The sequence below is a fragment of the Indicator indicator genome, chromosome 10 (genome assembly GCF_027791375.1).
Source record: "Indicator indicator isolate 239-I01 chromosome 10, UM_Iind_1.1, whole genome shotgun sequence".
Classification (NCBI taxonomy): Eukaryota; Metazoa; Chordata; class Aves; order Piciformes; family Indicatoridae; genus Indicator; species Indicator indicator.
In genome coordinates this window covers 30524981-30669159 of record NC_072019.1, presented here as the reverse complement: position 1 = coordinate 30669159, position 144179 = coordinate 30524981, and the positions used below count along the sequence as shown (strand labels likewise).

At 47.7% G+C, this 144179-nt stretch overlaps 1 protein-coding gene across 1 annotated transcript; it reads right to left on the bottom strand.

Annotated features, from left to right (window-relative positions):
- Positions 1-46161: 46161 nt before the first annotated feature.
- On the bottom strand, positions 46162-110455 carry PLPP3 (phospholipid phosphatase 3). Its single transcript, XM_054384253.1, has 6 exons — positions 110317-110455; positions 74436-74593; positions 66680-66963; positions 64501-64558; positions 53100-53276; positions 46162-46287 (listed from the first exon to the last, which is right to left on the bottom strand). The coding sequence occupies exons 1-6, from the start codon at positions 110453-110455 to the stop codon at positions 46162-46164; spliced, it is 942 nt and encodes a 313-aa protein (XP_054240228.1).
- Between the last annotated feature and the right edge of the window lie 33724 nt (positions 110456-144179).

Sequence of the window (144179 nt, the reverse complement as noted above, 5' to 3'; positions counted from 1 at the left end):
CTTTGGGAGGCAGGAATGAAGCTGTGATACCTACAAGTGACCTGACTGAGCTGCCTGGAACAGGGAGCCTCTTATATTAGGTTGCTCCTCAAGCTGGTGTTAGTGTCACTGCACATCAGAGGCCATTAATAACCCTGGAATACAGCACTGGGGTGGTAAGTAAGGCCATTACATGCTGCTTTCATGGCTTTGGTTCCAGCCTTGGGGAATTCAACCTGATCTCTAGATCACAGAACCATTAAAATTGTCAGGGTTAGAAGGGACCTCAAGGATCATCCAGTCCCAAACCCCCGACCATGGGTAGGGACTGGGATCAGGTTGCCCAGAGCTCCATCCAGCCTGGCCTTAAAAACTTCCAGGGATGAGACTTCCACCATCTCTTTGGTAACAAATTATTTTGCTTTTTTTTTTTTAATCTTATGCCAGATAACCTGAGCTGGATGTGGATTAACTTTGAGTAATGAAGCCATACGAGCAGCTATGAGTAGAAGTGGACAATTACCAGAGTCTTAACATTTCCTCTACCTGTTCACACACCTTGGACCCAAACATTAGGTAACCTGCATTATTAGCAGAGCACCACGAAACTGGGAGGCTTGGCTGAGACACCTGAAGGCTGTGCAGCCATTCAGTGAGACTTGGACAGGCTGAGAGCTGGGCAGAGAGGAACCTGATGAGGTTCAACAAGGATAAGTGCAGAGTCCTGCACCTGGGAAGGAAGAATAAATTGCACCAATACAGGTGGGAGGTGATCTACTGGAGAGCAGCTCTGTGGAGAAGGATCTGGGAGTGCTGGTGGATAACAAGTTATCCATGGGACAGCAATGTGCCCTTGGGGCCAAGAAGGCCAAGGGGATCCTGGGGTGCATTCAGAGGAGGTTCTCCTCCCTCTTTACTCTGCCCTGGTGAGGTCCCACCTGGAATATTGCATCCAGTTCTGGGCTCCCCAGTTCCAGAGGGACAGGGATCTGCTGGAGAGAGTCCAATGGAGGGTTACAAGGATGACTGAGGGACTGGAGCTTGTGCCCAATGAGAAGAGGTTGAGAGTTGGAGAGGAGAAGATTGAGAGGGGATTTAATCAATGTCTATCAATATCTGAGGGCTGGGTGTCAAGAGGGAGGGGACAGGCTCTGCTCACTTGCACCCTGTGATAGGACAAGGGGCAATGGATAGAAACTACAGCACAGGAGGTTCCACCTCAGCATGAGGAGGAACTTCTTCACTGTGAGGGTCACAGAGCACTGGAACAGGCTGCCCAGAGAGGTTGTGGAGTCTCCTTCTCTGGAGACTTTCCAGCCCTGTCTGGATGTGTTCCTGTGTGACCTGTGCTGGATTCTATGGTCCTGCTCTGGCAGGGGGGGTTGGACTCAACGGTCTTTGGAGGCCCCTTGTCAATGGGAGAGTTTTAAATCATCACAGTCCCTTCCAACCCCTAACATCCTGTGATCCTCTGATCTGCCCTCTGTAATTTCAGCATCTCCTCCATTGTCCCATGGGATGTGGCTACCTGCCATGCAAGAATCAAGAGGGTCTGATGGAGACATTGGTTCAAGGAGGGCAGATCAAAGTGGCTCAGCCACATCTGCTCCTTGTCTGGGGTGGCTGTAACTACAAAGGATATCAGGAGGAGTTTCTACTATAAGTTCATCCCTCAAAATGGGGCTTTGGGAAGAGAAAGACTGGGAAGGAGTTGAAATCTGATCAACAGTTTCCATGAAAAGAGGGAATGCTGGCTCTGGAAAATATTCCTGCTTTTCTGTCAGTGTTTCTTAAATGCAAAAATTGGCCATGGAAAAGCCACACAACGTTTCATCTCATCGTGTGCTGAACGTTTCAAGTGTTTCAGATCTGTTTTTCATAGTGCTTTGGTTTCAGAACTGAACTTGAACCCAAGGAAAAGGTTGTCCAAAAGGATTATATAGCCCCAAAATGAAGTAAAAAAAAAAAAAAAATCTCATATTTAGCCAAAAGTTTCTGACTGGCCCACTAATGAAAATTTCTAACATTATTTCTTCCATTTTAGTGCTAAAATGAGTAAGATATGATCACTGAGCTGGACCCAAACTAGTGTTCTCTTCCCAATGATCAGTGGGAATCAAAATGAGCCAAAAAGATGTGTTCTTAGCAGAGTTATTAATATTGCTGCAGTAGTAACTACTGGGCTTTGAGTGCAGGGGAAAATCTTGGTGGGAAGCTGGTGGTATCTCCCTGGCCTGGGATCCATTAGCATGGACCTGTTTCTAACTTCTCATTCAGAGCTGGTGTGAGTGGAGATGTTAGAATGCCTGCTGTCTCCTTCACAGAATCACAGAATGGTAGGGGTTGGAAGGGAGCTCTGGAGATCATCTGGTTCTGCTCCAACTGCTTGGCTCCCACACAGGGCAGCAAGTAGATAAATAATGAAGGAAATGGTCAGAGAGATGACAGAACCAAGTCATAGAACCATAGAATCACAGAATGGCTGAGACTGGAAGGGACCTCGGAGATCATCTGCTCCAATCTCCCCATCAATAGGCAGGGACACCTCTCAACTAGACTCAGCTGCTCAAGGCCTCATCCAGCCTGGCTTTCAACACCCCCACAAAGGAGGCAGCCACAGCCTCCTTGGGAAGCTTATTCCAGAGTCTCACCATCCTCCCCAGTACCCTGAGGATGGTGTTAGAGGCACTCAGGGAGCAACCTACTGCAAGGAATCCCTGCATTGCGTCCTGTGACACTCCTGAAGGACACATGGACTTAGAGTCACAGAATGGCTTAGGCTGGAAGGGACCTCAGAGATCATCTGCTCCAACCAGGGACACCTCTCACCTAGACTCAGCTGCTCAAGGCCTCATCCAACCTGGCCTTCAACACCCCCACAAAGGAGGCAGCCACAGCCTCCCCGGGCAGCCTATTCCAGAGTCTCACCATGTTCCTACTGAAGAACTTCTTCCTAAGCTCCAGTCTAACCCTGCTCTCCCTCAGCTTCAAACCATTCCCCCTTGTCCTGTCTCTAGACACCCTGATGAAAAGTCCCTCTGCAACCTTCCTGTAGGATCCCTTCAGCTATTGGAAAGCAGCAGTAATGTCCCCCTGGAGTCTTCTCTTCTGCAGGCTGAACACCCCCAGCCCCCTCAGCCTATCCTCACAGCAGAGGTGCTCCAGCCCTTGGCTCATCTCTGTGGCCTCCTCTGGACTCTCTCCACCAGCTCTGTGTCCTCCTTATGCTGGGGACAGTAGAACTGAAGGCAGTACTGGAGATGGGGTCTCAGCAGAGCAAAGTCACTACCACAGACCCCGGACAGAAATCGTCTGCTGAAAGACTTGGGTGCTGCTTTCTCTTCCAGTTCACACATCATCATTTCTGCATGCTGTCCAGCATTTTCCTTTGTCACAATTGTCTACAATTCAGACAAATCTGTCTTAGAACTGTCTCAGAATTGTCTCAGTTCAGCCATGAATCTGGATTTTGTGGTCATAAGAAAGGCAAGGATTAAGCCCTGCACTGTTAACAGAAGTGTGGTCCTAGAGACGTTTTCCCCATATGCTTCTACAACGTTTGCCCTTAACTCACTGCTGGCCAAAACAATAAAAAAAATTTCAAAAAGTCCAACCCACAAAGACTTTTTTTTCCTCTTTTTCCCTTTCTTCTTCCAGAGTTTCTTGTTCCACTAAGGACATATTATTGTTTTAAACTTGATGGGAATTTGATCAGAAAGGAGTGACGCAGCGACTAGTCACCAGCTGAGCTCTGCAGAGCCCTGAGGGATGGGGGCCAAGCCCCAGCCCAGCCTGCCAGAGCTCTCTTTTTGGGTTGGAAATCATTCCCACTGCCTCCTGTGGTCGTGGCAGCTGATACAGTAACAGGGAATTAAAACCCTTCACCTGCTGTGGCTCTTGCACAGCTTCCCTCCCAGCCAAGTGCTATCTTGGCTTGCAAGAGCCAAAACATCTTAAAACTGTGGCAGATGTTTTGCTTTAATGGGAGGGAAGACGGGGGGGGGGAAAGGGAATCAGTGACAGGCAGTGAAGAAGAAAGGTGGGAGGGAAAAAGCAGAGTGGAATTGTCCCTTCTTTTATCCCTCCATCAGCTGACACACTGGATGAGGCTGCTGCAGGCTGCTTTATCTTATTCAAAGAATCACAGAATAGCTCTAGTTGGAAGGGACCTCAGAGATCATCTGCTCCAACCTCCCCATCATGGGCAGGGACACCTCTCAGCTAGACTCAGCTGCTCAAGGCCTTCAACACCCCCACAAAGGAGGCAGCCACAACTTCCCTGGGCAGCCTGTTCCAGAGTCTCACCATCCTCCTACTTGAAGAACTTCTTCCTAAGCTCCAGTCTAACCCTGCTCTCCCTCAGCTTCAAACCATTCCCTCTTGTCCTGTCTCTAGACACCCTGATGAAAAGTCCCTCTGCAGCCTTCCTGTAGGATCCCTTCAGCTATTGGAAAGCAGCAGTAATGTCCCCCTGGAGTCTTCTCTTCTGCAGGCTGAACACCCCCAGCCCCCTCAGCCTATCCTCATAGCAGAGGTGCTCCAGCCCTTGGCTCATCTTTGTGGCCTCCTCTGGCCTCACTGGGGAGGGCCTGTTTAGAAGGACTTGTGGTGACAGGATGAGGGACAATGGTTTGAAACTGGGAAGGATGCAATGAGTGGAGATCAAGCTGAAAGGATCCACTGAGTCCTTCTCACTGAGTTAAGAGTTTTCCAAAACAAAAAATTAAATCATTCCAGAAAAAAGCCAGCAAGGTGCCAAAATTTGAGCCCTGACCTAAATTCCACCCTGTGTGATGCCTCATTAATATCAGCTTGATTTTTCTCCCCTGTTCTCATGCCTCTGAGTCCAGACAGGGACCTTGGTTGAAGAGTCTCTGAAATCTGCAGTTGTTCAGGTCAAGGGTTTTGCTTTGGCACTTGCTTTGCTTTGCTTTTGCTTTGGCTGTTCCTGGGCCACGGGAGGTCCGAGAACGTTTCCAGGTTTATCAGCAACATTTCTTCTGAGAGCTGCTCCTCTAACTCTGCATTTTTGTGTGTGTGTTGCTGATAACCCATGTCTGAGTTAATGGCGGGATTGTGTGCTTGGCTGGGTTCCACCTGGATGGAAATATAAAAAAGGCACATGCCAGAGAGGTCCATTTTTGCCAACTGTGTTCCCACTGAGGAGGCTTCTGAGCTAATGAAGACATTTCACAGTAATGAAGCAAATCCTCAGTGAACCCCCAGGGAGCTTCAGACCCAGAGTCCTGCAGCAGTGATTGTTTTTTTGAGCATTTCTCCTCTTGTGTTCTACACTTCTCAGGTGCCTCTTTAAAGCAACAGCAAACTTGACTCTTCCTCCATCCCCATCTCCTTCTCTGGAGACATTCCAAACCCACCTGGATGACCTGCCCTGGGTGATCCTGCTCAGGCAGGGGGGTTGGGCTGGAAGATTTTGAAGTCACTTCCAACCCCTAACATTCTGTGAATATCTCTGAAGATGTCTTCTGCTTCCTTCTCCATCTTTGACACTCCCAAGCCAACAGCAACATCAAAGAGCTCTGCAGAACTTCTCAGGTTAGCAGCAATGGAAAGGATGTCAAGGCTGATGTGGTACAGTAGGAAAGTTTTGTCAATCCAGTTAGAAGGAACCCATCTGAGGGCTGGGTGTCAAGAGGGAGGGGACAGCCTCTGCTCACTTGCACCCTGGGATAGGACAAGGGGCAATGGATAGAAACTACAGCACAGGAGGTTCCACTTCAACATGAGGAGGAACTTCTGCACTGTGAGGGTCACAGAGCACTGGAACAGGCTGCCCAGAGAGGTTGTGGAGTCTCCTTCTCTGGAGACTTTCAAGCCCTGTCTGAATGCATTCCCGTGTGACCTGTGCTGGATTCTCTGGTCCTGCTCTACCAGGAGGGTTGGACTCAATGATCACCAGAGGTCCCTTCCATCCCCTAACATCCTGTGAGCCTGTGAACTGCAGGCACACACACAGCTGGTACAGGCACCAAACCCCAATTCCAACAGACCTGCAGCTCAGAGGATATTTTTAGGAGACACTCTGAGTAAGGTTTTTTATCCAAAGAGAAAAGAGGGATGGAGTCTGTTTGTTCTTGTGCAGAAGCAGCAGCTCCATTTGGAGAAAGGCCACCTGCTTTCCATTTTTAGGGCATTCTTCCATTCCTGTGGACTGTGGACAACTGTGTTAACTACATAAAAGCTGATTTATTTCCTCTCCATTGCAAAGAAAACTTTAAAACAATGATATGCAGGATTTGCAACTGTCCTGAGGACAAAATGTGTGAGAAGAATGAGTGACCTCTTGCCGTTCACATCTAAGTCTTTTAGCTAAGCTTTTAGTGGAAAAACTGCTCCAAAGAAGCCTAAATGTGACTTGAAGCCTGGTGCTCTGCTAACTTGGCAAAGACCTGAAGATGAAGGATGGAGAAGGGCTAACCTATAAAGCCTCCTGTATTTGAACAGCCTGTTTCTCCATTAAGCTCTTTCAGACATCAAGAGAACAAATCATCCTGTATTGGATGTTACATGTCTGTGTGCTGTAAAAACATTAAGGCTCTTGTCAGCTTGCTCCTTTTAACCCTTCAAGATGTTACTGACTGCTGCAGCTCCAGCAAAGGTCATCCTCCTCTGGCTTTTGTTGGAAAGCTGCTGTTGATTTCATGGCTGTGCAGCCACAGCATCATTTGTTTTCAGCCCCCAAGGAGATCCAGATGCTGGTGGTGATTTTATTACGGTCGCTGTCGTTATTTACTGGTGACGTCCTCCGTGGCCCAGGATGTTTCCAAGGTGAAGAAATGCATGAAGTAACGCAACAGCAAAGGGCTGCTGCAATTTCAGCCTCAGCAGGACAGGTTCTACAAGGCAGGGAAACCCCACAAAAGTCCTCTGTAGACCATTAGTGATACACCTAAGCTCTCTCGGAGTAAAGTTAATTCAAACCTTGGCAGCAGAAGGCACAGAAGGGGTATGGGGGCAGGTAGGGTGAGCCTGTGCGCAGTGCCAAGAGGAAACAGTGGGGTCTCAAGGTTTGCTCAAGGGCAAGCTGTAGGTGGACAGTGCTGCAGCACTGGTCTCCCTCTGCTGACAAAGGCTGGTTGCTCTGGCCAGACGTTGAACCTCCTCTCACCAGGATTTTTGGCGCCATCTTCGTTTCTTCCTGCTTTGCTCCGACTCCCTGCGTGTCCTGCCTGACCTGGGAGGCACCGATAGCCCCACACCAGCAGCTCCCCCTTACACAATATTCATGTTGTCCTGGTTGCTTCCTGAGTGTGTGACTCTGAGATAACCACCCTCCAGCCCCTCTGTGGGTATGGCCTCTTGAGCAGGTTCCCACCAGGCAGGGACAGCATGGGCTGCTCTGCAGTGCTTGTTCCTGCGCTCACCTCCATCCACAATTCACACAACTTCACTCACTCCAGTTTCACTGACTCATGAGGACCCCCACGTCCCACTGCTGTTACCCTGGGACCATCCCTGGGGCAGGGCTGCCAGACTGGAGAGCCCTTGGAGTTCAATCCCACAGCTACATTAACCTCACATCACGCCTCTGAAACACCTATTGTCAGGCTTTGCTGGCAATAAAACCAAATCAGAAACTAAGGGAGGAAAAAACTCCTTTGCTAGGGCATAGACCTTGCCTGCTCTTCATGGCTCCATGTTGGGCTGTGGAGGAATTATCCTCATTGAAATGAATTCTCCCTTTGTCCCACCACAGACCATCTCCAAGGCCCAGCTCACAGCTTGGATGTATAACTCAGGCAAGGTGGTGGTAAGGCCACTGTGAAGGTGCAACTGTTTAAGCTGATCTTGTCTTACAAGCAATTTTTCACTTCAGTGACTCAATCATTCACAACACCCTGCTGGGGTGAACACAGAAGGCAGAGGAAGGACCCTTTGGCTGTTGGCACTAGCCACCAACCACCCAACAGTCCTCAGGCTTCAACTGTGGACCATCAGGGCCATAAGACATGGAGAGAAGGGCTGCAAAATTATTTCTTCCCCATGCTGGACAACTAAATACTAAACCCTCTCCACAAGGGTACAAGCAAAAAGAAAACTCAAGTAGCATCTGGGTGGAAATGGTGCAACAAGTGAATGGTGCATCTGAGCTGTGGTTTTTACTACTCTTATTAAAAAAGAAAAAAAAAACAAACTAAAAGGGAAATGTGATGGCACCTGCATCAGGTGAACTATGGCTCCTCCTCAAAAAGGTTCCATAAAACTTTAGCAGACAAAAAAAAATTGTTGAGGCAAACTGAGTGACTCTGATCATAGAATCATAGAATGGTCCAGGCTGGAAGGGATCTCCAAAGGTCATCCATTCCGACCTCCCCACAGTCAGCAGGGACATCCCCAACTACATCAGGCTGCCCAGGGGCTCACTGAGCTTCACCTTGAATATCTCCAGGGAAGAGACCTCAACCACTTCCCTGGGCAACCTGCACCAGTGTTCCACCACCTTCACAGTGAAGAACTTCTTCCTGACATCCAAGCTAAATCTGCTCTGCTCTAGTTTGAAGCCATTGCCCCTTGTCCTGTCCCTGCAGGCCTTTACAAAGAGTCTCTCTCCATCCTTCCTGTACCCCCCTTCAGGTACTGGCAGGCTGCTTTTAAGACTCCATGGAACCTCCTCTTCTCCAGGCTGAACACCCCCAGCTCCCTCAGCCTGTCCTTGTAGCAGAGCTGCTCCACCCCCTGATCATTTTCATGTCCCTCCTCTGGACCCTCTCCATCAGGTCTACGTCCTTCCTATACTGAGGGCTCCAGACCTGCATACAGTGCTCCAGGTGAGGTCTCAGCAGAGCAGAGCAAAGTGTCAGAATCCCCTCTCTGGATCTGCTGGCAACACATCTTAATATTTTATGCCGATATTTATGCCAAGCTCTTCATAAGTGAGGGGTAGCAGCTGCAAGGGTAACCAGGAAGTCACTGAGTAGCCAGCACTTGGCCAGCCTGTGGGAGGTGTCTGTGAGGAGCTGGTGACTGAGCCCTGTGATGTAGGTGGTCCTTCCCAGCCCTGTGTGCTTGGGACTGGCTGTGGCTCTCTCCCAGGCACCACCAGCACTGATGTGTTTATGTTCCTTGCCCTGGTATGCGAAGCTGTGCAGGAGCCAACAGGTTCTGTACCTGGAAGTTCCCTGAATGACTCCCACGCACATCTGAAGGATTCAGCGAGGACTGGGAGAGTGGTACCAGCAGTGAGCTCTGCCAGCACTGCCACCAGGTTGTGTGGTGAGGATCACAGGATGTTAGGGGTTGGAAGGGAGCTCCAGAGATCTTCCAGTCCAATCCCCCTGCCAGAGCAGTGCCATAGAATGCAGCACAGGTCACACAGGAACACATCCAGACAGGGCTGGAAAGTCTCCAGAGAAGACTCCACAACCTCTCTGGGCAGCCTGCTCCAGTGCTCTGGGACCCTCATGGTGAAGAAGTTCCTCCTCATGTTGAGGTGGAACCTCCTGTGCTGGAGTTTCTATCCATTGCCCCTTGTCCTATCCCAGGGTGCAAGTGAGCAGAGGCTGTCCCCTCCCTCTTGACCCCCAGCTCTCAGATATTGATAGACATTGATTAAGTCCCCTCTCAGTCTTCTCTCCACACCAAACAGCCCCAGGGCTCTCTGCCTCTCCTCATCAGGCAGGGCTCCAGTCCCTTCATCATCCTTGTAGCCCTCCCTTGGACTCTGTCCAGTAGATCCCTGTCCCTCTGGAACTAGGGAGCTCAAAACTGGATGCAGTATTCCAGGTGGGACCTCACCAGGACAGAGTAGAGGGGGAGGAGAGAGAACCTCACTGGATCTGCTGGACACACTCCTGTGAATGCACCCCAGGATCCCATTGGCCTTCTTGGCCCATGTGAGGAGAGACTCAGCACCACGGCACCCCAACATCCTACACCCCCCTCCCCCCTACCCTTTCTCGTTAGTCTTTGACACCTGAACACACTGAAACCTCTCTGTCTGCTGGGGGAGCATGGAGCAGAGGAACAAACAGGTCCTTCTCTCTCTCTCTTTGTGTTTAAACACGGGAGTTGACATCCTCCCTTCTTCCTCTCTGCTGCTGGCCCCCTGGAAGAGCAGAAGCACACCCCAGGGACAGCACAGGGCCGGCCAGAACAAAGAGCTCTTCAAGCCTGTGAAAAGCTCGTCCTGGAAAAGGGAGTCGAGCCCAAAGCAGTACCGGTAAGGGGATTAAAAAAGCGCCAGGAAAGCAGAACAAAAGGGAAGATAACGAGGCCTCAATGGTCTCCTCATGCATGGCTCAGGCTTCATGCCTACGTGGGTTTCCAAATATATGTCTCTCCAGAATGGAAACCTGAGCCTTGTTTATAAAAATTGCTGCCTTACTTCCCACTTTAACCTCTACCCTTTCCACAGCAGCCTAAGCCCAGGGATTGCTTAGTGCAGGGCAGACTGCTTCTCTGGCCCCATTTGGGTTTGAAAGGAGCAAGGCATTCAAGATTTTCTCACTTCCCTGCTATCTGCTTTTGTCTCCCAGTGAGAGGCAAAGAGGCTTTGCAAAGGGCTTCAGGCCTCTTTGTGATTGCATCATTCCCATCCTGGCATCCATGGAGTCCTTCCTTTTCCTGTGCCATTCACACTCACAGTGCAAAGAGCCTGGTACCTACCTCTGGAATTTACCCCTGTAGCTACCTCTCATACTTTCCCCTGTCTCCACGTCTTTCTTGTACCTTGGAACAGACTCTGGTACCTGTGGGGTTTGAACTTAGAGATCCAGGGTCCCAAAGGATGAAGCTTTGTCCTATGAGAAATACAGGTCAAGAGAGGGGATTCTGCCCCTTTGCTCTCCTCTGGTGAGACCCCACCTTGACTACTGCATCCAGTTCTGTCCTCAGCAGAAGCAGCACACCAAGATGTTGGAGGAAGTCCAGAGGAGGCCACAAAGATGAGCCAAGGGCTGGAGCACCTCTGCTATGAGGATAGGCTGAGGGAGCTGGGGGTGTTCAGCCTGCAGAAGACTCCAGGGGGACCTTAGAGCTGCCTTCCAACAGCTGAAGTGATCCTACAGGAAGGTTGCAGAGGGACTTTTCATCAGGGTGTCTAGAGACAGGACAAGAGGGAATGGTTTGAAGCTGAGGGAGAGCAGGGTTAGACTGGAGCTTAGAAAGAAAGTTCTTCAGTAGGAGGGTGGTGAGACTCTGGAATAAGCTGCCCAGGGAGGTTGTGGCTGCCTCTTGTGTGGGGATGTTGAAGGCCTTGAGCAGCTGAGTCTAGTTGAGAGGCGTCCCTGCCCATGGTGGGGAGGTTGGAGCAGATGATTTCTGAGCTGCCTTCCAACCTGAGCCATTCTGTGATTCCATGGTTCCAGTAGTTACTTTTGGAGACCCTTTCTACCTGCAGGTCTTGCTGGCTGTAGACACAGCTCCCAAGAGCTGTGTGATGCCTATGAACCACTGCCTAAACCATGCAGTGTGTAAAGCAGTGCAGAGGTTAAGTATTTATCCCACATGGGTATTAGATATGCATAGGTATGGATTTTAATGGTGATGTAATATATCTATATATATCTATATATATATATATCTGTAAAATCAAAACCTAACCCTGCCACTCATTTACCCTGTGTGGTTTTCGCATGCAGACGTAAATGGTGGCAGACAGGAATTCAATCCCCAAAAAAACCCTGCCTCTGCCATACCCTTGAATTCCACAGAAAAGGCATGAATCAGAAGAGGTGGGCAAGGAGCTAACATCCCTGGAGATGTTTAAAAGGCTGCCCAGGGAGGTGGTGGAGTTGCTGTCCCTGGAAGTGTTTAAAGTAAGCCTGGATGAGGCACTCGGTGCCATGGTTTAGTTGATTAGATGGTGTTGGGTGACAGGTTGGACTTGAGGATCTCAAAGGTCTTTTCCAGCCTGATTAATTCTGTGATTCTGTGAGACAGAGGTGTGGTGCTGAGGGACCTGGTTCAGCACCAGACATGGTGGAGGTAGAGATTGGTTGGACTTGATGATCTTACAGGTCCTTCCTAACCAAAGCTGCCCATAGGGATGTCTTGTTGATATTAGGGCAAACACAACTGCTCCAGTTAGAAGAGAAGACAAAGGATTGTAATGAGGCTGTTGGCCTCTTGTCCTGAGGGGAAAACAGTGCCAGGCTGGGTTCATTTTTAATGGCTCATCAGGGTGTGAGGATTCATATTTCCCATTTGCACTTCATCTTTGGCTATCACAGGGTAATGTAAATTAAGATTATATCATGCTTGGAATAGGGGCCCTCACCCAGGAGCTCTGATTTGGTACCCAACCTTCAGAGTCCACCCGAGGCTTAAGAGGGACACCATTAAAATCCACCAAAAACTCTTAACTGAAAGAAATTGGATGTTGCAATATTGATCATTGCCCTTCTCTCAGGCAAAGCTCTAACTGGAAACACCCAAAGCTTTTGGTGTGATCAGGGGATCACAGGATGTTAGGGGTTGGAAGGGACCTTTGGAGATCATCAAGTCCAACCCCTCTGCCAGAGCAGGACCATACAATCTAGTGCAGGTAGCACAGAAATGCATCCAGATGGGTCTGGAAAGTCTCCAGAGAAGGAGACTCCACAACCTCTCTGGGCAGCCTGTTCCAGTGCTCTGTGAGCCTCCCAGTGAAGAAGTTCCTCCTCATGTTGAGGTGGAACCTCCTGTGCTGGAGTTTACATCCATTACCCCTTGTCCTATCCCAGGGTGCAAGTGAGCAGAGCCTGTCCCCTCCCTCTTGACACTCAGCCCTCAGATATTTATAAACATTGATTAAATCCCCTCTCAGTCTTCTCCTCTCCAGACTTAACAGCCCCAGGGCTCTCAGCCTCTCCTCATCAGGCAGTGCTCCAGTCCCTCAATCATCCTTGTAGCCCTCCCTTGGACTCTGTCCAGCAGATCCCTGTCCCTCTTGAACTGGGGAGCCCAAAACTGGACACAACATTCCACGTGATGTCTGTTGCATCAGAGCCGCTGATAACAGAAGAATCTAACAGAAATATGAATTTGCCTGCCCTGGATGTGCTGGTTCAGCTTACATGACTCATTAAACTATTTCATTGGAGCTTGTAAATAAATTCTTCTCTCCCCCCCCTCCCCCTCCCCCATTATTACTGTACTAATTCTCCTGAGATGGAAAATGTGTTTGTTTTGACTCTCAGATTGTAAAACCACAGGAATAAAACAAAGTTTATGCTGCCAACTCTTTATTTAATTTCTTGTTCTCTCACTGAAGCTCTGAGAATAACTTCTGTTTCCTGCTGGAGAAGGAAGCAGTGTTTTCCTTGACTTATGTAAATATGACTTCCCCACTCAGACATTTTCCCACTGCTGGAAATAGGCAGGGATCTTCCCAGTGCCTGAAGTTTACAGCCTGTGTAGGAGATTTTTTTTTTCCCCCTCCACCCAGTGCACCTTGGGCTGGCTCAGAGGGGTTGGGAGCATTCCTGGGTAGGGTTTAAGCCCTTAGAGCCTCAGCAGAGCTAGAGGAGGTACCCAGCAGACCTCAGCCAAGGACCTGCCTCCTAACCAGAGGGTTCTGACTTCATTTTGACCTCAAGGCAATACTACTCTGTGTTCATTTTTTTTTAACCCCCTCTTTTTTTTATGATTCAAGCCATTTGGCCACAACATATAATCAAGGCTTCCCTTACCAAGAAGAACTGCAGCAAGAACAGAGAGAGTAAAATACAGGCTAGGCATGGAATGGGAGCATGTGAATGTGGGGTGGGAAATGCAAAAGGAGAAGAGGAGGAGGAGGAGGAGGAGGAAGAGATGCAGTATAAAAGCAGCACTGACACGGGGAGCTACTTCTCTGGCATGTGTATAATCAGATGATAATATCCAGTTGGGAGAAGGTAGTGGAGTGTTTCAAACAGAGGAAATGGCTGGTGCCTGCAGCTCCTCTGCATATTTATCACATCACCATAATGATACAGAGGAAGAAAAGAGAGGCAGAGGCTGGTGTAACAAGTAGGTGAATGCTGCTGTTGCTGCTGCTGCGTGGAGCACTGCTGGCTCAGCTTTGGAGGCTGGGCTCGGAGGGGAGGTCAGAGCATTGCTGAGCTTTAAGGAAAGCATGCCTGGAAAATGATGTTTGAAAACCTGGCTGAAAGCAGCAGCTCAGAAGTTCAGCCTCTCCAAGGCAAGAGGTGGGTCTGTGAGGTGGGTTGAAAATTACACCCCCACCCCCAAAGATTAACTTTGCCAGACCAGCTCAGCTGGAAGCCAATGGAAGCTGGATTTACAAGCAAAAACGACAATCCCCAATGGAATGTAATGAATATGTACAAATACACAATATTTACAATATTTACAGGGATTTATAATGAATAAACAGCACAAGGACCTCCCTGGCCAAAGACCTGGGGAGCTGCAACAGCTTCTCCCTTCCCTGCCTCCTCCCTACCCCCCTGTACACAAGGGACAAGAGACAGAAGCAGAGAAGTTAATCCCAATCAAAACCAATGCAGCCAAGGGCAAGCAGAAGCAAGTTAGTGTCTCCCAGCCTGAGGAAGCAAAAAAAGAGAGAGAGAGATTGTTTTGGGAACCAAATCTTATGGTAGCTACCTCTCCAATGGGATTGTTGAGAATAATCATTGTTTTCCTTTTTTACACCCAGATACTGATTTATGTACATCTTACAACTTTCTGTTCAAGATCTGTGAAAAAAAATTAAAAGGCATAGCCTAAAACTACCACAGTCTGTCACAGGTGGGTGGCCCCCAGAGCAAGGAAAGGGTCTCCATCCCTGGAGATATTCAAGGTAGGCTGGACAGGGCTCTGGACAGCCTGATCTAGTTGAGGATGTCCCTGCTGACTGCAGAGGGGGTTGGACTGGGTGACCTTTGGAGGTCCCTTCCAAGCCAGACCATTCTGTGATGCTGTAATGGCCAATTAGCCTTTCACTGAGCCTGCAGAAATGAGGCCAAGGCTGGCAGCTCAACCCAGATAAGATCAGGCCAAATGGGAGGTGGCAGTGATAAGCCATTCCTAGTCATGACCTTTTGGAGCCACTGTTAAGACTGCTCAAGGAGGGAAGACGCTTCTCAGGGCATTTAGGCAGGAGCTTTTTCCTCAAAGACAGAGTCCAATGCAATCAGGGAATTACAGGCTTGATGCAAAGATTATATAATTTGATTATCTAGACTCTATTATGCAAGAGGCCAGGAGAGATAACATTCCTGCCAGGTCTTTAATCAATGATGTGGCTGCTCACAGAAGCACTGAGTGATTTCGGGGCTCCCTCCCTTTGCAGGGGTCCTGCTGCAAGAAGCTTGGCTTTCCCAGGAGAGATACCAGCTGCTTCTAGGAATTCAAACAGCTCCCAAGGTTTCTCCATCTATTTACCCATCAATTAGGCCACTGCAAACTGCTGTTCACTTCTAAAAATGTCATTTCCATCGTTGCACCAACAAGTCAACTACAGATCTAGAAAACTTACACCCCTAGAAACCCCTAAACCCTCATCTTTTCCATATGGATAATCAGAGGGCTGGAGCTCCTCTCTTATGAGGGCAAGCTGAGAGAGTTGGGGTTGTTCAGTCTGGAGAAGAGAAGGCTCTGAGAAGACCTTCTTGTGGCCTTCCACTATCTGAAGGGGGCTACAAGAAAGCTGGGGAGGGACTTTTAGGGTGTCAGGGAGTGATAGGACTGGGGGGAATGGAACAAAACTAGAAATGGGGAGATTCAGATTGGATGTTAGGAAGAAGTTCTTCCGCATGAGGGTGGTGAGACACTGGCACAGGTTGGCCAGGGAGGTGGTGGAAGTCTCCTCCCTGGAGGTTTTTGCAGCCAGGCTGGAGGTGGCTCTGAGCAACCTGCTCTACCGTGAGGTGTCCCTGCCCATGGCAGGGGGGTTGGAACTGGATGATCCTTGAGGTCCCTTCCAACCCTGACAATTCTATGTTTCTATGATTCTATCTGGACAACAACTTTCCTATAGCTTGGCTCTTTCACACAAAGATATCCCAGAGTGCTGTCTCCATAAATGAATCTTCTCTGTCTCCTTCCTTACCAAGGCTGTTCCTCTTCTCACTGCACTCCCAGCTATCTCCCAGTTACTTCTCCATTTATCTCTTTTTCTTCTCCTTCTGTTGCTGGGGAGGTGATGGCAATTCCCTGTAACAATATAATCCTGTGTAATTTATCATGATAAGTCTGTTCCACCAATGCAGTGGAGTCTCTGTTAGCAGTTTACAGGCAGGGCAAAAAAAAAAAAATCCATGTAAGCCATATAGATCATAAACAACAGAGCAGCTGAAGAGCTGAGGGGGGAAAGCTTGCCTGTTGCTGATAATCAGTGCAATGTATCCCTGCTGTGGTCTACTCAGAACCCTTGAAATGAAGTTTTAATTCCTGAAGTCTTGCATAAACAAAAGAGTTGCAGAGAGAGAGAGAGAGACTCTGGGGTGAGGGGGAGAGGAGCAGTGACCTTTGCAAGTGAACTTGCCAGGAAACAACAACGTGCCTCAGCTTCAGCCTGGCTTTTTTAGTATTTGTGGGATGTTTTGTTTTTTTCTCTTTCCCCTCAGGATGAAGTTGGCTGTTGGAAGGCCCTGGATGTCAGACACCAGCCAGATCTTGCGTGCTTTGTTATTCCAGTGGTTTATCTCAGATGTGGCAATAGCATCAGGGTCCTCATGGATTGTGTTGCAGGCTGGCCCCAGCAGCTTGAGAAGTTTTGGCCACCCAGTACCCCAGAAAATATAAGGAGGTGGCTAAGGGAATGAGCAGGCTTTATCACCAGAGGAAACCTCACCCATGCTCAGAGCCTGAGGGGTGACCTGATTCATGTTGCTAAAGATGTGCAGGGTGAGCGCCCATGGGATGGAGCCAGGCTCTGCTGGGTGATGCAAGTGATAGGACAAGGAGCAACAGGTGGAAATTGAGGCATGGGAAGTTCCATGGAAAGATGAGGAAAAATATTTCCCCTGTGAGGTTGACAGAACACTGGAACAGGCTGCCCAGGGTGGGTGTGGAGTCTCCCTTTCTGGAGATACTCAAAACCCCACCTGAACGTGTCCCTGTGTGATCTGTTCTGGGTGATCCTGCTCTGGCAGGGGGGGTTGGACTGGATGATATTTTGAGGTTGCTTCCAGCCCCTGGCATTCTGTGATTCTGTGATTCTCTGATCCTTATAGAGGGCATCAATCTCTTTCCAGGATCTCCTTTGTCCAGAAGGCTACAGATTTAAAGGAATAACAATGAGGAATGAGGTTGTTACAGAATCATAGAATTGTCAGGGTTGGAAGGGACCTCAAGGATCATCCAGTTCCAACCCTCTGCCATGGACAGGGACACCTCACACTACAGCAGGTTGCTCACAGCCACATCCAGCCTGGTTGCAAACACCTCCAGGGATGAGGCTTCCACCACCTCCCTGGGCAACCTGTTCCAGTGCCTCACCACTCTCATGGGGAAGAATTGCTTCCTAACATCCAATCTGAATCTCCCCATTTCTAGTCTTGCTCCATTCCTCCAAGCCCTATCACTCCCTGACACCCTAAGAAGTCCCTCCCCAGCTTTCTTGTAGGCTCCAGATATGCCCTGTGTGTTATGCAGATTCGTATCATGCATGCAGTATTCTGATGACCACTTCTCTTTTGGATGGTGATGACCTGTGAAAACTCATTTAAATCACCCAATGATCCCCCAATTTCACTGCATCTCCTCCAGCTTCTTCCTCAGGGCTTCTACCACCTCCCTGAGCAACCTGTTCAATGTCTCACCACCCTCATGGTGAAGAACTTCTTTCTAACACCCAACCTGAATCTACCCACTTCTAGTCTTGCTCCATTTCCCCCTCGCCCTATCACTACCTGAGGCTCAGACCAGTGTGCACTGCTGTGGTGGGTCAAGGCTTCAATCTGGAGGTGGTTTCCCCACTGTTTTGCTTTTGCCATCTTCTAAACCTCCATGTATTCCCCCCTTGGTCCCTTTTGTCTGGGCTGCCTGTCACCAGTGCCAATGCCCAAGGTCCTCCCACCTCGGCGGGACAAACCAGCACCGTTCGCTGTCATCGGTGTCGTGCGAGACCCTGCACTTGGGAGAGCAAGCAGAGAACAGCCAAAGTTGTGTCCCTGGCTCCAAGCTTTTTCCTCATCAGCTGCTTGTCTCCAGTGAGAGAACTCCAATTCAGCCCTCTCTGGAGCAACTCAGGGTAGGATTGCAAGCGCCAGGCAGACACATGGTTCCCATTACAGCCCTCAGCTTGCACACAGCCCTGGTGACAGCAGATCCTGCAAAACAGCGCTGGGGGGAAAGGGGCCACAGGAGGCAACCCTGGTAGTGATAAAACAGGGGGAGCAGACAGAAAAACTTGCAGCAGAAATAGGCCAAAATGGCAAGTGTGGGGTTGGTGGATTTTTTTGGTTGGTTGGTAGCTTTGGGGTTTTATTTCTCTCTTTCTGAGAAAGGCTGGACCAGGTGATTTTTGAGGTGTCTTCTGACATGGGCTTGCTGTGATTGTATGATCACTGACTTTATAAAATGCTTTCCCAAGCTGACCAGGTCTGAGGGTATGTTGCTGATGGCATTTTTTTTTTTTTTCAGATACCTGCTCTATCACAAAAAGCTGCTGAGAGGGGAAAAAAGGGAAAAAGGGGGGGAAAAGGGAAAAAAGGAAAGGGAAGGGAGGGAAGGGAAGGGAAGGGAAGGGAAGGGAAGGGAAGGGAAGGGAAGGGAAGGGAAGGGAAGGGAAGGGAAGGGAAGGGAAGGGAAGGGAAGGGAAGGGAAGGGAAGGGAAGGGAAGGGAAGGGAAGGGAAGGGAAGGGAAGGGAAGGGAAGGGAAAAGAAAGAAAAGAAAGGAAAGAAAAGAAAGAAAGAAGGAAAGAAAAGAAAGAAGAAGAAAAGAAAAGAAAAGAAAAGAAAGAAAGGGAAGAAAAGAAAGAAAAGAGAAGAAAGAAAGAAAGAGAGAAGGAAAGAAAAGAGAAGAAGAAGAAGAGAAAGAAAAGAAAGAAAGAAAGAAAAGAAAGAAGAAAGAAAAGAAAAGAAAGAAAAGAAAGAAAGAGAAGAAAGAGAAGAAAGAGAAGAAAAGAGAAGAAAGAGAAGAAAAGAAAAGAAAGAAAAGAAAAGAAAGAAAAGAAAGAAAAGAAAAGAAAGAAAGAAAAGAAAAGAAAGAAGAAAAGAAAAGAAAGAAAAGAAAGAAAAGAAAAGAAAGAAAAGAAAAGAAAGAAAAGAAAAGAAAGAAAAGAAAAGAAAAGAAAAGAAAAGAAAAGAAAAAAGAAAAGAAAAGAAAAGAAAAGAAAAGAAAAGAAAAGAAAAGAAAAGAAAAGAAAAGAAAGAAAAGAAAAGAAAGAAAAGAAAAGAAAAGAAAGAAAAGAAAAGAAAAGAAAAGAAAAGAAGAAAAGAAAAGAAAAGAAAGAAAAGAGAAGAGCCAGCCCTCCTCTCACCACTGCTGTTCTGTTCCCTCGCCCCTCTTGGAAGCACTGCCTTGTTTCCAGGGTTGTGTTCCAATCCCATTTGTTTTTCACTCTAAACCCAGCTCATTAGGTGGCTCTTCCCATCCCTGCTGTTCCAAGGCAGTGTGCAGTTCTGCACCGGCATGGGACACAGTCCCAGCAATAGAGGTATCAAGGCTGATCTGGTGTTAATCAGCTCAGTCCCCTGTAATGGGAGGGCAATTGGAACTGCACTGGAGCTCTGCAAGGTTATTCATAGCCTCAGCTCCTGAATTTTTGCTGGGCTCCATTGGCAGCTGAATGACATGCTTGTTGGAACTTCTTCTGCAGTCAAAGAGAGGTATTGTGGGCATGGGCTCAATGCATTCAGCCATTCTGTCCTGCCAGCCACAGTTAAATGCCAGACTGGGGTTGAGTTGGGCTTGAATGGCCTATGTATGAAATCTCCCTCTGTGTGTCGCACCAAAACAGATTGGCTGGAGAGTCTACAGGCTACCAGTTTAATATATTAGCCTAATGCATTAGGTCTTAGCCTAATTATTAAAATAGCAGCAATTATCAGAGGTACAAATGTAGCAGCCAAGCAGAGAGAGCTTGGAAAACGCAGCCCTGGGAGGGAGCAGGGTCATCAGCCAAGAGAAATAAATTCCCTTCGGCTCCCAGCACACCACTTGTAGCTAAAGCAGCTCAGATGTGTGACATCCACAGGCTGCTTTTATCTCCTTGGAAGGGGGGAGGGTTTGTGGTGCCGCTGGATGGCAGCCAGGGATCTGGGGGACCGGGGTGGGGGGGGGGTGTCACTCCTCGGCATCCTCTAGGAATGGCAATCACCTGGCAGGTCACAAAGCCTTTGCCTCCCAGGATCTGCCAGCCCTATCTCCCAAGGGAATCTGGCTCCTCTTACTTTTTTCTACCTCCATATCAGATCCTAAAGTACTTGGTGGTTGCTTTGCATGACACTGTGCTCTCCTCCAGCTTTGTCCCTGGCTCCCTGGGCAGCTGCTGATGCTCCCATCCCAGCCTCTGAGCCACCCTGCCGAGGTCATCCATGAAAGACATTCATTTGGGAAATTAAAGCAATGCAAAGAACCTTTTGTTTTGCTACTTTTTATAGCTTGAAAGTGCTCTCCTGGAGGACTGGCATCGTGATGGGCTCCTTCGGAAGAAAGACTCCCAACACTTCCCCACCGCGATGGTTTTATTAGGCACATTAGCACCTCCAAGCCGCATCCTCCTTCACTGAGGGCCAGCCACCCCACTCGGGATGGAATTTAATCCCTCTCTCTGCCCTTGGGAGCCGTGTAAAGCAGAAAGCAGCACACATTTCAAGTTCATTTGGGGCATGAAACTTGGCGAGTTTCGCACAAAACTCTGTGGAGACACAAATCTGCCCTGGGAGCTGTCAGCACACCCAGCCCTGGCCCCGCAGATAATCGCTGCTACACCTGGCAATAAAACGCTCTGCTGCTTCTGCAGGACATGAGGGGTGGGGAGTCTGAGTCTCCAGGTCAGGATTTGGGGTTGTGTTTGTGAGTCTGAAACCCTTTGTCTCGCTGCGGGGCAGCTGGTTTGGGGTGAAAACCCAACAGAAAATCGAAGCAGTGCAAAGCAGAGAGCTCACCAGAGCGGTTAACTCGGCTTTTGTTGTGACCCTGCCCCTCCTCAAATGCTGAACGGAATGAATAGAAACCAACCCAAAGCGATTAAAGCTGCAAAGTCCACCTTCTTCTTGAAAAGAACCTGGGCTGCCACTCTTTCTTTTGCCCCTAATTTGCAAAACTCCTTACTTTTAGGGAATATTCCTGCTCTAGTGAAAAGAGGCCAGGACCGAAACAGATACCAAAGCTTTCATGGAGTCGATTCAGGCATCTATTGAAGTGTAAGCTTGCAAGCAGTTACGAGCAACCACTTAGAATCATAGAATCATAGAATCAAGAAGGCTGGAAGAGACCTCAAAGATCATCGAGTCCAACCTGTCACCTTAAACCTCATGACTATCTAAACCATGGCACCAAGTGCCACGTCCAATCCCCTCTTGAACACCTCCAGGGATGGTGACTCCACCACCTCCCTGGGCAGCACTTCTTTCCACCTTGAAGATCTCAGTTCTTTGCAGACACCAAAGTGTGACTCAAAACCTGAAATAACTCGGGAGATTTTGCTCGGGTTTTTTTGTGTTTGTATTTTGTTTGGTTGGTTGGGTTTTGTTTTGTTTTGTTTTGTTTTGTTTTGTTTTGTTTTGTTTTCCTGAAACGCTGCACAACTGCAGGCACAACCCCAAAGCACTGCTGAGCAAAAACGCTAAACGACTTCATCCATTAGGAACCACTCCAGCTCAAGCTTCGAAGGACAGCTCAGAAAGACCCACAATGAGTGGGGTTTTGTTGGTTTGGTTTTTTTTTCCCTCTTCCTTTTTTTTTTCCTCTTTTTTTAAGAAGGCAACATTTCATACTGAATATATATATATATGTATCTATCTATCTCTATATCTACATCTATATCTACATCTACATCTACAGCTATATATCTACATCCACATATCTACATCTACATCTATATCTATATCTATCTCTATATCTACATTTATATATCTACATCCATATGTATATCTGCCTCTATATCTACATCTACATCTATATCTACATCTATATCTTTATATCTACATCTATATCTATCTCTGTATCTACATCCATATCTATCTCTATATCTATATCTACATCTATATCTATATCTACATCTATATCTGTCTCTGTATCTACATCTATCTCTATCTCTATATTTATCTCTATATCTACCTCTATCTCTATCTCTATATCTATATCCATATCTATATCTATATCTACATCTGCACCTACATTTACATCTATATCTGTATCTATCCCTACATCTATACCTATATCTATATATCTACATCTATATCTTTATCTGTATATCTACATCTACACCTACATCTACATCTATCTCTATATCATCTACAACTATATCTACCTCTAAACTGCATCTATATCTATATCTATATCTATATCTACATCTACACCTACATCTACCTCTATCTCTATCTCTATATCTACATCTATATCTACATCTACATCTATACCTATATCTATATCTATCTCTATATCTACATCTAAACCTACATCTACCTCTATTTCTATCTCTATATCTACATCTATATCTATATCTACATCTACATCTACATCTATATCTACATCTACATCTACATCTATATCTATATCTACATCTACATCTATACCTATATCTATATCTATCTCTATATCTACATCTACATCTATATCTATATCTACATCTACATCTACATCTACATCTATATCTACATCTACATCTACATCTATATCTATATCTATATCTACATCTACATCTATACCTATATCTATATCTATCTCTATATCTACATCTACATCTATATCTACCTCTATCTCTATCTCTATCTCTATATCTACATCTATATCTACATCTACATCTATATCTACATCTATATCTATATCTACATCTATATCTATATCTACATCTACATCTATATCTATATCTATATCTACATCTACATCTACATCTACATCTATATCTACATCTATATCTATATCTATATCTATATCTATATCTATATCTACAGCTATATCTATATCTACATCTACATCTATATCTACACCTACATCTACCTCTATCTCTATCTCTATATCTACATCTATATCTATATCTACATCTACATCTACATCTACATCTATATCTACAGCTATATCTATATCTACATCTACATCTATATCTACATCTATATCTATATCTATATCTATATCTACAGCTATATTTATATCTACATCTACATCTATATCTATATCTATATCTATATCTACATCTACATCTATATCATCTACATCTATATCTACATCTACATCTATATCTATATCTACATCTACATCTACATCTACATCTACATCTATATATATATCTATATCTATATCTACATCTACATCTATATCTACATCTACATCTATATCTACATCTACATCTATATCTATATCTACATCTACATCTACATCTATATCTACATCTATATCTACATCTACATCTACATCTATATCTATATCTATATCTATATCTATATCTATATCTACATCTACATCTATATCTACATCTATATCTATATCTATATCTATATCTACAGCTATATCTATATCTACATCTACATCTATATCTATATCTATATCTATATCTACATCTACATCTATATCATCTACATCTATATCTACATCTATATATCTACATCTATATCTACATCTACATCTATATCTATATCTACATCTACATCTACATCTACATCTATATCTATATCTATATCTACATCTACATCTATATCTATATCTACATCTACATCTATATCTATATCTATATTTACATCTACATCTATATCTACATCTACATCTATATCTATATCTACATCTACATCTACATCTACATCTATATCTATATATATCTATATCTATATCTACATCTACATCTATATCTACATCTACATCTATATCTACATCTACATCTATATATCTATATCTACATCTATATCTATATCTGTATCTATATCTACATCTACATCTACATCTATATCTATATCTACATCTACATCTATATATCTACATCTATATCTACATCTACACCTATATCTATATTTACATCTACATCTACATCTATATCTATATCTATATCTACATCTATATCTATATCTGTATCTATATCTACATCTACATCTACATCTATATCTACATCTATATCTACATCTACAACTACATCTATATCAATATCTATATCTATATCTATATCTATATCTATATCTACATCTATATCTACATCTACATCTATATCTATATCTATATCTATATCTACAGCTATATCTATATCTACATCTACATCTATATCTATATCTATATCTATATCTATATCTACATCTACATCTATATCTACATCTGTATATCTACATCTATATCTACATCTACATCTATATCTACATCTACATCTACATCTATATCTACATCTACATCTATATCTACATCTACATCTATATCTACATCTACATCTACATCTACATCTACATCTATATCTATATCTACATCTACATCTATATCTACATCTACATCTACATCTATATCTACATCTACATCTATATCTACATCTACATCTACATCTACATCTACATCTATATCTACATCTACATCTATATCTATATATATATCTATATCTACATCTACATCTATATCTACATCTATATCTATATCTATATCTACATCTATATCTATATCTCTATCTATATCTACATCTACATCTACATCTATATCTATATCTATATCTACATCTACATCTATATCATCTACATCTATATCTACATCTACATCTATATCTACATCTACATCTATATATCTACATCTATATCTACATCTACATCTATATCTATATTTACATCTACATCTACATCTACATCTATATCTATATCTATATCTACATCTACATCTATATCTACATCTATATCTATATCTATATCTACATCTACATCTATATCTATATCTGTATCTACATCTATATCTATATCTATATCATCTACATCTATATCTATATCTACATCAACATCTATCTCTATATCTATATCTATCTCTATATCTATATCTAAATCTGAAGCTATTTTTTCCCCAGACCTCAATTTTGGACTGAAACTGGAGTCTGCTTAAAAGTGATGAGAAATGAAGCATTGGATCATGCAGCATTAATGTGTTCAGAGTCTAAAGCAGAAGACGTTTGTCTGAGGGGTTTGTTTTGTTTTACTCTTTTTTATTTTCCTTTTTTCTTTTTTTTATCTGCATCTCTCTGATTAGAGGCAGTGAGAGCAGAAAGAGGCTTCACAAGGCTTAAATATGGGCAGGAAATTTGCCCCATGAGGATGGGCAGAAAAAGTTGCTGAGGCATCAAAACATAGCGCTGCTTGCTGGGAAGTGAATGTGAGACCAACACCTTTGGAAGCTCTCAGATAGGAAGACAGCTCATGTCTTGTCCCACAACTGGTCACAGGGCAGACACTGGGGAATGCAAGCATTTTAAACACTTGTTGGGGAAATAGGTAAAGCTTGAGCCTGCCTGCATGGCAAGAACGTGGAATCCTAAGAATGGCTTAGGCTGGAAGGGACCAACCTGGGGGAGGGACTTTTCAGGGTGTCAGGGAGTGATAGGACTAGGGGGAATGGAACAAAACTAGAAATTAGGAGATTCAGATTGGATGTTAGGAAGAAATTCTTCTCCATGAGGGTGGCGAGACACTGGAACAGGTTGCCCAGGGAGGTGGTGGAAGCCTCATCCCTGGAGGTTTTTGCAGCCAGGCTGGATGTGGCTGTGAGCAACCTGCTGTAGTGTGAGGTGTCCCTGCCCATGGCAGGGGGGTTGGAACTGCATGATCCTTGAGGTCCCTTCCAACCCTGACAATTTTGTCATTCTATGACCTCAGAGATCATCTGCTCCAACCTCCCCTGCCATGCCCAGGGACACCTCTCAACTAGACTCAGCTGCTCAAGGCCTCATCCAGCCTGGCCTTCAACACCCCCACAGAGGAGGCATCCACAACTTCCTTTGGCAGCCTATTCCAGTCTCACCACCCTCCTACTGAAGAAATTCTTCCTAAGCTCCAGTTTAACCCTGCTCTCCCTCAGCTTCAAACCATTCCCCCTTGTCCTGTCTCTGGACACCCTGATGAATAGTCTCTCTGCACCCTTCCTGTAGGCTCCCTTCAGGTTTTGGAAGGCAGCTCTAAGGTCTCCTAGGAGCCTTCTCTTCTCTAAACTGAACAACCCCAGCTCCCTCAGCCTGTCTTCATAGCAGAGGGGTTCTGCTGGCAAGGTGCTAGGTGTTTTGGATGGAAGAAGCATGCCAAATTTTTTTACAATGAGGGTGGTGAAACACTGACACAGGCTGCCCAGAGAGCTGCCTTCAGTAGATGCCTCATCTCTGGAAACAATACCAATGGACAGGGCTTGAAGCAACCTGATCTAGTAAAAGATGTCCCTGGTCAGAGCAGGAAGATTGAACTAAATTACCTTTAAAGGCCCATTCCAACCCAAACTATTCTATGATGCTCTGATTCAACATCCTTGTGAGCAAGCCTGGATCACAAACAGAAGCTCCTTAACGATGGAGAGATTTGGCCATGAGGTTTGACACAGGTCTGGGCTTTCCACACCTCCACTGAGGGTCTTTGTGGCTAAATATACACAGTTTTGGACCACAAAGTAACTTACAGTGTCAAGAAATCTTTCTTCAGGAAAGCATTGTTAGAAAGAGATGGTTTCTGTGAAATGGCTTTTGGGTTGGGTTGGTTTGGGTTTTGGTTTGTTTGGTTTTGTTTTTTGGCTTTGTTGTTGGGGTTTTAAGAAAACAAAGGAAAAATAAGGAACAAAAAAATACTTAATCCAAAACTTCCCAGCCCCTTCCTCACCATTAGATTTGGGTCAATCTCATGATAATCGCTGTGGAAGAGCAGGTCAGCAGCTGTGGCTTCTCCTTTGAATAAGGTCCCACAGAGCTCCTAATTCCTGCCACCCCACCACCTGAAGTACTCCATCCAAAATTTCCCAGCCCCTTCCTCACCATTAGGTTTTGGCCAATCTCCTGATAATCCCTTTGGAAGAGCATGTCAGCAGTTGTGGTTCCCCCTTTGAATAAGGTCTCATGGAGCTCCTCATTCTTGCCACCCCCCTCACCTGACCCCTAATTTGGGACAAACAAAACGTTTACCTGCCCTGACCCTCATTTTCTCTGCTGGTAATAATGGGAAGTGATGATTGCTGCCTGCTTTGATGAAGCCTCCTGTGATCTGTGAATGAAAACTGCAGTGTAAATGCAAGGAGGGTAATTATTATTATCAGCAGAGGAGCTGCCTGCTGACCTCAGAGCCTGGTTTATAGATTCATCATCGGCCTGAGACCGAAATGGTGATGAGGCAACATGTTGGAACACGCCATCACATTCTCACTGTCCCCCATCCAGTCTGGGGGGGGCAGTAAATACTGCCAGTGTGGTTAACCTGTGTCCCAAGGCACTGCAGTCTCTCTTGCCTTTGCTAATCTGCTGAGCTCCAGGTGCCCCACTGGTGCTGGCATTTGGAAATTCCCAGCTGATACTCATTCTGCCCTGCGAGTCAGGTGAGTTTTCAGCCTGTGTTTTGCTGCCCTGAATTGTGTGCAGACCTCAGGAGTGAGAACAAAATACTGTTTGCCATGGGCTGAGAGTATTTCATTTCAGAAAGAGCTTTTGCCTGTAGCAGAATCACAGAGCACTGAAGAGCCCCTTCCAAACTAACCACCAACAACAACACTTCCCCCCTGCTGCTATTTACAGAATTGGGTTTTTTTATAGAATTGTCAGGGTTGGAAGGGACCTCAAGGATCATCCAGTTCCAAACACTCTGCCATGGGCAGGAACACCTCACACTAGAGCAGGTTGCTCACAGCCACATCCAGCCTGGCTGCAAAAACCTCCAGGGATGAGGCTTCCACCACCTCCCTGGGCAACCTCATCCAATGTCTCACCACCCTCATGGGGAAGATTTTCTTCCTAACATCCAATCTGAATCTCCCCATTTCTAGTTTTGCTCCATTCCTCCAAGTCCTATCACTACCTGACACCCTCAAAAGTCTTTCCCCAGCTTTCTTGTAGGCCCCCTTCAGATAGTGGAAGGCCAGTATTTAATGTTCTAGATTCACTTTACCCTGCCCTCAAAAGCGGAGAGTGAGGATTCGCATGCTGCATCCTGTTAAAATTACAGGAGAAGCCCCTACACACCAAAAGCTATTTTCCAACTGGGAGCTGAGCTGTAATTAAGGGTCAAACTCCTCTTAAGTAAAAAAGTCTCCTTGCTTAATGAGGTGACACAGCATCGCTGCAGGGGCTTTGCTTTTCTGCAGGTTCGGGGGTTTTTGTTGTTGTTGTTGTTGTTTTTCCCTACCTCTCATTTATTAACCTAATCTGCCCAGAAGGAGAAAACAACACAACCGTGGGGAGGGCTATCAATCTTCCTGCTTTTGAGCACAATTCAAGCCCTAAGTTAAGAGAGGTTGGGAAGCCACTTCCTCCATCAACAGGTCGTTCCATAATTATCCTCTCCTAGGCTCTCTCCACCTTCCCCTGCAGCCCGAGTCGGAGCCAAGACGCTGGCCGGGGTGGACGCAGCACCACCACCACCAGAGCCCCTGATTCCCAGCGTTGTGCAATACAGTTTCTGTTATCGGCTCTGCTCAGGATCTTCCCACAGCTGAGACAAAAGGTCTGGGGTTATTTGTAGCTTGCCTGTAATTTGCTGGGTCCTCCCTTTCGTTTGATTTGGCTCTTAAATATAGGATTGGAAACTCCTGTGCGGAGTCGTCCCTCTTATTGCTTGGTGTTTCCTGTGTACCCAGCATGCTGTCAAAACAAATATTCCCCTCCCCTTGTTTACGCTGCTCCAGTCTTAGGCATCTCACACATCAAGCCTGGCTTCCTCCCAGTCCCTTCTAATCACGATTGCCTGAATAGGAGCTATTCAAGGCTTTTAGTAGGCGTTTTCCTTTCAAGAAAATGGACCTGGTCCCTAGGATGTGACATTTGGCTTCTTTTTGTGAAAGAAAAAAAAAAAAAGAAAAAGAAAAAAAAAAGGTGGTTAGGAATCCACTGACCCACTTGGTAATATCAGGATCATCTCTCATTAGCTTCTAGCCTGTCCCCCTGTAGCCAAACTGGCTCCTGGCTGGTTTCCTCCTTGAGTATTTAAAGGCTATCAGAGTGTTTATCTCTCCTTCCTTTGCTATTTTTGTGCTAGATCCTCGGGCTTGTGTTTCATCACCATTTTCATCCCTTTACCCCTGTTTCAGCATTAGACAGTGCTTGTTCCCAAGGTTGTGGAGGGGAGACCTGTGCATGAGTTGTGCTTGGCAGGACTGGGACTGTCCCATCTTGCAACTGCTCCCAAGGTCCCATGAGAAGAGGAGACTCAGGGGAGATGTTATTGCTCTCTACACCTACCTGAAGGGAGGTTGTAGCCAGGTGGGGGTTGGTCTCTTCTCCCAGGCAACCAGCAACAGAACAAGAGGACACAGTCTCAAGCTGTGCAGGGGGAAGTTTAGGCTTGATCTTAGAAAGAAGTTCTTCCCAGAAAGAGAGATTGCCCATTGGAATATTCTGCCCAGGGAGGTGGTGGGGTCCGTGTCCCTGGAGGTGTTCAAGAAAAGCCTGGATGAGGCACTTAGTGCCATGGTCTAGTTGATTAGATAGGATTGGGTGATCACTTGCACTTGATGATCTTGGAGCTCTCTTCCAGCCTGGCTGATTCTGTCAGGTGGGGTTGGGGTTTCCCACAGCTCCAGCCTGTAGACCTGAGCTGTACACTGGAGTTCAACCCCTGAGACGGAAACTGCTGAGCTTAGGCTGAGTTTTTTCCTCCTTTAGGAGGCTGCTCTAGACTGGTGAGCTGCAAGGGGACAAAGCTGATGGCTTACCCACTAAGCCACACAGGCCCTTCAAACAGCTCCTTAATGTGAACCATGTGCTGCAGTTAGTTCTCACTTCAGCTTGGCCCCTGCTTGCTCAAACCCGAGCGCGTTCGGACACCAGGGATTTTGGAGTAAGGAAAGCAGCATTCCTGGAAACCCCTTTCTGTAAGATAGCTCCTTCTCTTCTGACACTTGTTTTGACTGTGGCCTGAGTTATTTACAGAAGGTGAAGGGCATTCCAGTTGGCTTTTATCTAATTGTGCAGATTGAGCATAATATGACTTAAGCTACTTCTGGCAGGCACCATGGGTCGGTGGCAGAGCATGGGTGCAGCAGGCAGGGTTCACACTCAGGATCTGGAGGTCCTCACATCAAAGATGCCTTAGACTCCTTGCTCCCAGTTAGCACCAGCTGCTGTTAAAATCTTCAGGAGCAAAGCACCTAAATAACCTTGCACTGAGATTTGTATAGACTTTCAGGTCATGGAATCATGGAATCCTTAAGGTTAGAAAAGGTCTCTAAGATCATCAAGTCCAACCATCAACCCCATACTTCCATGACCACTGAACCAGGTCCCTGAGCACCTGCAGGGATGGTGACTCCACCACCTCACTGGGCAGCCTGTTCCAATGCCTGAACACCCTTCCAGTAAAGGAAATTTTCCTAATTATCCTGAGAGAGTTGGGGCTGTTCGGTCTGGAGAAGAGACAACTCTGAGGAGACCTTCTGTGGCCTTCCAGTACCTGAAGGGGGCTACAAGAAAGCTGGGGAGGGACCTTTTAGGGTGTCAGGTAGAGATAGGACTGGTGGAAATGGAGCAAAACTAGAAATGGGGAGATTCAGATTGGATGTTAGGAAGAAATTCTTGCCCATGAGGGTGGTGAGACACTGGAAGAGGTTGCCTAGGGAGAGTGGTGGAAGCCTCATCCCTGGAGGTTTTTGTAGCCAGGCTGGATGTGGCTGTGAGCAACCTGCTGTAGTGTGAGGTGTCCCTGCCCATGGCAGGGGGGCTGGAACTGGATCATCCTTGAGGTCTCTTCAACCCTGTACTCTGTAATATCCAGTCTAATATCCAATTTTTCCTAATATCCAGTCAGGTCCTTGGCAGCTGCAGCACAGCAAAGTGCCTGGGCAACCAGGTGTCGCTGGAGTCATTTTAAGCCTGCTCACCTCATTATGGTTGGCACATTAACTCCCACTTCCCCTCCCTGCATTGCCCTAGGCAGAGGAACTGGGTCGTTGCAAGGAGGATCACCTTCCCCGGGAGGCTTTAGCACAGGGATGGCTGCATCGCGTTTAGCATCCACTAAGCCCTCAGGAGCGATTAGCTCAAGGTGCCTGCAGAACTTGGGGCAGGGAAGGAGACAGCTAACCTCTGCTGAGGGCTCCAGCAGCTATGCCAGGAGGGCCAAGTTTTACTGAGCTCAGAAGCAAGGCTGCAGGCAATACAGAATCACACAGAACCAACTAGGTTGGAAAAGACCTCAGAGATCATCAAGTCCAACCTAAGTCACCTAAGACCTCCTGAAAACTAAACCATGGCTCCAAGTGCCACATCCAATCCTTTTTTGAACACCTCCAGGGACAGTGACTCCACCACCTCCCTGGGCAGCACATTCCAGTGGCCAATTACTCTTTCTGGGAAGAACTTTCTCCTTACCTTGAGCCTAAACTTCCCCTGGCACAGCTTGAGACTGTGTCCTCTTGTTCTGGTGCTGGTTGCCTGGGAGAAGAGACCAACCCCCTCCTGGCTACAACCTCCCTTCAGGTAGTTGTAGACAGCAATGAGGTCTCCCCTGAGCCTCCTCTTCTCCAGGCTAAACACCCCCAGCTCCCTCAACCTCTCCTCACAGGGTTTGTGCTCCAGACCCCTCCCCAGCTTTGTTGCCCTTCTCTGGACATGTTCAAGCATCTCAATGTCCTTCTTAAACTGAGGAGCCCAGAACTGGACACAGTACTCAAGGTGTGGTCTAACCAGTGCTGAGCACAGGGCAGAATGACTTCCCTGCTCCTGCTGGCCACACTATTCCTGATGCAGGCCAGGATGCCATTGGCCTTCTTGGCCACCTGGGCACACTGCTGGCAAGAAAATGCACCTGCACAGATGCTGCCTCAGTGAGCACAAGCTGTGCTCACCACACTTCTGCCACCCCAGCTGCTTGGCTGCCTGAGAGCAAGCCTTGCCACTATGGTTCCTTCATAACAATGAAGCTGCTTTTGCTGCTTGTAGCATGTCTTGAAACACTAAAGGAAAGGAAAACAGAGTCCTTGAATGCTTTAAGCTTGTAAGTGATGTTGGAGTCAAGGATGCAGAGGGCTGGAGCTTGTCTCCCATGATGACAGACTGCAAGAGTTGGGGCTGTTCAGTCTGGAGAACAGAAGGCTCGGAAGAGACCTTCTTGTGGCCTTCCAGTATCTGAAGGGGGCTACAAGAAAGCTGGGGAGGGACTTTTGAGGGTGTCAGGGAGTGATAGGATTGGGGGGAATGGAACAAAACTAGAAATGGGTAGATTCAGAAATTAGGAAGAAATTCTTGCTCATGAGGGTGGTGAGACACTGGCACAGGTTGCCCAGGGAGGTGGTGGAAGCCTCATCCCTGGAGGTTTTTGCAGCCAGGCTGGATGTGGATGTGAGCCACCTGCTGTAGTGTGAGGTGTCCCTGCCCATGGCAGGGGGGTTGGAACTGGCTGAGCCTTGAGGTCCTTTCCAACACTAACAATTCTATGATTCTGTGATTCTATGCTTCTTTTGGTGCTTGCAACTATGTGGGGCTACACTGTAGAGGGGCAAATAGGTTTTGCACAAACATTTCCTAATGGGGTTTGCTTGGAATTTCCCATTCCATGGGGAAAAAAAAAAAAAAAAGAAAGAAAAAAAAATAAAGAAAGTGAATATTTTGATTTTCTGTCTCAGTTCATAAGGAAAATACACAGTAAAATACTGGAATCTCTCAAGGGAAAGCCCAAAGTCAAAGCTGCCTTAAGAAAGTGAGGAATGGCTGGGAGAAACCCCAAATATTTTTGGTAACTAGAAATGCCAGCAGATCAGCTTCCTCTGCATCAGGTTACCTACCTTGGCTGATAGTGGAGATAGGGGCAAATACCACACAGATGTCCCTTGAGGTTACACTTCCCTTCTGACTCCAGCCACCTGCCTTGGTTTTCCTAGACTACCTAATCCAAACCCTCAAAGATTTTCTTTCCTTGGGCAGAGCAGGGTGACTGTTTTGGAGCCAAACCCATCTCTGTGGCCCCAATTTCACCCCACTCCTTCCCACCTTGGCACCATACCACCAGTTTTGCCTCTCCTTGAGCTCATTTTGTGTCTAATAAACCCCTTGACCTGCCTGGCTTTTATCTGAAAAAAGAAATACATATATATATATATATATATATATATATAAAAATTTATATATTTCCCCCCTCCTAACAAAAAACAAAGTGCAGCAGCTGACATATGAACATAAACCACTCCAAAAGGTCTCCCTTGCTGCAGTGGTGAGGGAAGGGGCAAGCGGAGCTCAATCCATGCCATTTTTTTTTTTTTATATCATTTTTTTTAACCCCCTCCCCTCCTGTACTTAAGTAAAAATAGCTGCTCATAAATACGACCAAATTGGGAGGAAAACATCCTGAGGCAAACTAGAAGCTCATTACGGGTGCCGTGCTGGAAATGTTTGTGTTAGCTTTTGAGCCATTAAAGCACAATGTGTGTTTTAAGGGAGGTTGGCTGCAGGCAGCCCGTTCCCTCCCGAAGCCTCTGGCTCCTTGCAGAGGTGCCAGCCTGTCCCAGGCTGCACCGCTAGGTGCTAATACCTTCTCCCGGAGAGGTCTGATGGGTGGTTCATTAGCTCCAGCGCTAATTCCTGCTGCCTCCAACTTATTTGTGTGGAGACCTGCTCTGCAAGAAAGCTGCTTTCCATGCCCCTTTCCTCTGAACAGTTAATCCACCTGCTCCCTGCCTAGCCTGGTCTGCTCCTGCGGGGAGCTGCTCCCTTCCTTGCAAGATAGGGCATGCATGGCTTAATGCCTCTGGAAAGCTTGCCTGCTGCATTCAAATCCTCCTTCCAGGGCTCAGAAAGGCAACTGCTTTCCTCTTTGCAGTGCCAGTTCACACACAAGGAGCAGACACACAGCTGTTTGAATATTTTCTCCTTCATGAATAAAACTGAAGAGCAAACCCTCTGCCTAGCATCCCTCCCCCTTACCCTTACCCCTCCAGCCTTTTAACAGGCAGTGGGTGGCAAAGCCTTCTGCAGCCTTTTGTTCCAGCTCACCTTCTCTGGTGTCTCTGCAGTTAGCAGTTATCACCCCTGTGAGCTGCTGGTTGCTTCCAGCAAGGTCACATCTGCATTTGGCTTCGCTCTGGCTCTACTGGCAGGTCAGCTGCAGTGCAAGAATTCAGCACACAGGTAACTTCTGGTTGCTTTGTAGCTCCTTTGGAAAGATGAAGTGGTTGTAGTTAGTTGTGCTGTGTGGATTTTAAGGTAGGTGTCATTCATAGAGTCATAGAATTGTCAGGGTTGGAAGGGACCTCAAGGAACATCGAGCTCCAACCCCCCCTGCCATGGGCAGGGACACCTCACACTACAGCAGGTTGCTCACAGCCACATCCAGCCTGGCTGCAAAAGCCTCCAGGGATGAGGCTTCCACCACCTCCCTGGGCAACCTCTGCCAGTCTCTCACCACCCTCATGGGGAAGAACTTCTTCCTAGCACCCTCAGTTGGAAATGCCACATCTAACCAGCCCATGCTCACACCACACCCATGCAAGGAGATGCTTAGACTGAGAAGAATCACAATACTTGAATTAAAAGGTGAGGTTTTTCCAGCTGCAAAACTGCTCATCATTTACAAGCAAAACCTTCACAGACTTTTTTCCCCCCTATTTCTTATTTTTTCTCCATGGAAAGAAATACATTGCCAAAAAAAAAAAAAAAAAAAATCGAAGCAAACCCCAATTTTTATTCTGCAGTAAAGCTTTCCCTCCCCCCCTCTTAAGCCCTGGTAGCTATCCCTCCTTTAATTTAAGCAAGGCTTATATCAGTTGAAGTCATACTTGTGCTTACTTGACTGGAGCTGAACAGGACTAATCCTGCTTAAAACCGACCTAAGAATATCTGCAGAGTTTAATGAAATGGATTAAAATTTCTCCTCATATTAAAGATGAACAGCTTGGCTTGTTCAGGCAAGCCCTGGGAGGCTGGAGCAAAATCGTTCATTTGCCTTCACCAGCACTAAAATTGCTTTGAAAAGAAGCAAATTGTGCTCTTGTGCAGAGGGTAGGTCCCTTTGACACCAAGGTGCTTATGGCTCCCTGCCTCCTGCAGATAAATTCGGGGTGTCTTTGGCAGCTTTGATTTTCTTTCTGTATTTTATTTTATAATTTTATTTTACATCTTAGATTTTTGTTTACAATTTCAGATTTTATTTTCTTTCTGTATTTTATTTTATATTTTTATTCTACATTTTAGATTTTTGAGTTACATTTCAATTTGATTTCATTTCTGTATTTTATTTTATAATTTTATTCTACATTTTAGATTTTTGAGTTATATTTCAGATTTGATTTTATTTCTGTATTTTATTTTGTAATTTTATTCAACATTTTAGATTTTGGGTTACATTTCAGATTTGATTTTCTCTCTCTGTGGCTTATTTTATAATTTTATTCTACAGTTTAGATTTTGGTTTACATTTCAGATTTTATTTTCTTTCTGTGGTTTATGATTTTATTTTATGCATTAGATTTTATTTTATATTTTATTTTACTTTTCATATTTTATTTTGCCTATCATATTTTATTTCACCTATCACATTTTATTTCACCTTTTGCATTTTATTTCACATTTTGCATTTTATTCCACATTTTGCATTCTATTTCACATTTTACATTTTATTCCACATTTTGCATTTTATTTCACATTTCACATTTTATTTCACATTTTATTTTACATTCTAGCTTGCCTTTTGCTTCTCAGGCCCTTCCTGTTCTGTTCATGATGTTTCTCCAGGGGCAAGATCAACCCAGCAGGAATTAAACTCTCCTTCATTTAGTTTATATCTCAGGCTGACCTCAGCTCTCCTGCACTCCCACCACACACCTGGAAACAGAGATGTCAAAGCAGGGCTGGAAAGCCAAACTTTTCACACCAGTTCCTGCTCAGTGATGGCTTTCACAGGATCACAGGATGTAAGGAGTTGGAAGGGACCTCTGGAGATCATTGAGTCCAACCCCCCTGCCAGAGCAGCACCATAGAATCCAGCACAGGTCACACAGGAACACATCCAGATGGGTATGGAAAGTCTCCAGAGAAGGAGACTCCACAACCTCTCTGGGGAGCCTGTTCCAGTGCCCTGTGACCCTCCCAGTGCAGAAGTTCCTCCTCATGTTGAGGTGGAACCTCCTGTGCTGGAGTTGATATTCATTGCCCCTTGTCCTATCCCAGGGTGCAAGTGAGCAGAGCCTGTCCCCTCCCTCTTGACACTCAGCCCTCAGATATTTATGAACATTTATTAAATACCCTCTCAGCCTTCTCTTCTGCAGACTGAACAGCCCCAGGGCTCTCAGCCTCTCCTCATAGGGCAGTGCTCCTGTCCCTGCTTCATTGCATTCATTTTTCAGGTGGCAAAGAGCAGTCAGATTATTTCCAGTCTTGTTATAGCTTCAGTCTGAGGGCTGGGTGTCAGGAGGGAGGGGACAGGCTCTGCTCAGTTGCACCCTGTGACAGGACAATGGGCAATGGATGTCAACTACTGCACAGGAGGTTCCACCTCAACATGAAGAGGAACTTCTTCACTGTGAGGGTCCCAGAGCACTGGAACAGGCTGCTCAGAGAGGCTGTGGAGTCTTCTCTGGAGACTTTCCAGACCCATCTGGATGCCTTCCTGTGCAACATGTGCTAGATTCTATGGTCCTGCTTTGTCAGGGGGGGGGTTGGACTGGATGATCTCTGCAGGTTCCTTCCAACCCCTAACATCCTGTGACCCTGTAATCACCTGACAGACTTCAGGAGCAGGCTGAACTCCCCTCAATTCCCATTTCTCCCATCCACATCGGAGCACGGACACACAGTTTGGTGTTCTGCTGCTTCTTTTTCTCAGCTTTCTGCTGACATGTGGCAAGACTGAAAGGTGTTGTTTCTTGAACAACAACCCATTGTTCCTGCTGGTTATGAACCCTCAGCACACAGGAGATCAAACCCCGGAGAGTTCTTGCCTTCCGCAGCTGCCGAAGCCTTCGCCCCCAGCAGCGAATCACCCGGCAGCCTCCTGCTTTCCTTCACGTGCCCCAAAACCCAGTGCTGAGAGCTACCTGATGAGAGAGAGGATGACAAAGAAACAAGGCAAGGAGATTACTTGCTGGATTGAAGACAAAAATAACCCCCTCAATGCAGCGTGAGGCCGTGCCACTACATATTAAAAGCTGCGGCGGCGGCGGCAGCTCTCCAGCCGGGCAGTGACTGGCAGAACGAGACTTTCGAAGGAAATTTTCCCTCCCTCCCTCCCCACACACACATACACACTGTGACTTCACTCCCTTCTAGCTACAGATAGGACAGGGTGGGGACTCATCCCAACCAGTCTGAGCACTGCTACCCAAAGACATACAGAGGTGCAGTCTGTGCCCTGAGGAAATTGTAACTCAAGACAAGCTAACGCAGGCAGCCCTCCCGCGCCGGCTGGTGCCAGTGGGGGTGGCGAGCTAAGGTGCTAATTGAAAGTGGTTGGGGTTTTGGGGCTTGTTTGTGTGTTTTCTTACCCCCCACTGAGTCAACAGGAGGTTGTTTTCTAACCTGCTGCTTCCCTCAGTGAAGGCGACAGCTGCTGTTCAACCCTGGCGTAGCTTGGTAAGAGAAGCGGGTTGGCCATGGGGGTTGTGCCAGGGCCATCACCTGGCACCCGGCAAGCAAGGGTAGGTAAGTGTGGTGGAGATGAGTAGTAGCTGGTGTCTGTGGGAAGGTATAGGCACCATGTTTACAGAAGCCAAGAGGCAAGTGATTCACTTCATTCATAAAATCTGAGCCTCTGATCTGGTCTCCAGAGGTAAACACAAGGTAGGGATCAGCTGCCTTTTGGGAGGAGAATGCTGGGTGAAGGCAGAAGGTGTGCCAAGAGAAAGGAGAGGTAGGGGGGGAGAATTGCAGCCAACCTGAGGTGCTGGCTCCAGGGATGGCTGTGCTGCACAACAGCCATGGGCATGGGCTTGGCATCCACCTTCCAGTGCTGCAGGACCTCAGCCCAAGATATCATAGAATCACAGAATTGTCAGGGTTGGAAGGGACCTCAAGGATCATCCAGTTCCAACCTCCCTGCCTGGACAGGGACACCTCACATTAGAGCTCACATCCACATCCAGCCTGGCTGCAAAAACTTCCAGGGATGAGGCTTCTACCACCTCCCTGGGCAACCTCTTCCAGTGCCTCACCACCCTCATGGGGAAGAATTTCCTCCTAACATCCAATCTGAATCTCCCCATTTCTAGTTTTGTTCCATTCCCCCCAGTCCTATCACTGCCTGACACCCTAAAAAGTCCCTCCCCAGCTTTCTTGTAGCCCCCTTCAGATACTGGAAGGCCACGGTAAGGTCTCCTTGGAGCCTTCCCTTCTCCAGACTGAACAGGCTCAACTCTCTCAGTCTGTCCTCATAGGAGAGGAGCTCCAGCCCTCTGATCATCCTCTGGCTCCACAACCGAACGCTGCTGAACAAAAACTGTGGATACCCAAAACAACATGGGTTTGGATCATGACAAAAACAGGCCTGGGCTTGCAGGTTGAATCTCCTCCCTCCCCCTCCCTTGACTGAGAGCTTCATATCCCAAATTCATTGAGCAAAAGTTCAACAGCTTCAGCCTCTCCAGCTGCCAAGCATTCTTGCTGAGTGAAGCTGTTTAGGTGCATCGAAACACGGGGCCGAACCTGGGGCTTGCGTAAACCTTTCTTACCCTGGAACAAAAGACCTGCTCCCATGGCAGTCAGGTGCAGGCACCAAGCCCTGCCTCTGAGAACACGTCGAACCGGTCTCTGTGCTAAAAAAGACAGGTCTGACCAGAAGGGCCCCTGGTGCAGAAAGGATCTGCCAGCCAGGCCCCAGCATCAAAGGCTGACTCTGCTGCGCGCTCCACAGCCTCCGATTAGCATCGGTGTGAGCAGAGCTCAGATTTTGCTGCACTAAAGGCCACAACCAGCAGCCAGCCTCGGGCTCCAGCAACACTCCTTGTTTACATAGAATCATAGAATTGTCAGGGTTGGAAGGGACCTCAAGGATCATCTACTTCTAAACCCCCTGCCATGGGCAGGGACACCTCACACTTGTTGCTCTAAGTCTGGCCTTAAAAACCTCCAGGGATGAGGCTTCCACCACCTCCCTGGGCAACCTCATCCAATGTCTCACCACCCTCATGGAGAAGAATTTCTTCCTAACATCCAATCTGAATCTCCCCATTTCTAGTTTTGCTCCATCCCCCCTAGTCCTGTCACTGCCTGACACCCAAAGAACTCCCTCCCCAGCTTTCTTCAGATACTGGAAGGCCACAAGAAGGTCTTCTCAGAGCCTTCTCTTCTCCAGAAGAGGCACCTGAGATTGTCCATCCATCTTCCCTTGGTGGGATGGCTGCAGCAAAGCATGCAGAGAGTCATACCACCCATGCATATTATGTTTCAATTATCTGTCTCCCCTTAAAACCACTTGCAGCTGAAGAAACCATCTCAGATAACCTCAAATACTGCATCCAGGTCTGGTGTCCCCAGCTTAAGAAGGACGCAGAGCTGTTGGAGTGAGTCCAGGGGGGGGCCATGGAGATGGTCAGGGGGCTGGAACACCTCTGCTGTGGGGATGGGGAGCTGGGGTTGTTGGGCCTGGAGAGGAGAGGACTCCTGGGGCACCTTGGAGCTGCCTTCTGGTGGCTGAGGGGATCCTGTGGGAGGGTTGTGGAGAGACTTTTTGTGGGGGTGTCTGGAGATGGGATGGGGAGGGTGGTTTGGGGCTGAGGGAGAGTAGGGTTGGACTGCATCTGGAGGGGAGGTTCTTTGGTGCAGGGGTGGTGAGACTCTGGAGTGGGCTGCCCAGGGAAGTTGTGGATGCCTCCTCCCTGGAGGTGCTGGGCGTGTTCAAGGCCAGATTGGATGAGGCTTTGGGGAACTGAGTATAGTTGAGAAGTGTAGGGGAAAAGGGTTGGAGTAGATGATCACTGAGGTCCCTTCCAACCTAAGCCAGTCTGTGATTCTGTGGTTCAGAGCATCCTGCAGAGCAGCAGCCCCCAAGGCTGCTGGCTGCTCAGCATCGCTGCTGACGTGCGTTTGTGTGAGGGACCAAACATCACAACCATGCAGGGTGCAAGCTCCAGCTGCACACGCAGACACTGCTCAGGGACTGCCTGCAGAAGTGGTTGCTTTAGGATCCCAGCACTCCTTTGGGTTTGTTTTTTTTTTCTCCATTTCACCCATTTCTCTTTCACTTCCTTCTTGCCCCATAGGAAGCGATGGAAATAGATACACCCTGGCTTGTGGTATCTACACCCCTGCTCCTTTGGCTTTCACTTCTCTGTGGGGTTTCATTGAGTGCTCATTTAACACAGCCCTCCTTCCTCCTGGAGTACCTCAACTCTATGCTCAGCCGACCCAGAAAGCTCCCCTAGACCATGCCCTCATGTACTGTCTTCTCCCATCCATACCTCCAGCAGTTATCACCCCTCTTCACTTATTTCCCAAGCAGTTGGCAGGGGTGAAACCCCACAAAGCTGCACCCCCTCCCTCCCCCCCCCCACAGGCACAGGCTGCTCTGGGAAGTCACCCCCTTACCCTCACAGTCTGAGGACACGGATGGGATCGGACAGCCCTGGGGAGATGGACGGGAAGCAGAGGAGGAAGCGACTATCACTCAGCCAGAAATAGGACTTGGCACTGCTGATGCTCAGCCCCACGCTATCATCTTCAAGCCTCCCATAAATTTATCCATGGCCTTTTCTCCCTCTTCCGAACCTGACCCACACATCCTGAGTGAGGTCCCGTGACTCATCAGCACTGCGGCTGCCAGCTCTGCCCCGTCTCTTATCACCTCCTGCGCCGTTTCCCCTCTGACACTTCTTCAAGCCCTCCTCTTTCACCTAGACATCTGTATTCCTGTTTTCTTCCAAGTAGCTGGGGGGGTTCAGATGCAAAGCAAACACTTTTCTCAGCCCAGCTCTTGCTGCACCCAAGCCAGCCCAGCACACGAAAGGGGCCATGGGGCCAGCTGAGCTATTGCCAGGTGCAGGCACATGTTGCAGAGGTTCCTTCTCCCACCCAGGTTATTTGAAATGGGGCAGCATATCTCAAGCTGTGTGGGGGGGAATTTAGGCTTGATCTTAGAACGAAGTTCGTTACAGAAAGAGAAATTGTTCATTGGAATGGGCTGCCCAGGGAGGTGGTGGGGTCGAGGTCCCTGGAGGTGTTCCGGAAAAGCCTGGATGAGACACTTAGTGCCATGGTTGATTAGATAGGGTTGGGTGATGGTTGGACTTGATGGTCTTGCAGTTCTCTTCCAATCTGGCTGATTCTGTGGTATTTTGGAGCTAAACTGGGGAATCAAGAGCCTGTCCTCACATCCATCACCCCAAAACTGAAATCTCACCTCTGCAACACACACTCAACCCCTGAATACTTCCATATCACCTGGGACACCACGACAGCTCCCTTTGCATTTAGGGCAGGTGTGGGTCGACAAAGCTCTTCGGTGCATAGTAAAACGTTGGTGCTAATTTGGATAATAATAGCAAGTGCTGGCTGCCTTCTGCTTGCTTAATTTCCACCTGCTCCTGATGTGCAGTTTGATGTGGTGTTTGCTTCCTGTCATGCATTCTTGCAAGCCATTTCTGCACGGCGTTATCTTGCCGGTGTGGTTCGCCTGAGGAGTGGCCGAAACGGCTCCGGCCGCCTGTGTGTCACCGCTGAGGAGTTCGTTTCCTTATCACAGAATCATCACAGAATGTTAGGGGCCGGAAAAGACCTCAAGAGATCATCCAGTCCAACCCCCCGCCCTGCCAAAGCAGGATCACTGCCATGGGTGGTGGGTTGTGATGGTTTTAAGGCTATACCTTTACTTTCTTCTCACAAAGTTCGAGCAGAAAAGTGAAAGAATGTAAATAAATCACATCTGGGTGTAAGAAAGCAAAATAATGATTATTCTGAACACTTCCATTGGAGAGAGAGAAATGGTTAAGAGTCAGTACTCAAAACAAGGTACAGGCAGTCTCTCGGTCTTTGTGTCTGGTGTCTCTCTGCTGGGCATAACACACACCCCCATACTGACCTTGAAAAGCTAAGTTCCTAACAATCTCTTTGCTTCTTGGCTTTTTTCCCCTTTGCCTGCTGGCTCTGGGAATGGGGGGGGGAGGGAAAGAAGCAGGGTTAGGGGGCTTGGTTGTGTTTTTCTGTTAATTGTACATATTTGTAAATGTTGTGAGTTGTGTATATTTGTACATACTCATTGCATTTCATCATAGATTGTAGTTTTGCCTGGAAATACAGCTTCATTTGCTTCCAGACTGAGCTAGTGTGGAGTTGTTATTGTGGGAGGGGAATTTCAGCCCGCCACACCATAACAATCACCTATACCAGGTCACACAGGAACTCATCCAGGTAGGTCTTGAATTATCTCCAGAGAGGGAGATATCCTTATGGAAGAGGAGGGAAAATAAAAATAGTGATTAAAAAAAAAAAATCCAATCAAATCAAATCAAAGCTGGGTTGGAACTGGATTCTGGGCACACGTGTGTATCCCAGCACTTGGTGCTGTGGGCTTCTTTTGCCCTTTCCACCCACATCTTTGCAGCTCAGCAAGCTGCAAGGTTTTGTTTTGTTTTTTTTTGTTTGGCTGCTAAAGGTGTTAGCACAGAGAGGAGTTGTGGGGCCTCGTAGTCAGGGGTGGTCAAGGACACCCAGAAGCTGGGCTGTGGCTCTTCAGACCTGGATTTATTTCAGTATTATTCCAATAAAGCTTATAATGTTGCTAAAGGAACATGGGATGCACTCAATAAAAAGGCATTTGCTCAAAGACTGGGCATAGGCAAGAGCAGTTCAATACCAATCCATGACTGTCTTCATCACACCCTCTCCAGTGAGGAGCTGGTGAACCCTTCTTGTGTGCCCATCAAAAGTGGTATCAGGTCCTTTTTTTAATCCAGATTCCCCCATGTATCATCAAATTCCAAAGGGTCACCCCCACCCCCTCTTTGCTGGATTGAAAACTGGATGGCTGGCCTGGCCCAAAGACTTGTGATAAAGGGAGTTCAATCCAGCTGGTGGCTTGTCCCAGGTGGTGTCCCCCAGGGCTTGGTGTTGGGCCCAGTTATGTTTAGTATCTTATTTGGATGAGGGGATTGAGGGCACCATCAGAAGGTTTGCAGATGACACTAAATTGAGCAGCAGTGTTAAGCTGCTCAAGGGGAAGAAGGCTCTGCAGGGAGATCTGGACAGGTTCAGTGGATGGGCTGAGGTCAGTGGGCTGAGGTTTAACAAGGCCAAGTGCTGGGTTCTGTGCTTTGGTCACAACAACCCCAAGCAATGCTGCAGGCTTGGGGCAGAGTGGCTGGAGAGCAGCCTGGTGGAAAAGGATCTGGGGGTGCTGGTGGGCAGCTGAACATGAGCCAGCAGTGTGCCAAGGTGGCCAAGAAGGCCAAGTGTCCTGTCCTGGATCAAAACCAGTGTAGCCAGCAGGAATAGGGCAGTGATGATGCCTCTGTGCTCAGGCCTGGGGAGGCCACAGCTTGGGTTCAATTGTGGGCTCCACAGGATAGGGAAGACATTGAGGTGCTGGAGCATCTCCAGAGCTGTCCAGAGAAGAGCAACAAGGTGGGTGAGAGGTTTGGAGGGTGTCATACAAGAGAGACTGAGGGAGCTGGGGTTGCTTAGTCTGGAGAAGACTGAGGGCAGATCTTATTGCTCTCTACAGCTATGTGAAAGGAGGTTGGAGTGAGGCTGATGTTGGTCTCTTCTCCCAAGTAACCAGTGACAAGATGAGAGAAAATGAGCTGAAGTTGTGCCAGGGGAGGTTTAGATTGGACATTAGCAAAAAATTCTTTACTGAGAGAGTGGTGAGGGGTTTGAACAGGCTGCCCAGGGAGGTGGTGGAGTCACCATGCCTGGAGGTGCTGAAGAAGCTGTAGTTGTGGTGCTTCAGGACATGGTTTAGTGGCTGTGGTAGCTGGGTTGTGGCTGGACTTGATGATCTCAAAGGTCTTGTCCACCCTTAGTGACTCTATGATTTAATGAACTGTCCTGCTGGGCAATGTCTGAGAGCAGAAGGTCAACCCAAAAGGCAGAAGGCAGCTTGCAGCACCAGGATTATTTAGTTGTGTTATGAGCTTTTATTTAAAAAGCACATTTATACAGCAATAATTTCGCAGATACAAACTTCAATTTTGTATTCTACAAAAGTCTTTTTGAATATTCTTCTCTTTACAAAACAAAAGAAAAAAAAAGAAAAAAAAGGAACATTACAAAAATACAGACAATTTAATATGTTTTTTTTATACAAATGTCTCTAATTGTAGTTATTTTCATTAAAATATTACTACCACAGAACTACAATATTTTAGTCGACTATAAAAAAAAACAAAACAAAACAAACTGAAACAAAACAAAATTAATTCAATGCTTTTTCTTAAGCAGCAAAATGTAAATAACACAGGTCAGGACACAGTTTATAGTCAATAGTGGATATATCTAAAATTGTTTCAAGAAATAATATTTTACATAGTTAATTTTTAAGGTTTTATACATTATTTATATAATATTTATAGATTAAAAAACAAAACAAAACCAAAAAATCATAGCTTGCTAAGAGTTGAAATGATAGGACGGATTCTGTTAAGAAGGATGTGCAAATGGCTGGGATCCCTTTTGCAAAGGTGCTCTGTGAAAGGGCTGCAAACCAAGAACCTGTGGTTTCTGGGAAAAAAAAAAAAACACAGAAAAAACCCCAAAAACCCCAAAAGGTCATAAATCCACCATCATCCCACTCGATATAGCAATGACCAATTTACCACTGAGCGCAGCACAGGGCCTGGGACCTGCCGCGGCACACATCTGGGGTGGCCCAAGGGAAGAGGAGGAGGAAGAGGAGGTGGTGGTGGGGAATCAGGGGGATGCACAAACCCACTTGACAGCCAGGCTGGGACGTGCCGCCCAGCAGCCCGTCCCGAAACTACAGGGTCAAAGTTTCCCCAGGACTCAGCCCCGGGGTGGTAGTGCCAAGGTGTCTTCAGCCGAGCTGCTGCGACCCACTTGTGAACCGCCAGCTCCCGCGGGCGCAGGGATGGATTTTTTGGGAAGGAGGAGGATGGCTGGGAAGCAGAGGATTCTCTTTTCCGTGAAGGGTCATCTGTGGGTGCTGTGCAGGGCCCAGGGGGTCAGGCAGGATGAACCCTCTCCGGGGAGCGAGCGAGCAGAGAGGAAGAAATGTGGCTTCTCTGCGCGGAAGGTGGGAGCTACTCATCCTCCCCCACGCGTCTCAGCACTGCTCCTTGGAGGCGTGTAGTGTGAACAGAGACCCTCTGGAGGTCTTGGACTGGGCAAGCTTCTTCTAAACTAAGTCACAGTATGGAACAGAGGAGGCGAAAATAAACTTAGTCTCAACAAAGGAGAATAAAACCCAACTCTTCCTATCCGATTCCAGATCTCGACTCACTGCTGTTTTTCTCGTCTCTAGTGCTCGACAACTTAGTCAGGAGTTGGGTTTTGGTTTTGTTTTCTTTTTTTGCTTGCAGGTCCTGGAAATCTTCATAGTGAAAACAAAACAAAACCAAAACAAAACCAAACAAACAAACAAAACAAAAAACCCCAAACCAAACAACACCTCAGGTGGCCAGCTTTCCAAAAACCCCTCAGTGTACATCAGGCTAGGAACAATGTGGCGTTCACTACAACATGAACACTCAAACCAATTGCACATCCCAGAGCTCCGGCACCTCTCTTGGTTTGCTTCAGCTTTTTGTGGTTAGTGGGTGGGATTTGTTGGGTTTGTTTTTTTTTTTTTGCCTTCCTCCCTCGTTGCTTTTGCCTTAAGTTGACCACCAACCCCCTTTCCTCCAAGTGTTGCAAGCTGAAAAGACCACAGAGTAAGACTTTTACTGGTCGGGCAAGAAAAGCCTCTCCCTACATTCTACTGTCTGATGAGATTTGAGAGCAGCAGGTAGTTGCTGTCAGCAGTCATTTTCTTTTTTTTTTTTTTTTTGCCAAAAACTATAAACAAAAAAAAAAAAAAACCAAAAAAACCCTTTTCAAATAAAATACAACAGCCATCCAATTTCTTGAAGGTCTACACCATGTTGTGATGGTTATTCCTCTCAATGATGTCCACAGGTGAAAGGATCTCCTTCCGGATGGGTGGTGGAGGCAGGCAAGACTTTGTCTTGGGTTTGAAGAGATCTGAGACGTAAAACACCTGCGGGGAGAAGTGGGAAAGGCAAAGTTAGGCAGGCTGGGTGATGATTTGTGCTCAAAGACTTCATGCACAGAATATACAGGTATGTTTAACCTGCAAAAATAGCACGTTTTGTGTGTGTGTGTGTGCTGTTCACAGGCTCACAGGATGTTAGATCTTGAAAGGGACCTCCAGAGACCTTCCAGTCCACCCCCCCTGACAGAGCAGCACCACAGAATCCAGCACAGGTCACACAGGAACACATCCAGATGGGGCCTGAAAGTCTCCAGAGAAGACTCCACAACCTCTCTGGGCAACCTGTTCCACTGTTCCGTGACCCCCACAGTAAAGAAGACCCTCCTCATGTTGAGGTGGAACCTCCTGTGCTGCAGTTTATATCCACTGCCACTTGTCCTATCCCAGGGTGCAAGTGGGCAGAGCCTGTCCCCTCCCTCTTGACACTCAGCCCTCAGATATTTATAAACATTTATTAAATCCTCTATCAGTCTTCTCTTCTCCAGACTAAACAGCCCCAGGTCTCTCTGCTTCTCCTCATAAGGCAGTGCTCCAGTCCTTTTGTCACCCTGGTAGCTCTCTGTTGGACTCTCTCCAGCAGATCCCTGTCCCTCTTGAACTGGGGAGCCCAGAATTGGATGCAGTATTCCAGGTGAGGTCTCACCAGGGCAGAATGGAGGGGAAGGAGAACCTCCCTGGATCTGCTGGACACACTCCTCTGAATGCACCCCAGGATCCCATTGGCCTTCTTGGCCACAAGGGCACATTGCTGTCCCATGGACAACTTGCTGTCCACCAGGACTCCCAGGTCCTTCTCCACAGGGCTGCTCTCTAGCAGAATGCCTGATGAATGCCTGCCTCTAACACTGAGAGCAGTGAAATCTCCAAGTGGCTCAGTCCTCACAAAGCACCATGTAAAAAGAGTACAGAGCAAGTTCATGTCTCACTGCCTGATCACCGAGGGCAACAGCCAAACCTCCGCTGAGTGGGTTGGAAAGCCAGGAAACAGATCCACGGCCCACACTCCTATAAAATCACACAGGTCTCTCCAAAGGGCTGCCCTGACTCATGCTGAGTGGCTTTAGGGATGGAGTCAGGTATGAAACAATTCATTCAGCCAGACTTCAGGTAAGCAATTAAAAGCTTTCAGAGCAAAGCGGTGCTAAGTTATCAGCCAGGAGTCAACTGTGCGTGATGCTCTCTCTCCTCAGGCCCCACCAAGGCACCAGTAGAAGGGCAGGGTCTGGTCCTGAAGCCAAAGCCTGAGGAGAGGAGAAGCTATTCCTGACTGCTCCTTCCTAAGTATCCCGTGATGTAACCCCGCTCCCGGATGTGAAAACCCCAGCGCTTGGCAATTTCGGGAGGCAGCAACACAATAAGAAACAAAGTGCTGGAAGGAAACTTCCACATCCTCCCTTGGCAGCCGTTGCACAAAGCTTATCAGCCCTCCAGGACTGGGGGCACTTTCTCCCTTGCCAAACCTCAGCCCTGTGCCAGAAGGGAAAAGAGTCAGAAGGCAGAGAGCCTCTGGATGGGAACAAAAAGTGGCAAGGAGCGAACAGGGCTCATCATGAGAATAGGTAGCCCAGGGAGGTGGTTGAGGCCCCATCCCTGGAGATATTCAAGGTGAGGCTTGACAGGGCTCTGGGCAACCTGATCTACTTGAGGATGCCCCTGCTGACTGCAGAGGGGGTTGGACTAGATGGGCTTTGGAGGTCCCTTTCAACCCAGACCATTTATGCTTCTATGTGGCTAGCTGCTACCAAAGCCCCAGACTTCACTCCTGTCGCTGGCTCCCTCTCCCAGCCCAAATCTGCTGCCTCATTTCAGATCAGCATTGATAACGTGGACCAAGCTGTGGGTTTGCTGAGCTGAAGCCTTGGAATAGCCTCAAGTGGTGTAGGAATTAGGCAGCACATATGAGTTTTCTCCCATAGGGCTTGAAGGTAACATGTAAGCACCAAGAGAAATCAGGAGCTGGGGGGAAATTAAGTCTGAGGTGCTCAAAGGAGTAATAATAGATTAGGACATCCAGGCTGTGTAGCACAGGGAGGGAGTTTTCCCCACATGTATCTCCACATTTTCTAGCTACCCAGAGCCCTATGCAGCAGGTCTGCTCGTCCTTGGACACAACTTGGGCAAGTCTGTAGCAGCAGGGGCAGATAAGGAGCTGAGCTGAACAGACAGCAAACCTGCTCTAAGCAGCAATTTACTCCTACAATGATAACCAGGGGGGGAGGAAGCTCAGCTATTGTTGTTCAGCATTTATTGCTCTGTGAAAAGGCAGGGAAGGTGCTGACAGAGGAACCAGCTCATTTTTCAGTAGCGTGCTGGTGTCCAGTTGTGTAACAGAGCCAAGAAAAGTTGTTCAGAGGGCATCCAAGTGGCACCTTTGGTTGGTTAAATAACAGGATCCAGCTGGTCCCGTCGAGGATGACAGGCTGGAGACTGGCCTCTTGCTGCAGCACTGCAGTGTCGAACTCCTCTGGCAATGGTTTTCTTTCGGGACATTAAAAAGTACAAATCCCCTGATTGGCTGGCTTGGAGCATTTTTGATGCCATCTCACTCACCTACCCACCTCAGAGAGCTGGATTCAATCAAAAAGATGTCCAATTTCTGCCCCAAGACAGCCGTGACGAATCAGTTTCTGGGAGGGGATTGCGGAGTGCAAGCAGTACAGGAGGATTACAGCCAGTCTGCTCCTTATTTTGGACAGGAATGAATTATGGTGGAGTGTCATCTCGGGTATTTTAGCTTTTGCTGTGCTGCTTGCTGCTTTCCAGGGTTTAATTCAGAGCCTGGGTAAGAGGTTCCATTTCTCTTTAAACTGTATTTCACTTTTAAGATGGCTGGAGGTTATGTAAACACTTAGAGGAATCATGAAACGTGATCTTTGGGGGTTAAAACTGTGTTAAATCCTGCTAATGCTTGAACTGTTGAACACAAAAAAGGCCTAATAAACCTGCAAAGTTTTTCACTTGGATTAGCTCCATTTCCTGTAGAAGGTGCTCTCCACCCATAAAGAAAACTTGATGGCAGAGGACTGGGAGCCTACTACACAAAGTGAGCCAATATCTTCCCCTTTCACTTCATTCTCACTCCTTTTCGTGACACTGAAGAAATCTTTTATCACGCAGGAAGAGGTCAAAACAACTCCTCTGAGCTAAGCAGAGGGACACCAGGAGCACGTCCTCCTGACATCTCCGCTTTTCTCTCTCTGTCAGAGGAGACAAACTACAGGCCACAGAGCAGGCTGCCTACAAGGAGCACAAAAAACTGTTTCCATTTAAGAAATCCTCAGCATATTTCACCCTGGAGCTGAGTCTGAATGTTTCATCAGCTGGAAGCGCTTGACACTGATGTTTTCTGCTTGTTATTTCAGGCACTGAAGGACAAACGTGTCTGCTGCAGCACAACCTGGATTTAAGCTCTGGCAGCCCTCAGAGGTGAAGCCCACAATTGGTTTCTACTGAGAATTACAGCCTGATAACCATGGTATTTTAACAGCCCTTGCCTATCATCTGAGTGGACCCTTGAAGGCTTTGCTGGGGGAAGAGAGAGGTTGGAGATGGAGTCTCCAGGTCCCTCCCGGTGCTTCAGAGCATCCTGTGCAAAAGAACTGATCACAGAGCTGGGCCAGGATCCCCAGGACATCCCAGTGACTGCTCAGATATAGCAGCAACTCTAGCAAAAAGCTGCTAAACTATACATGCAATGCAAACTCCAGGGAGTCTCAGGGTGACCCTTCCTGCCAGCTCCCAAAAGAGAGGATAGGCAATGGCTCATGCCAGCCAAGCCAGGTTCAGAAGAACATCATACTGATGATTCTTTGAAAGCTCATGAAACGGGGCAAGGGCAGTGTTTGAACTCTGCCCCAAGTCCTAAGCTGCTGCCTGAGATGTCCCCAGCTACCAAGCCATGCCTGCAAAGTCTTTAGAGACAACAGTCCCCTCCACGAGCCAGGTGGGAAGAGCAGCACAGGTTGCCCTTGGCTTGCAGGCAGACATAAGCCTGCTTGTGGAAGTCCAGGCAGCTGCTTCCTATGTCGGTTTACCTTGACACAGGAAAACCAGCCCAGCACCACCACAGCCTCCCCTTCCCAGCACAGCTTCCAGCTGCTGGAGGGCCGGGAGGGGACAGCCAGCCCTGCTGCTCGGCCCGGCCGGGAGGCATCCGGACACCCGTCTCCAGCATCCGGAGAGTTATTGTCCTTCTGAAACCACTGCTGGGATCCAAGGATGGATCTCCTGGTCCCTACTTCCCCTATACATTGCTGTTCTCCCACCCCTCAGCCAGAAAGGCACACTGAGAGGTAAGCATCCCCTTGTAAATGCCTCCTGGGGATGTGCACTCCGTGTCTCAACAATTCCACAAGAGACAAAGTGCAATGCCTGCACTGAGTGAAGCTGCTTCACTGCTCCCCTGCATGACCCAGGGCCACCTGCAGTGCCACAGCTGACTGCTGGGACAGGAAAAGTTACCAGGGGTTTGGAAGAACACCCTGACAATACTGGAATGAAAGAAACAGGACCTGTAATGCTATTGCTGCAGGGTGCACTCACACACTTCTGTAGTATTATCCCTCTGCATGTGCCAGCCCCACAAGGGACACTGGCACCAGGCAACAGCAAAACTCAGCAGCTACTGCTCAGAGAGTTCAGAATGCTTCATAAAAACTGCCCAACAATGACAGTTTTGTCTTGGCTTTGGCATATCATCAACGAGTGGGAAGCACATAAATAACCTATTTTCTCTCCTTGCAAAATATAACATTAGTGGACTTAATTCCTTGCCTCCAGGGCCGCTTTACTTTTAGATCAGTTAAGAAAAGTAAGCTGTAAGCTGTTAAAACCTTGCTTTCAGGAGTTGGTGCAGGCACAGGGAACAAGCAAACCCCCAGCCCCTTGTTTCTACCAACCCAGTGCCCCCCACCCTGGCCTGCTTTAGCTATCTGCATGTGTCTCTTTGAGTTACAGGGTTGCACAATCATCAGGTCACTCTTTGGGAAGCAAATTCCATGAGAACAAACCCAGCAGCCAAAGACAAGTAGGGGCAGAGCCTTTGTTTTGCTTCTTTCTCACAGGCCCCTTCTGGTGTGTTAAAAACCCACCACCAACACAGGCACCCTGCCTCCCTTTGCTGGGCAGGCACCATTCCTGCTCCCATTTTGGCTGGGAATGTGGAGGGAAGAGCTATAATCCCAACCACCTCAACCTCCCCACTTGTATGCCTTGCAAGCAAGTTGGTGCTTGCTCCTGAGAGCAGCTGGAGAAGCAAAGGCTGCTGGCCCAGAGGACAATACCCTCCCTTGCCTGAATGCCTATCAGCATCTCAGCACCCCTCTGCCCAGGAGCCTCCATGATCTCAAGGCTGATGGGGAAACCCCCTAAATGATGATTTTTTTTTTTGGCTGAATATGCAGTTTGAGTGAGAGAGAAAAGAGGAATTGCTTCACCTCTCCAGCACAGCAGTGGTGTTTGCTCTTGGGGAGGAGAAAGCAAAGGAGGGTGCACCCACCAGCACTAAGTGCCCACCAGAGCACCCACCACCAGACTTGGTAGGGTGCTTTGCTCTTGAGCTGCACTACACCCTGCAAACAGGCTGCTCAGGGAAGTGGTGACATCATCCCTGGAGGTGTTCAAAAAACACACAGAAATGGCACTTTGGGCCATGGTTTAGTGGCTGTGGTGGTGTTGGGTAGATGGCTTGAGTTGATGATCTTAGAGGGCTTTCCCAACCTTAATGATTCTGTGATTCCAAACAAGGTTTGCACATGAAGCCCCATCTTTGGAGATATTCAGGGTGAGCCTTGACAGGGCTCTGGGCAACCTGATCTAGTGCAGGATGTCCCTGCTGACTGCGGGGGTTGGACTGGATGACCTTTGGAGGTCCCTTCCAACCCAGACCATTCTATGATTCTATGCTGTCACACAGGGATGATACTGGAGTGAGTCCCTGCAGCACATCACCACCTGTAACAGGGGGGAGGGTGTGTTACAGAATCACAGGAACATTCAGGTTGGAAGAGACCCTCAGCATCACCAAGTCCAACCCAGAACCCACTTCTACAAGGTTCAGCCCTAAACCAGATCCCCAAGCACCACATCCAAACCACCTTGAAACACATCCAGGCTTGGGGACTCCACCACTTCCCTGGGCAGCACATTCCAATCCGTGACCACTCTTGCTGGGAAAAATGTTTCCTAATGTCCAGTCTAAACCTACCCAGTGGCAGCTTGAGGCCATTCCCTCTTGTTCTATCACTAATTACCTGTGAGAAGAGACCAGCACCAACCTCTCTACAATGTCCTTTCAAGTAGTTGAAGGCAGCAATGAGGTCTCCCCTCAGCCTCCTCTTTTCCAAACTAACCATCCCCAGCTCCTTCAGTCTCTCTTCATCAGATTTCTTCTCCAGGCCCCTCCCCAGCTTTGTTTCCCTCCTCTGCACTGGCTCCAGCACCTCCACATCTCTCTTGTACTGAGGTGCCCAAAACTGGACACAATACTCAAGGTGTGGCCTCACCAGAGCTGAGTCCCAGGGGACAATCCCCTCCCTGCTCCTGCTGGTCACAGCATTTCTAATCCCAGCCAGGATGCCATTGGCTTTCTTGGCCACCTGGGCACACTGCTGGCTCCTGTTCAGCTGCTTGTCCGTTAGAAACCCCAGGTCCCTTCCTGCCAGACAGCTCTCCAGCCTCACTTCCCCATACATGAACTCACAGCAGCAGGAGCTGGGGAGGTGCCAGCTATTCCCAAGAAGTCCCCTCACCCCCCCAGCATCCCAGCTGCTGTTCCTCACACCGTGTGTGCCACTCACCACGCAGTAAGCCACCAGGGCCCCCTGTGCAAAGCCTGCCAGCACGTCGGTGGGGTGGTGCTTGTGGTCTGAGACGCGGGACAGCCCGGTGTAAAACGCCATCATGATGAGGGTGAACTGGAGGAGGGGACGAAGCAGCCGAGCTCCCTTCCACGTGAATCTGGCCTGCAGATAAAACTGTGGGGAAGAGAGGGAAACAAAAATAAAAGGGTTGTGTTAATTCGAGCATGGCGAAGGAGAAGCTGTGCCCAAAACGAGCTCAGGTGGCAGAGCTCTGTGGGGCTGGCTGTAGGGCACCTGCAGCCCTTTGGCTCAAGGAGGGAGAGTTATCAAGGAAGAAGGCTGCTCTGCAGATGTGTGGCCTCCCTCCCACAGTGGGGAGAAGAACAGGAGGAATTTTAGCTCATGGCAGAAGTGGATGGGTACAGCTCTTCCTTGGGGAGCTAGGACCTTGGGACCTCCTGTATCCTTCCTCATACTGCAGCCTTGCTTCAACCTCCACACAACATCCCAGTGGGCTGAGTAAGGAAGCTCCTCCTCGCTGCTATTTCAAATAATCATAGAATTGTCAGGGTTGGAAGGGACCTCAAGGATCATCCAGTTCCAAACCCCCTGCCATGGGCAGGGACACCTCACACTAGAGCAGGTTGCTCACAGAGACATTCAGCCTGGCCTTAAAAACCTCCAGGTTTTCCACCACCTCCCTGGCAACCTGTTCCAGTGTCTCACCACCCTCATGGGGAAGAACTTCTTCCTAACATCCAATCTGAATCTACCCATTTCTAGTTTTGCTCCATTGCCCCTAGTCCTATCACTACCTAACACCCTAAAAAAGTCCCTCCCCAGCTTTCTTGTAGCCCCCTTCAGATACTGGGAGGCCACGGTAAGGTCTCCTCGGATCCTTGCCTTCTCCAGACTTGAACAGCCTCAACTCTCTCAGTCTGTCCCCCCAGGAGAGGTGCTCCAGCCAACACAAGCAAGGTCTCAAATTTGGGGCACACAAGACCCATGGCATCCCTCAAAGTAACAACAGGAATCCATACAGCAGTCCCTGCCTCCAGAGCCACCCCCCTACACACACCTATCCAGACAGAGCTGCGGATGCAAAACCCACCTAACACTGCCAATTTTAGATCCCAAACGGCACCGACATTGCTACCGCGCTTCCCAGCCCTGGGGTGGGTAGGAGCAGCCACCCCACCCCACGGGCACAGGGTCACTGCTACCCATTGAGGGAAAAGCCAGGCCCTGCCTCAGCCCAGAAGGATGAAGCTGTGGTGACGTCAAATGGACATTGTCCCCCTGGTGACTCTCAGAGGCTGTTTCCGTTGCGGCCGGTGGGCACGGCCGGTTCCTGTGGGAACCAGGAAGCCAGGCGGGAAGAGAGGGCAGGAAAACGGCAACCTGCTGCCCGCGGCTGGGCGCGGTGGGTTGAGAATTCCACACACCCCCCACCAACATGAAATTTGCCAGGTCAGCTCAGTTGGAAGCAAATGAAAGCTGTGTTTACAAGCAAGAACACCAATCTACAATGGAATGCAATGAATACGGACCAATACACAATATTTACAATATTTACAGGGATTTACAATTAACAAACAGCACAAGGACCTCCCTGGCCAAAAAAAGCCAGGAGAGCTGCAACAGCTTCTCCCTCCCTGCCTCCCCCTTACCCTCCTGTACAAAAAGGACAAGAGAGAGAAGCAGAGATATTAGACCTAGCCAAAATAAAAGTGATGCGGCCAAGGTCAGCAAAGCCAGTTAGTATCTCCCCAGCAAAGAAGGGAGAAGAGAGCGAAATTGTTTTGGGAACCAAATCTTATGGGAGATATCTCTCCAATGGAACTGTTTAGAGTAATCATTATTTTCCTTTTTACACCCAGCAGTCATTTATTTACATTTTTACTACTTTCTGCTCAAGATCTGTGAAAAATTTTAAAGGCATAGTCTAAAACAACCGCGCAGGGGAAGCTGATAGCTTCTCCCTCCCTCTTCTCCACCCCATACACAAAGGGGACAAGAGAAAGGAGCAGAGATATTTTGTTAGACTTAGCCAAAACAATGCAGCTAAGGCCAAGCAGAAGCAAGTTCATCCCTCCCAGAGTGAAGAAGCAAAAAGAGAGAAACATTGTTTTGCAAACTAAATCTTATGGCAGATCTCTCTCTAATGGGATTGTTTAGAACTATTATTTTCCTTTTTACACCCAAGAGTGATTTATTCGCATTCCACCACTTTCTGTTCAAGATCTGTGAGAACTTTTAAAGGTATAACCTAAAACTACCAGACATGGAGGTACCAGAGGAAGTAGTACCTCCCCTACTTCCTTCCAGTGGGGAGGAAGGCTGCAGGAAGGGTGGGAGGGAGGCAGCAGCAGCCTCTGGGCTCAGGGAGGACAGGGGCAGTTGGTAGCATGAAGAGTGAGAAAGAGCCTGGAAAATGCTGCTCAGCCTGGGCCCGGATCCACTGCCATGGGGCTCAGCCACTGCTGGCATTTTCTGCCTGCTCCTCAGTGAAGCGCTGGAAGTCAGACCCAGCATGGCTGGTTGGGCTCAGTGACATCAGAGGGCTGGAGAGGGCTTTAATACCTATTTACAATCCCTTTTACACACTCAGAGCAATTCACACTGCCTTGAGAGGAGAGGGAATGAAGCTCTCGCTGGGTTCTCTGAAACCACAAATGACTTAATGACAACCATTCACCTATGAGAGCAGAATGAACTGGAAAGCTGGTAAGGGGGAAGCATCATTTTGGCCAATTCAGTTCATTTGGCTGCTGCATAAACATCACATTTCCCCCTCTCTGGAGGGAACACATACTGGGCTCCATGGAGGAAATGGAACATCATGGCATTTGAATGGAGCAGATGCTCCAAATTATCCCAATTGTTAGCCAATTAACATCGAAAAGAGCAGTACCAAAACAGCTCAGCGCTGGCAATGCATACTGTGATTTTAGGGAATAGATCCACAAAGCAGCCTGAGCCTGAGAACAGAGCCACATCACCACAGCACACACTGGCCACACCATGACATCTTCATAGAATGGCTCAGGTTAGAAGGGACCTCACAGATCATCTGCTCCAACCTCCCCACCATGGGCAGGGACACCTCTCAACTAGACTCAGCTGCTCAAGGCCTCATCCAACCTGGCCTTCAACACCTCCAGGGAGAAGGCAGCCACAACCTTCCTGGGCAGCTTATTCCAGAGTCTCACCACCCTCATGCTGAAGAACTTCTTCCTAAGCTCCAGTCTAACCCTGCTCTCCCTCAGCTTCAAACCATTCCCCCTTCTCCTGTCTCTAGACACCCTGATGAAAAGTCCCTCTGCAGCCTTCCTGCAGGATCCCTTCAGATATTGGAAGGCAGCTCTAAGGTCCCCCTGCAGTCTTCTCTTCTCCAGGCTGAACACCCCCAGCTCCCTCAGCCTATCCTCACAGCAGAGGTGTTCCAGCCCTTGGATCATCTTTGTGGCCTCCTCTGGACTCTCTCCACCAGCTCTGTGTCCTCCTTATGCTGGGGACACCAGAGCTGGAGGGAGGATTGGAGGTGGGGTCTCACCAGAGCAGAGTCAAGGGGCAGAATCCCCTCTCCTGGCCTGCTGGCCACACTCCTCTTGCTGCAGCCCAGCACACAGCTGCCTTCTGGGCTGCATGAGGGCACTGCTGGCTCCTGGGGAGCTTCTCACCAACCAACACCCCCAAGTCTATTTCTTCAGAGTTACTCTCAACCCACTCTGCACCCAGCCTGGAATTGTGCCTGGGACTGGCCCGACCCAGAGGCAGGACCTTGCTCTCTGACTTGTTGAACCTCATGCAGCTGGCACTGCTTGTGCACATGAAGCTACAGGACAAGTTACAGCTCTTTAGATCTGCACAACAAAGCCCACTGGATAGACCACTGGGCTGGTTCTCTAGTTTGTGATGACAATTTCTGTGCTTGGTGAGCAAGATGAGTCAACAATCAGCACACAGAAATCAGAGGCATGTTCTGCCCAGAAGGAAAAATAACAGCACCCCCAGTACTGGTGAGATAAAACACAGCCAGGTGTAATGCAGCCACCACTGAGTTGGAAAGCTGGAGCTGCACAGCCACTTGCAGTGATTTAACAGCAGGCACTTCATCCTGCAAGCAAATATCTATGTGGGTCATTAGCAGGGAACTGCATTTTCAGTTTGCAGTGCTTAGGCTGCCTGAATTTTCATGGCCATGGTCTATGTGCACCCAGTGATCTGCCACTGAGAATAAACTGAGCAGGCAGGGAAGTGTTCAAGGAAGGAGGTGATAGAGCAAACTGGAGGCCCTGGTGTGCTTAAACACAATTTCTCAGTGCAGAGACAATGCCCCCTGAAAACCCAGCATTTGTGGAGAGCAGCATTTTTAAAGCACACAAAATAGGAAATATTCCTCTAGTGCCACAGCTTAGTCTCAAGGTTATTTTCAGGTTCAAGAGCCTCAGCCCAGTCCAGGTGACAAGGCAAAAACTCAAGGTTCCAGCATGTTGCAGAACAAAATCAGCTCCAATTTTTGTATCTGATAAACCATTACTCTTAGTTCTACAAGGAAGATGTGAAACACAACATCTTAAAGCCTTGAGAACCCCTTAAGAAAGAAACTGGCTGCTAAATAATCTAACATGTGTCCCTTGCGCACAGCACCTTGACATCCCCTCAAACCATTCCATCCCAGAAGTTTGGCCTTACTAGGCCATCTATAAGTGAGGAGGCAAAGTATCAATTACAAATGAGGAATAAAAAGCTAACCCTGAGTTTGAACACACCACCAAAGGAAACACCTTGGGGGCTGAAGTGATTAAAACACAAATATGTTTGTATGATGATTTGCTCCTTCCCAATCACAACTTCTGAACCACAGAATCAGAGATTGCATTGGATTGGAAGGGACTTTTAAAGGTCATCTGGTCCAACCCCAGATGAGGAAAAGACCCAAAAGAGCCTAATCTACATGCTTTGGCCCTGGAGAAGGGGTGCAAAGGCAGCATGGCACTGTATGGGGTGTGCTGGGTGTCACCCATGTCATAGAATCACAGAATTGTCAGGGTTGGAAGGGACCTCAAGCATCATCCAGTTCCAAACCCCCTAGCCAAGGGCAGGGACACCTCACACTAGAGCAGGTTGCTCACAGCCACATCCAGCCTTGCTGCAAAAACCTCCAGGGATGAGGCTTCCACCACCTCCCTGGGCAACCTCTTCCAGTGTCTCACCACCCTCATGGGGAAGAATTTCTTCCTAACATCCAATCTGAATCTCCCCATTTCCAGTTTTGTTCCATTCCCCCCAGTCCTATCACTCCATGACACCCTAAAAAGTCCCTCCCCAGCTTTCCTGTAGGCCGTCTTCAGATACTGGAAGGCCACAAGAAGGTCTCCTCAGAGCCTTCTCTCAAGACAGAACAACCCCAACTCTCTCAGTCTGTCTCCAGAGCAGAGCAGCTCCAGCCCTCTGATCATCCTCATGGCCCTTCTCTGGACACCTTCCAGCACCTCCAGATCTTTCCTGTAATGGGGGCTCCAGAACTGGACACAGTACTCCAGGTGGGGTCTCAGCAGAGTGGAGCAGAGGGGGAGAATCACCTCCCTTGACCTTCTGGCAACGTTTCTCTTGCTGCAACCCAGACTCTGGTTGGCTTTCTGGGCTGCAAGTGCACACTGCTGGCTCATGTTGAGCTTCTCATCCCCAGCACCTAGCTCACACCCACACCTGGAGGAGCAGAATCCAGCCAGACACTGCACTATCAGTGTGAGGATCTTTATTTGAGATCCTTTTACTGCTGCAATATAAGTCCAGGAAAATTTACTCTTCTTCATAAAGAAAAAAAAAAAAGGGGGGGAAGGGGGAAGAGGATAACAGAAGTTTCATATTCTACAGGCATGAGAATGTTGAAAACTCTGCTCAAATACCATGGGGCTGAGGATCCCACTTTAGATATAAGCCCTGATCAGCCTGCTGTGAACTTTGCCCTCAGTATGAAAGAAAAACGAAGTTAGTAAGAGGCGGTCAAAAAGTGAAAGGAGACTTTGGGGGCTGAAAAAGATGTGAATTTCCTGGACAGCTGAGTCAGTGCTATTACCAACAAATGGGAATTTCCTGGCAATATACCCAAAAAACTGCTTTTGAAGGCTTTTTTTTTTTTTTCTTTAAACCTGGGAGTCAATCTGAAGTGCTGACTATTAAGGATTACCAGACTTGGATGAGAACATGGCACTGGATGGAGCCCTTTGTGGAAGAGGATGGAGGAATAATACCACAACCAAGGTTATTTTCACTACAGGGCAGTGAAAGTCAGGAGGAGCATCAACAGGAGCAAGGGTGGATGGAATGAAATGGGATCACATGAAGCAGGAGTTATTTGGAGCTCCCATTCACTGTCTCCTGGCAGAGACTGAGTGACCACAAAGCAGATGGCTCGAAGGAAGTCACATCACTCTTCCTCTGCCAGGGGACTTCCACAGTGCTGGTGAGGAGAGCCTGTGGCCACACACAACCCCAGGGCAAAGCCATCGAGGAGGAGCTGGCATCAGACAAGGGCTAAAAGCGTCACCTCCAGGCTCTGGGGGCTTTCTGCACCCAGAAATCCCATCCTCTTCACACTCTCCTCACCACAAGGCTCAGCTCCATCAACCACGTCCCTTAGTCACAGCTCAAGTTTCTTTCTGGGAAACGGTTGGTCCTGTTTCCGACCATCTGACCTGAAGTTACCTCCATCTCCAGCTGCTCAGATACCCATAGCCAAAGGAGGGACAACCACTCCCCCCAACACCAACTCACCCCAGTGTCATGCACTGCCCTGCTGGAATAAGCCAGCTGAGCAAGGGCAGCTGCAGACTTCAGCTTCTAGCACCAAGCTGGCCAGAAGAAAAGGTCAAGAGGAAGGCAAAGACCTCCCAGTACCAAAGGCGTTGTTAAGAATTTCTTCCTTATGTCCAAACTAAATGTTCCCCGCTCCAGTTTCAAACCATTGCCCCTGATCCTGTCACCAAAAGACCTTCTAAACAGTCCCTCCCCAGCCTTCCTGTAGGTCCCCTTCAGACACTGAACTGTAGGTATAGGTGTTACCCCCCTCCTCTTTCCTCAGCCTGCTATAAATATGTGTGACTGGCTCGCTCAGCCAGGGAGGAACAAAGCAAGGAAAATTAAGACAAAGAGGATCACCCAACAGTAATTTCCCCTCTTAAATTTTTTATACAAAGACCTGATGCTAATTGAGTCTTCTTGGTGACAAGAAGGCTGCGAGAAACTGAGCCCTGAAGTCTCAGCATTTCAAACTGAATCCCAGGAGATTCTGCTGTGTTGCAAGTGCCTTTCCGTGGGACTTTTAACCAAAACCCCTCTGGGGCTTGGCATTATCCCTGTTTTCCTACTAGGAGCCCATGGCCAAACTGCTTCTCACAGAATCATAGAATTGTCAGGGTTCGAAGGGGCCTCAAGGATCATCCAGTTCCAACCTCCCTGCCATGGGCAGGGACACCTCACACTCCAGCAGGTGGCTCACAGCCACATCCAGCCTGGCTGAAAAAAACTCCAGGGATGAGGCTTCCACCACCTCCCTGGGCAACCTCTTCCAGTGTCTCACCACCCTCATGGGGAAGAATTTCTTCCTAACATCCAATCTCAATCTCCCCATTTCTAGTTTTGCTTCATTCCCCCCAGTCCTATCACTCCCTGACACCCTAAAAGGTCCCTCCCCAGCTTTCTTGTAACCCCCTTCAGATACTGGAAGGCCACAAGAAGGTCTCCTCGGAGCCTTCTCTTCTCCAGACTGAACAGCCCCAACTCTCACAGTCTGTCAAAAATAATGAACCTTCCACAGGTTCATCTATGGAAGGATACCACAGGTCACTGCCTCTGTGCCAGGGCAATAGTGCAGCTGTGGTCACCCATCCCCTGGCCACCAAATACTTGGGAAAATCCAGCCCTGTGTTGCAGGAGAAGCCCCATGGGACGCATGGGAATCCAAGTATTTATTAATAGACCTCCTAAAGCTTTCTGGCACCATCTCCCATCAGGTGAGGCAAGCTTGAAAACATTATAATGGGACTAGGCTCTAAGAGTGAAGGCAGGGAAGGCCAGGAAAGACGGGAAGTGACTTATCCTTGAAATATGAAGCATTGTTGGATAGGGAATGTGCTCAGGATGCGGCCGATCAGCCAAGCCTCTGCAGCATAGGCTCAGCCCCATAAAAACCCCCAGCTCTCCAAAGGCTCCTGGCAAATTCCTGGTACTTAAGAGCACTGGCAGCAACCTGCTGTGGCACAGCCCTCACTTCCCAGGAACTGCAGAACAACCATTCTGTTTTGATTGAGATGGTTCCCTGATTAAATCCATCAAACCCACCTCCTCCTACAGGCTCTGGCACGGTGGATGCCACATTGCTAAAGAGGCTTCCAAAAACCTTCATTTATTCATTCATTGAAGTTGGGCAAGACAGTGGGGTTTATTTTGCATTAAATATAATTGCTCTGGGTTATTATCACCTCATTTTATTACAGTTTTTTTTAATTATCTTTGGATACTATCAGCCTCTTCACCATGACAGATTTTCTGCTTCCTTTTTTTTTGTTTTCATTTCTCTGAGGTTTTTCATTCAGGCTCTGGCCAGGGAGCTGGAGTGATGAAGAGCAGAGGCTTGCTGCTAGGTTAAGTTAGAATCATTGAATCATTTCAGTTGGAGAAGACCTCTTAAGATCATAGTTTCCTCATCTCTGCTATGCACTGCATCACACTGTCTTGTCTCTATTTATTGTCCCTTCAATTTATGACCAAGCTACTGAAAGAATTTTCCCCCTGCCTTTTTAAAGCACAAGGCAGTCAAGCAGCTGGTCAGGGAGAACCTGCTACCAGCCTTATCTCAGGTTAGGAACAAGGCAAAAAGTAAAATATAATAATAATAATAATAATAATAATAATAATAATAATAATAATAATAATAATAATAATAATAATAGGAGAGGGAGAAGAGAAGGAGAAAGAGAAGAAGGAGAAGGAGAATTTATTAAAATTAAATAAATTAAAATGAAATGAAATGAAATGAAATAAAATAAAAACAAAATAATAAAATAAAAACTAAATTTAAAAAAGTAAATTAAAATAAAATTTAAAAATAAAATTAAATTAAATTAAATAATTCTTAAGGGATCTGGTGTCAAAACCTCTCCGTGGAGAGGGTTAAGTAGAGCGACCTGTTGCTCCAGATCAGGGCAGATCAGAGGCTGATGAATGTGAATAGCTCAAACACTCCCACATAGCAACAGGGAAGGGGCAGCAAATAGAGATCCAATGCAGCTTTCTGCTCCAAAGCCATGGACAGGAGCTAAATGTCACTTCAGAAGCCTGCTGCAGTTAAAAATAAAAGCAGGCAGCAGGCACTGGTGCAAAGCAGGGCTGGAAAATGAGCCATGAAGGTTTTCCATCCATCACAGGGGAATGCTGCATGCATGCTGTAGTTTTGGGGTCTCCAGTGCACCCCCTGCTACCAGCACTTGTGTTTGTTTCTCTCCTGCTTCATAACTGCTGGATTTTCAGAGAAACATGGGAAAAAAATGGCAAAGCAACATGGTCTGACTGGTGCCCTGTGGAACTGGGTCAAGCTCCAGCAATTTTTGGGTAGTCACTGGCAAAGTGAGTGGGGTGGAAACGGGAGGAGGTGAGCTCTTGCAAAGCTGGGCACAGCCCCCTACGTTTGTCCCCTGCCCTGAGAGATGCTGCAGAACAGGGATCCTGGGCAGAAGGGAAAGCATCAGGCTTGGCTTCCACAAAGGCCACACAGCAGCATTTCCTAAAAAAAATACCTGGATGGACAACCCAAATCTTCATGAGTATTTGGAGAGAAACCTGGTGTTTAAGTTCCAACTTAACAGGGACTGGCAGTCCTTGCTTTTTCAGATGCCAAACTCAAAAGCATCTTGGGGCTGACTTATTTGACAGCCCACACACCTCCTAGGAGATAAAGAAATGCCAGAGTGAGCAATGATTGCCATACTCAGCTCAGAAAGCTCTGGGATGGCAGCAGCAGAGGGCTAAGCCTCCTGAGAAGCATCACTGGGGTGGCTCTGCTGTAACAGAGCTGAGAAGAAACAGCCAAAATGTTTCCTGAAGAAATTAAAAAGTTTTCCGAGACTAAAAGGAAAAAACAAACAAACAAACAAAAAACCAAAGTGGGGGAAAAAAAAGGAAATAATTTAGTATGCTATCCCAAACAGCCTGGAAAAAGCTTAGCAATTAAATTACAGGACTTCCTCACATGGAAGGGGGATCCAAGGCTGAAGAGGAGGAAGGAGCAGTGGTCACTTATCTTTTCAGAGGAGAAAGGGATGGGGGGGAAAGCACTGCTCACAGAGAAAAGCTCACATTTGATATTTTTAACCAAGGAGAAATCACTATTCTGGTTCACTCCAAAATGCTCTGAGTGGGTCCAGCCTCTCAGGGCTGCGGGCAGCGCATCTCTCGCAGCCCTGGCAGGAAGCACCTTGGCAGCCACCCCAGCCCCAGCACAGGAAGGGTAGAGCCATTTCTCACTGACAAAGAAAAACAAGCCCCAGCCCTCCCCTCCGGATCCAGGCCGGCAGAGGCTGCTCCACCTGCTCCTCTAGCGCATTTAGGAACCAGCCTTCACCCTCATCCCAATGGCACATCATCCCCCTCCACTGATGCAACATTTTGGCTCTCCTCAAACTCTCCTCAGTGGAAACCACAATATGGGGTGAACAAAATTGCACAGGTCATCCACAGATTTAGCAGGATTTGGGTTTAATTGCAGCCTTGGCTCCAGCCCAAAGCTTCACACCTCAGTTATCACAGAATGCTTTAGGTTGGAAGGGACCTTTAAAGGTCATCCAGTCCAATCCCTCTGCACTAAGCAGGGACATTGCCAACTAGATCAGGTTGCTCAGAGCCCCTTCAAGCCTCACCTTGAATGCACCTCCTTGTACCTCCCTGGGCAAACTGTGCCAGCATCCCACCACCCTCATAATAAAGAACTTCTTCCTAACATCCAATCTAAACCTACCCTGCTCTAGTTTAAAACCACTGCCCCTTGTCCTATTGCTACATGCCCTTGTAAACAGTCTCCCCTCAGCTTTTCTGCAGGCTTTTTTCAGGTACTGGAAGACCACTTTAAGGCCGTTCTGGAGCCTCCTCTTCTCCAGTCTCAACAATCCCAACTCAGCCTACAAGCCCTGGAGCCTCCATCCCAAATAACCCCACAGGGGCTGGGATTGGATCTTTTCACCACCAGCTTGTTTAGGCTCTTTTTTTTTTTTTCCAACCAGCCCTCTATCTCTGACACTCATCATGCTGTTGCTGCTGCCAAACATGGGTGATTGCCTCTGGAAAGGGGGACATGGGATAAATCAACTCAATCTCAAGCAATGCTGAGGTTACTTACCACCAAATACAGCATGGTGTACAGGGAGAAGGATGCATGCCCAGAGAAGAAGGATTTCCTGCAAAACAAAGCAGGTGCTAAGGACCAGCCACTATAATCACAGAATCACAGTATCACAGTATATTAGAGGTTGAAAGGGATCTCCAGAGATCATCAGGTCCAACCCCCCTGCCAGAGCAGGATCACTTAGGGTAGTCTACACAGGAGTGCCTCCAGGTGGGTTTTGAAAGTCTCCAGAGAAGGAGACTCCACAACCCCCCTGGGCAGCCTGTTCCAGGACTCTGTCACCCTCACTGTAAAGAAGTTTCTCCTCCTGTTAAAGTGAAATCTTCTATGGTCAAACTTGAAGCTGTTGCTCCTTGTCTTATTACTGTGCACCCCCAAAAAGAGCTTGGCCCCCTCTGCTTGACACCCACCCCCCAGATATTTGTACACATTAATGAGATCCCCTCTCAGTCTTCTCTTCTCAAGCCTAAACAGCCCCAGGGCTCTCAGTCTCTCTTCACAGGGGAGATGCTCAAGTCCCCTAATAATCCTTGTTGGATTCTCTCTGTCAGGTCTCTATCTTTTTTGAACTGGGAACCCCAAAACTGGATGCAGTATTCCAGGTGTGGTCTCACCAGGGAGGTACAAAACCAGAATGGTTTGGGTTGGGAGGGACCTTAAAGATCATTTAATTCCACCCTCTTTTCCCATTTAATTCCAACCTCTTTCCATGGGCAGGGACACCTCCCACCTGATCAAGTATTACAACCTTCAGGATTATAGTTTTGCTCACCTGCTGCCACCAGGAGGGTGGCAAAGCAGAGGCGCCCCCACCCCCCCCAATCTTTTGGGTTCTAAAAGCCCTGCTGCTATCCGCCCTACTTGCTCACGAGGCAGAAAGCAAACGGATGGACAGGATGCTGCATTGTTTGTCCCTTCCTGGTGCACTCATGGGACAGCAGATATTTCCAGGAGGGCCTGACAACTCATCGTCTCGCCTCCAGCAACCAGGAAGCCATAAGGAAGTAAGAAGGCTCTCTGGTTGCTTCACTGCAGTGTGTGAAACGCCCCTGGAAATGTCAAAACTGAGTATCTGATGGATTTGACAAGAGAGCTTTGAGGATGAGGCACTGGCATGTGGCACCTCAAGAAGTCCTTTGCTCTGCTGCTTGGGACAGCTTTAGCTGCTCCCCACGAGTTCAGCTCTTAGGGTGAATTCCCACATTGAGCAATCGCTTGGGGAAACAATAGTGTAGGAGTGAAGAGAAAGGAAAAGAAATACTGCTGAGCCAAGCCCACAATTCCCAAGGGAAAGTGCCCACTGCTGGCAGCCAGAGTGACAGCCTCCACACAAAAAGCACTGTCAAGAGGGAGGGGACAGGCTCTGCTCGCTTGCACCCTGTGACAGGACAAGGGGCAATGGATGTAAACTACAGCACAGGAGGTTCCACCTCAACATAGAATCATAGAATCAGTCAGGATTGGAAGGGACCACAAGGATCATCCAGTTCCAACGCTCCTGCCATGGGCAGGGACACCTCACACTAGATCAGGCTGGCCAGAGCCTCATCCAGTCTGTCCTTAAACACCTCCAGGGATGGGGCCTCAACCACTGGGAGGGTCAAGAGCACTGGAACAGGTTGCTCAGAGGGGTTGTGGTGTCTCCTTCTCTGTAGATTTTCAAGCTATGTCTGAATCAAAGAATCACAGAATTAACCAGGTTGGAAAAGACCTTTGAGATCATCAAGTCCAACCTATCACCCAACACCATCTAATCAACTAAACCATGACACTAAGTTCCTTGTCCAGTCTTATTTTAAGCACTTCCAGGGACAGTGACTCCACTACCTCCCTGGGCAGCATATTCCAGTGTTCAATCTCCCTTTCTGTGAAGAATTTCTTCCTAACATCCAGCCTAAACCTCCCGTGGCACAGCTTGAGACTGTGTCCTCTCCTTCTGTCACTGGTTGCCTGGGATGCATTCTGAGATCCATTGTCTGGATGCACTCCTGTGCAAGCTGTGCTAGATTCTATGATCCTGCTCTGGCAGGGGGTTGGACTGGAAGATCTCCAGAGGTCCCTTCCAACCTCTAACATCCTGTGACCTTACTGCGGGCAGAGAACCCCCAAGACGCATTCAGAGCAAGACACCACTCTGGTGGCAGTATCCACCCCCCCGGCTCTGGGCTCTCACCTGGCTTCCTGGACTTTGCTGTCACTTCCCCTGCAGGTGTAGTTTTGGATGTAAACTCCCTTAGCGCAGTTGATGGTGGAGAAATCCAAATCGCAAACCTCCAGGAAGTGCGGCCGCAAGCGCCCGACGGAGACTTTGGCAATGTCCGTGAAGGACTGGCTGATGGCGCAGCCGAAGACGAAGCAGCCCACCTGCTTGTAGAGAGCTGCCACATAGGGGTTCTGGATGAAGGAGTGGGACTTCTCCTTCAGGTAGTGGACCCGGTAGAGCTCACCCGTTATGATCTGCGAAGGAACAGCGACCGGCGGGTTAGAGAAGAGCAAAGACGCTGTGCAAAACCAGAATGGTAGGGGCTGGAAGGGACCTCGAAAGATCATCCAGTCCAACCCCCCTGCCAGAGCAGGATCACCCAGGGCAGGTCACACAGGAACACATCCAGGTGGGTTTTCAATGTCTCCAGAGAAGGAGACTCCACAGCCTCTCTGGCACCCTCACATGGAAGAAGATTTCTCTTCTGTTCCCGTGGCACCTCCTCTGCTCCAGCTTGCATCAGCTGCCCCTTGTCCTATCATTGGACATCACTGAGCACAGCCTGGCTTTGTCCTCCCCACACTGCCCTGCACATCTTTATCAACATGAAGGAGGGTGACCCTCAGGCTCCTCTTCTCCAAGCCCCAGATCACTCAGCCTGTCCTCAGCAGGGAGATGTTCCACTCCCTTCAGCATCTCTGTGGCTCTGTACTAGACTCTTACACGCAGTTTCCTGAGGTCCTTCTTGAACTGGGGGCCCAGAACTGGACACAACATTCCAGAGGCAGCCTCAGCAGGGCAAAGTAGAGAGGCAGGAGAACCTCTCCTTGACCTACTAACCACAGCCCTTCTAATCCACCCCAGGATGCCCTTGGCATGGCATGGGGTGAGACAGCTCTTGGCACTTCAAGCATCTCAAATCAGGAATCTGTTTCTATGATGAGGAAGGAGGGAATCATAGAATGCCAGGTTGGAAGGGACCTCAAGGACCATCTGGTTCAACCCTACTAGATAATAGTTCACTTGAAATGAGCTGGCCCAGCATCCTGTCAAGCTGAGTCTTAAAACTGGCCAATATAGGGGAATCCACTGCTTCCCTTGGGATAATATTCCAAGGGAGAGTCTATAGCCCAGTATCTCTCCATCTTCCTCCTCTTCCCTCTCAAGAAGAGATTGTAGTGCTTAAAACTTTGTTTATAGGAAAACAAAGACTGAGAAACAGGAAAAGAGAGAAAAGCTACATTTTGATGCAGCCTATTGGCCTACCTTCACAGGAGTGAAACACCACCCTAGATCTGTTCCAGTATAGTGGAAACAAAAAATAAATCAAACACAAACCAGATAAAGAATCTAGTCTGTGTTTGGGAAGGAGAGGTCAGATCCACTACCCTCTTGTCAAACTGATTTGGGAGGAAAACAAATGAACAACCTCCAAACATGCTTATCTTCCTCTTGGAAACCCAGGAACGCAGCAGGAGAAGACTCAGAAAGCCACAAAGCTTTCCACATTCTGCCTGAAATTTTGCTGACACCCAACCCAGTTCAAGTTGCTCAAAGCCTCTGTGTAAACACCAGCTGCTTCTGGACATTTCAAGGGGTGACAAAATCACTGAATGTTAGGGGTTGGAAGGGACCTCCAGAGATTATCAACTCCAACCCCCCCTGTCAAGGCAGGATCACCTAGGGCAGGTCACACAGGAACACATCCAGGTGGGTTTGGAAAGCCTCACCATTGTGTTTCAGCAACTGGACAAGAAGAAATGGCCTCAAGTTGTGCCCAGGGGAGGTTTAGGTTGGATATCAGGAAAAATATCTTTACTGAAAGATTGATCAGGCACTGGCACAGGCTGCTCAGAGAGGTGGTAGAGTCACCATCCCTAGAGGTACTCAAAAAATGTGCAGAAATGGCACCTGGGGACGTGGTTTAGTGGCCATGGTGATGTTGGGCTGACAGACTCGATGATCTTAGAGGTCTTTTCCAACCTTAATGATTCTGGGATGCTTTTCTTGTGTCAGGGTGGTCATAAATCACTGTCAGGGAGCAGAGGACAAGGCCTTTTCATAGCCCTGACTCTTTAAAGGCAGGTTAATGAAAATCAGGCTGTGAAATAACTCCAAATATCTCAACTCTCCCAAAGACGCAAAGGCTTAAATCGTTCTCTGCTACACACCTAGGTTTTGAACTCCAGATTTACAGCTTTAGGATTTTATTCATTACTTTAAATGTTTTTATACCCAAGTAATAAATTGAGGAGGTGAGGGTTTGGATTTTGTTGGTTTGGGTTTTTTTTCCAGCCCTTTCTCCCTGCCTCTCTCTAGTCATGAGGGCCACGATATGTAAAATTAACTGTCCGGGAAAATGCCTTCATGTTAATCCCTTTCTGGAGCAACCAGCAGTATTCCTCCTGGCCTGGCAGCCTGCCAGTGGAGTGCAGGAGACAAGGCCCCTGCCTACCTTTTTTAAAAAGCTTGACACAACCTTTGGAAAGAAACAAACTGGAAAAGCATGGCAATTAGATGAAGAGAAGATGAAGCCGTGTTGTGTGAACTTGGCCATATCACTGCAGGGGGAAAAAAAAACTCTCAGCTTGACCTAAGGCAGCTGAAACGGCAGCTAAAAAGGCTTTAGCACAAAGAGATACAACTAAAATAAGAAGCCAGCAATAAAGATACTTAATATGAGGCAGCAATATGCCCCTGCAGCCAAGAAGGCCAATGGCATCCTGCAGTAGATTAGAAGGGCTGTGGTTAGCAGGTCCAGGGAGGTTCTCCTGCTCCTCTACTCTGCCCTGGTGAGGTTGCATCTGGAATATTGTGTCCAGTTCTGGGCCCCTCAGCTCAAGAAGGACCTCAGGACTTGAAAGAGTCCAATGCAGAGCCACAAAGATGCTGAAGGCAGTGGAACATCTCCCTGCTGAGGAAAGGCTGAGGGAGCTGGGGCTCTTCAGCTTGGAGTGGAGGAACCTGAGGGGTGACCTCATTCATGTTTATCAGGATGTGCAGGGCAGTGTTGGGAGGACAGAGCCAGGCTGTGCTCAGTGATGTCCAATGACGGGACAAGGGGCAATGGGTGCAAGCTGGATGCATTCCTGTGTGACCTGTGCTAGATTCTATGGTCCTGCTCTGCAGGGGGGTTGGACTCAATGATCTCCTGAGGTCCCTTCCAACCCCTAACATCCTGAGATCCTGTGACATGGAGGATCCCAAAAGCCTAAACTCACAAGAAGGAGAGCTATAAGTCTCCAAACTCAGGGCTTTTGCAGAGGGGAGAGGAGATGAATTAAGGATGACATCTGATACTGGCAGATGTGCCATTACTCCAAGCTCACAAAACAGATCCACGCACGCCCGAGGCTCTTGGCTTGGGCAAGGCATGTGACCATTTCAAACATGGGAGCAACAAAAGTCTGGGGATTTGTATTTTTCTCTCCCCCTTGGTGGTCTGGGTAATTGCACACATGTAGCAGATTGTAAATTGGAGCCTTCATTCCCTTTCTAACGTGCTGCTGGGCAGCCATGAACTCTCCCCTGCTTAGTTAAACCCATGGCTCAACCTTAATGAGAAGCTAAAAATTGGGTAAGCTTGTTCTCTTGGCAAGTGCTGTCCCAGATAAAGCAGGACGGTGAAAAACTAATGCAGCACAGATGTGCATGGACTGAGAGGACATCTTGGAAAAAGAAAGCAAGTCCTAAAGCTATGAAGCTCTTCTCAATGCCTTCTGCTTCTTAAGTGAGCCACCCATGTGGGACCTGTGTCACACCTATGTGATGGGCACAGCTCCCGGGGGACTGACACACACACTTTTAGAAGGATGGTCCTGAAGAGAAGCCAATAGCAGAATCTTTCTGTCTGTGAATGCCTTCTGCAGGCTTTTGGTTGTCCTGCCCATTTTACAAGGTATCTGCAGCAATCCAATTAGCCTGTAATTACTTTTAGAGCTTTTCTAATCACTTATGCCTCGGGTGCAATGTTCTCTGTGTCTAATCACATTGAAGTGTATCACTTTCAACTGCAGAGCAACCTGCTAAGCCAGCTGTGTAAATACATAAAAATTCCTTTTCTTAGGTGTTTCTCAAAGACTTTCCAGAGCTATCAGTTGTGGGGACACAGGGCACCATGGCAATGGTGTGACGTGAAGTTCAGGAGAAGGAAAGTATCACCTTCCCCTGGCCATCCAAGGGGATGCTTCTGTGGCCATCAAATTAACCATCTCCCAGCAAGAAGAGCAGTCAGAAGAGAGGTAAGAGTGCACAGCCCTGGGAGGGGTATGAGCCTCCCCAGGGTCACCTGCATGGAAATTTGCCTGAAGTCAGCAAATATAGAGGCATTAAACTAAATGCATATCACAGAATCACAGAATCAACCAGGTTGGAAAACACCTCAGAGATCATCAAGTCCAAACTATTACCTAATACCTAACACCTCCTGACAACTAAACCATGGCTCCAAGAGCCACATCCAAGCTTTTCTTGAACACTTCCAGGGATGGTGACTCCACCGCCTCCCTGGGCAGCACATTCCAATGGCCAATTACTCTTTCTGGGAACAACTTTCTCCTCACCTCGAGCCTAAACTTCCCCCTGCACAGCTTGAGACTCTTGTTCTGTCACTGGTTGCCTGGGAGAAGAGACCAACCTCCACCTGACTACAACTTCCCTTCAGGTAGTTGTAGACAGCAATAAGGTCTCCCCTGAGCCTCCTCTTCTCCAGGCTAAACAACCTCACATGCTGATGGAAGCAAAGGTCTTCGCCTCTGCCATTTACTTAATGTGCACTCTGGGTGTCCTCAAGCCATGTAAAATATGACCTGGACCTTTTTTACCCCAGGCTTGACTGCCCATGACACCACATAAAGCAAGGGCATGAAATTTTGGCTGCAGCAACCCAAACACCAGCTCTCTGGAAGTCCTCAGAACCACTGCCCTGCCTTCCAAAGGCAAACACTGTGAGCAAAAGGAGTGGAATCAGTGCTTTGTGGATTTGGAAGGAATTCCTATTATGCTATTCTGGTATCTGGGTTGCATCTGAAATAAAAAAAGAGAGGTCAGGCTGACTTGAATTTTCCATGCATGCTGCCATAGCAAAGAAATCTGTTGCTTCAATTCCTCCTTAGCCATTTGTATCACTTAACAGCAAATCACTGAGCTTTTGAATTTACCTTATCCAATTACATTTGTTGTGGGCACAGTGAAACCAGGGCAGAAACATCTAAGTCTTTGGGGATTTTCTTTCCCTTTTAATTGACCTGCTGTTTGGTGGCAGAAAGCTGATGGATCACATAGGCAGCTGATTATGTTTCCAGTTTCTCTTCCAACTCCTGTATTTGCCACAGCCTCATTACTGATCAGAAGCACACTCTGCATGGAGCCAGTGTGCTGATAGTTCCAGCAGTAATGTGAAAATGAGAGGCTTTTTCATTTCATTTTTATGGCTTTTCCACACTCAGGGGTAATTCACCTGCAGGGTAGAACTTGGCTGTGTTTATAGAACTGGGGGTCTGGCACCTTTCAGGCTTGTTTGGAGGAGGGAGGAAGAAGAGGAACAAGGCAGTTTTGGGGACCTCATTTGCTAAGTGAGTGTATGTGGCCAGGAAATGATGGAGATATTCATAGCAGAAAGCAGCAAGGTTGAGGATGGGGCATTACCAAAGCAGGCACTGTGCCATGCTTAAAATACCTATTGCCCATGACTTTACTCCTATGAGGGAAGATAAAAGCCAAGAACACAAGTGCTCCTCACCTCTTCATCTTCACCTCTCCTAGCTGAAGGACCAAAAGCAGGTCTCTGGGAAAGCACCTGAGCTGTGCTGGCAGCAGGTAAGAGGGAAAAGGTAGGTACTTTTCAGAGGGGAATTTCATCTCCAGCTGGAAGTGTTTAACCAACACCCAGGAGGCAGCTCTTGCCTTCTGTCCCAGCACCAAATAAGTGCTGGTGCAAGGAGGAGGCTCAGCTCCACGGGCTGGATTCAGCTTTTTTGGCTGACATATAAATCTCTCACCCTGCAACCATTTCCTAGCACAGCTCTAGGAAAGCTGGCAGGAAAAGAGAAACGAGGAGGCATTGGAAAGGTGATTCATTAACTCCTTTTTATAGTGAGGACTCTGGGAATATGCTCCCTGTGGAAGGTTTTAATTGTCTTTTTAAAATGGCTCTAATATAACAATCTCTTAGAAATCTAATACTAACCTGTGAAACTTTTCCAGGCACTGGCTAGCTGAAAAGATGTTTTTGGTGGGGTGTTTTTTTTTTGTTTTTTTTTTTTTTTTGTCTCTAAACCTTATAAAATAGGCAAATACCAAAAGTTATTTGAATAGGTACAAACCATGCCAAGTCCTTACTGACAACTCGAGAGTCTTTTTTGTTTCTACTCTGAACTTGTACTGGAAGGTGAAAAAAAACCCTCTTGTGGAGCTCACAGACTTGCCCCAACAGCTTTGGGCCTGTTTACAGGCTTCAAGAGTAATCTCATTACTCTCATTACAAGCTTTCATTTGCAAATGTTTATTGCTCCACTCTCACGTGGAAGTCAAACAATCACAGAGGAGATGCAAGCCTTGGCAGAGAGTGTGGACATCACCAGTGAGACTGTGTTAAAGCCTCAATGCCAATAGGATGTTGGTGCCAGCAACCAAAGACTCCTTTTCAACTCTTTTTCAGTTAAAAATGGAAAATTTAAGGAAAAGAAAGATGCTTCTAATGTCTGTCCTTTCAGCAAAACCTCAAGCGCAACAGAAAAGGCAAAACTTCTGAGAGAAAACTTCCACAATTTTTCAAAACAAGTTTTTCTTTTTTTTTTTTTTTTTAAACAGAATTATTTGTAGAGCATATTACATGCTGGAACTTGTCCAGAGAAGGGCCACAAGGATGGTCAGAGGGCTGGAGATCCTCTCCTATGAAGACAGACTGAGAGAGTTGGGGCTATTCAATCTGGAGAAGAGAAGGCTCTCAGGAGATATTATTGTGGCCTTCCAGTATCTGAAGGGGGCTACAAGAAAGCTGGGGAGGGACCTTTTAGGGTGTCAGGGAGTGACAGGACTGGGGGGAATGGAGCAAAAAACTAGAAATGGGGAGATTCAGATTGGATGTTAGGAAGAAATTCTTCCCCATGAGGGTGGTGAGACCCTGGCACAGGTTGCCCAGGGAGGTGGTGGAAGCCTCATCCCTGGAGGTTTTTGCAGCCAGGCTGGATGTGGCTGTGAGCAACCTGCTCTAGTGTGAGGTGTCCCTGCCCATGGCAGGGGGGTTGGAACTGGCTGATCCTTGAGGTCCCTTCCAACCCTGACAATTCTATTATTCTATTACTAAATACTTTAGGTTTCAAATATATTTTTCAGCAAAATACCTTGTTAGAAATCTCAGTGCTAAGTCACAAAGGAAAACATCTTCACTGGCCCTGAAATAACTGCAGATACTCAAGGAGTCTAAAGATAGGGACCAAACTGCACTGCCATTAGAATGAATGTGGAGCAAAGGACTGGTGACTCTGAGACAGTGCAAGTGTGACATTAGTCTCCATGACTCTGTGGGGATGTACCCAGCTTGGACTATATGATCTTAACAGTCTTTTCCAACCTAAATGATTCTGTGCTTCCCAGAAGAGAGGTGACAAAAGAAAGCCATTGGGGATGTCTAAGGGATTCTGTGATTCCCAAAAAAGAGGTGACAAAAAAAAGCCATTGGGGATGCCCAAGGGACAGGAGAGGAGGTTTCAGAGGCAGGACTTACAGCGAGGATGGCAATGAGGATGCCTGCAGCACACAGCACCGCGTCGTTGATGGTCTCCATCGCCTTCAGCGGGTACCTGATGCTGTCATCGTCGCAGTAGAAGCCCCGCTGGTAGGGCTGGATTGTGCTCGTTTCAATGATGAGGAAGGGCAACCCAGCTAGAAAGAAGGGGAGACAATAACCAAACCCATCAGCAAACCAGGCAAACACAACCATCTCACAGCAAAAGAAACCCCCAGCCCAGTTAGAACCCCCCCTGCACACCACACAGCACCGCCTCTGACGCTTTTCTTTCCACACTGCTATCTTTCCAAAGGGGATAAGCATTGGGATTTGTTTTTCCAAGTGGGTCTTGTGGGGGAAAAGCATCTCCTCTGTTATGGTTATCAGATGTCTGTGCTGCCTGGTTTCAGTTAAGCTTTGTGCATTGCAAATATTAACTTACAGGAATGGACCCCTGAAGCAATCCCTCTGCAAAAAGCCATGAAAACGAATCTGGTGCTTGCCTCCCGGGAGGGCCCAATGCTCTGCCCAGTGCCCCACCGCAGGGCAGCCCCGAGCTGTGCAAACAAACACTGCAGGATCGAGTATCAGTGCAGCTTCTCCTACCTGGTCAGCCCAGCTCCACTCCATCCCCATTCTTTTTATGCCTCTGAAGTCTTCCTTGGCTCCCTCTTCTCTCTATTTACAGGGTTTACCTCTGTTTGTACCTACTGATGCCATGCAACTATGTGCTTTGAGCAGCTGTGGGACACCCATCCTTGACTCATCCATATGCAAAAGGCTGAGCACTAACCCAACCAACCCATTCACAAGAGCTGCTGATCTCCCACCAGAGCCCATTCCCCTTCAATCACCTTAAAGCCACCCAAAATGTGTTTTTAAATGCTGTTCATGACGGAGACAAGGGGTAATGGATATAAACTACAGCACAGGAGGTTCCACCTCAACATAAGGAGGAACTTCGTCAGTGGGAGGGTGACAGAGCACTGGAACAGGTTGCCCAGAGGGGTTGTGGAGTCTCCTTCTCTGGAGACTTTCAAGACCCATCTGGATGCATTCCTGTGTGATCTGTGCTGGATTCTGTGGTCATGCTCTGGCAAGGGGTTGGACTTGAAGATCTCCTGAGGTCCCTTTCAACCCATAACATCCTGTGATCCTGGCTGGACCTTTGCACCAAGCATAAAGCAGATCTGCTCAAAATTACAGGGTGCAGATAAGATAGGACACACGATGGAGGGGACACCTCAAAATCACTGCCCATCTGTACGTGTATTCAAAGTTTTTGAGGGAAATACAGCATTGGCTCAAACCCAAAAGGAGCTTTCCCAGCCATGATGTTACCTTGGGCAGGGCACCCTCCTTCCCTTTGCCTCAGTTTCCCCATCCGTCTTTGCTCTTTTAAGCCCATCACAGAGAGGAGCAGTCCCATCCCCACCAAAACAAGCCCCAGATTCCTTGAAACCCACGCTCTGAGTAAATCACAAACCACACGGTACAGGAAACCCTCCTCCCACTTGCAGAGCGAAACCCAGGTAAGGAGAAAATAAATGCACAGTGGTTCAAGCTGTCCTTGGGCCAAGACAGCAGGTCTCACACCCATCTAGATCCTACAGAAAGCACTAGGGACTATCTGTCAACCACTAACTTGCTTAAGTATCTGTGGGTTTGTTTACACAGCTAGAAGCCTAAGACATCAGAGGGATTTTCCTGCTGAAAAAAAAAAAATAAAAGAATAAATAAATAATTTTTTAAAAAAGTGTTCTTAGGTTTGACCTAAATTCGTCCATGCTACATTTATAGCAATGATGATCTACTATATGTAATTAGAAATAGTACCATATCCAGGTTGTTAAAAGTGGCATCAGAATCATGTTCCCCACTCTCCATGTGAACCACCATCTGTATTTCACATTGCACAATCCAGTCTGGCTCCCTTTAACTGGATGCCAATAGGTTTACCTAATCCAGGACTTTTCCTGCATGCTAATGTATTTACTTAATCCAGGACTTTTCCCTCCATGTTAATGGGTTTGCTAATCCAGGATTTTTGGGGGGGGGGGGGGGGTTTGTTAATCCCAAGAAAAATGAAAATGTCATCATCTGTGAGCAGCAGCAACCACACAAAGACCTGAAGCCTCCCAAGTGTGGCCAGGCCCACCACTCAGGACCCCTTTCAGATCATAGAATCACAGAAGGGTTTGGGTTAGAAAGGATCTTGAAGATCACCCAGCACCAACCTTCCTGCCACAGGCAGGGATACCTTGCCCTAGCCCAGTTGCTCAATGCCTCATCCAGCCTGGCCTTAAACCCTTCCAGGGCTGAGGTATCCACATCTTCTCTGGCCATTTCAGTGTCTCACAAGCCTCTTAGTAAAGAGTTTCTTCCTAATGTTTAATCTAAATCCACCCTGCTCTAGTTTCAAACCATTGCTCCATGACAGGCCCCTCTCCAGCTTTCCTGCAGGCCCCCTTCAGGTAGTTCAGGTTTGGGGAGCTACAGATCCTCTCTAAAACCTCTGGAAATGGGTTAATTTCAAGCACTGGGCACCACAGTGCTTGGCAGGACAGGATGGTTTCCATCAAGCATGTGAACAAGCAAGGAAAGGCTTCAGAAGTGCCTGCCCAGCTCAGATTTGGTAAATAAAATGAGACATTGTTGGAGCCCTCGGTACAGGAAGGACATGGACCTGATGGAGAGGGTCCAGAGGAGGGCTACAAAAATGATCAGGGGGTTGGAGCAGCTCTGCTATGAGGACAGGCTGAGGGAGCTGGGGGTGTTCAGCCTGGAGAAGAGGAGGCTCCAGGGAGACCTAATAGTACCTGAAGGGGGGTAAAAGAAGGCTGGAGAGAGACTGTTTACAAAGGCCTGCAGGGACAGGACAAGGGGCAATGGCTTCAAACTAGAGAAGAGCAGGTTGAGATTGGGTATCAGGAACAGGTTCTGCACCATGAGGATGGTGGAACACTGCAACAGGTTGCTCAGGGAGGTGGTTTAGGCCCCATCCCTGGAGATATTCAAGGTGAGGCTTGACAGGGCTCTGGGCAAGCTGATCTAGTTGGGCATGTCCCTGCTCACTGCAGGGAGGTCAGACTGGATGACCTTTGGAGGTCCCTTCCAACCCAGACCATTTTGTGTGACTCTGTGATCTCTGGTGAATTTACACAGAATCAACCAGGTTGGAAAAGACCTCAGAGATCATCAAGTCCAACCTAATACCTAACACCTCCTGAGAACTAAACCATGGCTCCAAGTGCCACATCCAAGCTTTTTTTCAACACCTCCAGGGATGGTGACCCCTCCACCTCCCTGGGCAGCACATTCCAATGGCCAATTACTCTTTCTGGGAAGAACTTTCTCCTCACCTCCAGCCTAAACTTCCCCTGGCACAGCTTGAGACTGTGTCCTCTTGTTCTGGTGCTGGTTGCCTGGGAGAAGAGACCAACCCCCACCTGGCTACAACCTCCCTTCAGGTAGTTGTAGACAGCAAGAAGGTCTCCCCTGAGCCTCCAGGCTAAACACCCCCAGCTCCCTCAACCTCTCCTCACAGGGTTTGTGCTCCAGACCCCTCCCCAGCTTTGTTGCCCTTCTCTGGACACATTCAAGCATCTCAATGTCCATCTTAAACTGAGGAGCCCAGAACTGGACACAGGACGCAAGGTGTGGCCTAACCAGTGCTGAGCACAGGGCAGAATGACTTCCCTGCTCCTGCTGGCCACACTCTTCCTGATCCAGGCCAGGATGCCATTGGCCTTCTTGGCCACCTGGGCACACTGCTGGCTCATGTTCAGCTGCTGTCAACCAGTACCCCCAGGTCCCTTTCTGCCTGGCTGCTCTCCAGCCACTCTGTCCCCAGCCTGTAGCTCTGCATGGGGTTGTTGTGGCCAAAGTGCAGAACCTGGCACTTGGTCTTTTTGAATGCCATCCTGTTGGACTCTGCCCATCTGTCCAGCCTGTCAAAGTCCCTCTGCAGAGCCCTCTTACCCTGCAACAGATCGACTCCTGCCCCCAACTTGGTGTCATCTGCAAACTTAATACTGGTGGACTTTATCTCCTCATCCAGATCATCAGTAAAGATACTGAACAGGCTGGGGCCCAACACTGATTTAGCCGATTTTCCTTCTGCTATTTAACCCTTTTGACGCCTAGCCAGCTTGGCCCCCAAACAGGTCCCTGATGCCAATAATCTGGTATTAATAGAACCACTTAAAAAAACCCAAAACAACCAAAAACCTTAAGGTTCCCAATGAAAAATGGCAGGAGAATCATAGAATCAGTCAGGGTTGGAAGGGACCTCAAGGCTCATCTAGTTCCAAAATCCCTGCCATGGGCAGGGACACCTCACACTAGAGCAGGTTGCTCAGAACCTCATCCAGCCTGCCCTTAAACACCTCCAGGGATGGGGCCTCAAGCACCTCCCTGGGCAACCTGCTCCAGGGTCTCACCACTCTCGTGGTGAAGAACTTCTTCCTTACATCCAGTCTGAATCTCCCCACTTCCAGCTTTGTTCCATTAGAGAGAAGAGGCGAAGCTGCTGGGCACGATCCGACTTCAGGCAGCCCAGCAGCTGAACTCGGGGAGCAGCCACGCCATGGTTACGTGGCTTATTGTGATTCCTCCAGTTCCTCTTGCTAATAGCTTTCACATGACAGGCCTGTAAAACACATGTTTCCCACAGACAATAATAATAATTAAAAAAAAATCTGAAAGCTTAAAACTAGCTTTAAATAAAGGAAAAAAAGAAAAACCACCAACAAAAAGACAATAGTGTTCCTATAGATGATGTGAACCCAGGACTAATAAAGATTTGTTTTCCCTTCATTCATTGAGCAGCGTGGGGTAGTATTTCCGTGTTTCCAGTCTATGTACAGCTTGCCACAGCTATAATAAGAGTGGAGCTGACCTAGATGCTGGAACATTTCTTAAAGCTCACATAGGCAGAGCTTAAAAAAAAAAAAACAATCGTTTTGTTTTCTCTCCTACAAACTTGTGGTTTAGTGGGATATTGCCAATCAAGCCTTGACATTTTTCCAGCAAAACAGTAACCTCAGATTGCCTTTTCTTTTCTTTCCTTCCGTTTTTTTTATTGTCTTCCCTTCCTTCTTCCCTTTTTCCCCTTCCTTTCCTTTTTTTTTTCCCTTCCTTTTTTCCCCTTCCCTTTCCTTCCTTTTTTTCTTCCCTTCCCTTCCTGTTTCTTCCCTTTTTTTATTTCCTTACCTTCCTTTCTTCTTCCCTTCCTTTTTTTTCCCTTCCCTTTCCTTCCTTTTTTCTTACCTTCCCTTCCCTTCCTGTTTCTTCCCTTTTTTTATTTCCTTACCTTCCTTTCTTCTTCCCTTCCTTTTTTTTCCCTTCCCTTTCCTTCCTTTTTTCTTACCTTCCCTTCCCTTCCTGTTTCTTCCCTTTCTGTTCTTTCCTTCCCTATCTTTCTTCTTCCCTTATTTTATCCCTTTTTTCCTTCCCTTTTTTCCCCTTCCCTTCCTTTTTTTTAATTCCCTTTTTTCTTCCCCTCTTTTTCCCCTTTCCTTCCCTTTTTCCCCCTTCCCTTCCTTTTTTTTAATTTCCCTTTCCCCCCTTCCCTTTTTTCTTCCCTTCTTTTTACTTCCCTTTTTTTCTTGCTTTCCTTTTTTCTTCCCTTTTTTTCTTCCCTTCATCTTTGCTTCCCTTTTGTTTTTTACTTCCCTTCGCTTTTCTTCCTTTTTGTTTTTTTTCTTCCCTTCCCTTTTCTTCTAACATGAGAAACATAAATATGCTCTCCATAGCTGAATGTTTATTATTTAGAAGACGTAACATGCCTTTGATTTCATGGGCTGGGCAAAAAGATGCTCTTTTAGCCATAATTACCCAAGGAAGACCCCAGCCCATGGTGAATAATAAATAGTGCTCAAGCTGGGCCTTCTTCCACAAGGTTATTTCTTGGAAAAAGTTTGTCTAGGTGACCTACTTTTTTCTTTTTTTTTTTTTTTTTTTTTTTTTTTTTTTTTTTGGCAAGCAGGTTCTCCAGCAGAACATGGCAGTGCCAAAAGGCTGCAGAGAATGGGTTGTGCAGAAAAACACTACAGAGGGAAGACTGGAAGAAGACAGAAAACTAAATGCAGAGAGAGATGCCTTTGGGATCCCTCAGCAAAACACCACACAGACATTATTTACATCAGGAAATCTGCCACAGGCAAGGGTATCCAGAAGTGGGGCTACAGCCCACACACACTTGGAAATGAGGGGAAGCAGCACAGGGTGAAGGCGGCACCATGAAGATGGTACATCTGGGCCTCACCACCTCTTCTGCCCCAGTGTCTTACCAGGAAATTTGAACTATGCAAGTCACTGCAGCCAGGGATGTAGCTATCAATGCAACAGCTGGGCCTCAATAAAGGTGTTAAGTTCCCAAGCTCCAGCACTTCCCATCCCTACCCACCAAACTATTGAGGTGCATCCCAGACAATGGCAACAAACAGTGACTTGCATCGAAGTGAGCTACAGACATACAGCAGGCAAAAAATAAAAAGTCGCTGATTTGGGGCATGGTCACTCTTCTCCAAAAATGCTTCTAACTTGGCCATTGTTTGTGACTATGACTCACCTATGCGAACAGACCTACTGCAAAGTCTATAGTAGCACTGTAGGAAGGCCTCACATCCCCTTTAATACTGCCATCTACACACTGAGAATCACAGAATCAGCCAGGCTGGAAGAGACCTCCAAGATCATCAAGTCCAACTGATGACCCAACCCTATCTAATCAACCAGACCATGGCACTGAGTGCCTCATCCAGGGTTTTCTTAAACACCTCCAGGGATGTTGACCCCTCCACCTCTCTGGGCAGAATATTCCAATGGCCAATATCTCTTTCTGGGAAGAACTTCTTTCTAAGATCAGGCCTAAACTTCCCCCTGCACAGCTTGAGACTGTGTCCTCTTGTTCTGGTGCTGGTTGCCTGGGAGAAGAGACCAACCCCCACCTGGCTACAACCTCCCTTCAGGTAGGTGTAGAGAGCAAGAAGGTCTCCCCTGAGCCTCCTCTTCTCCAAGCTAAACACCCCCAGCTCCCTCAGCCTCTCCTCACAGGGTGTGTGCTCCAGACCTCTCCCAGCCTCATTGCCCTTCTCTGCCCTTGTTACACAGCAGCCTCTGGACCATAGCCCAAGGTGTGGAGTCAAGCCTGGTGCATCCACAGCAGCACTGTTACTCCCATCTCACAGGCAGAGGAAATTAAAGCACAGAACAAAGAGGCTTGCTTATTCCAATGCAAATATGGTAAATGCAGCCCAGACTACCTTCCAAACTGCAACACCCTTCACAAGGTGAAGGGATTTTTTTTTTCTTTTTTTTTTTCCTTTATATAAAGGGGAATTTTTTTGCTTGAATGACAGAACAAGGAAATCCCAACCACATGCTTTTATCTAACAATGCAGTAGGAGATCAAACAGCGCTCCAAACCACAAGCATAGCAGAAATCTCTCAGGGACTGATCCTGCCCCATCCAACTGGGCTTTAGCCCCACTCTCTGAGCAGGTGTGGACACTAACAAATTGTGTGAAGCACCACGGGATGCCATGGGGCTGGACACTGAAAAATGATCTTGCTTTTGTTGGAAGGAAGTCCAAGTGACTTGGTGACCTCTAAACCGCCGGTGTCCTATGCGAAGGTATTTCAGCACAGGCTTTACATTTATTTGTCTTTCCATTTAATAAAGCAAATCAAGTCTGGAAATCAAGCACCAAGGCAAGGGAAAAAAAAAAAAAAAAAGCTTTCTATGATCAGTACCTTTATTAAGAGCCAATTAATACTCCATAATCCTGAGAAGGCTGGCAGCCTGAAAGCTAAAACCCCACCAACCAAGGCTAAACAAAACCAGCTTGAAACGTGCATAAAAATCAAAGGCAGAAGAAAGGGCTCTGTGTGTTGGGCACAGGACTTTTGAATCTTGGGAGAAGTCTTTGAAAAGTCAGTGCTTGTGCAGACTTAATGGGAAAAAAAAAAACACATTAAAAACGAGGCTAAGCCTTCACTTGGCCACCCATCGGAGAAGCTGCAGAAGGAGCAGGAGGGGAAGAGGCCTTTCTGCAGTGACCCATCCATGGAGTTCTCATCTTCCCAACCCAGCCTTCACCTTTGCACTAAATTAAACACCATCCCAGCCTTGGTTTTTGTTTTTTTCATGTTTGGTTTTGATGGAGGCTGGTTTTCCCCCCCCCCTACTAAACCTTTCTCCTTTCAACCCTTGCAGGTCAGTGGGATGTCACTGGCTAATCTCAACAAAGCAATGGTAAATTGCTAGCAAGAACTCTTGTGATGTGTTTGGCTGCCAGTGTCCAGGCCCTGGGTGTGGTTCTAAGGTTTTGGTAGATTAGGCATTGAGTTTAAAAAGCAAAAAAGACCATTAAGTAATTTGGCAGGGCTGAGCAGGGGGGGATCTAATTCCTCATTCAAGACACGCTCTGTAAATATTTGGGTACCTGCAAGAGAGGAGGTTTCTATTTGAAGTACTTAGTGGCTGATCTTGGGTACACAAAAACCTTGCTGGGTTTATGATATTTATACATAGTTTAAAATGTGTAAAAATCTAGATTAGCCTATGGTAGGGCTTTTATTGGGGCTTTAGAAGTTGGCTTCCTCACACAGAATTACAGAATGTTAGGGGTTGGAAGGGATCTGGAAACCAACCCCCCCTGCCAGAGCAGGATCACCTAAAGCAGATCACACAGGAATTCATCCAGGAGGGTTTTGAAGGTCTCCAGAGAAGGAGACTCCACAACTTCTCTGGGGAGCCTGTTCCAGGGCTTTGGCACCCTCACAGGGAAAAAGTTATCCTTTATGTTCATGTGGAACATCCTCTGCTCCAGCTTGCACCCACTTCCCTTGTCCTATCATTGGACATCACTGAGCAGAGCCTGGCTCTGTCCTCCCCACACTGCCCTGCACATCTTTATAAGCATGAAAGAGACCACCCTTCAGTCTCCTCTTTTCCAGGCTGAATAGCCCCAGGTCCTTCAGCCTGTCCTCAGAAGGGAGAGAGAAATGGCAGACAGACCTGCAGACCAGCCTTGGCAGCTGCGTCAAGAGTCAACATCTCTTGAAGCCGTAAGACATTTTATACATATATATATATATAAAAATATACATATTAAAAATATTTTTAAATATATACTAGAAATAGAAAAATATATAAATATGTATTTTTAAATATATATTATATATAGTGTGTGTGTATATATATACACACATATATATATACACATACATGTATATGTATATGTGTGTATATATATATAATTAAAAAACCCCCAACAACACCAAGAAGAGAAGTATTTCCACAATTCCATCCTGTTAGGCATATGCTGCCCTTCACACTAGGAACTGACTCTGCACCAGCACCAACAAAACGAGTGGCTGAAGGAGTGGCAGGAGCTTGGTCAACTAAAAATAATCCCAAGGCACCTGATCCACAGCCCAGTGTCAGCCAGAAAGCCAACCAGAGCCTGGGCTGCAGCAAGAGAAGTGTGGCCAGCAGGGCAAGGGAGGTGATTCTCCCTCTCCACTCTGCTCTGGTGAGACCCCACCTGGAGCACTGTGTCCAGTTCTGGAGTCCCTATTACAGGAAGGATCTGGAGGCACTAGAATGTGTCCAGAGAAGGGCCATGAGGATGATCAGAGGGCTGGAGCTGCTCTGCTCTGGAGACAGACTGAGAGAGTTGGGGCTGTTCAGTCTGGAGAGGAGAAGGCTCTGAGGAGACCTTCTTGTGGCCTTCCAGTATCTGAAGGGGGCTACAAGAAAGCTGGGGAGGGACTTTTTAGGGTGTCAGGGAGTGACAGGACTGGGGGGAATGGAACAAAGCTGGAAGTGTGGAGATTCAGGCTGGTCGTGAGGAAGAAGTTCTTCCCCATGAGAGTGGTGAGAGCCTGGAATGGGTTGTCCAGGGAGGTGGTTGAGGCCCCATCCCTGGAGGTGTTTAAGGCCAGGCTGGATGAGGCTCTGGCCAGCCTGATCTAGTGTGAGGTGTCCCTGCCCATGGCAGGGGGGTTGGAACTGGATGATCCTTGTGGTCCCTCCCAACCCTGACTGATTCTGTGATTCTAAGAGAAGGATCTCACTGCAGAATGGATTGTGTTGGAATTTTTGAAGGCCTTGAAAGCAGGGATCGGCCTCTTTCCCAACGGTTTTTGACTGGATCTAAATATTCAGGCTCAGATGTTCACTGGGAACAACTAAGTCAATGTCACAAATAAGAGTACCATCACCCCTGTTATTCCACTGCATGTTCCTCACCTTGGTTCCAGCAGTCCAGAAGGCTGCTCTGTGCATCTGCCTGTATTTTGGAAACACACCTAATATCTTTGTTTGCCAAACAGATTCCCATTCAACTCTATTACAGTTCCAATGCTCTCAGCTACACAAACACAAGAGGATAGAAATTTCTCCAAACACACAAACAAATCCCAGACTTTACTGTCGAACAGCTACCTGCTTTAAGAGTACTGACTCCACAGAATCAGCCTGTGCTGAATTTCTCTGATTTGACCTACTTGAATTAAGTCCTAGGGCACAATGGGTTGATTTCCACAAAAACAAGACAGGAATTCATCTATCTACTTGCTGTAGTTTCTCCCATGTAACTCACATTAACCTTTTTCTCCTCCCTACGCCAATCTGTCTGATGCCCTTCCTCTCAAGAGGGTGACATTCCAGTCCACATTATTATTAGGAGTTATATTCCAGCCAAACCATAGGAATTTCAATATAAACCTCTCCCAGTTTTAGGTTCACCAGATGCAATAGAACCCTGGGGTGCATCAAGAGAAGTGTGGCCAGCAGGACTAGGGAGGTTCTCCTCCCCCTCTACTCTGCCCTGGTGAGACCACACCTGCAATGCTGTGTCCAGTTTTGGGCTCCCCAACTCAAGACAGGGATCTGCTGGAGAGAGTCCAGTGGAGAGCTAGGAGGATGACTGCAGGATGTAAACATCTCTCCTATGAAGAAAGGTTGAGAGCCCTGGGGCTGTTTAATCTGAAGAAGAGAAGGCTGAGAGGGGATATGATCAATGTCTATAAATATCTGAGGGGTGAGTGTCAAGATGAAGGTGCCAGGCTCCTTTTGGTGGTACCCAATGACAGGAGGAGAAAGTCTCCTTCTCTGGAGACATTCCAAACCCACCTGGATGCATTCCTGTGTGACCTGCCCTGGGTTATCCTGCTTTGGCAGGGGGTTTGGACTCAATCAGTGGAGGTCCCTTCCAACCTTTAACATTCAATGATGCTGTGACTTGCTAGGGGGCAGAGACAGGTTCATTTTGACCTTGAAGATGCTATTTTCTGGGTTCTTACATTCTGGGTTTTCCTTTTGTTTGTTTATTTTGACATAAGAAGTGGTCATTCAGGAAAGCTGAGCAAAACATGTTCTCCTGTCTGCAACAGCAGAGAAGAAGAAAGCCAAGGCTATTCATTTTCTAGATGGAGAACTCTTTTAACATTGACAGCCCCAAAGCTGCAAAAGATTCTGAGGAGTGCCTCTAAAAGGAATCAACGGTGGTGGCAGGAATGAGAGGTCTCTGCCTGCCACCCAAACTCATCATCCAGAGACAAACCTATACTTCACAGTAAATTCAACCCTTCTGCAAACTGGAGCATACTTATTGACCTCCAAATCCTGGAAGAATATTATTAAAAAAGGCTCTTCTTGGTCCCAGATACTTCAAACAAAATGTCAAATTATTCTCACGGTCTACAAATTCCTCTGGATTTGAAATCTTGGTAGAAATGTTTCCTCATGTGGCTGGAGCACAACCCTGTGCCAACCCCATGCTCCAAGAGCTCCAGAGGAACAGGAGTGCTGCCACTGTTTTTTTTCTGAGAAGAAATACTGCTTTTAGAGAGTACCTGTTACCTATTTCCAGAGGTAAACACCACACACAAAGGAAGAAAGAGGAGAAGGGAATTCTGAGAAGTGTGTTAAGTTGTTCCTCCTGGGAGTTTGGCACGAACTGCTATATTAAAACAGCTTTATATTGAAGTGCACTTCTATTTTTCAATACTTAAAAAAATGCATTAATAAGAACAAAACTTCTTGTCCAAGCCACAAAATTCTGCATTTGTGGGGTAGAACAGATTTCAGACAGACTAGGAAAGGTGGAGAGGGGGAATATAAAAGACATGAGCAATGGGAAAGGCTGAGGGAGCTGGGGCTCTTTAGCCTGGAGGGGTGACCTCACCTGTGTTTATAAAGATGTGAAGGGCAGTGTGGGGAGGACAGAGCCAGGCTCTGCTCAGGGATGTCCAATGATAGGACAAGGGGCAGTGGGTGCAAGCTGGAGCAGAGGAGGTGCCACAAGAACAGAAGGGAAAACTTTCATTCTAAGGGTGCCAAAGCCCTGGAGCAGGCTGCCCAGAGAGGCTGTGGAGCCTCCTTCTCTGGAGACAGTCAAAACCCTCCTGGATGTGTTCCTGTGTGACCTGCTCTAGGTGACCCTGCTTTGGCAGGAGGGTTGAACTGAATCTTTCCAGGTCCCTTCCAACCCCTAACATTCTGTGATTCTGTGAATCCAGACTCAGCTCCAGTCAAACCTGATGGCAAGAGAGCCATGACTTCAGTGTACAGCAAGGAACAAAACGTGTAACACCACAAAATCCCCAACACATCTTCATCTTCTGGGGCACCTCTGAAGGTCTCACAGATACGGCAAGACTAACCTCAGATGATCCAGAAGAAAACAGAAAGCTTAAAAATGTGCCTGTATTAAACTTTGCTGTTCTGAGGGCAAACAGATGGTGCGAAAACAAGACTGTGGTGACTGTGATGTTTTTCCATTCCAAACGAAGCACACAGGGTTTACCCTGCTGGTCAGCAGGCTTTGGAACAAGCCCGCCTCACCACCACTCCTCCAGCCTCTGCCTTCGAGGAAGGGCTCAGACCACTGCCCAGCCCCAGAAACACTCACGCTGCAGGGAAGGAGCACAGGGCCCTGGTTCTTTGGCGGAATCACAGAATCAATGTTAAGGTTTGGAAGGGACCCCCAGAGATCATCCAGTCCAACCTCCCTGCCTGATCAGCATCACCTAGGGCAGGTTGCACAGGAATGCATCCAGGTGGGTTTGGAAGTTCTCCAGAGAAGGAGACTCCACAACCTCTCTGGGCAGCCTGCTCCAGTGCTCTGTGACCCTCACAGTAAAGAAGTTTTTTCTCACGTTGAGGTGGAACCTCCTGTGTGCCAGCTTGTACCTGTTGTTCCTTGTCCTATCACTGGGCACCACCAAAGAGCCTGGCACCTTCATCTTGACACCCACCCCTCAGACATTTACAGACATTGATCAGATCCCCTCTCAGCATTCTCCTCTCCAGACTAAACAGCCCCAGGTCTCTCAGCCTCTCTTCATGGGACAGATGTTCAAGTCCCCCAGTCATCCTCATAGCTCTTTGTTGGACTCTCTCTAGAAGATCACTGCCTGTCTTGAGCTGGGGAGCCCCAAACTGGACACAATATTCCAGGTGTGGTCTCACCAGTGTAGAGTAGAGGGGAAGGAAGTTTCTTCCAACCTGAAGTAAAGGTGAGCCAAGCTGCTGCTCCCCTTCATTCACACCATCCCCCTGCTGCATGTTGGCTGTGTGAACACTGACATTTCCCCATGTAATACCAAATCTGCTTTGCTCCATCAACCTCTATTCAAGAGGAAAGTTTTGTGGGCTGTAGGCATTGTTTTCATAGAATCACCTGGTTGGAAAAGACCTTAAAGATCATTGAACCCAAACAAGAATGAGTGGAAATATGAAACTGCAGCCAACGTGATGCAGTCAGCTAAAATCATCTCAGTTATTTTAAGATTGATAAAGGTCCAAAGCTTTTGAAACAAAAATAAAATCACTTCACCTGATCAGCATCAGGTGCCTTAAAAAAAAAAAAGAAAAAGAGCATCTGTTGAGCTTCCCAAGTTTCCTCTACCCGTTCCTAGAGCATCCCAGCAGCTGTAATTAAGCACATTTCAGGAAGCAACTGCCCCTGTCCAGGAGGTGGTAGAAGCTGTATCCAGAAGCCTGTTGTTTAATAGCTTTCTGACCCATTTTGGTCAATGCACCCTATTGTAAAGGCAAAATCCTTCTTCAGATGTGAAGCAGCAGCCACCTGCACAAATATGGCCAGGCTGTAACTCTGAAACCAAATACAAGCACTGAAAGCTCAAAAAGTTTGTAGTCCAAAAGGCACTACTGACCTCTTCCTTAAAAGTTCACTAATCACTTTTAATTCATAATTTATTTCCTCTTAATATACTTGCTTTATATAATAGCCCCCCCCTCTTCATGCCCCCCACATGACCACCATCCCCCCCTTCCTTTCTTTTTTTCTGGAAGTTCCCCAGGAGAAAATGGTATTACACAACTCCCTTGATTAACTGGAAATGAAACTTTTCCCCCTCAGCAGTCAGGATTTGGTGGAGTTTCCAGGCTATAACGCACCCTGCATGGTGCTGAAAGGCGAACAAAACCCCATGAGCATAGGTGGAAATGATTCAGAGGACCTTCAAGCAACAGGGGTTTGATCTCACTGGTCCTTAGAGCAGAGCTTTAGGGATTTTGTCTATGCACCAGGGGGTTAAAAAGGTGTAAGATCCTCCTCCTCCCAGAATTTAACTGTAGTTAAGTGGCACCTTAATGCATAACAGTACGTGATACACAGAATGGTAGGGGTTGGAAGGCACCCCTGAAGATCAAGCCCAGCCTCCCTGTCAGAGCAGGAACTCCCTGGTAACATTTAAAACAAATAAATAAATCAATCATGCTCCTAATTAAAACACCTTTGTATTACAGGGAAAGAAGAATTTGCTGGGGAAGGCAGAGCTGCTGCCTCAGCCATGCTGCCACCTCGCTGCCTACAGAGGTTTGAGTTACTTCAGTGGCAAGCATCTTCAGTGGCGAGCCATCACCCCACAGTGACAGGGCTGCCCACCTCATGCTTCTCACAAAGACTTTACTTACCCTGACTCATCTACCTCCTTAAACAAGACCCTGTCAACGATTTGGGTCCTTGAAAGCCAAAGAGAGGGAGGACAGCATGGTTCCCCTCTGCACACCATCTCACACTGCTGGGTGGTTTTTATCCCCCCTAAGAAACTGCATATTCTGCAAGTCCAGCTGATGCAGCAGTGTTCCAGCAACACCACCAGATTCTAGCCACTGTGGGCACAGCCTCCTTGTCACACCCTGTGTCACAACAGCCTTTCCCATGCATAGCCCAGACTTGCCCACAGTGGCTGCAGTGGGCAGCCAGGTGACATTTCCCAGCCCACTTTCCTTAAGGGATGGTGTAAAGCAGGCAGACACCCAAATGGCACAGGCAATGGCCAAGTCTCTATTCACACTGACTTAAGGGACACAGCAAGTACCATGCTTCTTAGAATCAAAACTTGATAACTCCCAGTTTCCCTCTCCAGCCTCCCTGCTGTCAAGGAACGTGTGAATAAATTGGGGTAAAAAAAAAAAAAAAAAGGAGGTTAAAGAAACCCAAGGGAATAGCAGTCCCTTTTTCCTTTATTGTTCGTAACTTGGACAAAGGCTCCTCTGTTTCCCCCTTTTTCTGGGTTTGGGTTTTGTTTTGGTTTGTTGGGAGGTTTTTTTTGTTTGTTTCAGGGCTTCATGCCAAGTTGCATTATTCCTCTTCACCATGGCACTGTCATGAAACCCACCCGGTATGTTTGCCTGGCAAAAAAAAACAAAAAATCACAGGTTTTGATGGGAATTGGTTTGATCTCAAACCACAACTCCCTTTGTCACCTTGGATGTGAAAAGAAGAGGAGAATGGCTTGGGCTAGATCCCAGCAACAAAGCATCCACCAAAAAAAAAAAACAAAACAACCCACTAAATAAATAAATAACAGAAAATACCAAAGCAAACAAACAACAACAAAAAAAACAACCCAAAAAACCCCAAGCAACAAACACACAAAAAACATAAATAAAAACCAAACACCAAACAAAAAAAAAATCAACAACAAAAAGCCTTAAACAACAAACAAAAAACCACACAGAAAACCCTAAATAAATAAAAGCCAGGCAACACCAAAAAAAAAAAATAAAAATCAACAACAAAAAACCTCAAACAAACAAAAAACACACAAAAAACGCTAAATAAATAAAATCCAGGCAACACCAAACAAAAAAAAAAAATCAACAAAAAACTGAAACAAAAAAACCACAAAAAACCCTAAATAAATAAAAACCAGGTAACACCAAACCAAAACAAAAAAAAAAAAAAAATCAAACAAAAAACCATACAAACCCCCCCCCAAAAAAACCAACCAACCAAACCAACCCAACAAAAAACCCACCACAACTTTCCAAATCCACCACCATCAAAACCTCCTTCCCCACAGGGGCAGCAACCCTCCAAAACCCTCTTTTGCTCCCTCCCCTCACGACACAGTCCCACGCAACTTGCTGCAACCCTCTCTGCACAACCTCCCTTCTAAACACTTTGAGGCTTGGGAAAAAGCCTGTAGGATTGTTTTGAAGGCCTTCTACTTTTTTTTTTTTTTTTTTTTTTTTCAAATGGAAATAGTTTCTTTTCTTGCAGCCCATCGTGGCAACTGGAACCCACCGGCTCCAGCCAGCGAGGCAGGAGCTCAGCAGCTCGTAGGGGGCTGCCCTCTGTTTTCCAGCCCTATTTCACTGCTCTGTTGAGAAAGGCGCCTATAGACGCTCTAGTTCTCAGCTGGGACTTTGGAGGGACTCAAGTCATTCATTCAACAAACCAACCTCTTTTTCTGCAGCCTGTCAAAGGAGTGCTTGGATGCCTTTCACGGCGCTCCCCTATACAAAACGCTGAAAGCCCAGCGAGCTTCAAAAAGCCGCAGAAGCGGAGCCCGAGTTTGGCAGGAGTTCCATGAGCTGCCTGTGTCCTCCTTCTGTGTGTGGCTTGTAATGACATGCAGTCCTGCTGCCAAATCCTCAGCTACCAAGGGACACCAATTAACGTGCTGCTGGAGGACTCGCAGGTAGCCAGCATGGAGATGCAGACAACGACCCTGCCAAATAGGCCATGCTGTAAGATTTCTTATTTTGAAAGCTGTCTCCCTTTTTTTTTCCCCTCCTCCCCCCTCTCTCTCCCTTTTCAAGTGAGGTTTTGGCAGAAAAGCTGGGATTGTCCAGCCTGTTCCCAGGCCCACACACTGCTGGGGTCGGATCACAGAAGAGACCTCCAAGATCATCAAGTTCAACTGATCACCCAATTCTATCTAATCAACTAGACCATGGCACTGAGTGCCTCATCCAGGCTTTTCTTAAACACCTCCAGGGACATCAACCCCACCACCTCCCTGGGCAGCCCATTCCAATGGCCAATCTCTCTTTCTGGGAAGAACTTCTTTCTAAGATCAAGCCTAAACCTCCCCCCCCTGCACAGCTTGAGACTGTGTCCTCTCATTCTGTTGCTGTTTGCCTCGGAAAAGAGACCAACCCCCACCAGGCTGAAACCTCCCTTCAGGCAGCCGTAGACAGCAACACGGTCTCCCCTGAGCCTCCTCTTCTCCAGGCTAAACACCCCTGGCCACTCCTCACAAGGTTTGTGCTCCAGACCCCTCCCCAGCTTTGTTACCCTTCCCTGGGCACGTTGGAGCATCTCAACATCTTTCTTGAACTGAGGGGTCCAGAACTGGACACAGTTCTCAAGGTGTGGTCTAACTAGTGCCATCCCTGTGTGCATTAGCATCTGCAGGGACAGGTAAATCTTCTGGTGCAGTTGGGTTTACAAGTTGAAGCACCTACTGTATTTCTCCTTCTTACAAAGCACTACATTTCTGCTCCAAGCAGAAAAATTCTAAAATTGAGGCACAATTTGGGCTCCATACCTGCCGGTCCTGCTGTAGGTTAAATCCTGTAGGCAGTAAAAAGAATCACAGCAGGAGCTTTAACAGCAGGCAGAGAAGCTGAGGAAGCAAGCACCTAAATATGATAATTCACCTTTAGAGGGGAAAAAGTATTACAAAGCTGCATCTCCTGAAGGAAAATACCAAGAAAGGAAAAAAAAAAAAAAAAAAAAAAGGCAGCCCTTCTTCTTGTCCTTGAGATCTGCATCCCTTTCGCAGCCAGCTGGCTCCCAGTGCAGCCCTTGGCAATTAAAACCCTGGGAAGTCAAACACAACAGCACGGAAGTGAGCTTTTTGTTTCCCTGCTTTTTGTCATTCCTGTCTTGTATTTGATCCCCAAACAGATTTCTCAAGCTATGAAGAAACCATGGGCCTAGTGGAGCATCTTGGCACTGACTTGGACACTGGTTCACCATCTCTGTTGGCCAGCAGGAGATTTAGCCCTCATTTCCTTCTCCTGGGGGTGTTTAGCCTGGAGAAGAGGAGGCTCAGGGAAGACCTCATTGCTGTCTACAACTACCTGAAAGGAGGTTGTAGCCAGGTGGGGGTTGGTCTCTTTGCCCAGGCAGCCAGTGAGAGGACAAGTTTCAAGCTGTGTCAGGGGAGGTGTAGGCTGGATGTGAGGAAGAAATTCTTCCAAGAAAGAGAGATTGGCCATTGGAATATGCTGCCCAGGGAGGTGGTAGAGTCACTATCCCTTGAAGTGCTTAAAAAAGCCTGGATGAGGCACTCAGTGCCATGGTTTAGTTGATTAGATGGTGTTGGGTGATAGGTTGGACTTGATGATCTTCTCCAACCTGGTTATTTCTGCAATTCTGCTTGATTTTATTCATTCCAAAAGACAAGGTGAGTCCACTGAACTTCTCCTCCCCTCAGCCTGCAGCAACTCAGTGGTCTCCTGTCCACAAAACCACCACAAAAGAAGCAGCACGAGATGGGCAGGAGTCCAGATGTGCTGGAGGCCTGATGTTCCTGGGCAGCAAAGAGACTGGACACAGAAGCCAGAAGAGGGAACTTGCAAAAATGGTCACGTTTGATGTGAGGCATCAGCCACAGGACAACCATGCACTCACATTACCCCAGGTTTGGATGGGGTAGGGATACTCCTCCAACACCCAGAGACCCTCATTAGCAGTAGGTTGATAGCTTTCACTCTTCTCCCTTTACCTTTGTCACACAGTTTTCCTCAAACAGCCAGTTTCTGTGTTACTTTTTCAGACACCAATGTCTCTCACTCTCCCCTCCAGAGACCTCCATTTCCATACCTTTGCCTCCCTCCAGAAGAGAAGCACTGTTGTTTCTTTTTTTTTTTTTTTCCCCTGTCCCATTTCTTACTTCCATACCATTGCAAAACACCTTCAGCCCTGGGAGATAACTTGGCTGCAGGAGGGCTGTGAGCACAACCCCAATGCTCACACACCACTTTATCCTTCTAATAAACCCTTCACTGCATTTGACACGATACAGGTCTTGTCCAGCCATGAAAGCTTGCTTGCTTATCAGGAGAATTTTTAATCAACTAGAAGAGAAAACAGGGCCTGACATTTTATTGCTTCCTCGAGCTTTGCCTTCAGATGTTTCAGTTTTCTCCGTTTTGTCCTCTTGCTAATCTCCTTAACCAGGGATGGGTGGAAAGCCTCAAGTCTTTCATGCCCAGCAGCTTCCCCCAGATAATTTGGAGGCACAGCAGGCAGAGGAGCGTGGGGGTAGTCACAGGGAGGGACTCATGGTGGGGTGGGAGAAGGACCAGGCAAAAAGCTCTCATACTCACTGCAGGTTCTGGGACACGGCTGTGTCCTGGCCACAATTACAAAACAACAAACAGCGTCTGTGGGGAAGGGTCATAAAAAGTTCAGCTTTCCTCTATTAAAACCATCTGGTGCCTATCAAAAAAAAAGAAAAAAAGCCCAACTGGGTGGTTGGGATGGTTGGTAGCACCTCCTCTTCTCAAGAGCATGGTGGCACTTAAGAGATGTCACCGTGAGGGACAGGGATGATGTGGGAACCAGCAGCCCTCTCAGCACACCTCATTTTGCATCCCCTCCTGCTGTGAAAAAGGTGCCCCTAGCATCCATCTCTTTTCACTTCTCCTTACTGAGCCAGCCTCTTCTTGATGAGATGCCTGTTCCCCCCTGCAACACAGGCTCCTGCCAGGGTGTCTGCAGTGAGCCTGTCAGAGGGCTCTGCTTTCTGAACACACCAAAATGTCCCTAGGAGGCTGGTGTGGGACCCAGCAAAGAGTTTCTCCAGGTTGCAGACACCACTGGGTCCCACATCCAGTACCAACAGCAAGAGGCATCACCAAATCTGCAGGAGATGGGAACCTTGATTTTTCCTAAGCTTAGGGCTGTGCTTTTTGAACACACCAAAATGTCCCTCGGAGGCTGGTGTGAGACCCAGCAAAGAGCTTCTCCAAGTCACAGACACCAGCATCAAGAGCAAGAGGCATCGCCAAACCTGCAGGAACCTTGATTTTTCCTAAGCCTAAACTTCTTCTTTGTTTCCAACAGAAATAAAAGGTGGGGGGGAGAGAGGGGGGCAAGGAGAAAAAAAAATAAAAGGAGAAAAAGAAAAAAAGAGAAGAGCTTAGAGCCAGCTCCCCAGCCTGTAACACAAAACCAGGCTGTGCTGGGAAACCTTACACCGCGCAGCATCCAGCTCATGGACTCCTGCTCCACTCCTCCCGGATGCTTCCCCAAGCCCAAACTGCCCTTGAGAGAAGCCAAGCCTCAGCCTGTGCTGAAAAGCCTCTTTGTTTGGATTCCCTTTCCAAATCAGCGTATCCTGAGATTGAACTCCCTCCCACCCCTCTGCAAGGCTGTTTCATGTTGGGATGCCTTTGGTAGCAGCCAGATTTGCCAGCAGGTTTGTGGTCCTGTAATAGCAATTCAAAACCCCAGTGCTGGGGCACACAGGGTGCTAGGAGCTTGTTGAAGAAGGAAGGGGAGGGAGGAAACCAGAAAATATCACAGAAATACTTCAAACGATCCTTTCATCAGGAATTTTGAACGGAGGAGCGAAGTTGCCCTTAATTAAACAATGGCTTTAATCAGCCTCTAACAGCCTACATAAAGGTACAGCAGTGAGCTGGTGAGGCACCACTTTTCCCTCTTAAATTGGAATGACTAAAGACAAGGCATGGTGGAACTCAGGCCTGGTGTCTATTCCATACAGGCATCACCAAGAGGGTTTGACTCCCAACTGCTGCCATGAGCTTTCCAGGCAACCTCAAGTCCATCACTCACTGAACTCAGAAATCAAAGCATTTTTCTTCACTGCCCACTGCGTGCCACATCCATACCGCCCTGGTATGCAACAGGGCCCCACATCTGCCAGGGGGTTTGCAAGCACCCCAGAATCCCATAGTTCCACAAAGGGCAGGAGATACTCCCACCACCTGGAAGAGAGCTTATTGAAGCCTTCAGGTAGTTAAAGGAGGCCTAGAAGAAAGCTGGGGATGAACTTTTCATCAGGACCTGCTGTGACAGGACAAGGGGTGATGGTTTGAAACTAAATGTGGGGAGATTCAGACTAGATCTAAGGAAGCCTTATATTTACATTGAGTGTGATGAAACACTGGCATGGGTTGTCCAGAGAGGTGGTAGATGCCCCATTTCCGGTCAGATCAGGCAGGGCTCTGAGCAACCTGATCTAGCAGAAAAAGTCCCTGCTCACTGCCAGAGGTTTGGACTAGATGACCTTCAAAGGTCCCTTCCAACCCAAACCATTCTGTGATTCTATGACCTGTGATCTAGGAGAGATCCACCCCAAGACCCACAAGTAGTACCCAAGCAATGAACTCAGTTACCACTCAAGGAGAAAAACAATGGACTGTAATGAGAACATCAGCCCTGCACCAAAGGGAAGAAAAACATCAATATGAGGCAAAAATTCTTTACAGTGAGAGTGACAGAGCACTGGAACAGGCTGCCCAGAGAGATTGTGGCTCCTCCTCTGGAGACTTTCAAAACCCACCTGGATGCATTCCTGTGCAAGAATAACCTAAGTGATCCTGCTCTGGCAGGGGATGTGGACTCCAGTGATCTCTGGAGGTCCCTTCCAACCTGTAATGTACTGTGACTTGAAGCAATGTCCCTGGGGAAAAGCAGTTTCCCCCTTGCAGTTAGCTTTTCCATCAAGCTCAGGGGTTGTATCTTTGCTTGAGCATTTATTTAACCAGGTGGATTTTTCAGACTGTGGGCCCAATCCTGCATTCAGAAAGCAACGTCCACTTTTGCAGACAACTCCTGTGACAGCAAAAGTGATGTCCCTCTTGTTATATCCACAGCCCAGCCTGTTCTTATAGCCACAATGCAGCCTCTTGTTATAGCCTCACTATCAAATACAGACTGGGGGATGAGGTGTTAGAAAGCAGCCCTGGAGAAAAGGACTTGGGGGTGCTGATGGATGAGAAGCTGGACATGAGCAGGCAGTGTGAGCTTGCAGCACAGAAGGCAAATCACAGCCTGGGCTGCATCCAAAGATGAGTTGCCAGCAGATCCAGAGAGGGGATTCTGACACTTTGCTCTGCTCTGCTAAGACCTCACCTGGACTACTGTGTGCAGGTCTGGAGCCCTCAATATAGGAAGGACATGGACCTGATGGAGAGGGTCCAGAGGAGGGCCATGGAAATGATCAGGGGGTTGGAGCAGCTCTGTTACAAGGACAGGCTGAGGGAGCTGGGGTGTTCAGCCTGGAGAAGAGGAGGCTCTGGGGAGACCTAATAGCAGCCTGCCAGTATCTGAAGGGGGCTACAAGAAGGATGGAGAGAGACTGTTTGCAGAGGGCTGCAGTGACAGGACAAGGGGCAATGGCTTCAAACTAGAGAAGGGCAGATTTAGACTGGATGTTAGGAACGAGTACTTTACGATGAGGGTGGTGGAACACTGGAACAGGTTGCCCAGGGAGGTGGTTGAGGTCTCTCTTCCCTGGAGATATTCAAGGTGAGGCTCAATGAGGCCCTGGGCAGCCTGACCTAGTTGGAGATGTCCCTGCTGACTGCAGGGAGGTCAGACTGGATGACCTTTGGAGGTCCCTTCCAGCCTGGACCATTCTATGATGCGTCCCTAACTCTGTCCCCACTTCTCCAGGCTGTTTAAAAGATGCGGCATCCATACACTCTGCAGCAGCCCATAGAGCTTTAGGCACTGGAACACTTCCCTGTGCCAACACACAGAGAGATTTATCAAAACAGAGTTTCTCCAAAATGCTGCTTGATTTTTTTTTTCTCCACAGGCTTTTGCTTTTGACAAAGATTCATACCAGCACAGGCAGGAAAAATGCATGCCACAAAAATTCTCCTTTAAGGAAAAAAAAAAAAACAAACCCAAAAAACAACACAAAAAAAAAACAAACTCACACATGAAAAAAAAAAAGAAAATAAATAAATAAATCCAACAAAAAACGACCCAACCCTCCCAGCTCAATGCTTTAGAAATGCTTCCACATGCTAATCAGCCTCCTATTCAGCTCCAGACTGAATAGGACTCCAACAATGACAAAGAAATACGCTGAACCTATTCCACATTTCATCCCCTTCACTCAAAATGTTGCTGTTACCTTGGTTTTTCTACCCGCTTTTGTGGGAGCTGCAGGCAGAACGACAGCTGCATGCTAAAGCTGCAGGGATGGTCAAGAAATGAGGAGGGCTAGATTTTTTTTAAAAAAAAAAAAAAAAGTATCCCAGGTTATGGGGGAAGGAGAAAAAAAAAAAAAAGGAATTATTTGATGAGATAGTCACTAATGCTGCAAACTTCGATAAGAGTAAATAAGCAAAATAAATAAATACATGAAGCAAACAGCTCTACTGAATCACAGAATCAATAAGGTTGGAAAAGACATCAAGGATCATCAAAGTCCAACCTGTCACCCAATACCTCATGACTACTAAACCATGGCACCAAGTGCTATGTCCCATCCCCTCTTGAACACCTCCAAGGATGGTGACTCCACCACCTCCCTGGGCAGCACATTCCAATGTCTAACAACTCTCTCCCTGAAGAACTTTCTCCTCACCTCCAGCCTAAACTTCCCCCTGCACAGCTTGAGACTGTGTCCTCTTGTTCTGGTGCTGGTTGCCTGGGAGAAGAGACCAACCCCCACCTGGCTACAACCTCCCTTCAGGGAGTTGTAGACAGCAATGAGGTCTCCCCTGAGCCTCCTCTTCTCCAGGCTAAACACCCCCAGCTCCCTCAGCCTCTCCTCACAGGGTTTGTCCTCCAGACCCCTCCCCAGCCTCTGGACACATTCAAGCATCAAAATGTCCTTCTCAAACTGAAGAGCCCAGAACTGGACACAGTACTCAAGGTGTGCCCTAACCAGTGCTGAGCACAGGGCAGAATGACTTCCCTGCTCCTGCTGGCCACACTATTCCTGATGCAGGCCAGGATGCCATTGGCTCTCTTGGCCACCTGGGCACACTGCTGGCTCATGTTCAGCTGCTGTCAACCAGTACCCCCAGGTCCCTCTCTGCCTGGCTGCTCTCCAGCCACTGTGTCCCCAGCCTGTAGCACTGCATGGGGTTGTTGTGGCCAAAGTGCAGCACCTGGCACTTGGACTTGTTGAATGCCATCCTGTTGGACTCTGCCCATCTGTCCAGCCTGTCAAGGTCCCTCTGCAGAGCCCTTCTACCCTCTAACCAATCAACACCTGCTCCCAACTTGGTGCCATCTGCAAATTTACTGATGACTGACTCAATCCCCTTATCCAGACCATCAATAAAGATATGGAACAGGATGGGGCCCAGAACTGATCCCTGGGGGACACTTCTAGTGACTGGCCTCCAGCTGGATGTGGCACCATTCACCACCACTCTCTGGGCTCAGCCCTCCAGCCAGTTCCTAACCCAGCATAGAGTGCTCCTGTCCAAGCCATGGATAATGGCTTCTAACTAGAGAAGAGCAGATTTGGATTGGATGTTAGGAACAAGTTCTTTACGATGAGGATGGTGGAACACTGGAACAGCTTGCCCAGGGAGGTGGTTGACGTCCCTTCCCTGGAGATATTCAAGGTGAGGCTTGACAAGGCCCTGGGCAGCCTGATCCAGTTGGAGATGTCCCTGCTGAGGGGAGGTCAGACTGGATGACCTTTGGAGGTCCCTTCCAGCCCAGCCCATTCTATGATTCTATGTCTCCCCATACCCCTTACCAGAACAACTTCAGCCCCAACTCTGGGTACAGACAAGCCAGCTTCCCCCGCAGAGGGTATTGCGACGTGGGTTTGCTTTTCTGCACAACACAGAAGCATGGAAACACAGCCACCTTGGGAAGCTTTTCCAGGAATCCATTTGGGAAGCTCTAGGACAGGTGTACACTCATCCTAGGGACACACTTTGGCGTGAGCCCTGGGAGACGCAGACTTCCTCCGTGGTTGCACAGCACTGAGGATCTGATTTCAAAAGGTATCTCTGGAGGCTGGTGATGGCCTGGCAGGACTGGCAAAAGCATCGAAGTTTGCAGCTTCACTGAAGTTCCTAGGAATTATGAGGTATGGTGCTTCCATACTGCTTCAAATGCTGCCTTCAAAGCATGCCCTCACCCTCACCAGGCTCCAGCTCCCTGCCCACACATGAAGGTGATGCTCTTGCACACTCCCTGTCTCCTCAGATTAGAAATTCCCAGAGGCACAAACCTCCTGTGTGATATGCCTGAGCAGGAGCAAGGGCAAAAGGGCTCAAACCCTGGCACAAGATTTTGCTGGGGCTTCAGCCAGGGTGCAACCCAGGAACTGGAGGGAGAAGAGGCTCCCCCAAAAGTGTCATCTGATGAGTGATCAAAGAGCAGCTTCAGAAGCCTGCTAACACCAAACTGATTCACAGCTATCAACTTCAAAGGAGTTTTGTTGCCTGCCATCAGCTCACCATCCATCCAAAATTACCCCCTGAACATCACTCAGAGCATGAATGCATCCCAGCATACAATGCCCAGACCTGCTTCCCAGCATTTTGCCATGCTATTTGCAACTCTCCCTTTGGAAACTAACTCTTTTAAAGAGTAGTGGGCTTTGCAGAAAAGCCTTGGAAGCCCTCAGGATGCTTTGGTGAGCAAGCCTGGTTGCCATGGCCGCTGCACTGCTACGAAGACCCAAGCAAAGACTTTGCTGTCAGCACTGGTGGGAATGATAACTAGGGCTGGGCTGGCTGCTCTCTCCAGCCAGCCTCAAAGAGAAGCCCATCACACCACTCCAAAAAACAGAATCACAGAATCAACCAGGCTGGAAAAGACCTCAGAGATCATCAACTCCAAACTATTACCTAATACCTAACACCTCCTGACAACTAAACCATGGCACCAAGTGCCACATCCAAGCTTTTTTTCAACACCTCCAGGGATGGCGACTCCACCACCTCCCTGGGCAGCACATTCCAATGGCCAATTACTCTGGGAAGAACTTTCTCCTCACCTCCAGCCTAAACTTCCCCTGGCACAGCTTGAGACTGTGTCCTCTTGTTCTGGTGCTGGTTGCCTGGGAGAAGAGACCAACCCCCACCTGGCTACAACCTCCTTTCAGGTGTTTGTAGACAGCAAGAAGGTCTGCCCTGAACCTCCTCTTCTGCAGGCTAAACACTCCCAGCTACCTCAGCCTCTCCTCAGGGCTTGTGCTCCAGACCCCTCCCCAGCCTTGCTGCCCTTCTCTGGACAACCCCCACCTGCCTATAACCTCCTTGCAGGTAGTTGTAGAGGGAACAGAGGTCACAACTAACTTGCTGAGCATCAAGGAGACAGGAAGGCCAGACCATTTCTGGCACACTGGCTTTCAAATTCAGTAGCTGAGCATTTTGAGGCACACAATGATGTCTCAGCCTTAATTGAGTACCTGCTGACTTAACAGCCATGCTGACGACTTCTGCGTGCAGCCTCCAACCCATGCACGATCAGACACGAGGGCACTGCTGTGAAAACGTTCAAAAAAGGTCCACAGATCTCCTGACTGGCAGCAAAGCCAAGTGAGATGCTATGCAGCTCGTGGCTCTCTTTGCGCAACACCAGGCTCCAACCCTGACCCTGCTGGCAGGAGAGAGCTCTCCGAGGGAGCATCATTCGGTTCGAGAGGGATGGCTGCCCAAAACCACTAACCAGTAACTTTCACTTCTCCTGGTTAAACCCAGGCAGGAAGAATCACACTCTTTCTCAGCTCTCCTCCAGCCAGCAAAGGTGAAGTGGCTCCAAGGAGTATAACCTGCCAGCTCTGAACTCCCAAAGCAGTGAGGGAAACCCCTGTGCCACAGCTACCTTCAGTGTTCAGGGCAAGGTCTGGGTCAGCCCAGCAATGCCAATCTAGCCTCAGTCTGCTCTGTCTCTCAGGCACTGTAGGCTATATCCAGTGGTATGTTTTATCAGTTGCCCAGGGAGGTCATGGATGCCCCCTCCCAGGAGGTGTTCAAGGCCAGGCTGGATGAGGCCTTGAGCAACCTGTGCTAGTGGAAGATGTCCCTGCCCATGGCAGGGGAGCGGGACCTAGATCTTTAAGGTCTCTTCCAGTCTAAACCATTCTATGAATCAGAAAGGCTGGAGGCATCTCCCAAGCTTTTCTATGCTGTGGTCAACACATCTTTCACACCATTGGGGGCAACAGGCAAAAAACTCATGGGAAAGGACTAAAAGGTTATGAAAGCTCTCCACTGAGTGTCAGTTATGAAAGCTCTCCACTGAGTGTCACCAGCACTGTCAGACCAACTGCAGCTTCATCTGAACTTTGGCTGGCAGCCCCAGCCTAGCCCTGTAGCTCCTGACTGAGGGCACCATGTGCTGAGATAAGACAAGCTCATCTGAGGGTGTGAGCTACAGGCAACACTGGAACCAGAACACAAGGGCACAAAGAGTGCAGGCATTTCCAGAGCATCAGCAGCTCTGGAGTTAAATTACATGTTCTCCTTATAACATTTACTTGCTGCAGAGAGTCAGTTTTCAACCCTCTTGTCTTCAAAACATCCAGCCCATGTGAAAAACAAGCCCACTGACATGACCAGTTTGAAAAGGATGGAGCTTACAGGAATTTCTGATACTCAGAAAGCCACCAGGACAAACCTCATTTTCCACCTTGTTAATACATTGCCTTGGTCATGAACTTTATGCTTCAAGGCAAGTTTTCCAGTGGCTTCTGTCAAAAGCTGTAGGAAGGCTCCTCAAATTCAAATTGGTGACATTCTGCCTCCTCAGACCTAACTTGAGGAGCAGCTTCTGCTGCTGGTGATCCCACCGTGACAGCTAAGCCATCGCGTGCAGCTGAAAGGCAAGAAGGGATTCTTGAGCCTAAGTTCCCAACAGCTGCTCCAACACAACCCTCTGCACAGACACCTGATCTGGCCTGAGGGACTTTCTACCTCCTAAAATTGTGGAGCAGGTAGTGCTTTGGGAACAGGCTGCCCAGGGGGTGTTGTGGAGTCTCCCTCTCTGGGGATATTCAAGACCTGTCTGGATGAGTTGCTGCGTGATCTGCTCTAGGTGATCCTGCTCTGGCAGGGGGGTTGGACTGGGTGACCTCTCAAGGTCACTTCCAGCCCCTTACATTCTGTGATTCTTCAAGGCAGACGTCATAGGAGAAAGCAAATTGGGGACAGATGGGGTGGTGTTGAAAGGGATACGAACACCCTTCTGAGAACAGGGCCACGCTGATCCAACAAGGAGAGAGACAGACAGGGCAGCCTCTTCCCAACTTTTGGTGAGAACTCCACCAGCCAAGGTATCTGCAAAACCAGACCACAGGCTGGGTGCAGGCAGGACCCCTTCACATGTAGTGGTTCAGCCTGAAGCATCACCTTAGCACAGGGGGAAGCCATGAGGCTGCTTTAGCTTCTGCTGTACCAGAGGTCCCACAGCTCTGCCACACCAGGCAGTGAAAAACAATAATAATAAAGCATAGTCAGAAAATGGACTTCGGATTTTATAATTGCAGAATAAATGCTAAATTGCTTTATTTTACCTCTTTTTTGAGGTTTTACCATTCACTTGACTCTCATTTTCAAGCCTCATTTTTTTTTTTTTTAAAGTATGGAGCCAGACCATTCTCAGTGGTGTCCAGTGACAGGACAAGAGGCAATAACTGTAACACAGGAGGTTCTACATAAACATAAGCAAAAAAAAAGTCTTTACTTTGACGGTAGCAGAGCCCTGGAACAGGCTACCCAGAGAGGTTGTGGAGTCCCCTTCTCTGGAGACAGTCAAAACTCACCTGGACACCATCCTGTATGACCTACTCTAGGTGATACTGCTCTGGCAGAGGGCTTGGACTGGATGATCTGCAGAGGTCCCTTCTATTCTGTGAAACCTGACTTACCAAAAAGAAAAAAACCAAACCCAAATCCACAACACAACTGCAGAAGCCAGAACAAAAATAAAGATCAAAAAAATAATCAGTAATATGACAGCACTTAAACCAACCCCCCCAAAACTGGCATCCAGCTGAGCAGGAGGGAATGCTGCATCTGGGGAGGGGGCTCTTCCTTGCTGGCCCCCACCCCAGGACACAGCCTCCCAGGGATGCACAGGGCTGAGGGAAGCTGGGAGAGGGAGGTTTGAAGGCTGCTGCCTTTCCCCCATGCTGCCTACAACAGGCATGCCCTTGTTCGAGGCACAGGCAGACCGGGCGACCACAAGGGTCCCTTCTGGATTACCATGGATGAAGCAGGAGTATTGTATGAATGAAACACAGAGGATGGAGTCTGCTCCACCAGAACAAGTTATGCAGCAGAGCTGAGGCTTTCCCCTCTCCTTTTTAAGCCGTTGCAGGCAGAGATGGAGGCATGCAAACACCCTTCCCACCTCCAAAGCAGGTCCTAAAGGGCATGCTGGGTTTGCAAGGCAGTGCCGGTGCAGCGCGGGTTCCCCCAGCTGTGGTATGCAAACCATCTCCAGGCAGTACACAGGAGGCACATGCATCTGGAGGATGTACCAGCAGCCTGTACCTAGACAAACAAAGACAGACCAAAGCAGCCTAAGAAAGGCATGCATATTAAATCCCAGATTTAAAAGGGTATAAAAATAAGCTGTTTGATCTGGCAGCGATGTTTATGTTCTTTTCTGTGCTCACTACAAACACATAATTAAAAAAAAAAAGAAAAGAAAGAAAGTGTCATCTACTGTAATTGTGATCCCATCTCCTGCCTGTCTCAGCAGCCAGGTACACAGGATTCAAAGCACTTCTGGCCATGGAACAGTTCATGTAATTCTGCTTTCCTGAAGACACATCTTCAGGCTGGCCAAATTCCACCGACTGGTGGATTTATACCCCTGAGGACTCGGTCTGCCATAGGTACAGCATTTCCTTGTTCTGCAATTAACACCTCCAGTCTAATTGTCACTAATGACCTGCTCTTGATAGTTTTTGTTTTGGCTTTTTTTTTTTTCCTAGTTTTCATAAAGCCAGCAAAAAGAAAAATTGTATTTTTAACACCTCCAAAATTATTTCTCTCTCATGGCTTTTCTTCCAGTCATTTTCAGCTCCTTTGGCCTCTCAAGAGAAGAGTGAAACTGCAGATGGGTATCATGCTCAGAGAGTGTTTGTTTAATAAGAAGCTTATCAAGGCTCTAAAAAGCTCCTTTACTCCCAGATTATGCTGGAGTACAACCACCCAACCCCATGCCAAGATGCCACCACCTCTGCAAACCTGCCTTTGCTAAACTACTTCCAGTCCAGCCATCCTCAAGACAGACCCTGCTGCCTCACAGGCAGCTGGCTGCTGCCAAGAGATCCTACAGGTATTAAAATAAGTGATACATAAACATTAACAACCAAACCCCATCTAGGGATGCTCAAAACATGATGACAGCTCTCCACCCACACAGCTTCTCGCCTGTGGTATGGGCTCAGTCCTTCTCCCCAACACGAAGACGACGCAGCACAGAGAAGAGAACAGCAAGGTGCTGGGACTGCCTGGTTGCTTTAGTACAGTCAGATCTTGTTGTCCTTTGCTGAAAAATAAACAGTTGGCTCAGCAGCTTCCTCAGGAGCACACAGCAAGATGTTACCTACATGACAAGTGAGCTTTGCATGGCAGGGTAGTCTTAAAAACGAAAAAAAAAAAAATAAAAACCAAACAACTCCAAACCAAACAAAGCCAAGTTGCTTAGCTCATCAAATTCAACTTTATGGCATCCAAATGACTCTAACCTCATCCCTCATCTTTAATTCCTCCCACTCCTTGCACTTAAATGACAATCCCAGCCCTGTTTGGGCCGATTTTCATGACAGAGAGCCCAGACCCCAGCAGAGCTCAAATCCTTTTTTTTTTTTTTTTTTGTTTCTGAAAGCTGGATGATGATGCAATTTGCTACCCAGAAGAGGAAAGTTAAGAGTAATCTAAACTGTTAGCCCAAATTACAAGATTTTGTCCCCGCTTACATAAACATGTCAAGGTCCTGCTAGTGTAAATATTTACTTTCAAAGTTCATTTCAGCATCCAGCTCCCTACAGAAGAGGAGATGTCAAATTGCTAAGCAGGCTGAAGAGATAGCAAGGTTGTAAGAGGCCCATCCATCTGTTGCTTCCAAACCTTCCAAGGGCAGTAAAACTTGTGTCATGCAGACTCGTCGGGATTGACAGAAGAGGGAAAATTAAATCAGAGACAGAAAAGAAGAAGGGCAGCAAATTAGGTGCAGTTCACATCTCACCAGCCTGAAACACATGCTCCCATACACCAAATTTCCACCAGCCTAGGAAGCAGGTCTGCCAGATGAAACCCCTCTATTTTATAGCACAAGCAGGACTCTCTGGAAGCTGTTCTACCTGCACAAACACAAGCTACTGAAGACCCTCATCTGCCCTATCACCCTTGCTGACACAGCCTTCCCCTCTTTTCAGAGCAGGTGGCCACTCAGGGCTTGCTGAACACAAGGAGTCCCTGCCAAGGGAAGAAAAAGCAGGTCTGAGAGGACTGTGCTTAACCCTAGGTGCTACATCTAGGCACAAAACATCATCCCACTTTTCCCACCTGGCCCACGTCTCCTGCAGAAAGGTGGTGGCTGGTTGCAGCAGCTCCATGCAGAGGTGTATCTGGGGAAAACAGGGAACAGAAAACCCTGCAGCAACAGGGAAAGCTGCCCCATGGGACCTGCCCCAGCCCGTGACACCAGATCACACCACCCCCCACCAGTAAACAACTCTATGCTCCAGACAGCAGGTACAAGGCACTCCTGGAATAAGAATGGAGCTGCGACTGGGCTGAGGACGAGTAGATGAAGGTGGAGTGAGGTCCTCCCATCACACCTCTTATTTTGGTGCTTGTAGAGGTTCCACACAGCTCCACAATGCAAAGACACTACGAAGCCAATTTCACCTCCCCCAGCTCAGCTCCTCAATCACATTTTCAGATGTGTTGCCACCAGCTAGACAGAGATGGGGCAGCAGGGACCCTTCCACCCTACCAATCAAGCTTGTGACCCTAACAATTTCAGGAAGCATCTCCTAATTCTCTAAACAGAGCTCTCCCGAGAGGAGGAAGCAGATGGAGAAAGTTATTTTCCACCCCCCAGATGACCTGCTTTAAATAAATGCACACTCAGTTCTTTTCTGCCTCTTTCACAGAGTTAAGCACTGACATAAAATTTTCTGGGGAGTTCACAGTGTCGGCAATGAAACCTTTTGTTCATGCAAGAAACCAGGGATTCGTCAGTGCCAAGTGCACTCATTAGAGGAGTGGGACATTCCAAAATATTCATCTCTCTGCCAGCCCCAACACAAGTTGGAAATGCAGGAGAAATGAGGGGTCTGGGTTCAGCAGGGGATATCCATCCGACCTACTCCACCAGCAAGGCATTTCTGCAAATGGCTTGAAGATCCTCAAGGAGCAAAGATACAAATCTCTCCCTTGTGCATTTACTACCAAGGTAATCCGTTGTACTTAAGGATGAAAGACAGAAGTGGGTCTTTCCAAGGACTCACACCAAATTAAAGCTCAAGGAAGCTCCTGATAGCTCTGCTTTCCTCATTCTGCCTTTCTTAGATGTTTAGGATAACTGTCTTCTGAGCAATTTGTTTAAATTTGCATGCAAACAAAGAAGAAGGGTTTGTACACATCTACCACCTCACACAGCTGAGGCTGTGTCATTTCTGAGAGCCGTTCAATCCATAGTTTATTCTTTTCATTTTCCTCCCCTAAAAAACCCTAATCCGACTCAGAATTATGGCAGTATCTGCAGCAGAGGCCAAAGCAGCATCACAGACTTCTGCAAATCAAAGGACTGGTTTTAATACTTCCCAAAAGTGACCCTTGAATGCGAAAAAGCCTTCTGCTGCTCTGGATGTCTTTGGGCTGCCACTCCAGAGGTGTAACTCAGTTTAACTGTACTGGAAGCCGTTGGCTATATGCCTCCATGCACCAGCAGAAGACCTCTACCTGAGTACTTCCACCTGAAAACAATCATGTCACCCCATTCTGCTTCTAGTTGTCTTGCATAGGACTCAGGACTTTTTTTTTTTTACTGAATATGTCAACAGCCATCAAGTTGTATCTGCCCAACTTTCTCTTACAGGCTTCAGCTACAGCCCCTCTTTTTCTCCCCCACCTTCAAAGTGTTGGGAGTTTTTTGACAAGCTCAGGAAGGACGAAAATAGGGATCAAGTGCTTGAAAACAATAAGCACATAGTCCTCGCTAGCAAAAGGCAGCAAGAGCAAGCCAAGCCTTCTGTGAGCAGGGCAGCTGGCTATCACAGCACCTCCTGCCTAGTCATCCACCAGCAGGTCTGGGTGTATTTGAAAAAAAAAAACATTGAAAAAAAGCCTATCCCCGAACACACATCATGGGGAATCCATCCTATCACAGAAACATTCAGGTTGGAAGAGACCCTCAGGATCACCAACTCCAACCCAGAACCCTACTCTGCAAGGATCACCCCTAAAACAGATCCCCAAGCACCACATCCAAACCACCTTGAAACACATCCAGGCTTGGGGACTCCACCACCTCCCTGGGCAGCACATTCCAATCCCTGACCACTCTTGCTGGGAAAAATGTTTCCTAATGTCCAGTCTAAACCTACCCAGTGGCAGCTTGAGGCCATTCCCTCTTGTTCTATCACTAATTACCTGTGAGAAGAGACTAGCACCAGCCTCTCCACGATATCCTTCCAGACAGCAATGAGGTCTCCCCTCAGTCTCCTCTTTTTCAAACTAAGCAGCTTCCTTCAGTTGCTCTTAAGATTTATTCTCCAGACCCTCATCACCTTCTTCACCATGTCCCACCCATGCTCTTCACCTGCTGGGGATGAGCTAGATCTAAACTGTCCTTCAGCTGTTGAATTCAAGATCTTGTTTTTAAACGATCCTCATAGTTAAAAAACAACCAAACAACAATAACAACACAAAAAAATCCAAACAAATAAAAAACAACAACAACTCCAAAGCAACAAAAAAAAAGATGAGCAAAACCTCCACAACTCTGGTGTTTACTTTCTGATTTCCACCTGTAGTAACATGGAACAAAGCAACAATCACAGCTCTCGGTGGATCATGTTACTCCCCGCTAACAGTACCTTCTAGTGATGCTTGCTAAGTTCTGTTTACCCAAACTATCACAAGTAGAACACCACATGTCACCTAACTGCCTTTCCCCTTAGCCTAGAGAAGGGGAAGAAAACCTCTTTACCCATTCAAAGAGAAAAGAAAAAAAACAACAAAAAACAGGCACTTACTGATGGCCAGGGAACACCTGAAGTTAAGCAAACTTGTGTAAATAAATAAAGTTTACAAGTTGTGCCTCCTAGGAGTTGTTTTACTAGGAATCCAACTTTCTGTTTTTAAATAAGTGAGGTAAGCCAAGCAGGTCATGTTTCTCCTTTTACTAGTTTCATACACGGGATATCAAGCTTTTTTTTTTCCCAGATACCAGAAGATGAAGTTTTCTGTACTGGCCTCAATTCTTGTGGGAATATCAAGCAAAAACCATGCCTCTCCTTCTTAACGTATTAGTGCCTCATAATAGACACCAGATGATCAATAAACTACATTAAAAAATAAAAACAAAAAAATAAAATCAAACTGCCAGTCCTTAAAAAAAAAAAAAAAAAAAAAAAAAAAAAAGCCCTAAGCAGAAACAATTGTTTTAAAGGCTGTGGTGTCTGGAATATTAAATTGCAGACGTGCTGTTGTTATTAATCTCTTTGTTGGAAGTCAGTTGATTTCCCCTGTCCGTGTGTCTGTCAATTAAAATATTCAGCATCGCAGCCACAACGGAACGGTTGATGTTTTGGCATGCGAAAAAGCTTTCGGAGACAGACTGTTGACAAGTTTCTTTACATGCCGTAATACCATTTCCAACAGCCCCAACAGGCCAGCAAACTAAGACTTCTGCCAGTGACTAGGAGATGCCTATGGAGCACTTCAAAGCGAGCTTTGAACGGCGTGAGCCGAAGCGAGATGCCTGCGCTGGGTGCAAGAAGCGGAGAAGGGCAGACGGGCAGACAGACAGACAGATAAAGGCGACCTCCGAGCAGCGCAAAGTTAAGCGGGGTGGCTGTTTTATCACTTTTCCCCGAGGAGCAGACATCTCAGGGCGCCCAGCTGGCTGCAGCCGTAGAGCACTACCTCCACCTGGAGCTAGCTCTGGCTGGCTGGCTGGCCGACCGGCGGGCTGCGGGGCCCGGCCCGGGGAAGGGGGCACCTCCGGGGGCGCATCCCCGAGCCCACAGTGCCCCCTGCGTCCCGACGGCGGACGGGTTCCGTGTGTGTGTGCCCCCAGCCACACCACCACCGCCGGGTCAGGCCGTGGCAATGCCGGAAAACGATCAACACGTAAAATAAAACTACTCCTAATCGGTGAATCCAGGGGAGAGGGGGTGCTGTGCCCAACTCTCCTTGCGGGCAGCCGCCCCCTGCTCCCTCCCCAAAAGGGCTGTGTGAGCCCGGCGGGACTCGCTCCCTACTCCCCGGCTCATCTCGGCCGCCGGCCCCGCTCCGCGCCCCGCTTTTGTTTGGGGAAACGGCGCGGCCGGGACACGGCCGAGTTCCAGCCGCTCGCCCTCCCTGCCTCCACCAAACTTTCCCAAAGTGGGAGTGCGGGGACCGGGGACGCCGGGAGGATGCGCGGAGGGTCGCGGAGCTCACCCATGACGAGGCAGAGGAAGTCGAGGCAGATGAGCAGGGCTTTCTTGCTGCTGCTCTTGGCCGGGTTGTTGTTCAGCGCCGGGCTGCCCCCATTCTTGCTCTCCGGCGGGATCGCCTTATCGTACTTGTAGCTCTGCATTATTGGGGGCGAGCGCCCAAGCCGTGCCGTGCCGAGCCGGGCCGCGTTGAACCGAGCCGAGCCGAGCCGAGCCGGGCCGGGCCGAGCCGCCGGGCTCACACACGCGGTGCGCCGGGGAGGTGCTGCCGGAGCCGCTCCCGGCCTCTCCGGTGGGGCACGGGAGGCGAAAAAACAGGCGGGTTTTCCAGAGGAGGGGAAAGGGGGAAAAAAAAAAAAAAAGAAAAAGAAAAAAAAAAAAGCAGCAAAACCAAAACCAAAACAAGCACAAAAACACTAGCAAATGAGGGGAGGGAGGGAAGGGGGGAGCGAGGGAGAAGTTTGTGGGTGTCCCAAGGCGGTGGAAAAAAAAGTCCTGGAGGAAAAGTCGGGGGAAGGGATTAAAAAAAAATTAAAATATAATAATAAAAAAAAATAGGTCTATAAGTATCAAGATCTCAGTCCGCGGGGGGAAAAGGTGCGGAGCGAGGAGCCGGGGCGATGCTGACTCCCGGGGGCAGGTGGGATCCGCGGTGGGTTCGGCGCTCGGTTCCGCGCTGCGCTGCTCTGCTGTGTTCTGCGTTGGGGGCTCCCGCCGAGCCCGCCCCGGCCGCTCTGGGAGCCACCGGCTTGTTTCTGCACTTTTATTTCGCGAGGCCCTTTCCACCCCTTAGGAAAAAAAAAAAAAAAAAAAAAAAAAAAAAAAAAAAAAAAAAGAAGAGGAAGGGGGGGAGGAAAAAAAATCGGTCACTTCGGCTCGGATGGGATATCCAACTAAGCACAGCCCCTTTCCTGCATCTGACATTTTACATAGATAATTAACTCCACATTTTTTTCCTGAGGGAAGTTAAAAAAAAAAAAAAAAAGAGTCAGGAACTAAAAGTTTTTCGCAGCCTAGGAGGAGGAGGAGGAGGAGGCGGAGGAGGGAGCCTCTAGCGTTCACGAACCAGAGCGAGGAGCGCAATGCGAAAGGGAGGGGGAACGAAAACAAGGCTGGAGGACTCCCGAGAGGTGCTAACGGTGTGAAACAGGAAAAAAAAAAAAAACAGCAACAAATAACTTTTTAAATATTCTTTTCTCCTGTTTGGTTTTTGGTTTTGTCTTGCAGCCCTCCAGCTCTGCACCATGTGCTGAAACAGATCCTTTTTGAGTGGACGTGGTGTGCGGGGTACCAGCAGACCCCAGTGGGGCCACCAAGGCAGGACTGGACCCTGCCCTGTTTGCTCTATGGCCGTGCCACCCACCCGCCAAACCGTAGCAGCTTTGTCCTCCTGCCCCAGCAATGCCACCTTCTTAAAATGAGTGTAACAAAAGCGTTTGGAGTTGGGTGAGGGATTATTATGTTGGTTAATCGCCCCTTTGGTCTAATTAAAGGTCACCAAGGAATTAAACAAAAGGTTTCCCAGGAACCCAAGCTGGTGGGATGGTGATGCTAGCAGCTCTGAGCAAGGCAGCCAGGGTGCAGGTGGTGGGAAGTGTGTGTGGTGCCAAAGGAAACTGCTCAGGACAGCATCTAACCACTTTGCTTCTCTTTTTTGGTCTTGTATCTGACCTCAGCCTTCCGTCTGTGTGCTGGCAAACCACCACCAGGCCAAATTCTGTGCCGAGGCACACATCTTGCTGGGTCCCTGGTGTTTTCCTGCCAGCAGAGGAGGGTGGGCAGGGAGGGAGCACAGGTAGGATCCCCCCTGCCCCCAGCAGGGACACACTTCCCTGCTGCTTCTCTTTGAGCTGCAGACTGTAACCCAAGCACTAGAGATTCTGCCTTGGCAAGGGCAGGTTCTCCAGGAATCTGTTTAGACACATACCTGGGCATACTGGGGCCAACCTGGGAGGAAGAAAGCAAAGTGACTGTTGTTTGCATATTTTACCTTTTATATGTGTGGTGTACAAAAGAAAGGGGAAAACAGACCTTGGACTTTCCTCCAGTTCTTTTTGTTACACCTCAGTAACACACACTCAGGTGCCATCTCCCCCCTTGCTTGTGAGCTCACTTTTTCCTGCTATTGCCCCTTGGCACTGAGCACAAAATCATCAGTTTTGGCCCAAAATGCTCCCCTACAGTGATGGTCACCCACCCGAGAAGGGGGCCCAAGCCTCCTCTGGAGGACATATCTCAAGCCACCTCTGGAGAACATATCTCAAGGTCTCTCTCTTATTCCTCTGACCGTGGCAGAGGTGTGGGTGCCTAATTTAGGCCACTTGGATGCCTGAAGTGAGTGGAAAGAATCTTCACGTGGGAATTCTCCCCCAGCTGAGGGGGGCCAGCCCCACGCCAGCTGCGGGCACGCTGCCCAGCCCAGCTCACCACCTCTCTGCGGGGCCAAGCATCCACCCATCCCCACACCCTTCAGAGCCTGGCCCTTGCAAGAGGAGCCCAGGGCTTTCAGCAGTCAGCTTTTCCAGCCCCAAATCTGCTGCCTGAAAAAAAGATTCCCACTGAAATTTCCTGGGTTAAATTTCAGTTTGCATATAAAGCAAGCCAGTAATGAAAAGATGAGACCCGTCATTGTGACAGCAAACAAAAGCAAAAGAGCCTTTCTTGTACTTAGAGGGAAATTGAAATTATAGTCTTTATATTTGCATTTACAAGACCCCCCTCAGGCTGCTAGTGTTTGCATTTTCATAACAAAAAGATTGTGCTGTTAATTGCTGCAAGCCAGGGCGCACACACACAAATGAGTCTGAATCTTGGACAACTTCTTTTAAGGGAGCAGTCACTACAATTGACAATGGGTAAGTCAGCAGCACCAAAAAGCAGCTTCTCTGCCTTTTTTCCATAATATGCAAGAGATTCATTGGTAATAATTATTTTTTTTTAAATTCATAATTGCAAGTATTAAATACACCATGCAACAGCTCTCCTCTTAGGGCTCCTTTCAGTAGACTCTAAAAATTCCCACTATGGATTGAGGTTTTTCTTCATCTAGATTAACTGAGCCAACTGAGTTTATGCTGCAAGTAGATTTTGTCCTGCTTTTGGTTTTTGGTTTTATTTTTTGTGGGGGGGAGTCTGACTGATCTCATATTTTCACCACCTTTCCATCTCAAGCTGGACCAGGCCTGGTGAAGAAGGAGTGTGTCATTGATTAATCTATGGGAAGATAAAGCTGTTCTTGCCCAGATTTAATAGTTGACTGAGATACTTCAGAACCCAACAATATTGAAACAGGAATTGCGTTTTATTCATTCAGTCTTCAGGAGATGGTTTAGTGGCCATGGTGGTGCTGGATGATGCTTGGATTTGGTGATCTTAGAGGTCTTTTCCAACTGTAATGATTCTATGATAGTGTTATCTTAAAAGAACTTCCGGAATGGGAAAAGAGGCTGGATGCTGCCCTGGCACCTTTGTATCTGTAGAACACAACTACCTGGAAATCTGCTCATTACATGGCAGTAATTTGAGAGGAGCTCTTCCTCATTCAGGGTGGCCAATCATCATGATCTAGGTCAAAGGGTATGGCTCCTGTCAAAAACAAAAATAAGAGTAGAATAGTTCCTGTTTCTACTTTTTCCCTGTTGTCCACCAAAGAGCGTGTCCAAGGGAGACAGTAGGGTCCTGTTTGGGGCAAAAAGGAGTCTTCTGAGAGCTCATGTTTCCACCTGATACACTGTTGGGTCTGGGGAGAGAAAAGGGAAGGGAGGCAGCTCTGATTTCTGCTCTGAAACTCATGGGGGTCATTTACCCCACCCATTATTTAAGATAAAATAACTATTTGTTAGAGCAGAGAGCGGGGCTGTCACCTGCCCTTACACTCCTGCTTTACCCCATGCCATTTCCCTCAGCCCACCACAACTCCTACCATGTGCTTCACTGGTCCAGTGTCACTGCAGTGACATCCCAGCGAGCAGCATTGCCCTTCACCAGGGCTGCTCCTCAGCCAAGCAGGATGAGGCCCTGGCACTCTGGGCTGCTCTGCTCTCAAGTACAGAAAACCTCTCCTGCTCTTGTTGATGTGCTTGCAAACACAAATGACCTTGCAGAACAATTTGATGTCTAAAGGTCACATGGCTGGATGGTTGGATGCTCATTTTAATAGGCAGCCCAGCACCACTTTTATATAGGAACCCACTTTGCTTTGCCATCAGCAGGAAAATCTGGCAGCAGCTCTTCTGGAGAGGGGACATGCAGCAGAGCAGGGGAGAGGGAAGGAGGACCAGGCCCTACCTATTGTGTTTCTTGAAGCTGTTTAATGACCATATCTACAGCAATCCTAAAATAAGAAAGTGAGCTGTGCTCACTGCACTGATTGTTATCTTTAGGTTATCTGAGATTGTTCACCACCAAGCAGGGAAATCAGAGCAAAGTTACGTGCTCAGCATCAGGTGGCCCAAACTGGAGTCATGAGGCCAAAATGCCACTAAGCTTCTGGGAAGTCCAAAGCTGAACCTCCTCCACCACCACCACTACCCTGTTCAAGACTATTTTTAACATCCTCAGCTGCTGCTGGAGAAAACACCCTGAGAGGGGCTGTGAAGTGTGGGAAGGGAGCTGGGGGCATTGCCAAGCCCCACCAGAAGGCAAGGAGGAGGTTAAGGGCAGGAGAGGTGTCGTGTGCCCTGCCTGCTTTCACCTTCACCAGGTGCCATGTTGTCCAACCTGTGCAATTGCTGCTGCCCTGTTAGGAAATGTTTGCTAAAGCTGGACTTAGACCTGTCACTGCAGAGAGAAGCAAATAAAAGAGAAACCTGAAGGGGGGCTAGTTCTGCCCTCTCCAATGCCACTGGGAAGAATCAAGCCTCATAAATCTTCAGGTCATTTGAAAAAAAAAAAAAAAAAGAAAAAAGAAAAAGAAAAATAGCTGATGCACGTCATCTTGAGACAGCATTCGCTGCTGTTCAAGAAATTGGGCCTCCAGATTGATGCAGGCCAGGAGGGTCACCCTCAAGCACGTGCCTTGCTGACCCATGGGACAGCCTTTGTGGTCTCAGACCCATTCCTGGCATCCCAGATCACTCAGGGTCAGATGCATTTGATTTGCCAACAACCTTCCAGTCCGCTCCGTCTTGAAACCAGCATCTGTGCTGCCGCCAAGTTTCACAAGCCTGCTGTTTCATCCTTAATTTAATTTGAGTCCTCCTAAATCTTGCTGGCTCCTGACACGTTTAGGGGATTCTACTTCACGTTATTGTGAAGAGAAAAAGAAAAAAAAAATAATAAAGAAGATCAATTTCAAATGACACCATGATGACCAAAAAAAACCCCAAAACCAAACAAAAAACCCCACACAAACAAAAAAAAAAAACTTGAAAATGTGACCTCTAACTCTCACCTGAAAGATTAAAACCACAGCAGCTGGAGGAAAGGACACCGTGTGATTTAATCTGAAGGTTTATCTGAAGGCCAAATCCCCCCGTTCGCAGAAGGCTGATTTATGATCCGGGGGGCACTGGGGACTGGGAACACCTTGTACGAAGTCCTTGCTGTGCCTCATGTCTTGACAAAAGAATCACAGCACCATCTACTGCCCTTCCTTAGCATCGGCTTGTACAAACCAGACCCTCCAGCTCCAGCAGCTCAGGGGCGATGATGTCCCACTGCTTGCTTGATAAAGCATCGCTGGAGAAACTAAAACAAGCTCCATCTGCAAAACAAAACCAAACAAACCCCCCAAAAACACAAACACAAAGCAGAGCCTTAATTACAAAAGACTCGGCTTAATTATTCCAAGTCCCAACCCTGAATAATTCACCTTCTCCTCAACTGGTGACACGAAAGAGGATTTCAGTAGACCAGTATGTTCACATAGTTTCCTTTCATGTGTTTATTAGCAGAGCTTTCAAGGGCTGCCTGCATAAGTCACAGCTTCTACCGGGGCAGGCATTTCCACCGTCAACAGCAGCTAATGAAAGAGGTGGGACGCTGCCACTCGTTTCCAACCTGGGTAAATCTGGGTCTGTGCTCTGCCCCTGGCTGGCTCCCAGAAGTTTGTTTCCAAGTCAAGAATGTGCCACGGTTTAATGGCGCTCCTAGGGCAGGATCTGAAATGAAAGCCCCGTTATAAACGGCCCTCTCAGAGGAAAGGTCCACGCTGGAGTTTGGAGCTCCAAATTGATTGCCAGTTAACTTGGGGGTAGTTAACACCTTTGTAATGTCTGGTCTGGACACTTCCCAGGAGTTTGTTGCAGGATACAAACATTTGTGGTTTATAATGTAAACAGGTACACCTACATTTTATTATTGTTGTTATTTATTAGTTGTTGCTGTTATTATTATTATTATTATTATTATTATTATTATTATTATTATTATTTCCAAACCCACCCAGCCTGGATGGATTTCTGGTTGCAAACTATCACAGAATTGTAGAACCTGATATTAATAGGACCACTTTAAAAAAAAAAAAAAACAAACAAAAAAAAAAAAACACCTTTATGTTCCCAATGAAAAATGGCAGGAGAATCATAGAATCAGTCAGGGTTGGAAGGGACCTCAAAGATCATCCAGTTCCAACCCCCCTGCCATGGGCAGGGACAGCTCATACTAGAGCAGGTTGCTCAGGGCCACATCCAGCCTGGCCTTAAAAACCTCCAGGGATCTCAATAACCTAGTTGAGAAGGCTCAGCATCCAAATGAAAAATGAAAGAATAAAAAAAATAAATCCCTTCTCTTTTTTTTTTTTTTCCCCTCCTACATCTAGACCAAATGATTTTATGAGCCACCAAATAGCTTTTGGCATTGCCTTCAAAGTGTCAACCCCCTGACTGTGAACACAGAAGCTGATGGGGCAGGTGTGTGTAGCTGGCCACCAGCAGTGTGGGGCAGCAGGAAAGGCGATGCTGAGCTGAGGAACAGCCTTGAAGGTAATGTGTATGGGTTTGTGTCTTCTGCAGACAAGCCAAGGTGCTGCTCTGAGGGGTTGGGACTGGGGATGAGGGGGGGGCCTGAGTGTGTAACCCTCTGGGAGAGGCTTTGGAAAGACATCTTTATAGAATCCTAGAATGGTTCAGGTTGGAAAGGACCTCAGAGATCATCTGCTCCAACCTCCCCACCATGGGCAGGGACACCTCTCAACTAGACTCAGCTGCTCAAGGTCTCATCAAGCCTGGCCTTCAACACCCCCACAAAGGAGGCAGCCACAGCCTCCCTGGGGAGCCTATTCCAGAGTCTCACCACCCTCATACTGAAGATCCTAAGGTCCAGTCTAAACCTACTGTCCCTCAGCTTCAACCCATTGCCCCTGGTCCTGTCTCTGGACACCCTGATTAGAAGTCCCTCTGCAGCCTTTCTGTAGGCTCCCTTCAGGTCTTGAAAGGCAGCTCTAAGGTCCCCCTGGAGTATTCTCTCAGCTGAACACCCCCAGCTCTCAGCCTATCCTCACAGCAGAGGTACTCCAGCCCTTGGCTCATCTTTGTGGCCTCCTCTGGACTCTGTCCAACAGCTCTGTGTCCTCCTTATGCTGAGGACACCAGAACTGGACACCATTATTGGAGGTGGAGTCTCAGCAGAGCAGAGTCAAGGGGCAGAATCTCAAGCAAAATAACTGTGGAGCAATGGTAGAGCTCATCAATAGATGAAGCAGGGCAAGATAAAAGTGAAGCACGTGGCTGGGGCTGGAATAGCTGGAGAGCAGCCAGGCAGACAGGGACCTGGGGGTACTGTTTCACAGCAGCTGAACATGAGCCAGCAGTGTGCCCAGGTGGCCAAGAAGGCCAATGGCATCCTGGCCTGCATCAGGAAGAGTGTGGCCAGCAGGAGCAGGGAAGTCATTCTGCCCTGTGCTCAGCACTGGTTAGGCCACACCTTGAATACTGTGACCAGTTGTGGGCTCCTCAATTTAAGAAGGACATTGAGATGCTTGAACATGTCCAGAGAAGGGCAATGAGAAGACCTTATTGCTGTCTACAGCTACCTGAAGGGAGGTTGTAGCTAGGTGGGGGTTGGTCTCTTCTCCCAGGCAACCAGCACCAGAACAAGAGGACACAGTCTCAAGCTGTGCCAGGGGAAGTTTAGGCTCGAGGTAAGGAAAAAGTTCTTCCCAGAAGGAGTAATTGGCCATTGGAATGTGCTGCCCAGGGAGGTGGTGGAGTCACCATCACTGAAGATGGTGGAAAAAAAGCTTGGATGTGGCACTTGGAGCCATGGTTTAGTTGTTAGGAGGTGTTAGGTATTAGGTGATAGTTTGGACTTGATGATCTCTGAGGTCTTTTCCAACCTGGTTGATTCTGTGATTCTGTGGTCCCACATGTGGGGGTCCTTCTATCAATCCTGTTTTGAACAACTCTATGACATGAAAATGGAGAGCTGCAGCATCCCTCCTGCTGCCGCAGCCTCACATGAGAGGTGAGGGTCATTGTATACAATGCACAAGGCCCTGGGCTTATCTCCTCCCCAGTCTCTCTCTCGATAACTCATTGTCAGCAAATCTGACAATGTGATTGCTAGAGCCAAGCTGGACCCTCCCCAAATATTTGCTTCAGCACACAAATTGCGTTTGCTACAACCCTGCCCACCCATGCCATGCCAGGTCCAGGTGGGGCATAAAGGGATTGCACAGCCCAGTTCTGCCATGGAGGAGCTTTCCTCTACCTGCACTGAAACTGCAAAGGAACCCCCCACAACCAAAAGGGGAGAAGAAAGTTTGTTTGTTTTTCTCCAGGGATAATCCTGTGGTGCTATGTCCTGAGCATGTTTGTGCTGCAAGCTGACAAAATCTAGATGGTTACAGTGCAGGAGCACAGAATCACAGAGTCACGGAATCAACCAGATTGGAAGAGACCTCCAAGATCATCAAGTCCAACTGATCACCCAACCCTATCTAATCAACCAGACCATGGCACTGAGTGCCTCATCCAGGCTTTTCTTAAACACCTCCAGTGACCTCGATCCCTCCACGTCCCTGGGCAGCACATTCCAATGGCCAATCTCTCTTTCTGGGAAGAATTTCTTCCTCACATCCAGCCTAAGCCTCCCCTGGCACAGCTTGAGACTGTTTCCTCTTGTTCTGCTGCTGGTTGCCTGGGAGAAGAGACCAACCCCCACCTGGCTACAACCTCCCTTCAGGTAGTTGTAGAGAGCAAGAAGGTCTCCCCTGAGCCTCCTCTTCTCCAGGCTAAACACCCCCAGCTCCCTCAGCCTCTCCTCACAGAGTTTGTGCTCCAGACCCCTCACCATCTCTGTTGCCCTTCTCTGGACACATTCAAGCATCTCAACATCTTTCTTGAATTGAGGGTCCCAGGAGCAGGCTGCAGGACTTCAGTGTCCCTGTGGGCTCTGAATGCTGCATCCAGCCATCACAGGGCACAGCACACATACAAGAATCTCACCAGCAGCCTTCAAAGCCTGCTCTTTGCTCTCATTTATCTTATCTAGCACTCCACTGAAGCATGGATTTACATAATACATACCTCATATATTAACCTTCCTATTCACCAGCAGGATCTTGACACTGTTTGCTTTGAAAGCCCTGCCAGAAATGATCAAGCTCCTTACAACAGAAGTTTTATAGCTCTGAAAGGGATTTTCTCCCTCATTTGTCTTCTGAAGACTTTCACACAGGCTGCTTGATACTGTGATGATAAGAGCCAGGCCCAAAAACTCAGGAGTGGTAGGATCCAGGGTTTGGGTTAGTAGCACATTACAAAAGCAGGGCACTTAAGTTACTGACTCAGGATGAACCATTTGGTTCACACCCTCTGTCTAGCTACAACATTTCCCCAAATTATCTTGCAGGATAGCCTTTTAATAGCCATAAGGGATCAAACCATGCCTACTCCCATTTGTCACACACTAGCCCTATGAGAAGGGGCTGAGGGAGCTGGGGGTGTTTAGCCTGGAGAAGAGGAGGCTCAGGGGAGACCTCACTGCTCTCTACACCTACCTGAAGGGAGGTTGTAGCCAGGTGGGGGTTGGTCTCTTCTCCCAGGCAACCAGCAGCAGAGCAAGAGGACACAGTCTCAAGCTGTGCCAGGGGGAAATTTAGGCTGATGTCTGGCTTGGAAGGGACCTCCAAAGGTCATCTAGTCTGACCCCTTCTGCAGTCAGCAGGGACATCCCCCACTAGATTAGGTTGCCCAGAGCTTTATCGAGCCTCACCTTGAATACCTCCAGGGATGGGCCCCAACCACCTCCCTGTTCCAGTGTTCCACCATCCTCACGGTGCAGAACTTGTTCCTGATATCCAATCTAAGTCTGCCCTTCTCTAGTTTGAAGCCATTGCCCCTCGTCCTGTCACTGCAGGCCTTTGCAAACAGTCTCTCTTCATCCTTCTTGTAGCCCCCTTCAGGTACTGGCAGGCTGCTATTAGGTCTCCCTGGAGCCTCCTCTTCTCCAGGCTGAACACCCCCAGCTCCCTCAGCCTGTCCTTGTAGTAGAGCTGCTCCAACCCCCTGATCATTTTCATGGCCTCCTCTCCATCAGGTCCATGTCTTTGCTGGTTTGAGGGCTCCCTAGCTTCCTAAAATAGCCTGGCACCAAGCTGTAACAAGAGACTCTTTTGCTGGTGCCAGCAGAGGAGAGCAAACACAACATGACCACCTGCCCTCACAAGACCTCAGCCTGGCCAGGGCAGATCTGTGACTGTCTGCTTGATACCATCGACTGAAAACAGAACATCACCCAGCAGCACCTGGCTTCAAAACTGTCACACAGAAATTGCATGTGGGCACTCCTAGCCCCCGGAGATTAAACATAGCCAGTCCTAAACACTGTGACTGCTGTGCCTTCTTGTGCAGGTATGATCTCCCAGTGATCCCAGTGCCCTCTCAATCCCTCCCAGGGCTCCCAGTAATCCCAAATCCCTTCCCAGTGTTCCCAGTTATTCCCAGTGACTTCCCAGTCCCTCACAGCACTCCCAGTAACCCAAAATCCCTTCCCAGTGCTCCCAGTAATACCCAATGACTTCCCAGTCCCTCACAGCACTCCCAGTAAATTCCGATCATCCCAGAGCTCCCAGCACCCTCCCAGTCTCCCCCAGTGCTCCCAGTAACTGTAAAATCTCACCCAAGTGCTCACAGTGCCCTCCCAATTCCTCCCAGTATGTCCCCATGGTCGTCACAGTCCTAGCCACTAACTCCAAGATCCCTCCTCAGTGCTCCCAGTAATACACAGTGCCTTCCAATCCCTCCCAGTGTTCCCAGTAACACCCCCCCCCCCCCCAAATCCCATTCTTAGTGGACATCCAGCACTAATAATAGCAAAGACTAAAGCCCTTCACCCAGCCTGTTGCCTTCAACCCTGTCCTGCAGACATCCTGGTCTCCAAGCTGGTGAATATGGGTGTGGTGGATGGACCACTTGGTGGATAAAGAGCTGGCTTGGACCAGCTGCACCCAAAGAGTGGCTGTCAGTGGGTCCATGGCCAGGTGGAGGTCAGGAACAAGTAGAGTCCCTCAGGGATCAGTCCTGGGACAAGTCTTGTTTAACATCTTTGTTGGTGACATGGACAGGGGCACTGAGTGCACCCTCAGGAAGTTCAACGACCACACCAAGCTGTGTGGTGCTGCTGACAGGCTGGAGGGAAGGGATCCATCCAGAGGGACCTGAACAGGCTGGAGAGGTGAGCCCATGACAACCTCATGAGGTTCAACAAGACTCAGTGCAAGGTCCTGCATCTGGGTTGGGGCAATTCCAGGCACCGATACAGGCTGGGCAGGGACTGGCTTGAGAGCAGCCCTGAAGAAAAGGATTTGGGAGTGCTGGAGGATGAGAAGCTCAGCAGGAGCCAGCAGTGAGCACTTGCAGCCCAGAAAGCCAACCAGAGCCTGGGCTGCAAGAAGAGAAGTGTGGCCAGCAGGTCAAGAGAGGTGATTCTCCCCCTCTGCTCCACTCTGGTGAGACACCACCTGGAGCACTGTGTCCAGTTCTGGAGCCTCTGTTACAGGAAGGATCTGGAGGTGCTGGAAGGTGTCCAGAGAAGGGCCATGAGGATGAGCAGAGGGCTGGAGCTGCTCTGCTCTGGAGACAGACTGAGAGAGTTGGGGCTGTTTAGTCTGGAGAGGAGAAGGCTCTGAGGAGATCTTCTTGTGGCCTTCCAGTATCTGAAGGGGGCTACAAGAAAGCTGGGGAGGGACTTTTTAGGGTGTCAGGGAGTGATAGGACTGGGGGGAATGGAACAAAACTAGAAATGGGGAGATTCAGATTGGATGTTAGGAAGAATTTCAGCCTCCAAACAAACCTTGATAAAGTTCTCCTGCATCCCTGCTTGGAGATGTGTTCACCACCAGGGAAAAAAACAAAAAAAAAAAAAAAAGGAAAAAAAAAAAAGGGGGGGGGGGGGGGAAGGGGGTGGGAAAGTGAAGCAAAGGGGGGTGGGGGGAAGAGAAAAAAGGAAAAAAGTAAAAAAAAAAACAGTGAAAAAAGTAAAAACCATTTTTAAAATATAGAAGTAATTTTTAAATCTTTCTTTAAAAAGAAAAAATTAAACATTAAAAATACAAAAATAAGTGTAAAATACTTTTAAAAATAAGAAAAATATAAAAATAATTATAAAATACTTCAAAAATAAGAAAAACCATTTTCAAAATTAAAAAATATAAAAATAGCTTTTTTAAAAATAAGGGGAAAAAATATAATCTAAAAATACTTTTAAAATAAGAAAAAGTTAAAAATCTAAAAATAATTAAAACACTATTTTAAAAGAAAAAAGTTTAAAATTTCAAAATATAACAATAATTTTAAAAATCATTTTTAAAAAAGAAAATATATTTTTAAAATACTTTTAAACACTAAAAATATAAAAATTAATTTAAAATAGTGTTTTAAATAAGAATTTTTAAATTTAAAAATAATTTAAAAATACTTTTTAGAATAGGAAAATAATTTTAAAATTTGGAATATAAAAATAATTTTAAACCTGTGTTTTAAAATAAGAAAAAAATTTACAATACAAAATAACTTAAAATCTTTTTTAAATATAGAATTTTTTAAAATTAAAATAATTAAAAAACTATTTTTAAAAATACAAACAAATTTTTAAAAATAAAAGTATACAAATAATTTTTAAAAACTTTTTAAAAACAAGAACAATTTTTTTAATATAGAAATGCACAAATAATATAAAAACAATTTTAAAAATAAGAACAAATCTTTAAAAATAAAAATATAGAAATAATTTTAAAACCATTTTTAAAAATAAGTATAATTTTTTAAAAATAAAAATATACAAATAATTTTTAAAACATTTAAAAATAAGAATAAATTTTTCAAAATTAAAAATGCAAATTATTATAAAACCATTTTTAAAGATAAGAAAAAAATTTAAAATTTAAAAATATACTAATAATTTTAAAACAATTTTGAAATATAAGAAAAATTAAAATTAAAAGTATAAACCTAAATTAAAAATAATTTTTAAAGAACAACTTTTTAAAAAGAAAAACATACAAATATTTTTAAAACTATTTTAAAGAACAATTTTTTTAAATTTAAAAATGCAAATATTTTTAAGCCATTTTTTAAAATAATTTTTTAAAATAAAAAATATACAAATAATTTAAAAATTATTTTTAAAAGTAAAAAAAATAAAATTAAAAGTATAAACATTATTTTTAAACCATTTAAAAATAAGAACAAATTTAAAAATAAAATATTTAAATAATATTTAAATAATATAATTTAAAAATAGGTATTTTAAAATAATTTTAAAACCATTTGGAAAAATAAAACCAAATATTTTAAAATTAAAAAATCCAAATCTTTTAAAACCAATTTTTAAAATAAGGGGAAAAAACTGAAAAATGAAAAAAATACAAATAATTTTAAAACATTTTTGCAAAATAAGGAAAAAAGAAAATTAAAAGTATAAAATTAATTTTAAAATACTTTTAAAAAATTAAAACCAAAGCAAATAAAAAAGAAGCAGACCAAAAAAAATCTAACCCGACTGACCAACCCCCCCCCCCAAAAAAAAAAAAAACAATTCCTGTGAGCACAAATAAGTTTCAGAGGGAAAATGTTTTCTGGCTGGTGATGAAACCCAGCTCCATTTGGTGCTCAACCTCCAGACAATGATGCAACAGCAAAACCTCCACAACTCCCTCCCCACCTGTCCCCTAAGCAGCAGGAACTATTTAAGCCCGGGAGTGAGCAGCTGTGATTAAGCAGGTGAGGAAATCAAGAGCCTGCGCCCATCCTTTTCCCTCGCAGGGCTGCGGGGGTGGCCGGGCGAGGTGCTGCAGACAGCAGATATCGGCTCTCAGATAAGGTCAGGGCAGCTCCTGCAGGGCTGGATGGGATGCTGCAGCCTGGAGACTCCTTTGAGCCCCTCGAGTGGAAAGGCTCTGGAGAGATGGTCATGAAGTCACCTCCAGCATGCTCTGGGACCTGTAGCTCACCCTGCTCCTCAGCAGTGGCAGAGCACAGGCAAATGATGTACTCAGCTCTGAGGAGGCCACACCTCGAGTATTGTGTTCAGTTTGGGGCACCTCAGTGCAAGAGAGATGTGGAAGTGCTGGAGCCAGTGCAGAGGAGGGCAAGGAAGCTGGGGAAGGACCTGGAGAAATCTGATGAAGAGCAACTGAAGGAGCTGGGGATGGTTAGTTTGGAAAAGAGGAGGCTGAGGGGAGACCTCATGGCTCTCTACAGCTACCTGAAAGGACATTGTGGAGAGGCTGGTGCTGGTCTCTTCTCTAGCGATAGAACAAGAGGGAACAGCCTCAAGCTGCCACTGGGTAGGTTTAGACTGGACATTAGGAAACATTTTTCCCAGCAAGAGTGGTCAGGGATTGGAATGTGCTGCCCAGGGAGGTGGTGGAGTCCCTAAGCCTGGATGTGTTTCAAAGTGGTTTGGATGTGGTGCTTGGGGAGATGGTTTAGGGGTGACCCTTGCAGAGCAGGGTTCTGGATTGGAGTCGGTGATGCTGAGGGTCTCTTCCAACCTGAATGTTCCTGTGATTCTGTGATGATGCAGGACTCTTGCAGGGCTGGATGGGATGCTGCAGCCTGGAGGCCCCTTTGTGCCCCTAGAGTGGAAAGACTCAGGAGAGATGGCCACAAAGTCACCTTCAGCGTGCACTGTAGCTCACCACTGACAGAGCACATGCAAATGGTGCTGGTGATTGCACAGCACCCATTCAGTTGTTAAACTCAAGGTCACCTGCAGCAAGCAAACAAGGAAGGAAGGGAGCATCATGTTCCTCCCACGGCTGCTGCACCTCCAGGCAGCCACCCACAGCTACTTACTCATTTCAGCATCTCACCTGGCTCCTCACACCTTTGCGTGCACCTCTGTGCTGTACACATCAACACCTTTGAGCCCCAGCCTGGGTGCTGGCCCCAGCCCCACATACCAAACCAGGGCTGAGCCATGGGGCCAAGCACGGCTGCCCCTCCCAAGGAGCTCATTCGTGGTCACAGTTTCCTTGAGAGATCATAGAATCAGTCAGGGTTGGAAGGGACCTCAAGGATCAGCCAGTTCCAACCCCCCTGCCATGGGCAGGGACACCTCACACTACAGCAGATTGCTCACAGCCACATCCAGCCTGGCTGCAAAAACCTCCAGGGATGAGGCTTCCACCACCTCCCTGGGCAACCTGTTCCAGTGTCTCGCCACCCTCATGGGGAAGAATTTCTTCCTAACATCCAATCTGAATCTCCCTATTTCCAACTTTGTTCCATTCCCCCCCAGTCCTATCACTACCTAACACCCTAAAAAGTCCCTCCCCAGCTTTCTGGTAGCCCCCTTCAGATACTGGAAGGCCACAATGAAGTCACCTCAGAGCTTTCTCTTCTTCAGACTGAACAGCCCCAACTCTCTCAGTCTGTCCTCATAGCAAAGGAGCAGCTCCAGCCCTCTGATCCTCAAAGCCCTTCTCTGGACACCTTCCAGCACCTCCAGATCTTTCCTGTGATAGAGGCTCCAGAACTGGACACAGTATTCCAGGTGGGGTCTCACCAGAGTGGAGCAGAGGGGGAGAATCACCTCTCTTGACCTGCTGGCCACACTTCTCTTCTTGCAGCCCAGGCTCTGGTTGGCTTTCTGGGCTGCAAGTGCTCACTGCTGGCTCCTGTTGAGCTTCTCATCCCCCAGCACCCCCAAGTCCTTTTCTTCAGGGCTGCTCTCAAGCCAGTCACTGCCCAGCCTGTATCGGTGCCTGGAATTGCCCCTACCCAGATGCAGGACCTTCCATTTGGTCTTGTTGAACCTCATGAGGTTGTCATGGACCCACCTCTCCAGCCTGTCTAGGTCCCTCTGGATGGATCCCTTCCCTTCAGCCTGTCAGCTGCACCACACAGCTTGGTGTCATCAGCAGACTTGCTGAGGGTCCACTCGGTGCCACTGTCCAGGGCACAATTTTGATTCTTAAGCTGGGGGATTTAATACTGCTTGGGGCTGAATGCTCCATAGAATCATAGAATTGCATTGGGTAGAAAAGACCTCAAAGAGTCCAACCATCAACCCAACACCACCATGTCCACTAAAACATGTCCCCAAGTGCCATGGCCACATTTCTTGAACAGCTCTAGGGATGGTGATTACACCACCTCCCTGGGTAACCTCTTCCATCCCCAGGAATGCCTTCTGTTATATCATGAGATGAGTGAGGGATGCTGGAGAACAGAGAGGATATGGATGAGTGCACCTTGACTTGGGGTGATGCCTTGGCTCCTTGTCTTCCGTCACATTATATTCCTGCCCTTGTGGCCCAGCACTCAGCTGAGACAGTGGAGGAGGCCTTGGAGCAAGCTGTACCCCAATGGGATGGCAGCAGGAGCTGGAAGAAGTCCACCTCTTGGGCCCATTTGTTTTTTTTCCCCATCCCAGTGGGAACCCTGGGACATTTTTAGATCCAGCTGCAATCATTTCAGAGCTCAGGGCTGCTTTCAGGAACCCCAGGTTGGTCCCCCCTTGGATGCCATCTAGTGCTCAGTGCTGAGAGTGAAGGAGCCTCACAGGTGCTGGGAGCTGCTGGGGATGAAGATCTCCTCTTTGAGGGGCTGCCACTAACCTTCTGGCTTTAAGTGCTCACATCAGACTTTATTTCCCAAGATCTCACTGAAAATCACTTGGGATTTGGGCTGGATAAAGCCATTTCCTTCTCTGCAAACTTCTTGTAGCCCCCTTCAGGTACTGGCAGGCTGCTATTAGGTCTCCCTGGAGCCTTCTCTTCTCCAGGCTGAACACCCCCAGCTGGCAGCTCCCAAGAGCTAGCTCTGGTCTGTCTCACCAAGCCCAGGTCTCACCTCTCTGCTGCAATGCAGACGTATCCTCAGGGCACGTCTATTCACCAGGCTCAGGCTGCTCTGCTCCTGCTGGGAGCTGGCAGGGTGCAAGTTAGGTCTGGTGTGGAAGCTGCAGAGCAGCTGGGAGGTGCAGAGCAAGCTGGATTTGCCTGGGCACTGCGCCATGCTGGAGAGGCTCTATGGCATGCACCCAGCTCAGGGCAAGAGCAGTGGAGGCTGTGCAGACCTGCTCCTCCCAAGCCTCCTGCTCTGGCTCCCAGCTCTCCAGGAGAGCTGCACTCCCATCTACATCCTCCTCTGGTATCTCCCCTTCCCCAGGGTGGCATGTCTGCTACGAGGACAGGCTGAGGGAGCTGGGGGTGTTCAGCCTGGAGAAGAGGAGGTTCCAGGGAAACATAATAGCAGCCTGGCAGTACCTGAAGGGGGCTACAGGAAGGCTGGGGAGAGACTGTTTGCAAAGGGCTGCAGTGACAGGACAAGGGACAATGGCTTCAAACTAGAGAAGGGCAGACTTAGATTGGATGTTAGGAACAAATTCTGTACCATGAGGATGGTGGAACACTGGAACAGGTTGCCCAGGGAGGTGGTTGAGGTCCCTTCCCTGGAGATATTCAAGGTGAGGCTCAACAGGGCTCTGGGCAGCCTGATCTAGTTGGGGATGTCCCTGCTGACTGCAGGGGGGTCAGACTGGATGACCTTTGGAGGTCTCTTCCAACCCAGACCATTCTATGATTCTATGATGCTATGATTCTATGATTCTATGATTCTGTGATTCTATGATTCTATGATTCTGTGATTCTATGATTCTGTGATTCTATGATGCTATGATTCTATGATTCTGTGTCTTTGCCCTTGCTGCAACAAGGCCTGATATCAGGAGCATCTCAGTAACTTTGGGGTAGTGCATGGCTCCTGCTGGAGTTGTGCTCCCATTTCAGAGGCGCTGGTACCAAGCTGGCTCTGGGAGAAACAAAAATGATTCACTTGCAGGCTTGCTTGACATTTTGTTAATTTATTTTTCTTTCTTTCTTCTTCTTCTTCTTCTTTTTTTCCCCCCATCTGGAATTTCAAATGGTGCAATTTGGAGATGAAAGTGCTTTCCCTGCTCTAATGGCTCCCTGTAAGCCTGACCTTCATACAGACAGGAGCCTCTGCCTCGAGGAAAGGCAGGAGACTCAATCTCAGCCAACATGAACCAATTCACAGAGAAGACAAACAGAGCTAAACTTTGCTCTCACTCATACCCATCCCACAGTTAATTGGTTTTAATGTGGGAAGAACAGTAGCCACTCAACTGATCTTAGTCAGATCAGCCTCATTCCCTCCTGCCTGTTCAAGAAAACTCATTGGATGGTGCTGCCTGGGAAGTAACTGCAATTATCCCTGACAGAGTAGCTGGAGAGTGTGCTGCATGGACAAACAGTCAGCAGGACACAAGACAGGGGACTGCTGCATCCTTGTGCCTTGTGGTGGGTTAAAAAATTCACACACACACACACACCCCCCAGCATTAACTTTGCCAGACCAGCTCAGCTGGAAGCCAATGGAAGCTGGATTTACAAGCAAAAACTACAATCCCCAATGGAATGCAATGGATATGTACAAATACACAATATTTACAATATTTACAGGGATTTACAATTAATGAACAGCACAAGGACCTCCCTGGCCAAATACCAGGGGAGCTGCAACAGCTTCTCTCTTCCCTGCTTCCTCCCTACCCCCCTGTACACAAGAGACAGAAGCAGAGAAGTTAATTCCAGTCAAAAACAATGCAGCCAAGGGCAAGCAGAAGCAAGTTAGTATCTCCAAGCCCAAGGAAGTGAGAAGAGAAAGAAATTGTTTTGGGAACCAAATCTTATGGTGGCTATCTCTCCAATGGGATTGTTGAGAATTATCTTTCTTTTCCTTTTTACACCCAATAGTCATTTATTTACATTTTACTACTTTCTGTTCAAGATCTGTGAGAAATTTTAAAGGCATAGCCTAAAACTTCCTAAGCCATCCTCAGCTCAAAGTTTGGTCAAAGGCACCCCTTATACTCTGGTTCCTTCAACATGCTAACTTTTACTCCTCTGTTTCAACACTGCTACTCTGCAGGGCAGAAAAGAAGTTAAATGGGGCCCAAAATGCACAGCTAGACATAGTTCTGGGAGAGGACAGGGCTCCTGCACTGCTGGAGGTGCTGGTAGATGCTACCCAGTATCATTCAATGCATCAGCAACAGGAGAGCCTGCACTTGGGACAACTGCCAAGGGTTAACAGCAGGTGAAGCCATGCCAAAGGGGAGAGGGACTTGATTTGGGTTTAGAGTTGTTATAGCAAAACTTGGCTGAAATGAAGCAAGAGCTGCCAGGAAGAAACATCCCAGCTTGCTGTCACAGAATCACAGAATGTTAGGGGCTGGAAGGGACCTCAAAAGCTTAACCAGTCCAACCCCCCCTGCCAGAGCAGGATCACCCAGAGCAGGTCACACAGGAACACATCCAGGTAGGTCTTGAATATCTCCCGAGAGGGAGACTCTACAATCCCCTTGGGCAGTCTCTTCCAGTGTTCTGTCATCCTCACAGGGAAATAATTCTTCCTCCTGTTTCCATGGAATTTCCTATGCCTCAGTTTCCCCTGTCCTCTGAGCAGTGGGTCTGTACAGCTGTGCTGGGCAGGAAAATAACAGGGCATGGACAGAGCCAGCCTCACCAGCTGTATCAGAATCTCATCACTGACTCTATAGGGCACAGCTGAAACCCCCAGCTTGATGGCACAGGAGAAGAGCTTAAGGTTGTTCTAACTGCACCTGCTCCCTGTTTGAACTCCCGCACAGGAGGTTCCACCTCAACATGAGGAGGAACTTCTTCACTGGGAGGGCCCCAGAGCACTGGAACAGGCTGTCCAGGGAGCTTGTGGAGTCTCCTTCTCTGGAGACTTTCAAGCCCCATCTGGATGTGTTCCTGTGTTACCTGTGCTCTGGCAGGGGGGTTGGACTTGATCTCTGAAGGTCCCTTCCAACCCCTAACATCCTGTGAGGCTGTGAACATGGATCCAAGGCAGCCTGCAGACCCCTAAGCACCCTTGGGTGCTGGCTGACGCCATGCTAGAGCAGGCAATGGATAACCCCCATGCCAGCAGCTTCATTTGATTTTTCCCAAGACAAACACTTTGCTCTGCTACCACACAGCAATGCCACGAGTTGCCCCCCTCCTGGAGCTGCAGTCCAGCCTCCCTTCCTGTCTCTCTGTGTGTCACCCTGCCTGCTGGCCCAGCGGTATTAGAAGACTGCTCAGGTCATGCAGGTTCCAGTATCTGAAGGGGGCCTACAAGAAAGCTGGGGAGGGACTTTTTATGATACCAGGTAGTGATGGGACTAGGGGGAAAGGAACAAAGCTGGAAGTGGGGAGATTCAGGCTAGATGTGAGGAAGAAGTTCTTCCCCATGAGAGTGGTGAGAGCCTGGAATGGGTTGTGCAGGGAGGTGGTTGAGGCTCCATCCCTGGAGGTGTTTAAGGCCAGGCTGGATGAGGCTCTGGCCAGCCTGCTCTAGTGTGAGGTGTCCCTGCCCATGGCAGGGGGGTTAGAACTGGCTGATCCTTGAGGTCCCTTCCAACCCTGACTGATTCTGTGATTCTATGATTACCAGGATCTTGTTCCATGTTTTCAGTGCATAAGGATCAGGACGTCACTGTGCATAAGAATCAGGTTGTCAGAGCTGGGCCGGAAGCATCTCTGAGGCACGACAGCTCAGCTCATGAATCACTACGAATCAGGAGCAACTTCGCTTCCCTCGGATTTGAAAGGAGATGAATCTTTTTCTCACAGACCCACTCCATCATTCCCCTTTTAAAGGAAGAACAACAACAAATATAATCCTTTTTTTTTTTTTTTTGGTGTTCTCTCACACTTAGCAGAAGCACCTCACTGAAGAGGGGCTCCTTTCCCATGACCAGCTGTAAGTGCATTTGTCGTGCACGAGGCTGTTTGATTGATGTGTTGCTGATAACAGCCAGGCTCTGGCTTCACCAATCAATACAAGAGCTCCATTCAGAGCCCCTCTGAGCAAAGAGCTGTCTTGATGCTGGGTGCTTCCTTATCTCATCTTTCATATTTCAGCACCACTCTGTTTCAAACGGAGACTGAGAGAGTTGGGGCTGTTCAGTCTGGAGAAGAGAAGGCTCTGAGGTGACCTTCTTATGGCCTTCTAGTATCTGAAGGGGGCTACAAGAAAGATGGGGAGGGACTTTTTAGGATATCAGGTAGTGACAGGACTGGGGGGGACAAAGCTGGAAGTGGGGAGATTCAGACTGGATGTGAGGCAGAAGTTCTTCCCCATGAGAGTGGTGAGAGCCTGGAATGTGTTGTCCAGGGAGGTGGTTGAGGCCCCATCCCTGGAGATGTGTAAGGCCAGGCTGGATGAGGCTCTGGCCAGCCTGATCTAGTGTGAGGTGTCCCTGCCCATGGCAGGGGGGTTGGAACTGGATGATGCTTGTGGTCCCTTCCTACCCTGACTTGATTCTATGATAATGAAACATGCAGCAAGGGATGATCACAGGAGAGATTAAAGACCTTTGAGAAAACATTGGGAATAATAGCAGCATTGCCTCACAGGGAAAAATGCCTCCTTATTAACTAACTGCTCTGCAGCAGTACTGAGGGATCCGAAGCAACTGCTCAAACCTCCTCTGCTTTACAGAATCACAGAGACCTGCAGGTTGGCAAGGGAAAGTTTAGGCTTGATCTTGGGAAAAAGTTCTTCACAGAAAGAGGGATTGGCCATTGGAATGGGCTGCCCAGGGAGGTGGTGGCCTTGGTGTCCCTGGAGGTGTTTAAGAAAAGCACTCAGTGCCATGGTTGATTAGATAGGATTGGGTGATGGGTTGGACTTGATGATCTTGGAGTTCTCTTCCAAGCTGTTTGATTCTGTGATACATCCAGGGTTGGTGACTCAACCACCTCCCTGGGCAGCCCATTCCAATGCCTGACCACTCTTGCTGTGAAAGTTTTTTTCCTAAGGTCCAGTCTAATCAGAATCACAGAAACAATGCTAGCAAAGGTGCTAGCAAAGACAAAGAGCTGCTACAAAAAGCATACAAAATCCCTAAGGGATGCAAAGGGCAATCTAGCAGAGGCTTACATTTCCCATTTCTCTGAGACAGATCCTTAAGGGTTTGTTTTAGTTTTTTTTTTTTTCACTCTTTGCAGAATTTCAAAGGTTGAGGTTGGCCCCTCACTACATTGAGGTGCTGGAGAGTGTCCAGAGAAGGGCAATGAAGCTGGTGAAGGGTGTGGAGAACAGGTCTGGTGAGGAGCAGCTGAGGGCACTGGGGGTGTTTAGTCTGATGGAGAGGAGGCTGAGAGGAAACCTCATTGTTCTCTACAGCTACCTGAAAGGAGGCTGTAGCCAGGTGGGGGTTGGTCTCTTCTCCCAGGCAACCAGTGACAGAAAGAGAGAACGCAGTCTCAAGCTGTGCCAGAGGAGGTTTAGGCTGGATGTGAGGAAGAAATTCTTCACAGAATGAGAGATTGACCATTGGAATGTGCTGCCCAGAGAGGTGGTAGGGTCACCATCCCTGGAAGTGCTAAAAAACAGACTGGATGAGGCACTCAGTGCCATGGTTTAGTTGATTAGATGGTGCTGGGTGATAGGTTGGACTTGATGATCTCTGAGGTCTTTTCCAACCTGGTTGATTCTGTAAATCTCCAGTTAAATGCTCTTTTTTCACCCCCCACTCCTCTTAAGTGCACAACCACCCCTTCACTTTTCTGTGCCAGGTGAATTTGGCTTGGGACATTGGACTTCAAAAAAGCTGAAGAAGAAAAAGCCACTACAAGGAATGATGTTCAAGTTACAATCTTGACTTTAACACAGCACAAAGGACTTTGCAAATGCTTGCAAGCTGCCTGCAGGCCACAACATCAAACAGAGGTTGGGTTGAGGTGGGGGTTGGTCTCTTCTCTGATTTAACCAGCAATAGGATGAGAGGAAATGGCCCCAAGCTGTTCCAGGGGAGGTTTGGGTTGGAAAAATCAGGTAGGAAACGTTAGGTTGGAAAAATCAGGTAGGAAACATTAGGTTGGAAAAAAACAGGTAGGAAACATTAGGTTGGAAAAAATCAGGTAGGAAACATTAGGTTGGGAAAAAATTAGGTAGGAAACATTAGGTTGGAAAAACTAGGTAGGAAAAATCAGGCAGGGAAATCGTCTTTACTGAAAGAATGGTCAAAGATTAGAACAGGCTTGCCAGGGAGGTGGTGGAGTCACCACCCCTGGGTGTGTTAAATAAAAGCCCAACATGTAGGCATGGCACTTCAGGGCATGGTTTAGTGGTCACAGGGGCTGACAGGTGGACTTGGTGAGGTCTTTTCCAACCTTAATGAGGTCTTTTCCAACCTTTAATGATTCTGTGATTCTAAAGCTGCCTGAACCAAGATTTTTGGAGCTCTATTGTTCAAGCTGCTTTGCAATTTATATGAAGAGATGTACATCAGATGATCCAGCAGTTAAAAATAACTGGGAAATATTGAGCAATCAGAAGTGCCTGTCCCACAGGTTTGCATATCTTGAATACTGAAATGCCTTCCCAATCATGCATTAAGTGATGAGCCTCAATTTTGCCACTGGAAACAGCCTTCTGTTTTGCAGTGCCTTCTGTCTGGGGAGGGAGGTTGTTTTGCAAAGCTCTCCTAACAGCCACTGCTCAGTGTTTGTGATAACAAAGACCTCTGCTCTGCAGCTGCAGTAGAATGGCATTTGAGGTGAGCTCTTGGTGGGATTCTTTTTTTTGTCCCAGGAGTCCTGTAAAGACTTAATAGCAAATCTACAGTCACCAGCCTCATCCTTCATAAAAACAGAAGAGCTGGCACTGGGCTCCAAATAAAGAGCAAAACAACAAGGACTCAGGACTTCTAGCTACAAGTACCACAAACAAACCCTCACACCTTCTTCATTAGGGCTCAAGAAGTGCCTGGATTGCCTTAAGAGGAGGCACAGGGAAGAAACTGAGGGTGGCAAAACACTGGCACAGGTTGCCCAGAAGGGTGGCAGCTGCCCCATTCCTGAAAACATTGTGTCAAGTTGGACAGAACTCTAAGCAGCCTGATCTAGACAAAGATGTCCCTGCTCACTGCAGCAGGGTTGGCCTAGGTGACCTTTAAGGGTCCCTTCCAACACAAACCACTCTGTGATTCTAAGAGTAGAAGTTGCCTCTACCTTCACATGGAGGTCCAAGTGCATCCTTCATGAGATCCAAGTGCTTTCTGCATTGTGGCCCTGCATAAAGGTCTATGGACTGAAGAGAGAGGTTGAATTCAAAGCCAACCTTCATGTCACAGCTCTGCTCTGCAAGCCAAGAGAAATGGGTGGCTTCATGTGCAGTTCAGCATAAAGCTCTGTCCAGCCAGAGTCGTTTCAAATCACAGCTGAGCATGAGATGGATCTGATTTCTATTGCTTCCTTCTAGCCAGAGTGCAGCAAAATCAGCTCCCTTCAGCCACAGGAGGGGAACCTCTGCACAGCACTGCCACCAAGCCTAATCACAGAATTAACCAGGTTGGAAAAGACCTTCAAGATCATCAAGTCCAACCTATCACCCAACACCATCTAATCAACTAAACCATGGCACTGAGTGCCTCATCCAGTCATGCTGCTAGAAGAGCCATCAGCCAATAATCCCATCCGCCATCTCTCACCTCCAGAGCTCTGACCCCTTTAGAAAGGAGCACAAGCAGCATCCATCATTTGTGGGGAGAACACAACTGGAATAAATATCATTCCTCAATTAATCAAAAAGTCATCACAGACATCCTGCAGTGAAGCCATCCTAGCTCAGCAGTGAAGCTATGTTCATCTCACATCTTTACATACAAGAACAGGATTAGGAAAAGGGTGATGGCCCAATGGCCCAGAAGGTTTTTCCAAGCTTCAATTTACTTTTTTTCTTGTTCACACAGTACCACAGTACATTAGAAGTTGGAAGGGACTTCCAGAGATCATCCAGTCCAAGCCCCCTGCCAGAGCAGGATCACTTAGGGGAGTCTGCACAGGAATGCATCCAGGTGGGGTTGGAAAGTCTCCAGAGAAGGAGATTCCACAACCCCTGTGGGGAGCCTGTTCCAGGGCTCTGTCACCCTCACTGTAGAGAAGTTTCTCCTCATGTTGAGCTGAAATCTTCTCTGTTCAAGTCTGAACCCATTGTTCCTTGTCTTATCACTGTGCACCACCCAAAAGAGCCTGGCCCCCTCCACTTGACACCCACCCCTCAGCTATTGATAGACATTGATCAGATCCCCTCTCAGTCTTCTCTTCTCCAGACTAAACAGCCCCAGAGCTCTCAGTCTCTCTTCACAGGGGAGATGCTCAAGTCCCCTAAGCATCCTCCTGGCTCTCTGTTAGACTCTGTCCAGCAGGTCTCTGTCTCTCTTGAACTGGGAAGCCCCAAACTGGACACAGTATTCCAGGTATGGTCTCACCAGGGCAGAACAGAGGGGGAGAGGAACCTCCCTAGCCCTGCTGGCCACACTTTCCTTGATACACCCCAGGATCCCATTGGCTCTCTTGGCCACAACATTGCTGTCCCATGCAGAACTTGCTGTCCACCAGCACTCCAAGGTCTTTCTCTGTGGAGCTGCTTTCCAGCAGGGCAGCCTCTAACCTCTCCTTTCCATCCTGTCCCCAACATGTCTTTGAGAGGCACTTATGCCTACACTTCTTACACTCATCTTCCCCAAAAGATCTCAGATTGTCCCAATTCCTGAAAGGAACTGAGGCTGTAAACCAGAGTAGGAGGCCACTCAGCAGAAAGCTTCCTTGGAAGGGAAAGGCATCCACCTAAGACTTTATGATCTCAAAAGAAACCAGAAGCATGACCTGAAAGTCAAGACCACTTGTAAGAATAAAGCTATAACTACTTTTTTTTTTTTTTTCTTGGATTTGAGAGGTCAAAAGAAGGAAATACTTTGGGAGGAAAATGAAGCAAATTAGAGGAATAAGGGCAAGGAACAAGGAGAGTTTGGGGGAGTCCTCCAGAGGAACAGGCAGAAGGGGAAGAGGAAAGGGAAAGTAAGGGAGCAAAAAGAAGAAAAGAGAGGTGAGAGGAGCAAGGGGATCAGAGAAGAGAGACAGGTTAAAAAAATAATAATTACAAAATTAGGGTGGTCCTTCTAGGGAAAAAAAAAAAAAAAACAGAAGAAAGACACACAGAAATTATGGACAAGTAAAGGAACAGAGAGCATGAGATGGAGGTCAGAGAACCAAAACACAACAAACAATGAGGGATTCACCAGATAGAAAAGCCCTCAATGTCAGGATGCAGGAAATTCTTGTGCTGATCCCTCCACTTCCACATGCCCTGACGGAGTTTGTGCCTGAAACAGAACTAGGGACACGGGCAGGGTAAGGGACAGGGACAGCAGAAGACACAAAAGGATCAGAGGCAGCATTTTTTCCTCCATAACCTCTCATATTTTACAGCTGCACTTCATCAGAGCACATGATCATACACGGTACCACAGGCTCACACGTTATTAGGCGTTGGAAGGGACCTCTGGAGATCATCGAGTCCAACTCCCCTGCCAGAGCAGGACCAGAGAATCCAGCACAGGTCACACAGGAACACATCCAGATGGGGCTTGAAAGTCTTCAGAGAAGGAGACTCCACAACCTCTCTGGGCAGCCTGTTCCAGTGCTCTGTGAGCCTCACAGTGAAGAAGTTCCTCCTCACATTGAGGTGGAACCTCCTGTGCTGGAGTTTGCATCCACTGCCCCTTGTCCTATCGCAGGGTGTAAGTGAGCAGAGCCTGTCCCCTCCCTCTTGACCCCCAGCCCTCAGATATTTATAGACATTGATTAGATCCTGTGTCGGTGTGAGCTGAAATTCCCCCCCCCACCAACAATAACCAGGCTAGCTCAGTCTGGAAGCAAATGAAAAGCTGTATTTACAAGCAGAGTCTAAAATCTACAATGAAATGCAACGAATATGTACAAATATACAAAATTCACAACACTTACAAATATATACAATCAACAGAAAAAGCACAATCGATCTCCCTTTGCTTCCCCCCAAGGGGACCCTCCCAAAGGGGCCTCTCTCTCTCAGGAGCTTCCCCCCAGACCCCCCTGGACAGAGAAGCAGAGTTAGTTAAGCAGAAAGTTGTTAACTTAGCTGCCAAGGTCAGTACGTGTTATCTTCAGCCAGAAGAGAAGAAGAAACAGCAGCCAGACAGCCCAGCAGCTGCCCCCACTGCCGAACGCAGAATGTGCAGAGTGCCTACTTTGTTTTGGGTAATAGTTCTTAAACATTTCTATCCATCCAATGGAAGTGTTTAGAACAATCAGTATTTTGCTTCCTTACACCCAATAGTGACTTATTTACATTCTTTCACTTTCTCTGTTCTGAACTTTGCAAGGGAAAATTAAAAAGACAGTTTCAAACCATCACAGATCCCCTCTCAGACTTCTCTTCAGACTAACCAGCCCCAGGTCTCTCAGCCTCTCCTTATCAGGCAGTGCTCCAGTCCCTCCATCATCCTTGTAGCCCTCCCTTGGACTCTCTCCAGTAGATCCCAGTCCCTCCTGAACTGGGGAGCCCAGCACTGGACGTAGTATAAGCCCCAGGAGGTGAGTCTGCAGGTTGTCCTACATGACATGCTGTCAGTCACTGTGAACATGGTTGCTTTCCCATGCTTCTATCCCAAATCAGACTCTCTCAGCAAAGCTGCTTGCTCAGTCTCAAGGAGGGGTAAATGGTTTTCCAGCTGATCCTTGGCCACACTTCCTTTCTACTCATCTCCAAAGCAGGGCCAAAGGCAAGCCTGGCTCTATGTCCTCTGTTTTCAGCATCACTCAATAAGTCTGGGAAATAAAACCCCTTCGGATTTCTCTTCTCTTCCCACTTTTCTCCCCCTCCATACACAGATAACAGCCAAATCACAAACATCTGTGGCTCAGATGGCTGTGAAATGGAGCAGGGCTCCATTTCCACACACGAGACCCAAAGTCATTTCTTGTTTCCTACCTTGTTAGACTCCTCCCCAGTCCACTCCAGAGATGACAATGATGGACTTAAGAACTCCTGTTAGTGATGATGAAGCTTTGAAACTGCAAGAGGACAAGAGGGAATGGTTTGAAGCTGAGAAAGAGTAGGTTTTAACTGGATCTTAGGATGAAGTTCTTCAGTACAAGGGTGGTGAGCCTCTGGAATAGGCTGCCCAAGGAGCTTTTGGAAGCCTCCTCCCTGGGGGTGTTGAAGGACAGGTTAGATGAGGCCTTGAGCAGGCAAGTGGTGCCCATGGTGGGGAGGTTAGAGTAGATGATCTCTGAGGTCCCTTCCACCCTAAGCCATGCTATGATTCTGTGATGATTCCATGAATTGCTGGGTTGCAGAGTGATGCACGGTGGTGTAGGGCTCTGCAGGGAAGCTCATGAGATTCCACCCTACATCTGCATATTCCAGATTTCTCCTCTCAGCCTAGCAAACTTGGCAAAACCATTTTGATTTCTACTTAAGTGGGTTGGGGGGGGGGGGGGAAGGGAACATTCTCATCTGAGAACAGGCCTCCAAAGATTTCTGCAGAGGATGCAAGAGCAGCTCCCACGGTCAGGCTGGCCCCAAGGCTCACATCTCAGAGGGCAATCCTCAGGCTTTGAGCACTCTGAAGCCTTAGCAGAGCTGAATGCTTTAAACCAGTGAGGTTTGTTCACAGCAATGACAAAAGCAGATCAGGAGATCTGATCTCTAGGCAGGAGGAAGAACTGATGGGAAGGCCAGCTGTGGAAAACAGCTTTCCTTTATACCAGGCACAAGAAGGAGGCCAAAAAATCCTCCTGTAGGATGAAGTCCTGACACATGGTCTGGTCAGAAAACATTTGCAGGATTATTGCAAGATACCATTTCTGCAATTAGTCAGGACATTTCTGGTACAACAGAGACTGAAGCCTCTGGGGAAAAGCCAGCTGCTTCTGGTGTGCGTTGGAAGACACTGGAAATTTATCTCCATGCACAAAGCTGCCAGAGGACATGAGGAAAATGGTATCCCTGCTTCTGAAAGCAGTCATGTCAAGCAGGCTGTGAGACTAAACTGATGCTCTGACAGCCTAAGCTGTCCAGTAGCACTGCTGCCTACCAGGCTACACCAAGAGGAGTGTGGGCAGCAGGGCAAGAGAGGGGATTCTGCCCCTTGACTCTGCTCTGCTGAGACCTCCACCTCCAATCCTGCCTCCAGCTCTGGTGTCCCCAGCATAAGGAGGACACAGAGCTGGTGGAGAGAGTCCAGAGGAGGCCACAAAGATGATCCAAGGGCTGGAACACCTCTGCTATGAGGAAAGGCTGAGGGAGCTGGGGGTGTTCAGCCTGGAGAAGAGAAGACTGCAGGGGGACCTTAGAGCTGCCTTCCAATAGCTGAAGGGATCCTGCAGGAAGGCTGCAGAGGGACTTTTCATCAGGGTGTCTAGAAACAGGAGAAGGGGGAATGGTTTGAAGCTGAGGGAGAGCAGGGTTAGACTGGAGCTTAGGAAGAAGTTCTTCAGCATGAGGGTGGTGAGACTCTGGAATAGGCTGCCCAGGGAGGTTGTGACTGCCTCCCCCCTGGGGATGTTGAAGGCCAGGATGGATGAGACCTTGAGCAACTGAGTCTAGTTGAGAGGTGTCCCTGCCCATGGTGGGGACGTTGGAGCAGATGATCTGTGAGGTGCCTTCCAACCTGAGCCATCCTATGATTGTAAGTGTGATTTGTGGTTCATCTCCTGATGAGTAAAACATGAGCCATGGCCTTCTGGTGAGGCTTTAGTTCATTAAGATCTATTACACAGCAATAAAACACGCAGGCTGGAGAGGAGTAAGACTGATAGTGCTTCTAAAGTCATTTCACACGTGTGAACTTTGGACTCTGTGATCATAAAGCTGTTCCAGCCTAAAGCATTCTGGTTTCAGGTCTTTGGCTGACAGTCAGGTTGCTGCACTGGGAAGCCTTCCCCCACTTTGATTGATGGGGAGATACTACCCATGTCCTGCTTTTGGGTGGAAGCAAGAACTCCAGGCAGCTTGCTCCATCACTGCAAGGGTGAGCCTGGGCAGATGAAGGTCCTGCAGAGCAACTGGGGGACAACAGCTTCTTTGACAATGGCAACTTGCATTAAAGCCTTTAGCAATTGTTTCTCCTCAGTGCTGTAGATAATGAAGTCCTCTCCAAATGAGTGCAACAGTTGACACAGAGTTCCCTTTGCTGCCTTGTTAAGCTTGGTGACCTACATGACCAACATTGCTGCAGCCTTGGGGCAGCCACACAAGAATGCCAGTGCTGTAATTACCCCTCAAGCATCCATCCATTGACAGGGATCTGCTGGAGAGAGTCCAAGGGAGGGCTATCAGGATGATTGAGAGACTGGAGCTCTGCCCTGTGAGGCCTGAGAGCCCTGGGGCTGTTCAGTCTGGAGGGAAGGCTGAGAAGGGATTTAATACATGTTCATAAATATCTGAGGGCTGAGTGTCAGGAGGGAGGGGACAGGCTCTGCTCAGTTGCACCCTGTGATAGGACAAGAGGCAATGGATAGCACAGCACAGGAGGTTCCACCTCAACATGAGGAGAAACTTCTTCACCATGAGGGTCCCAGAGCACTGGAACAGGCTGCCCAGAGAGGTTGTGGAGTCTCCTTCTCTGAAGACTTTCAAGCCCCATCTGGATGCATTCCTGTGACCTATGCTGGATTCTCTGGTCCTGCTCTGGCAGGGGGGTTGGACTTGATGATCTCTGCAGGTCCCTTCCAACCCCTAACATCCTGTGAGCCTGTGATCTTGTGGTAGCCTTGGCACAGTCACTGAACTTTTCATCCTTCAAATATGATCCTACCAGGACTGATGGAGGGAATGATTACTTTTTTCCTACCAACCAGCAACAGCCTGAATTTCTGAGTGTAGATCCAGATGCAAAGGCATTGATGGCCCTTTAGCTATTTCCCATCTCTAGGAGGCTCTGCTATTTATCTCTCATCCCACTGGGATTCAAGTTAAAGCAATAGAAGTGGAAAAAAAATCTCTCTTCTCTTTGCAAATAAATTGAGCCACCCTGTTGCCACATCATACAAATTTACAAGGTGAGATTTGCTCTCAGCTTCACCTCTCCTTGCTCTGCATAGGTCTAGGAAGATAGGAGAGAGATCATTCAATGAATGCTTACAACTCATATCCACACCACCTTAATGGCACCACAAGCTCCATATAACATTTTCCCCACCTCCAGACATATTTTCTTGATTCACTTTCAAAAATCAAAGTGGGTGAGGTTTTACATCTATCCAGATTTTTTTCATCTCCCTGGCTGCCACATTTCTTGAACACAGGGGCACAAAATCATGGAATTGTCAGGGATGGAAGGGACCTCAAGCATCATCCAGTTCCAACCCCCCTGCCATGGGCAGGGACACCTCACACTCCAGCAGGTTGCTCACAGCCACATCCAGCCTGGCTGCAAAAACCTCCAGGGATGAGGCTTCCACCACCTCCCTGGGCAACCTGTGCCAGTGTCTCACCACCCTCATGGGGAAGAACTTCTTCCTAACATGTGATCTCAATCTACCCATTTCTAGTTTTGCTCCATTCCCCCCCGATCCTATCCCTGACACCCTCAAAAGTCCCTCCCCAGCTTTCTTGTAGTCCCCTTCAGGTACTGGAAGGCCACAATGAAGTCACCTCAGAGCCTTCTCCTCTCCAGACTGAACAACCCCAACTCTCTCAGTCTGTCTCCAGAGCAGAGCACCTCCAGCCCTCTGATCATCCTCATGGCCCTTCTCTGGACACCTTCCAGCACCTCCAGACCCTTCTTGTAATTAAGGCCTTCCAGAACTGGACACAGTACTCCAGGTGGGGTCTCACCAGAGTGGAGCAGAGGGGGAGAATCACCTCCCTTGACCTGCTGGCCACACTTCTCTTGCTGCAGCCCAGGCTCTGGTTGGTTTTCTGGGCTGCAAGTGCTCACTGCTGGCTCCTGTTGAGCTTCTCATCCCCAGCACTCCCAAGTCCTTTTCTTCAGGGCTGCTCTCCAGCCAGTCCCTGACCAGCCTATATCAGTGCCTGGGATTGCCCCAACCCAGATGCAGGACCTTGCACTGGGTCTTGTTGAACCTCATGAGGTTGTCATGGGCTCACCTCTGCAGCCTGTCAGGGTCCCTCTGGATGGATCCCTTCCCTCCAGTGTGTCAGCAGCACCACACAGCTTGGTGGGGTCATTGAACTTGCTGAGGGTGCACTCAATGCCACTGTCATCAACAAAGACATGGCTCAGAGTGTCCTGATGGCCACATGATGATGGCACTATGGCAGTCCCTTTCACCATGGAAATAATCCCTTTGTCAGTGCTGACTGGGGATATTCAAATTGACCCTGGCTGAGGGGTCTTGAAAGGATGCTCCTAATTTGGGAAGGGGAAAGAAAAAGAGAACACAATTTATGCTCTGTTAGAAATGGAATGATAGAGAGATTTAATTTTTTAAAATATTTATTTTACTGCTAGTTTTATAGTCTACATCTGGATGTAATCTGAGACCAGCCAAGCAACCTGCTTGTTTTGCTTACAAACTCCTAATCTACCCAGTTTGGGTTCAGGGAGATAGGTGAGGTTTGTACAGGAACAGCTGTCCTATAAACATGGCAGGGAGAAAGATCACAGGAATCACTGAATGTTCAAGGCTGGAGGGGATCTCAAAAGCTCATCCAGTCCAACCCCCCTGCCAGAGCAGGATCACCCAGAGCAGATCACACAGGAACTCATCCAGACAGGGCTTGAATATCTCCAGAGAGGGAGACTCCACAACCCCCCTGGGCAGCCTCTTCCAGTGTTCTGTCACCCTCACAGGGAAAAAACTTTTTCTTCCTGTTTGCATGGAACTTCCTATGCCTCAGTTTCCACCCTTTGCCCCTTGTGCTGTCATTGGGCATCACCCAGCAGAGCCTGGCTCCAGCCTCTGGGCACTCCCCCTGCACATCTTTATCAACATGAATGAGGTCACCTCTCAGGCTCCTCCTCTCCAAGCTACAGAGCCCTCAGCTCCCTCAGGCTCTCCTCATAAGGAAGATGTTCCACTCCCTTCATCTTTGTGGCTCTGTGCTGGACTCTTTCAAGCAGTTCCCTGAGACCCTTACTGAACTGAGGGGCCAGAACTGGACACCAGATGCTCCATGCCACTGCTCAGGAGGTGCCACCCTGTGTTTCCTGCTTGGGATAACCCTCCTGAACGACTCCAAACAAGGCACAAGTCCTGATTAAAAGGGAAACATCCAAACATGCACAGGTAGCACAGGGTTGGTGTTCACAGGGAACCACTAACAACTGCAAACTGTCTAAACTCACATCCTTCCCCCCACCCTGGAAAAAACATTCCCTTTCCTCCATGAACCCTGAGAGCATCTCCCTGCCCTTTTCCTGCCTTCCTGGCAAGCCCTTGAGATATATTTCCCTGCTCACAAACTGTAAGCTCACAATTCAGCCATCCTCCTCACGTTACCATGGTTTCCCAGGGCTCATAGCAAAGCTCCTTCCTGCAAAGTAACCTAGAATGCTTTTCTTAAAGCCTAGAAGGGATTCCTATAGGTGGATTCCAGTTCTGATGATCTCTTTTGCACCAGTAGCTGATTTATTTATTGAAAATAC

What these genes read in the sequence shown, in the direction of transcription:
- PLPP3 (XM_054384253.1), bottom strand. Translation starts at nt 110,455, where the DNA reads ATGCAGAGCTACAAGTACGATAAGGCGATCCCGCCGGAGAGCAAGAAT. An exon ending in AGCAAAGTCCAGGAAGCCAG is followed by an intron (nt 64,559 to 66,679) that starts GTGAGAGCCCAG and finishes TTTGTTTTGCAG; the next exon opens with GAAATCCTTCTTCTCTGGGC. An exon ending in CCCTGGTGGCTTACTGCGTG is followed by an intron (nt 46,288 to 53,099) that starts GTGAGTGGCACA and finishes TTCTCCCCGCAG; the next exon opens with GTGTTTTACGTCTCAGATCT.